Source organism: Dryobates pubescens, chromosome 28, assembly GCF_014839835.1.
Source record: "Dryobates pubescens isolate bDryPub1 chromosome 28, bDryPub1.pri, whole genome shotgun sequence".
Lineage (NCBI taxonomy): Eukaryota > Metazoa > Chordata > Aves > Piciformes > Picidae > Dryobates > Dryobates pubescens.
The window spans coordinates 12,369,954-12,512,520 of record NC_071639.1 but is presented as its reverse complement, the minus strand read 5'-3'; the positions used below and the strand labels follow the sequence as shown (position 1 = coordinate 12,512,520).

Here is a 142,567-nt window from a genome sequence, read left to right as displayed (position 1 = left end):
GAAAAGACCTTCAAGATCATCAATTCCAACCTAGAGCCTGCTCCCACTGGAGACAACAGGAGTTCTGCAGTCACCTCTTAGCTGTGACCAAAGCTAGCACATTTTGGACCATTTCTGTTGGAACTATTTGGAGCACTCACGAAGGGAAGACGCAGAGGAAGTCCCACGGAGGAACATCTGCAAGCCATCCTCACTGTCACTGGTGCTGGCCATGCTGTTCCTCATCTGCATCACAGAGAGCTGCGAGCAGAGGCTGGGCTGTCGGTCAATCTGTTTGGAAGCCTGAAAGGAACAAATCCACAGCATTTATTAGCAGAGTTATCAAGTAAATTAATGGAAGGATAATGATCTCCTGTGTGGGAGATGCTCTGGCCTCAGCCACTCAGGAACCCAAGCACTGCAGAGAGCCTTCTGCTCTAACCAGTGTTAATTGGTTCAAATGAAGACAGATGTCAGCAATCTATTAGAACATTGAAAAAGTATCAAAACTCAGATTCATTAGGCAACTTTAATGGTTTTGTACTGGACTGCCCATGTAGTTTCCAACAGAAAGGTTGGCTCTTGTTCTTGGATAGTTCATTGGTTCAAGGTATGATGCTCTACAATTAAACACAGCTTTTATGCTGAGCCTGGTCCTCCTTGCTGCACAAGGCAGCGTGCTGGATAGAGAGTGCAGCAACTTATATCTTAACAGGAACTTGTTTGTTTCAGCATGCTAGAAAAGGGTAAATGTCATTCCTTCCTGGCATCTGACCCTTTGGCCCTTGATTTCACTGAAGACAGGTTAAAGGTATCACATGAACATTATCCTTTGCCTGTCAGCTGGCTTTAGGAGCTTCCATTTGCTTTGAGCAGTCTGAGATTGTCAAAAGGCCTTAGGAGCTTCCATTTGCTTTGAGCAGTCTGAGACTGTCAAAAGGCCTTAGGAGCTTCCATTTGCTTTGAGCAGTCTTCCTGAGATGCCTCTGCACTCTAATATTTACATGAAACTTGTCCCTTAAGTATTCCTGCAAGCCAGAAAGCTGTTTCAGTGTATGTGAAAGGCAGGAATCAATGACCAAAGCATAATGGAACATTGCCAGTCAGGAGGAGCATCTCTTGAGCCACCAGCCACCATACCTCCCAGCTGGCTTAGAACTATTTCTGCCTGTCAATCAGCTCTGACTCTCATTTGCTCATCTTTCTTGCCTGTGACTGTACTAACTTTGACCCAACATTGCTCCTGACAAGCACCTTGCACTGACTCAGACTTTGGTACTGCAAGGCAATGGGTGTGAATTCAGCAGCTGATAGCAGGGTGTTAAGAGAATAGAAAAGGTGCTGGAGGGCAGTTCAAAGTTGAAGCAACAAAGCATTTGTGTGGAGGAGGAAGAGTCCTGAGTGAAATCTCTTTTTGCTTACCTTGTCATTCAGGGTTGGGTCGTTCAATGAATAGAGTTTATTGGTAATATCTTTGCCAATAAGATACTTAAAGATCTCATAAAGGAATGGCTCAGATTCCAGGAAATAAGTCAGCCTTTCCCTGGACCAGCACAGGAACTTGCAGTTATCATCTGCAACAATGGTGACCTGAGAAAGAGACATGCTCAGAATCAGCACTCCTCTTCTGCTCTCAAACAAGTGAGACCATTGCATTTGTGCTCCCAGCTAAAACAACTCTTGGGGCCACAAAACTTAGAGCAGCTGAGGGAACTGGGATTGGTTAGCCCAGAGAAAAAGAGGTTGGACCTAAGTGGGTGTTGGTCTCTTCTCCCTATAACAAGTGATAGGATGGGAAGAAAAGGCTTCAAGCTGCACTTGGGGGAGGTTTAGGTTGACCATTAGAAGAAACTTCTTCCCTAAAAGGATTCTCAAGCAGGCTGCCCAGGCAGGTGTTTGAATCCCCATCCCTGGAGGTGTTTCAGAAAGGCAGAGATGTGGTGCTGAGGGCCATGGCTTAGCACCAGACTTGGTAGAGCTAGAGAACAGTTGGACTCAATGATCTGAAAGGTCTTCTCCAACTGCAGTGATTCTCTGATTCTACAACTCGCTATCAACAGCCACAGAGGAGCTTGCAGCCTCTCCAGGCAGTCTGGATCTGCCAGGCTCATCCCCCTGTGCCAGCAGAGGGCAATGGCAGACCAAACCCTGCACCACTCAGGGCTGCCCAGCTGTAGCTTTTGCAGGGGAATCTACCCAGGAATCAGGTGCTCTCTGCTGTTGCAGGCTAATGTTACATCCTGGGAATTAATACACATATAAAGCCAAAGAAACAAAGGGAATCTGGTACACATCCACAGAGCTGAACTTCAGCCTGTAATGAAAGCAGGCAGGCTGAGGAAGAGTTTGGCAGCATTGCCAGCAGATGGGGTCCTTAAGATTTGAATCCTCTCTTGCAGCAAGGCTGATTTGATTTAGATGGCAGCAACAAGCCCAGCTCAGGAGTGGAGGGTGCCACACCACACCAGATCAGTTTAAAGGCAGGCAGAAGATTGGTCTCCCTGAAGGGAAAAGGCTCAATCCTCAATTTGTATCCAGTGGGTTATGAGAGAAACAGGCTGTGCCAGGAGGGCAGAATGCATCTGGGAAACTCTCTTGGCAGTGAGCCTAGTATTTGACTGGAAGATATGACATCAGCCACTGATTTTAGAGTCTGTATTGCTCTGTGCCACTCCCCTTCTGCCAGGGTATCACCCAGTCAGCCACAGCCTGGTCATTATTACACACAGTTAAAGAACTTCAAGTGAGAGACAACAAAATAACCATTCCAGTTCTCTAAGAGTATTTGCCCCAGGAGCTGTAGGATAGTATGAGAGAGAATGGATTGAAGCTTGAGGAGGGCAGACTGAGAATGGAGATTAGGAAGAAATTCTTTAGAGTGAGGGTGGGGAGACACTGGCACAGGCTGCCCAGGGAGGCTGTGGATGTTCCTTCCCTGGAGGTGCTCAAGGCCAGGCAGGATGAGTCCTTGAGCAACCTGGGCTGGTGGGAGATGCCCCTGCCCATGGCAGGGAGGTTGGAACTGGGTGGTGTTTAAGGTCCCTTTTAACCCAAGCTATTCTATGGATTATTTTAGCCTGTTCAATCCATTTCAGAATCTATGAATATCCTTCAATGCAGCAGCTTAACTGCACATTTCTGACACCCACACCCTTACCTTTCTCCACATGAATATTTTCATCCAAAATGCTGTGACCTCTTACAGCTCCTGTTGCTTTCACAACTTTCAAACCAACAGAAGCATTAATCCATTTAGACAAATACCTAACTCAAACTACTAATGCCTGAATCACAGCATCAGAATGGCTGGAACAGACCTCTAAGATCATCAGGTCCATTAGTGATTCATTTTAGTAGCACCAAATATGGCAATCATTAATTTTTCTTCCCCTGCTCCCATCTTCTCTTTTCCCACTAAAGCTCTCCTTGGTTATTTGCCCTGAATAATCTCTTAACACAAAATGAACTTGGAGACAGTAAAAGAGAAGAGAGCAGCAGAAGGCAGACTGCTCAGCAAGCACTACAGAATCAGAGTTAGTTCTGGTGTCACCTGGCCTACCAAGAGCAAGCTGACACAGCTGTGTGGTACAGCTTCAGTTTGCCTCAAAAGGAGGAAGGGAGAACAAGGTGCTCCAGGATGCATGGGCTGGGAGAACTGGAGAAAGGAGCACTTGCTGTGCCCATGCTGGCTACACAGACAGACTGGGCACTGCTGGCTGGTTGGGGGAAGATGGCACCTTTCAGAAGGAGGCAGCCATGCAGCATCTTAGCTGCCAGCCACTGCAATGAACTCAGCTGGGTCACAAAGCCAGGAGTCACCACATCACTCTGGGATGTGACTGCCTGTACCAAGCTCTCCTGGTGGAAGTGTGAGGCAGAAAGGGACTGCTGCTGCATAAGAAAAGCCACTGATCAGTTCCTGCCAGTTTGACCTTGCAACTATAAAAACATTTGGGTTTTACCTTGCAATTATACAAACATTCTGAACTGAGCTCTTATGAAGACACAGAATCGTTAGGGTTGGAAGGCACCTCAAGGATCATCCAGTTCCAACCCCCCTGCCATGGGCAGGGACTCCTCACACTACAGCAGGTTGCTCACAGCCACATCCAGCCTGGCCCTAAAAACCTCCAGGGTTGAGGCTTCTACATCCCAACATTTAAACAATGTCTCACAGCCTTTCCCAGTTACTCTGGAGATGGTTCCCTCATGGATCACCACTCCCAGAAAGATGGCCAAAAAAAAAACCACCCCAAAAGATGCAAGTTAAGCAGTTCACTGCTGCTGGAATTTGTGCCCTGGTTTTGCATGACCTCCTCAGCTTCTCTGCAGTGAGATCTAAACCAAACAAGTTGTACCTGGAATTTCTCACCCCGGTTCATCTGCGTGGAGCGGAACTCAGGAGAGTCGATAAAGGCACAGGGGTAAATATTGTGCAGGAAGTGCCCTCGATAAGACACCTTCATTCTGGAAATCAAACCACATGCAACAGCATTTTAAAAGAGGTGGAAGCTGGTGAACTGAATTCTGGATTTGGATACGGGTGCTGACAGCAGTAAAGCAGTGGGGAACAGGCAAAAATGTATTCATCCTCTGGAGGCTCAGCCCCAGAGCTGCCCTGTTTGCCACCTACACCTCCACTGACTCCAAGCAGAGCAGGCTGCCAGCCAATCTGGGCTGCCAAACGTGGTGTGTATCCTCAGAACCAGAGGAAAGAGGTCTGCAGGGTTATGCTCTACCCCCAGAGCAGAATCAGGGCTTATTTAGGCAGCCAGCTTTGCAGGAGCGAGCAGCTGATGTCTTAAGGAAAACAATGAAGCAACAATATGTCTTAATGACTTAAGGAAAACAGTGAAACAATGAAGGGAAACAGAGACTGCTTAAAACAGTGGCCAGAACTTAGCAAGAGCTTCAAGAGTACAGCCTGGCCATGGACAGTCCCTGGGCAGTGCAGCTGCCCCTCTCTGCTTGCACATCAACATGCAATGAATCCACTCCAACAAGCTTGTTTAAAGGCTGCTGGAGGGGCATTTTTTCCCTCCCCTCTTCCCTTAGGCACAATATTTTTTAACCTCACAACCTGAGAACGCACTGAGAAGAGGCCTTAGATGTCCAAGACTCAAGCAAACCTCTTGCTTGTTCTGGAAGACTCTGCATTACAGATGGCATTCCCACTAAAATCCAGGCAGCTGCACACACACCTGGAGACACGATGTGCCCCCAGTGAGACCCACCACAGCCGTTTGCAAACAGTGCCACAAAGCAGTCCACACCTACAGATCATTCAGCCACAGCCCAGGACTCTCTACAAACAATAACATTCAAAAAGCTAAGCCAAAAACCCCAGCAGCTTTCTGATCTATTCAGCCATCACATAAAGCATGAGACTGGCCCCAGGCTTTACAGAACCTACTTCCCCTTCAGCAGGATGCTTAGCCTATCATCAACTGAGGTTTTATCTTCTGCAGCATAGGCTTGACCTGTCTTTAAAGTCTGAATGTTGCAGAATTGTCCTGTTAGTCTCTGGAAGAGCTCTGGAGGCACGTGGAGAGGCTCAAACATTCTCTTGTAGAGGCTGCTCAGTTCCTTCTCTATCTTGATCTAGAATGCCAAGACACAAGACACCAACAAACACAGATGCATTGGTTAAAGAAGGGTGAGGCTTCACACATGCTTTAGCTGCTTCGTTTGAGGAACATCTTTGACTGCCATTATGCTTCAGCAAGACAAGAAGGGCTGAAATGTGACATTTTATCCACAGGCACTGCCCATGACAGGCTGACCAAAACCTTATCTAAGACTGGCACCCTGGTGCTCTGGAATGCTGTTCCACCCAAGGAGCACATCAAATCAGACACAAGGTGTCTTCTGAGACCTCTGCTGATGCAACAGCAAACAGGACTTGGGACAGAATTACAGGGGGGGAAAAAAGCCAAATGCAAAACAAGAGGTTGGTTGCATTTCTCACACCACATGCACCCTCATGCTGGCCATCTCTCCAGCTCTTCTGGGAGCCCCTTCCATCCCTGAGCTTCTTGGCTTGCTTGCAGTAGAAAAGCAAGCAAGTCCTGAACAACAAACCCATCCTATTGAAACCACATGTGATGAGGGAGGAAAAAACAGCCCCAGAACATTGCCAGCTGAACATCCCACATCCAGGAGCCCACCCAAACGCAGGCAGCGGCAGAGAGCGAAAGGATGTTGGCTGAAATCCACCAGCCTGGAAATCTTTCCTGAATGAAGGCAGCAGGGAATGAGACAGTGTCCTGGCCTCCCTGAAAGCAGAGGCAGCCTGAACAAAGCCTGCATATTTGCTGGGAGGGAAACAAATTAGAGCAATAAGCACCAGATAATGAAAAGATAAAACACAGAACAAGGGAAGGCATTAAAAAAAAAGAAATCAATAAAAAAAAGGAAGGAAAGGAGAAAGTCAGCACTTCAACAAATGGGAAGGCTCCACGTTTATGCAGTTTTCTACATTTGTTTCTATCTGAATGTTACAAACAAGGGAAGGAGAGAGAGCTGCAGCACCTCTCCTATAAATACAGGCTGGGAGAACTGGGGCTGTTCAGCCTGGAGAAGAGAAGGCTCCAGGGAGACCTCAGAGCTGCATTTCAATATCTGAAGGAGACCTACAGGAAGGCTGGGGAGGGACTGTTCAGAAGGGCCTGTGGGGATAGGGTGAGGGGCAGTGGTTTGAAATTAGAACAGGGGAGGTTTAGGTTGCACATTAGGAGGAAGATCTGCACAATGAGGGTGGGGAGACACTGGAACAGGTTGCCCAGGGATGTGACTGAGGCCCCCTCCTTGAAGACATCCAAGGTCAGACTTGATGTGTGCCTGGGCAGCCTGCTCTGGTTGGAGGTGTCCTGGCTGCCTGCAGGGGGGTTGGACAAGATAACCTTGGAGGGTCCCTTCCAACCCAATGCAATCTGTGGACACCGTAGACAGACTTCAGATGGCTTGCCTCACACCAGCTCTTCACCCTCCATGAGCACAGCTGACTGCTCCTGCAGTCATGCCTGTGGGTCATGTTCCAAATGAGCCATATGGGTAGGTATAATGTTTTGTTCAGCAGTGGCTGAAATATTCTGGGCCGCTGCCAGAGCTTCGAATCAGAGCTCTGTAGAGACACTGATTAGACTCTCCCTCAGCTTCCACTCAGACTGAAAAAGCCAAATCTCTAAAGCTCCAAGGAGTCAAACCCACAGAACTCCGAGTCTCCTGGTCAGAAGAGAAGCTTGCTGCTGTTTTGCATGCTCCATTTAATAAAATAAATATTTAACAACTGGACAGATCAATTATTCATTTGGCAGCATGACTGACTTGTCATTATTCTGCCATTCCTTTCTTTCCTGAAAAGGAGGATTTGTGAAGATGACCAAATAAAACTGGTTTTGAGATGGGCAATGCAATAGCTGCAGACAGAAAAGTCTCATTCAAAATGATTTCCTAAGAGCTTGGTTTCATTTAGTTAGTTAGCCTTTTAAAACCGCTGTGATTTGAGGTGGTGCATCAGGCAGCATGGGCATGGCTGACTAGCAGACTTCTGGGGCAGCTTCACCCTGCTGTCTTGATGACATAAGTGGATTGAACACGCTAGAAGAACTCATAGAATGGGTTGGGTTGGAAGGGATCTGAAAGATCATCCAGTTCCACCCCCCTGCCATGGGCAGGGACACCTCCCACCAGCCCAGGTTGCTCAAAGCCTCATCCAGCCTGGCTTTGAACACCTCCAGGAAAGGGACACCCACAGCCTCCCTGGGCAACCTGTTCCAGTGTCTCCCCACCCTCACTCTCAAGAATTTCTTCCTAATCTCCAGTCTAAATCTGCCCTCCTCAAGCTTCAATCCCTTCCCTCTCATCCTATCACTACAAGCCCTTGTAAGAAGTCCCTTGGTAACAGCAGCACCAGAGACACAAACCAAATAGAATCTTACCCTTAACTGGGAAGCTTCCTCTCCTGGAACAATTTAAATGACTGGAAATCTTCACTGCACATCTATAAATGCTCAGGGGGGGATCAGTCTAGCTAGTTTTAAGCTGTCTTCTATGCAAGACAGAAGTCAAGCTTTCTGCTGCCTTGCCAGGAGAACAGGAGGTTGCTAATTTCCTAGCTGCTTTCTTGCCCAGGCTGTGTTGACTTGAAGAGCTGATTTCCAGCTAGTGGCTATGTTGTGCCAGCTGCTCCACACTTGCAGAATCACAGAATGTTAGGGGTTGGAAGGGACCTCAAAAGATCATCTAGTCCAGCCCTCCCCTGCCAGAGCAGCATCACCTAGGGAATGTGTCTGATTCTGGGTGGTTATTCCCAACTTAAAAATAAATAGATGTCTGTCCCAGAATGCTCAATTTTAAGTACCTTAGCAGGATTTTATTTCAGGAGGTCTGTATGCATGTACTTTGGTGAGTGGGGAACATGACAAAACAACAAAACAAATCTCCTACCACCAGCCAAACACACACACAGAAACAACCCCCTCCAAAACCACCAATCAAAAGAACCAAAACCACCAACCAAAAGAACCAAAGCAAACACAGAAAAATAAGCCCCCAAATACCATTTCTGGTCTCTCTGCAAAGAGCACATCAGCCCTCTCTTACCACCAAAGCCAAACACAACCAAACCAACCACAGGTGACCTCTTCCCAAGAACATGGATTTCAGGGAAATAGTTCTGTGCTGCATCAGATCTTATGGTCTGCACCCTCCCTGGAGCAGCCAGCTGCCCTTACCCAAGGGGTCTCCTGTCTAATTCAAGGGCTGCTGTGGCATTCCTTGGCTTGCCCAGCAGACATGGGCAAAAGTGAGGTTTTTGTTGCACCTTGCCAGCCTGCCAGGGCAGGGCAGCTGTGGGACCTACCGGCCGCCTTTTATACACCAGGTAGATGAAATGCAAAAGGTTGACCACCAAAAACACCGAGTTCCAGATCATGATGTCCAAGGCACAACGGTAGAGTGTAGCCCAAATGATGAACAATGCACAGCCTGTACAAACAGAGAAGGAAGGCAAATTTGTGAGCATAAATCTGATGAAGAGAGACCAAAGGAGCTGGGGGTGGTTGGTTTAGAAACGAGGAGGCTGAGTGGAGACCTCATGGCTGTCTACAACTACCTGAAAGGACACTGTAGAGAGGCTGGTGCTGGTCTCTTCTCACAGGTAACTAGTGACAGAACAAGAGGGAATGCCTCAAGCTGTGACTGGGTAGATTTAGACTAGACATTAGGAAACATTTTTATTTCCCCAGCAAGTGTGGTCAGAGTGCAGGGAGGTGGTGGAGTCACCAACTCTGGATGTGTTTAAAGGTGGTTTGGATGTGGTGCTTGGGGATATGGTTTAGGGGTGACCCTTGTGGAGTAGGCTTATCAGTTGGACTTGGTGATCCTGAGGCTCTTTTCCAACCTGAATGTTTCTGTGATTCTGCATGGATGTTTTAAGAGCCTTGCTAAATGAAGTCTCTCAGGGTCAGAGCAGAGCTCCTCCACCAAAAACACCTTCAGAAGAGTACAACAACTATGAACACATGCTAGAATTCCACTGGAAGCCAAAGGGACCAGGAGAAAGCTCTGTAAGGGTCCCAAAGTGGTGTTTGTGTTACAGGAGAGATTATTCTGCAAACCTTTCCAGGATGATTCTCCTACCTATGGTCAGCAGGCCTCGCAGCAAAATCATGTGAAGATTCAGAGTGGTTGGAATAACCAGGCCAACTGCAAAGCAAATGTTTGCCACGTGGAAAACAAGGTGATGGATCTCTTTCCAGTTTTCACAGGCAGTCTCATTGAGTGTGGCATTTGAGTCTGGAATAAAACCTGGTGGAGTGACAGTGAGTGGGCTCATTGCTGTAGTATCCATCTTGGAGACTCCTGAAATGAGGGAGAGAGGGGAAAAATTAAAAATCACTGTGCTTTAAACTGAAAGAGATGAGACACTGTGGTGTCTGGATGCCAGCTGCCCAGCAGTGATGCTCTACGACCCCCAGATGGTCAGGGCAGAAAAAAATCTACCAAGAGGCTCATGGGCTGAGATAAGGACAGAGAGATATCAGCCAGCAGTTGCCATTGAGGATAAACCAGACTCACCTTTGGGAAACACCTTTCTCACCAATCATGTCAGAGTATGATAATGAAAAATACAAACTAACTCTTAAAACATCTTCCTGGGCTCAACTTTCCTCCCCATTTCTCTACTTCCTCCCCCCACAGCAGCAGAAGGAACAGGGAGGTTTCATCACCCATCATTTCTGCAGCTGCTTCCCCCTCAGGAGGGCTCCTCACACTCTTCAGCTGCTCCCCCATTAACCATCATGGGCTGCAGGGGGGCAGCCTGCCCCACCGTGGTCTTCACCGCACATGGGCTGCAGGGAATCTCTGCTCTGGCACCTGGAGCATCTCCTCTTCTCCCTCCTTCACTGCCCATGGTGTCTGGACTTGGGATGTGGAGGGATTTTGAGCTGCTTCACCTGTGCTTATCATTATTCTCCCTGCAAACAACTTGTGTACAAGGCATGAGCAAGCTAGACAAGTTCTGAGATTAATTAGTCTTTAAAAGCCTTTTTTTACAGGAGGAGTAAAGAAATCAGAGAGAAAACCTCAGCCCTCTAGCAGTTCCCCTTGGATGCCCAGAGCCTGTCACCACTAAGGCATGCTACAGAACATGCAGAGGCATCTTGCAGGATCAGACACAGTGATATCCACATCTGGAGAGAAATAACTGTCAAAGAAAAAACAAACCAACACAACTTTAATCTAGTTCCTACCAACAAAACATCATTGACTTATTTCCTAAAGGTTCAGTTTCCTCTTTTCATTCCTGCTGTAGTTATTCACAAAGGTAAATTACCACGGGGTGGGTTGGCATAAACAAATTCTACACTGAATTGTTGCAAATGATCACAGGACATTAGGGGTGGGAAGGGACCTCTGAAGATCATTGAGTCAAACCCCCCCTGGCCAGAGCAGGACCATAGAATCCAGCACAGGTCACACAGAAACACATCCAGATGGGTCTCGATCACAGTGCTCAAATGAATTCACAGTCCAGGAGTCACACAGGCACCACCCAGAGCTGCTCCTGTTTTCCCCCAGCTCTCTTGCATGAATTTAGTGACAGCCACAAGAGCAGCTCCACTGTCCTGACAGAGCCACTGACACACAGAGCCTGGACCAGGCTTCAGGGCTGGCATTTTCCTGTGCTCAGCAACAGAAGGTTGGTGCTCATCTTACACACATCATCCTGTCATGCTCCTGCTGTTTTCAAACAATATAAACCAATACTGGAACAGCAGGGCCTCTAGATCTTTTGCACCAAGCCAGCAGCTGAGTTTCTATCTACAGCCAGTCTTTCGCTGCCTCCTCGTCTGCCAATGCCAGCATCGTGTAGTAAGAGAACAAAACAAAGACAACCAAACTCACAGACAGATACAGAACCAGCCACAAGTCCACCAGAATCACAGATTATCTTCGGTGGGAAGAGACCTTCAAGACCATGAAGTTCAGCACTGCAAGGTCAGCACTAAGCCTTGTCCCCAAGCGCCAGGTCCACATGTAAATACCTCCAGGGATGGTCATTCCACCACTGCCCTGGGCAGACCCTTCCAATGTTTGAGAACCCTTTCAGTGAAGAAACATTTCCCAATGTCCAGCCTAAACCTCCCCGGGTGCAGCTTGTAACCATTTCCTCTAGTCCTGTCATTTGCCACCGGGGAGGAGAGGCTGGGCCCCTCATCACTCCAACCTCAATTCAAAGAGCAAAACCACTGCAAGCAGTAACTTCAGCTGCATCTGACTGCAAACACACAAAGCTTTCCAGAGGGTTGGTTGGTTTCTTTATAGCATCATTTTGTACTGTATTGTTGGGAGAGCAGAAGCTACCTTACTCTAGGACTTGTTTGTAAACCCTCACCCCTTGGAAGCCTGCAAACTCAAGGAGCCAAATCTCCTCACAGCCCAGCCAAACACACTGCTCCTCTCTTTAGCCACAAATATTGATGCCACAAGCCACCAGCCATAAATAGTCACAATGGGAAGAGGTTTCTCCAGCAAGTGTTGACTAAGTCAATAACAACTGGCAATAAAATGACAGGAAATTGACAGCCTTTGGCAATGAAGTAGCCACAATTGTAGCAGCAGGACACTGAATGCTTTTGAGGGTCTGGGCCACCGACTTGGTTGCCTAAATTAGGACCTCAGAAGTTAAATGTAGCCATGCCCCCTTTGGAATAAATTAGGTCTTCAAGGTGCCTTTAATGTGAACTCACCACTCAAACCTTGCAGTGCTGCTGAAGTGCTGGAAAACAGCAAAGCAGAAAGCTGCAGAACTTATCTGTCAAGGTGGCATTTGAAAGCTGGCAGAAATAGATTGATGCTGTCTGCAAAATGACACAAGGACAGGCTGTGGCAGGGGCTCTGAAGGGGAGCTGCCCATGAATATCGATGGGGGAGCCTGCTTGAGACCAACAGAAGAGAAAGGCAGGCAGAGTTAGGAGCTCAGCCTTAAAATGTTTGTCCACAGGTTAACAGCAGGAAGAGAAACATTGAAAACAACTCTAATTTCTGGATCCAGTTCTTTAGTCCCAACATCTACTGTTGCAAACCAATACTAAAGGCTTAAAGCACTTGATATTCAACAGAAGAATTATAATCTCCTACCCTCTGCTACCTCAGAGAGCCCCAAATCAGTTTTGCAAGCACAGGATCAGGCTTTCAAAACTTCAATTTAGGGTTATGCATGCTGTGGATTAGTACAGCAGAAGACTTCACAGCCTCAAGCATAAGTCATCAATACACAAAGACATGTCTCAGTATCAGAAGTTAAAAATGCAACCAACATGGGCAAATAACTCTGGAGAAATCAGGGAGATGGTGTCAGCTGAAAATAAAGCTTTAAGTACTTCATAGAATCATAGGAAGCTAGAGGTTGAAAGGGACCTCTAGAGAGTCCAACCCTCCTGCAAAGCAGGACCACGTAGGGCAGGCCACACAGGAACACATCCAGGTGGGGTTTGAAGATCTCCAGAGGAGACTCCACAACTTCCCTGGGCAGCCTGCTCCAGGGCTCCAGCACCCTCACAGTAAATAAATAAATAAATAAATTCATTCTTTTCTCATGTTGAGATGGAATTTTTTAACATGCAGTCATTTTCCCCTTCATGTGGATTTAGATTTACCAAACCATGAGTTTGAAGACTCAGCTGGCTGAAAACTCAGCCCAATATATTGCCCAGGTAGGAGACAAATGAATAAAAAATGGAACAAATACCCAAAAGAAACACCACTGGGTGACACTTTAACGTTAATCCTGGCAGAAATCAGCACAGCTAACCACCAAGCCCTAACAACTTGGGTTTGTGAAGGAATTTCATAAATTTAGGGTCATAGATTATGTTTTTAGGTTTAGAAAATGGAAATTCTCAGGCTGAGGTGAGGTGAGCTTGCACCAGGATCTTCCTGTGCTCAAGACCTCGTTACACAAACGACCAAAAGTCATTCCCAGAAGTATTTTGTCCTTAAATCTTTAGACATGGAGACACCTTTTAATAAACACTCCAAACCACAAAACAACCAAAAGTGGGAGGGTTGATGGGTACCTACACAACACTGAGAAGAGAGATGCAGCAGGAAAAGGCTTAAAGAAGTTGGTCCTTCACAGACGATTAGAGGTTGGAAAGGACCTCCAGAGATGCAGATCCAACCCCCCTGCTGTTCTTGCAGGTCAGCCAAGCTGATATGGGACAATGCTGAGCATCCTGCTCACATCATCATCCACTTCACTGGAATTATCCCTACTCCACAGCTTTGCTGCTCTACGTTATGCAGGCAAGCTGCATGGCAATGTTTGCACAAGTGTGCAGCCACTGCAGGTTTGCAGCCCATCGTTTGTGTAGATGGATTTTGTGAGCCAAAGGAGAAAACCCCCCCCAAACATAACAATAAATCAAGCTGAACGATATTTTATTTTCCCCAAATCACACCTGCAGAACTTTAACTACTTTCCTATGGCTTTGTAGCACAAAAGATGCATGAAGAATTTCGACAAATTCTGTGCTTCTGTGAGCTGAAGATGAGCCATTAGCGCTGGCATCGGTGGGCTAACCGCAGCTACGGATCTTTCACAACGAAGTAGGAGTGAAAGAAAACGAGGTGTAAGAAGAGATACGTTTCAAGACGCTCTCTGGGTCAAGTTAATTTCAACTAAACGCGTCGTTAAGTAACGAAATTTGTTAGCATCGCCGCACCTCATTCTAGAGAGAGCTGAAGGATCTTCGCCCAGCGATCAAAACCACCAATACCGGGAGAAACCGGTCCGTATCCTGAGCGTAACCCTGGTGTAGCTGCACTGTGGCAATGGAAGTTTGTCAGCTGCCTTTGAGCTCACGCTGCTTCTGCTCACATCGCGCACAGATGCGCGGCAAGCCCCAGGCGAGGGACAGAACCGCAGCTGTCACCTCGCTGCCCTGCTCTGTGCCCGTGCCTCCCAGGCTTCAATTTAGCTCACAGCGTGCAAACACCAAACGCACCCTTCATACAAAGCAATCGTTTTGTTAATATTAATAACGATACTACTAAATTTTTAAACAATAGCAAGCAGCCTGTCCTTCCCCCCCCGCCCCGCCGAGATCCATTCCCAAGGCTGTGCCATCCCGCTGGAAGGACACCAACGGAGCTTCTCTTCCCGGGGAGCTCGTTGGGGCTGCGCCCGGGGGCAGTAGGGCATTGTGAGCCCTCCGAGAGTCCGAAAGGAGAGACTGAGGACACGTTGCTCCCGGCCGCCGACGGCCGAGCAGCTCCAGCACGGAGCGCTGCACCCACCGTGCCGCCGGTGATGCGGGCCCCCCGGGCTACCGGGGGCAGAAGAACTGACGATGCAGCCAGGGAGGACCAACCGCCGCTGCCGGGCAAACCACCTCTCCCGCCCGCTGGGCTCCCCTATGCAAGACCGACTCTCCCGACCCCGGTGCACGGCGGCTGGAGCTCCCCTTACCTGAGCCGTGCCCTTGCCCGCGCTCTCGGAAAAGTTTCCCGGCCGCCCAGACGGGACGAGAACCGGCTCTGGCTGCCGCTCTTCGCCGCTCTCAGCACCGCTAGCACCACGTCCCGCCGCTGTGACTAAAATAGGCAGAAGCCGACGGCAGGCTGCGGGCGGCGCCAGCTCCGGGGCCGGCACCGAGCGGCCGCAGCGCGCAGGCGCCTCCCGCCGGTCCCGGGGGGGCGTCGGGACCGCGGGTCGAGGCGCGGCCGCCAGGGGGCGGTATAATGCGGGTGGTGGTGGTGGGGTGGTGGTGTCCCAGTACGGGAGGTATTGTCTGTTCCCAGCACTGCCTGTTCCCAGCGCTACTCGCTTCCAGTGCTGCCCGCTCCCAGTGCCCTCTGTGGGCTGTGAGGGAATTCCCGAGTGTTCCCTCCCACTTTGAGAGCTGAAGGTCCTGAGCACTGCCCGAAGTAGGCATCTAAAACACACGGGATGAGTCACAGAATCAATAATTCTACGTGGAAAAGACCTTTAAGATCATTGAGTCCAACCAGTATCTATCGCCCCACACGGATCATGGAATCATAGAAGTGTTTTGATTGGAAGAGAGCTTTAAGATCATCAAGTCCAACTGTCAACCCAACACTGCTAGGTCCCCATGAAACCATGCCTCTACCACGTCTCCACTCGCTGCAGAGCAAGCCCAGAGCTTAGGCTTCGTGCCTCGCTTCTGGGCAGTTAAAATTAGCAGAGCCGAATTCTGCCCTAAACGAGCAGCGAGAGGTGTTTCCCCTATATGGTGAGTCAAGGAGCCACGACAGCTCTTCTAAAACTGCTCTTCTCAACTTGGCCCTGCTGCAGTTACTTTGTCACGAGCATAACTGAGGAAACGTCCCTGAGGGTGCTGGTGTGGCAAGTTGACAGCTCCCAGAGATGACATGCTGCCAGTGTCCCTGCGCGCCAGCAGATTGCTCTGCTGATGTCCTGGCAGCCCTCTCCTGCACCCTCAACTCTTGCAGGACAGGCAAAGGAGCCACCAAGCCCTCCTTCATCTCCTGGATGTAGATGTGCGGCATCCAGTGGTGAAAGGCACTCCAGGTATAGTCTATGGGCATCCCAGCCCACCCCCAAACCTGACTGTCGGTGATAAATGAGGACTGCAAAGGCAGAAAATCTTTTCAATACCTTCTGACTAGCTTGGAGGTCTGTGCTTGGAGGGGTTCAGCAGCCCAGGGCAGGTGGTCAGCATTACAGTCAAACTTTTTTTGAGAGAATACAGAATACTGAATGAATTCTGCAGTAGCTCTTTATGCATGCACACATCAACATGTGTCCTGGGAGGCTCTGGCTTTGTTATGGCTGTTCTTGGGTTTACATCCTGGGGAAGAGATCTGGATCTTTCCAGTGGTGCATGCCATGTGGACAGGGGTTTTGTCTGAATCCTGATGCCAATATCTGTTATGCAGGGCTTGGTTTGGGGCTGTGTTTCACCTGACTGGCCAGTCATTCTCATGCAACACAGACTAAGTGAGCTGGAAACAGGGTAGGAAGAGCAATTCAGGGTAGCATGGCCACGGGAATGATCATGAGAGATAGCATCTAGCATGTGTTTGAAATTGATAATATTCAGCTATGCTGGCTGGAGCAAAGCCAAGGAGCTTCCAAAAGCAGCACAAAGCAGCCTGTCAGAGAGACCCTGTCCAAATCCAGAGTGACATGTAAGCATTTTCTGGCACCTTACTGAGTGTTATGCACGGCAAAGCATGGTTTGCTGTATTGGTTCTGTCCTTTATGGAGTCTTTGTACTTCTCTCTTTACCCTCCAGGTCTTTGTTAATGGCAGGGGGAGGGAACCTTGATGGTAAACAATAACAGCAAACAGTATCTCCTTAGCCCAGCATAAGTAAATACAAATCTCCCTTTACATTTCAGTATATTAAAGATTAGATGTCCTTGGCCCTGTGCAGCAGAGCAGTAAGGACCGAGGCTACGTGGGTAATGCAGGCAATGGTGTCTAGCACAGCTGTCAACTGGAAGAGAGAAGTGAGGGAGGAACTGAGGGCTGTCTGTATCTTCTGCCCCACCCCCAGGAGGACCACAAGCAGATGAAGGGTGTAGATATGGCTCTGACAGCCTCTAGTCCTGTGCTGTGGGCTGCACCTGCACAGAGAAGAAACCCCTCCCTTTCTCTAACAGAATGCCTGGCATCAAATTTATAGAGGTAATAGCACCTAGTCCTGTGCAGATAGTAATGGCCATGGGTTTATAGAAGTTTCAGTTATGCAGAGGGACCTCGACAGGCTGGGCAGATGGGCAGAGTCCAACGGCATGAGATTTAACACATCCAAGTGCCAGGTTCTGCACATTGGCCACAGCAACCCCATGCAGAGCTACAGGCTGGGGTCAGAGTGGCTGGAGAGCAGCCAGGCTGAGAGGGACCTGGGGGTGCTGGTCGACGGTAGACTGAACATGAGCCTGCAGTGTGCCCAGGCAGCTAAGAGGGCCAATGGCATCCTGGCCTGCATCAGGAACAGTGTGGCCAGCAGGAGCAGGGAGGTCATTCTGCCCCTGTACACTGCACTGGTTAGGCCACACCTCGAGTACTGTGTCCAGTTCTGGGCCACTCAGTTTAGGAAGGAGGTTGACTTGCTGGAACGAGTCCAGAGAAGAGCAACAAAGTTGGTGAGGGGTTTGGAACATAAGCCCTATGAGGAGAGGCTGAGGGAGCTGGGGTTGCTTAGCCTGGAGAAGAGGAGACTGAGGGGTGACCTTATTACTCTCTACAACTACCTGAAGGGAGGTTGTAGACAGACGGATGTTGGTCTCTTCTCCCAGGCAAGCAGTACCAGAACAAGAGGACACAGTCTCAGGCTGCGCCAGGGGAGATACAGGCTGGATGTTAGAAAAAAGTTCTATACAGAAAGAGTGATTGCACATTGGAATGGGCTGCCTGGGGAGGTGGTGGAGTCACCATCACTGGAGGTTTTTAGGAGAAGACTTGACGGGGTACTTGGTGCTGTGGGTTAGTTGCTTGGGCGGAGTTGGATTGGTTGATGGGTTGGACGCGATGATCTTGAAGGTCTCTTCCAACCTGGTTTATTCTATGTATTCTATTCTATGTATTTAACACAGAGCACATTATCTAACCCAGAGAACATTATCTAACACATAATATTATCTACAGCTACATAAATAACTGAAACATGCCTGAAGTAGAACACATTAAGTAGAGTTTATTCTCTTAAAGCAGGGTTTCATGGACTGCAAGAGAAGGGGCTGGCTTAATTAAATCAATTTAATGTCCTACTGTTAAACCACAGTAGAGGCTTAAAGAGTTGGCTTAACCAATATGCCAATAAAGTGCAAGTTCATTCAAGTCTCCTAACATAAATTAATCTGTCAGAGGCAAGAAATAAAAACTCTCTCTGTCTGTGCTGCTGAGCAGCTGACTTCAAAGAGCCAGATCAATATCTAGATATTTGTGTTGAATGGATGCATTTCGTTAGCAGAGCCAGGTCTGATGAAGTTCCAGCTGTACATCAGTCCAGGCTTTCTCTCTGTCCTAGTCCTCTGCTGCTGTTAAAAGTCTTGGGAGCTTAAGTACTTTCTCCAGCTGTTTAGTTATTTTCCACAGTAATGGTCCACAGCTGAAAATGTCAGATGGATGCTGCAAACTCCTCAGTCGTGGTCCTTACCTCCTGCTTTGTGGTCTTGGGCAGCACACCCTGGCTGCTCTGTGTCACAGAGGAAATAGGACCTGCTGGAGACGTTGGGAGATGTTCATCAGTGGTGGTCAGGCAGGAGTGCAGAAGCACAGCAGAGACTAGAGCCTCCCTCCTGTTTCTCAGTTCAGCCTAGCTGGGCATCAAAAGGTCTTGTTAAGCAAAAAAAATACTAAAAACTAAATTATTTTTTGGGTGCAGTTGCCTCTTGCAGATGAGAGCCTGATCCCTCAGCCCACAGCCTTTTTTAGGCAGTGTCCTCACTAAAGAGAACAAAAGCTTTCTATTTGGGATTCCAGATGTGCCGGGCCGACAGGGCTATTTTCAGACAGCAGCAAGATGTATGAAATATTTCCATTTATAGCTTCAGGAAGCACAGTCAGCATCCACAGGCTACAAGATGCCTACTCTAATCTTTTAAACTCCCTCTATAGACAATGCAAGGGCTGGGGGTAGTGGGGGGGGGGGAATGTGGCTTTGCTAGAAACTAATGAATCCTCTCTGTGTTTGACAACTGTCTGGAGTGGGATGAATTATGCTGGTGTAGCCTGAAAGTGCCACATTTCAAGGAGACAAATCCCAGCCCAGATGCTGAAATTCTGTGTTGTGTAACTGCAAAATCACACAGTTTTGGGTTGGAGTTGGGGTTCCCCCCCCCCCGCCAGGAAAAATAAGTTATTTATTTGAGTTGTGCCTGAAAGCATCCTGAAGAATTACATTTTATTCGAGGGAAATTTGTGTGGAGGAGTTTGTTAATGATTAAATGATTAATTAGATGATGTTTAGAGCTCTCTCTCTCTCAGCTCTTTGATATTCTGGAGGTTTGTTTAAGAGCAGTTGGATGCATCTGAGCCTCAGACCAGCTGATGTATGGGCGAGCAGTTTTTCCAACGCCACATCTGCAGGGAGGTGTCTCCTGCTTGTCCAGGGGGGGATTTCTTTCTCTAATCCAAGACATAAAACATCACGTCCCAGGGTTCCAAGTGTCTGACTGATAGTGGAGCACTGAGTGTTGCAAACTTAAGAGCCAGCTTTCTTCTTCTTCTAAGCCTCCAAGTTTCAATAGCTGCCTGTCACTGATGCTCAGCCAAAGGGTGATCCTGAGGTACTAGGGCAGAGCAAAACTCTTTGCTGTTAAAGTTATCTAGCCTATGCACAGTGTGAAAAAACCAATAGCAACCTATGCCATCACACTTAACAATTTTCCCTGCTCCTGACAAGGTAATTTCTATGTTCCTGATCTGAAATTGCTCAGGGGATAATTTCTATCAGTACATGCAAGCCTATGATCTGCTCCCGGGGTGTTTCCTGACACTGCTGCTGGCAGGGCCTGCCCTGCCAGCTCCAGCTCTGCCTCCATCACGTAGTTCCCCCACAAAAAAAAGTGGGGTGCTCTAAAAAATGATTGGATTTCCTACAGGGCCATGGTGCACCTGTCACTGCCCTGCCAGAATAACACAGAGGGGCTGCATCCCTCTGGAAAGTAGGTGCAACAGGAGTGGGTTTTGACCGCATCGCTTGTCCAGGACTCAAGCTGCTATCAACATGTTGCTCTTGGTTAACACGAGGCAGCTTTTGCCTCACACCTAACTGGAAGATAAATAACAAAGCAGCGCTTTGGCATTGCAGCTGTCCCCTTGTTGTGTGACAGCTCATTTCTTAAGGGTTCCTGCTACAGCAGAGCTGGCAGGGCTGTGATTATTCTGTTCCCTTCTTGGGCAGCTTCCATGCACAAAGGAAGTTCCAAACGGTCATGCAAAGATGTCTCTGCTAATCCTGAGGTAAATCCATCTTGGCCACAGCTCACAACATTCTCTCTGGAGAGCTCTTTATGAATGTCTGTGAGCCTGTGTGGCTGGCTGGAGAAACCAAAGGAAGTGAGGATAGTTTCAGGGCACAAACGTAGGTGTGCTTTTGGGTGTTATTGCAGTGACAATGAATGGTTGGGTTGCACTATTAGTCCTTTTGAGCTCCTCATTGTTATTGCACTAATGTTTCCTTGCCCTATTGGTCCTTTTGAGCTCTTAGTGCAACAACAATGAATGTTTCCTTGCCCTATTAGTCCTTTTGAGCTCTTAGTACAACAACAATTAATGTTTCCTTGCCCTATTAGTCCTTTTGAACTTAGTGCAACAACAACTAATGTTTCCTTGCACTATTAGTCCTTTTGAGCTCTTAGTACAACAATTAATGTTCCCTTGCCCTATTAGTCCTCTTGAGCTCTTAGTACAACAACAACTAATGTTTCCTTGCACTATTAGTCCCTTCTAGCTGTGTATTTTAACTAGAGGCTGGGGTTTGGTTTTTTCCTTGAGGAGCAAGGGCTAAGCTTGAAGCTCCAAGACTTTGCATATTAGAATCATTAAAAACTACCATTTGCTAGAAATTGGGGAGGGGGGGAAATCTTGATAAGGATGTAGAATATTCTTTTAAAACCCCCAACTAAATAACAAGTGCTTTAACAGATCGAAAAGGACAAACAGAACTAGCTAACTACATAAAGAAAAGACTCTAACTTCAAAACTCGAGGAAGAAGGGCAAAGAGGAAGCAAAGGGGAGGCAGAAGAGGAGCCTATGGGATTAATTAAACAAGCAATAAAGAAAGCACATGGGATTTGAGAGTGAAAATACATTGAGGGGGGAAGAAAAGGTAAATATATTAGCTCATAAGAACAGGGAATGGGCATGAGGTAGCTTTCTTAAAGGGTGTTGTTTTGGTTTTTCCTTTGCAGAAAGACACAGAAGAAAACAAGAGTGGAGGCGGGGGGAGGGGGGAAAGGGAACATCCTATGAAGGAAAAGCGTGGGGAAGGAAAAAAACCAAGAGAGTGGGAGGGGGAAAGGCAACATCCCCTGAACGGAGGAAAGTGAATCAAAATAAATGCCAGGAACAAAAGCTGAAGAGCAAAAAGCAATTGAGGAATGCAAAAGTTTGGTCCAAATGCACAAAGAGGTGGGCTTCAGCTGTGCATGGCATAAATGACTACCAAGATGTGTGCTGAGCTAACTGCCTCATGCTGCTGTGACCTCTGAGAACCAAAAATACATGTTTATTCATTAAAATGAGAGGGGAAAGTCCAGTCAGCTGAGTAAGGTTTATTACACTTCTGTGTTCTGTAAAGAAAACAAACAAACAAAGGCAACAGACCAACCCCTAATATTTAAGGTTAGAAACAGGAGTACAGACCACAGTAAGCATACAGGGATAGATGATTATTGCTTTTACATGTAGGATTAGCTAAAGCACAGATAGCACTGCGTTAAAAAAGTACATGGAGCATTGTATAAAGCACTTCCAGAACTAAAATGACAACGACTGTGGGAAAGAAAAGAAGTACAAATAATCTGTAGAACCCAACCCAATATAAGAGGTGGGGGTTGTTCCAGATCTCATTCCAGAACATCTCTTTTTATTGTGGTGTGGGTTTTTTTTACCCCCCCCCCCTCCTACTGCTTTCATTAATTCTATAATGAACTTCTCTGCTGAAGGGAGACTGGTTCTGCAAAGCAAAGAAAACGGAGCATGGTGCTGGCTGCATGACTGGGTTCTGGGAATATTCCCATTCACCTCACCAGGGAAGTGTGCTTTGACAGACTGGGAGAGGGTCTGACCTTTCTGTAAGAGAAAGCAGGACAGCCCTGCTTTAAAATATTTTGCTTATTTGGAATTTAGCTAAGCTAAATCTCTTAGCAAAATAGAACAGCTGCAAGTGGATTTGGTGTGTTAAAGACTTGAACGTGAACCAGTTGGATGAACAAAGGCCTCGAGCAGCCTGCTCTAGTGGAGGGTGTCCCTGCCCATGGCAGGGGGGTTGGAACTGGATGATCTTTGAGGTCCCTTCCAACCCAAACCAATCTATGATTCTATGGAAGCACATTGAGGATTTCCAGCACAGCAGCTGTTTGGCAGGGACTGCTGCAGCTCTGCCCTGTGCCCCCCCCAGCAGGCAGGGAATGCTTTGCCTCACTTTTGCTACAGAATAAAGGTATTTGTGTGTATCTCTTGGGTCATGCATATGGGAAGATACAGGCTCATTACCAATGCATTTTAAACCCATCCCACAGCTTACCTGCTGGTATCCCACAGCCTACATTTGGCCCCTGGAAGTCCAAACCCAGCACTGGGGATCCTGATTGTCTTGTACGCTTCTTAGGAGTCCCTGAAACCTACACATGGGAAACACTAAACAGAGATGGGTGCTGAGTCCCCAGCTCCAGCATGCTGCAAGCTCTCTGGGATCATCCAGCATGAATCCAGCCTGGGGACAGGGATCTACTCACCTTTCACAGATCTGAGATGCTTTAATGCTTGCCTGTGACATGTGGTTGCTACGGAAGGTGGTGGTGCTGCTCTCTGCTATACAATTACATAGTTAAAGCATTTATCTTTGAAATGGGACTGTTGGCTTTGGTGTCTCTCAGCCTAATGTACCTTACTGCCAGAAAATGATTACACCCCTCAGGCTTCAGCTAAGCTTTGCTGGACAATTGTTAGTGTACACAACACACCCAATGGGATTCACTCCTAAAGCAGTTATTTACCACCATTATTTTATTGCAGTTGTTTATTTGCATGACTTCAGTGTCTGAGTTCTCAACCCTTTTCATCATTGTTTAGCTTCAAAACTGAGGTAGGGAAATAATCCTGTCCCCACACCAGAGAGCTCTTAAAATTAGGAGCTGTGGTGGAACTGACAACTGAATAAGACTCCCTGGGAATCCACAGCAGAAGAATAACTGCAATAAAAATCTTTCTGCTCCCACAAGCTTTGGGGAACTCTCCTGTCTTCTTCCCAGCCCATGACAATGTTTAACAACATTCATGGCTTGCAGAGTGATGAATTGGGTTCAAACCCACTGCTAGCAGAACCACCTGCAAAGCTACCCCCTAGAAGGGACATGATCTCCTCTCCTGGGGCTTGCAGCTGATGTGCTCGAGCTGCCTTTCTCCTGCACAGTCCTACTGCTGAAGCTCCACCCACACAGTTTGATTCATGAGGATGAGGTGGCTTGATTTACATGCTAAGTTCAATTAAGTCTTTTTGAGTCACACAGAAGTGGAATTAGAGGAAGCAGAAACAGAAGGGACAGAGACACAAAATCTACAAAAAGGAAAATGAACATGAATTTAACAGGGGGGAGAGAAAAGAAGGTGCTTTCCCTGGGGAGCCCTGAACCTAGTCTATTTTCCTGCATATTAACAGAACCAAAGCAATTCTTTTCAAGAGGGATTAACAAATCAGCTCAAGGTATTTATTTTGTTCTACTGTACAAAAAATAATCTGTTAGACAATAACACTTTGGGGCAGGAGAATCGGCATTCAGTTCTTACAGAAAGGAAGCATATTTGATCTGTTAATACCTGCATTTGGCAAAGAGAGATTAATTTTGCCCTGTTCCATATCAATAGTTTTCTTCTACCTTTGTTTCATTTTAACACAGGGCCTGGAAGACCTCTTTACAGAAGGGGGTAGATTCAGACTGGATGCCAGGAAGAAGTTGTTCCCCATGAGGGTGGTGAGACACTGGCACAGGTTGCCCAGGGAGGTGGTGGAAGCCTCATCCCTGGAGGTTTTGAAGGCCAGGCTGGATGTGGCTGTAAGCAACCTGCTGTGGTGTGAGGTGTCCCTGGCCAAGGCAGGTGGGGTTGGAACTGGATGATCCTTGAGGTCCCTTCCAACCCTGACAATTCTATGACTCTATACCAGCACTGTTAGTGCTGCCATTTAATTTTTCTTCTGTAGATGATGTAGCTGGGCTCAATGTTTAGCACTTGCAATAACTGAGAAGCGCAGAGCAGTTTTTCCACTGCAAGTGTAGCATCCCCCCATTAAGCCCATGCCTTTTGCGGGTTGTTTTTTTTGTTTGTGGCTTTTATTTTATTGTGATGGGGCAAAACTACACAGTTCTATCCAAGCATGTATTCACTCTCCCAGCTGAACACTTAGCTATATGCATAGTTGCATAGACAAGATGACCTTCCAGGGTCCCTTCCCACCCAATAGATCCTGTGATCACCTCTCAAGCACAAAGCTGTATCACTGCTGAAGGGCTTAAAATAATAACTCAAGATCTGAACTCAAATGGATACCTACAAGCACATAGTGGTTGTCCAGCAAATAAAAAATACTGACAATGTGATCTACTTCCAGATCTACCAAGCAGCAATAGTCTCATAAAATAGTAATGCTTCTGACTTTTTGATTACTGGCAGGCACCAGGCAGAGCAGCAGGAAGGGGAGTTAGCAAAGACACTCAGACACTTCTCCCAAAGGCACAGTGACCTCAAGGGTCAGAAATAGCTTTCTCCTACTGCAGCATGAGCTGGTGCTCCCTTTACCCACCACAGAACGAGGGAGAAAATACCTTCTATAAAGATCAAGAATTCCTAGGCACAGAAATGCAACTCTGGAAGCTGAAGGAGAATCTTTTCAGTCTAAACTGCTTATTGCTGTGGCTGGTCTTTCAGTTTCTACCTGGCTGAAACCCCAGAAAGATTGCAAACCAAACTCCAGCTGTCTGGCAGTTGGCTGATGAAGAGTGTGTGCTGTGGAGGGCACAAATGGCACTGTGGAAGCCTGGGTCCTTTAGAGCTCCTATAGCATCACAGCCTAGCAGAAACACTACACAATCATTGCCCTAAGCTCTCCCTTCGCAGCAGCTGCTTTACTTTTCTGCTGCCAGCCATCACATTCATATTTGTTTTCACCTAATACTTCTTTAGGACTGTCAGAGAGAAACCAGCCACACGTGGGACAGAATTTGTTGATTGTTTGCTTTTGGTTAAGGATCTCACTGCACAATTCAAACCCCTTGCATTTCTTTAAACCCCAAAGCCAACACAAAGGGTCTTAGTCTTTTCCCCCTCTCCCCCTGCAATAGTCTTCATGTTAACTGAGACAATGTGGCATAAATTCATTACAGTAAAGGTGGTGAGACACTGGAACAGGTGGTCCAGGGAGGCTGGGGATACCCCCTGCCTGGAGGTGTTCAAGGCAAAGCTGGATGAGGCCTTGAGCAAGCTGGGCTGGTGGGAGGTGTCCCTGCCCATGGCAGGGGTTTGGAACTAGAAACTCTTTAAAGGTGCCTTCCAACCCAACCTATTCTATGATTAAATATGGGAGTTACAAACAAGCTGCTGCATTCTGAAGCAACTTCCCTGGTTGCATTGACTGCACACTGACCATACCTCATTATGGCAACTCATTCTGAGAAGGGAGAACTGTAAATACTGTTAAAAAAACAAACAAACACACAGAGAACCACAAAACCAACCCCAAACACAACACAGAGGCCACCACAGTTACAACAAAACTTCAGCCTGTGATGATTTGTTTTCCTCCAAAAATAAGGAGATGAAGGATCAGAAGAAGAATCAACAGGAACTAAACATATTGCACAGACAGTCCCAACGCAGAAGCCAAGCTGCTGGCTCTTGAGAGGAGAATCCAAGCTACTCCCATGGAAGTAAGATGGCACTTGGCAGTCACATTTGGCTTGACTGGATCTCAGCCTGCTTCACCACTTGGCATTTCCCTTCACATCCCCTTGGGAAGGGCTGCAGCAGAGCTTTCCCCTCCTAGGAGCCGCAGTTTGTAACCCCCGCGGGCTTGCGTCGGGGGGAGCCTCTCTGCAGGCGGTGGGGGGGCTGCACTCGGGGGGTCTCTGGCAGGGAGACGTGGTAGAAGTTGGGCAAGCGAATGTCATACCTGAAGCCCTGCCCCACCTGCACCCTGTCGTTCAGGGCGTAGAGTTTCTCAGCAATGTCACTGCCGATGAGAACCGAGAAGAGGCGGGAGATGAAGCGGTGCTTGGCAAACAGCAGGTACAGCTTCTTCCTCCTCCAGGCCACGTACCTGCAGTCTGTCTCTGCTGTCAGCGTCACCTGCGGCACAGAAAAGGGTGAGAAGGCAGAGATCTTGCTGCCCTTGCTCAGAAAGCACCCCGGTGCTCTGCGGCGTGCCCTTCACATCCTCACACCCACTGCACTTCCAGCTCTTTAGTGCAGCCTGAGCGCTCTGCAAGCCTGCTGCATGGGAAAGGGGACCCCGGGAAGGGACTGGACACTGCCAGCAGAAAGGGGACCCTGGGAAGGGACTGGACACTGCCAAGGTGCCCGTGCCCACACTGACCAGCAGCCCCAGCCTGGATGCAGGGTGTCAGCACCCCAGCCTCCACCCTGCACTCCCTGCTTCCCTCGAGCAGCCCCAGTGTGAAAGGCAGGTCTAAAGAAAGCTCCCAACAAATGCCATTTGCCCTGGTGCCTCTAGACATCAGATCCCACACAGGCAGGAGCCAGCATGTCAGTCAGATGACAGTGGTGGGAGGGCTCAGGATCACCCAGGGGCAGCCCTGACTCACACTGTATGCCAAGCTTGTCCCACAAGCACCCTTGGCCACTTCTCCTCCTCAGCACCAACTTCTATCCACCTCCTCCAAACTTGGTTTCTCAAGGCTGGATCTTAGCACAGCCAAAGAATGCAAACAGAGTCTTCAAGCAACCCCCAAGGTGTAGCAGCAAGATGCAAACAGCATAACCAGCCCAGTGGGTAGAGAGGGCTTCCCTTCCCAAGTTCATGGAATTCCACTTGTTTGTATCATTTCCCAGATGAAACCCACAACTAAATGAACTTATTTCTAAGCCAATTGGTGCCTGAACAGTTTTCTGTAGGATTCATAGATGAAATAAAAGAAAACCAAACCCCTTCCATTTTTACCTGGAAAATTCCCTCTTCTGTGGGCCTCAGGGAATCCCATTCAGGAGAATCCAGAAACTGAAGAGGAAAAATATAGTGCAGGAACTCCCCATCGACTGTCACTCTGATCCTAGGGAGATAAGATGTGGTAATTTGTTAGCACTACCTGTGCAGCAGCAACAGCTGCAAGAAGGTGGAGTTATTTTTACTCTCTGAGGAGTTTACACATAGCTTTGGGGGCATGGAAAAGCAGTCAGTGGCCAAGAGCATCCTAATTGTGTTTGTAAACTCAGCTTGATCAGGGCCATTGGAAAGAGAAAGAACTCTGCAGCTGAAAAGCAAATCTTCCCAGGCCTTGCTCAGGATAAACTATTCTCTCTGGGGCAGGTCCATGCAGCTAGGTGCAAGCTGTGTCATGAGGAGGAGAGGGGAAAGATCCTTGCACATAAACACATAAGATCCTTCACTTGCAAGCCATGGGATATACTTCTAGGTTTGGCAAATAGGCATTTTAGAGAGAACAAAGCAGCAGAAGGAGGGAGTGGGAAGCAGGAGATCCCCACAGCATGTGTTGGGTAAAGGTCTCTCAATGTCTAACAGGAATTACACGGCCACCTGACTGCCTCTAGAGCCAGCAGAGCAGCGTGGAGGTGTGGGATCTCTGTGTGAATGCTGTGGCCTTCCACAGATGCCAAAGGACATGTTTTGGGTTTTTTTTTCTCCTTTTCAAATGCTATTTACATTTGAAGGCACACAAGCAGGAAACATATGCTTGAACTTCACAGGCTAAAAGGAAAAAAAAGAAGCTGTGAGAGTCCCCTTTTTATGCCTGCTCTGCAAAAATAAGCAGCAGCCCTATCCTGCACCAGGGAGGGTGGCAGGAACTCCCTGCATGCTTACTAATTGGCTGGGCATGGAGAAGGATGGACACCTCTCCTTCAGGATGACCAAAAGCAACCTCCATGTGCTACTTTCTGACAGCTCTCTGAACCAGGGCATCACTGAGGACAACTGCCCCAAATCCACATTATTCCCTGCAAAAAAATCCTACATTATCTGTGCTCCAAGCTGCCTACAGATTCCATCTGTCCTGGCAGCAGGCTGCCAAAATGAACCTAGGAAGTGTCCCACCAAAGACAAGCCCATGGCTATCATATGCCATCTACTCTTGTGCTGTTCCAGTATCATCTCATGTACATTACAAGAACTACTATTTCCCTTCAGGAAAGCATCAGCAAGGTTTCCAGAAGGATCTTCTGTAAGCAGGGGGAACAAGCAGGTGGATTTATTGCCTCAGGGTCTAACCTAAGGGTCACTGGAGGCTCACTTCTGCAGATCCTGATAGGGCTCAACCATGTCCCCTTGTTACAGAAGGGCACTTCCAGGCCTCCTGCTCTCCCTTCCTCCTCTTCTCCTCCCACTCCCCAGCAAGTAAGCACATACAACCTGTATCAAAGTCAACTTCTCCACTACAGAGAGTTTCTCTCACAACATTCAGTTCCAGAAGCAACTTTCAGTCCTGCTTCAGAATGATAAGCAAGACACTGTGCTCAAGCAGGCAGCAGCTAGCAAACCATGGCCTCAAGGCTGAAGCACATTTGTTGCCTTTGTTTGCCCATCCTGCTAAGTGCTATGATACAGTGGTCTGGGAAAACAACAAAACCAAAGAACAAAGCCCAAACCTTTAAATCCTTTTCTTTAAGCTATTACAGGTTGTGCTTAGTGTTTCTGCGCTGGTGCTGCCCTAGACAAGTCTATTTAGCCTATTAATATTTATATTCCTTGCATTAATATTTAATCCATGGTACTGGAAAATGAACAAACAATACATACAAATCAGGCAAATTTGGGGGCTTGGGGTGGGGTGGGTTTTTTTGGCTTTCATTTCCAAGAAGGATGGGGGAAAAAAAAAAAAGGCAAGTCTGAACAAAGTGATACAAACCTGCCTGACACAAGCAAGGACAGTTTATCAATAGGTGTTTTGCCCTGCATGGCATAACAGTGTTCCTTCTCCAAGGTGACCACTTCTGCATCACAGCACAAGACAATCTTCCTGTAAACAGTCAAGGAAATTCCCAGAGGCTGGAACAGAGCACTGTAGAGCTCCTGGAATTCTCTGTCAAAGGAAACGCTCCGAACTTGGTAGGTAACATATATGAACTGGACGAAGCAGATAGCAAACAGTATGAAATTCCAGGAGAAGATATCAGCAGCACAGACATCCAGCCAAGCCCAGACAGAGGAGCAGAGAAAGCCCAGTCCAAGTAAGCTGAAGACATAGAGAAGCCCAAAGAATCCACTTCCACCCATGAAGCCCACAACAAAGAGAATACTGCCGAGGTGGTAGATGGATCCCTCTGCCTCTTGCTTCCAGGTGGTACATGTTGGATGGGCATATATCAGGCTTTCCCAGAAACTTCCATTTTCTCCCATGGCTGGAATAATTCCTCAGTTCAGCTGAACCTTGGAAGCTTTTAGTCACGAGGTGCAGCTTCCAGGGTCCTTTGCTTTTCCATGCTTGCAGACTCTGCTCTGCAACGTCATGCTCAGCTTCGGGAGGAAGGGTTTCCAGCAGCTAGGAGGCTGATGCTCTCAGGAGGCAATGCTGTCTCTCATCGGTTCATGCATTGTTTTGGCTTTGGCTGTGCCATCTGGAGCCTCACCTGATCTGGAAGAGTGAAGAAAAGAAAAAGTGTTTATAATTTATACATGTTCTCATCACTTCAACTCTATCAAAGCTTTTATTGTCTAAACCCACTGACTGTGTTGCAATCTTCCAATCCCCCTTGTAGCCCTTAAGATTCACTCAACTAAGGAGGATGCTTCTGTGTCTATGGACCCTGCAGCTACTGTCGAATCACCACTGAATCCCTGCAAACTTGCACATCACATCCACAACATCCTGGGACAAGCCTGACTGCTGCAAAACCACTTGGACCTGAATCTGCTGCCTGCAGGTCTCAATGCCCTACAGAGCTCTTGGGCAAGAAGTGACAACAAACTCTTGGCCTTTTGTCACCTCCTCCATGCCACTGTGGAGTTTGGTCAAGCCACTGCCATGGAGTTGAGCAAAGCTGCTCTCTGGTATCAGAGGCAAGGAGCTATGCCTCCAACCACCACAAAAAGGGAAATCCTGGTACCATGGGAGGTGGCCTTTCCTCCTCCTCCAAGGGTCACATGTACAAAGCTGTCCTGTGTAAGGAAGACTGCAAAGCTTAAAGACAGGTTTATAGAGGTTATCTCATTAAAACAAAGAAAAAACACTCTTCAAAGGGCATTCACCAAGCATTTACCATTGCAACGTCTGCCATCACACCACAGACCAGGTTTTATTGTTCAATACTGTAAAATTGTTAAATATAGCAAATAAAGAGTCAAATACACTACCAAAAAGCCTGAAAACCCCCACAAAATAAACTTGAAAATAATGCATCAAACTCAAACCAAAAGCAGCTCTCTGTGCCTGCCTCTTGAAGTCAAAATACCTTCTCCCACGTGAGAGCAGACATGGCTGAAACTGCAAGGCCAGGGTCTATCAGTAGGGTCATCAGAATGGCAACCCAGAGTCTGCTGCTTTTCCTGGTAGGCAGCAGGGAAGCTAAGCAATGCCTTGCAATCTAAACGATTAGCTTCTCTAGAATATCAAAGGTAGCTTTATTGTTGCCCTCAAGAGCCACAGAAGTCAATGCTTAAAGTACTGCTGGGGCTGCTGTGCTGTTATTAAAAAAATAATTAATTGATTTACTGCAATTCTGGGTTTGTGTTTTTTTTTTTTTGTTCTGTAGCTGATTTTTCCAAAGCAGCCTGGGAGCCCATCTCAGACAGCAGCTAAGCAGCTACCTGAGAAAACCTCAACACTGAGGACAGGTAGCTCTCTGCAATGATTCCTTCCATAGACCTTCCAGAAGCAGCCTTCACCCCCCTGGAGCCAGTATCCCTCCCTGCCAATGCTTTTTAAAGGAGGGATTGTCTATCAACAAAGGCTTTAACAAGAGACATGCCTGCAACTGCAGCAGCCAAGCCTCAGGATCCTGCTGCTTGGGTGAGTGTCCCCAGTGCCAAACAGAGTGGCTGCAGCACAGCTCTCCCTCCCTCAGTCTCCTTTCCACACAGCAGAGCTTCAACAGGAAGGGCAGCAAGAGACCCAGTCACATGAGTCAAAATGAGTCACTCAAGGCACTCTCATGGGAGGAAGGAGGATGGATTTGCTCCCCCTTGGGCTTAGGGAGGCATCCTGTGTCTGACTGATGTCTCATCACTGTGTGTCACCCCCTGGCTCGGTGCTCCGAGTGTAGGCTGTCACTTGGAAGGTAAAGCATCTCAGGCCTTAGGAAAAGAGGTCAAACTGCACCACTACCAGTCCCTCCAGTACCCTGGTGGGCTCCAGCTGCTGCATGGGACCCTTGCCCCTGGAATGTTCCTGCTTCTCAGAAAGCAAGCCTTCTGGGAATGCTCAGAGCTGGGGCACACGCAGCCATCGGTGGTGCTCCAGTCCTTTCAGGCCAGCTCTGAGAAATAACCACCAGGGAAGTGACACTTTTTGGGGACAAGCCTCTGCTTTGGCCAGACAGAATTTAGGTTCCTGCCTTCAAGACTGTTCAACCAAGAACCCTCCTCAGTGAGCTGCTGCCTAACCCTGGAGGCACCCCAATGCCATCTCTACATCAAAGCCAACGCTACACACAAACCCACCCCCCAACAGCACGAGGGTGGCGACTGGTTGTCCTCACCAAGCTGACGTAGAACTGCTTCCTGCAAACCAGCGTGCTTCAACAGGAGCCTTGCCATGGGATTCATAGCTCACTGAGCTCGGGAAGGCCTGATGCTACTTACAATGCCCTCAAATTCCTGCTAGTATTTTTAAGTGGAGAAAGGCCGGGCAAGGGGGAAGGCATCGAGAGGGAAAGAAACTCCACATCAATACACAAGAGTTTAAGGTTCATTAGAAGTGCTGCATACAGTGGAGCTGCTATTATTTAGTCTTTAAATATTTCAAGAGCAGCTTACTAGACATAGCTTCCAGTACTTGAATGATTCCTCATTTATCACTGTAAAAATCCACAGTGCAATCCTCCGTGGTTGCAAAGCCAGTATTGAGGATGTTGCCTATTTTATCATCTAGACAGTATCTGGCATTTAAAAAAAAAATATTACAGATTTTCTTCCAATCTGAATCAGAATTGATGAACCATGAGTACATGTTGTACTCCTGCCAAATGAAGAAGACTAATCCCCTCCCTCCTTCATCCCCCCCCCCTTTCATCTTTTCTCCCCCCATCTTCTGCTCCTAGGAAACATGAGCAGGGAATGCCTGTTGGGCATCCTTTAAACTATGGATTCCTAGCACCTGGGTCTATTTGAGCTCTTGCATAGTGGCCAAATACTAATGCAGGGGGTCTGGTTTATTGTGTTTTACAACAACAACAATTGCAAAGTGGAGCAAAAGTTGAAGATGTTCTGCAGTTCAGCTCTTAAATGGGTAACAGAAAGCAGCTACGGTGTATTCCACAAGCACTTCAAAGCTAGAGTTAATGAACTCTAGCTGAACTCTGCAGGATTCAGCTTCAAGGAGGTTGCAGGATGCCTTCAGAAGGGCACATGAAACCAACCACCTGAACACAGTCCTCTCTGAGAAATGAAGTTCACAGAGGCTTGGTTCATTGCACTATCCCCCAACAACTCCATCTGGACCACAGAGCAGCTGTGTCATGAGCCATGTGTTCAGACAGCACAGAGCCATAGAGTTGTTTCAACTGCAACAGCCCTTTAAGACCACAGAACCCAACCATCAACCCAACACCACCATGGCTATTAAACCATGTCCCAAAGTGCCATGTCCACAGGTTTCTTGAACACCTCCAGGGATGGGGACTCCACCTCCCTGGGCAGCCTGTTCCAAAGCCTGACCACTCCTGCAGCAAAGAAATTTTCCCTAATCCTCAACCTAAACCTCCCCTGACACAACCTGAGGCTGTTCCCTCTCATTCTATCACCTGCTGAGCCACAAAAACCCACCACATTTGTGTGCCCTCTGAGCTCTCAACCAGAGTGAAACCCACTGAAAGTAGTGAGGATGCCCTGGTGAAGCTGCTATTTATCTTGACTGAAAGGCTTGGGGCTGGAAGTTCAGTTCTGCTCCTCGCTTTACTGGAGCAAATATCATGAGGCTTTACATGCAAACAAGAGCTGGGCACAAGCATGCATATGGCACTGGTTTAACATAATTTTCATTAGTTTGCTGTCTGTGAAAGCCAGAATACTCTGAGTTTCACCACATAACATAAATCAAGGCTTTGCTCACTGCACAACAACCAGCTTTTGCTGGGGCAGCAGCACCTCCACTTACAGGTGCTGTAGCATCACCTGGAGTCAGAGTTCATCTCACTAGGGACACATCAAAAAGGTAAAACAAAACCTCACCTCTGAAGAGCCTGTACACCTAATAAAAAGATTAAATGCAGCTTCAGCTAACAACCCCTCTCTTGATGCCTCAACTTTCTGTTCTCGGCTTCCATCACCACAGGTTCTCCTGCCACAGACTTTGCCTTTATGGTTACCTGTACACATTTCCTTCTGTTTCAGTCCCTGCTCTCCTCCCTCCAGGGTTTGCTATTTTGCAGGCAAGGCATTTCTCAAAAGAAAACTCCACTTTTGTAGGCTGCTTTCTAACCTGGCACCACACAGAACTTTGTGGGAAGCCTGAAGAGCAAGACTTCTGCAGATGTGGAAGTCATTTCTTCGCTGTGGTCAGGCAAGATGTGTTTTTCCTTGCATGTTTACAATTAGATTCCCATCCATCAACCAAGTGGCAAGAAGCCCTAGCTCTGGGAGCCAGATTTCATCAATGACATCTTCTATAACACTACCATGATTCAGTATCACAAGAGATCAGCTGTATAAAACATTTGCCCATAAAGTGATTGACAGCCTAAGCACACACAAAGCTTTAGGGAACAGCTGAAGAAAACGTAGTGCAAATATTAGAGTTTGGAAAGAAATATTATCGTTGGGGGAAGAGCAAGTGTTTTGTGTTGTTTGTTCTGTCTTTGAAAGAAACAAATGCAAACCAGAGTTGTTACAGTTAGAGAATGGTTGGACTCGATAGTCTTGAGGATCTTTTCCAACCAAAACTGTGATTTTAAGAGTCTATGAAATACAAAACCAGATTTAAATTTCAGGGTTCATCTGCTCTTACCGTTTGCTAACGGAGAGAGGGAAGCGCCGAGTACCGGCAGGTTATGGAGCAAACCCCTTGTCAGTGTCAGAAATCCCGGATCCCGACTTGGTTTAACGACAGCAGAAACGGTCCCCGGGTTTGCTCCTGTGCGAGGGGCAGCGGCTGCACCCCAGCTGAACCCACAGACCCAGCTCCGCACCGGGGGCTCTCACTTCAGACGAGCCCTGGCGGGGAGCGCCGGGCGCTGCGCCCCACGTCCGTGTAATGGGGACACGGCAAAGCTCTTCAACTTCTAGCCGGGGCTGGCACCGGGCGCTCCGCTTCCCACCGCCGGGGCCGCACCATGTCGGGACCGAGCGCATTCCTCCCAGCGCCGGGACCCCGTCGCACACCGCCTGGGCCGCCGGCGGGTCCTCCCCCGACAGCCAGCCCCATGCTGCCACCTTGTCCCCGAAGTGGGTGCCCCCGGAGCGCAGCGGCGCAGGAGGCGGCCCCGGCTCGCCCTTGCCCCCCCGGTGCCAGGCAGAACGGGGCGGACTGGAGGGCGCCGACGAGGGGCGGGCGGAGGCAGCGCTGGGGCTTCAGCCCGCCCCGGCCCCCGCCCTGCCCGCGCCCCTTACCTGCGCCGTGTCTCTGGAAAAGTTTCCCGGCCGCCCCGGCGGGACGAGGACCGGCTACTGGCTGCCGCCCCTCGCCGCTCTCGGCACCGCCAGCACCGGGTCCCGCCGCTGTGACTAAAATAGGCAGAAGCCGGCAGGAGGCTGCGGGCGGCGCCAGCTGCGAGCCGGCACCGAGCGGCCGCAGCGCGCAGGCGCCTCCCGCCGGTCCCGGGGGGCTGCGGGCGGCAGGGCCACCTGGATCCGATCGAACCGAGCTGAGCCGAGCCCAGCCGAGCCCGGAGATGTGGCGGGGTCTAGAGGGTGGAGGAGAGAGGACCGACGCTGGCTGCAGAGCCCGCTCTGGGACGGCGAATCCCGCGGCGGTGCCACCGCTAAGCTCGGACGCTTCAAACCCGGCTGCGAGCCCGGGACTCGCACGCCAAAGCCGCCGCTCCTGGGACGGGCAGGAGATGCTGGTGCCGCAGGTCAAACGATCGGTTTGGAGTAAAGAAAACGCCAGGTTTGTTCTCTTCCACCCACTCCCCCCAGCAGCTTGTTTCTGCAGCAGGGACACAGGGCCCCGAGGCTGCCCGCGTTCCATGGGCACCGCACCTGTCCATGCACCCCAACAGAGTCTTTTCGGGTGGAAAAGACCTTTCGGGTCATCGAGTCCAACCAGTATCTAACTCTGCCAAGTCTGGCGCTAAACCACGGAATCTTAGAATCGCTAATACCTTGAACAAAATCATCCTCAGTGATCCCATTTCAGAACCAGCCTGTGCTTCAGCAGGGACCTAGAAGTGTTGGTACAGTGTCAGCACGCCAGCTCCTCAGCGCTGGTAGCCACGAATGCGTTGTGGATGGGAGACACAAAGTGATCACCCGAACAAGAATTCGTTGTTGGGAGGAGACAGATTTTCAAGTTGTTAATGCACAACAAACCACAGCATATGGAATGTGCAGCTCCTGCTGCTGCAGAAGCTATTGGTACTGCTAAAGTTTCCTATTCCTACTACTCATCTGTTGAGATTGCAGTGTTCTAATAAACCAGCGTTTAGATCATTTAAAACATATTGCCCCCTCACCTTCATCATAAAAAAAGATGGGGTTTGAGTTGTGCCTGGTTGGAAGCAGCAGTCAAGCCATCATAATTCACCACAGACATAGAGGTCACCAAGGAACAGTTCTGCTGTTACAAAATTAATTCCATCAATTCTACATCAAATATTCTGTAGCACTGTAAGGCTGAGCCTGCCACTGACCTTCTCCCAACATCAGACCTGAAAAGCTGTAGGAGGCTTTGTGGTCCTGGGTTGAGGAAGAGACTCTCCCTTGGCAAACACCGTGCAGAGATAGTGGGAAGGCACCTGGCCAAGGGACCACCAAGGGCCAGCTAGGGAAGGGCAGCAGAGAGTGCAAGATGTGTTGCAGGTGTGCTGGAGAGGAACCCAAACTGGTATCTCTGAGGCAGTCACGCTGTTCAGCTGTGAAACTGGTCAGGACTGGCTGGCTGGTTGTAAACAGCTTTCTTCTCATACCCACTCTCAGGTTTATGGGGGTACCTTAGATGCACCTATCTCTGGGCATGATCCATCCTGTGGAAAGCCTGACAGCTCCATAAAATGTGCAGACTGCCTTGCTGTCAGCTCATCCACAGCCCTGCCTCCACACACCACTTGCAGTGTTGCTGCAGCCAAGGCAGGGGTACCCCAGCACATACCCAAACATGCCCCAGGAGTGCTGCTTGGCTGTGCTGGTGATTTCCCCCAAGCAGAGGATGAAAAGAAGCTTAGTGTGTGATTTCACTGTCTGGAGAACAGCCCCACCAGTAACCGCTTAAGCAGGGACATTCCTTACAGCATCAGATGGTTGCCTTCTCCATTATCTCTGAAGTGAAGTAATGGTGCCTCTTACAACATGCTGTACCCTAGGAGGAGAGCTTATCAATAACTCTGTTTAAAGAGATCATTTTTATATTTTTCATATATATATCTTAGTGTTTAATAAATCTCTGCTGCAGTTTTCTTCTTCCCCTGCATTGTCCTTGGTCAATAAAATAAGGCATGGAGCAGGGGAATGTGGTAGCAGGTGAGGTGATGAATGACCTCTTTAAGAATCAATGTGCTTTCCCTCTCTGGAGGTAACACTGTGCTTCCCAGAGAGCTGCAAAGGCTTCTGGTGTAAGAGTTCTTATTTCAGAATGAGGATCAAGCCCTACCTGTACTTTGGAAAGGTTTTAACACACTTTTGCTTAGCTGAGTTCTCCACCAACCCTTCCTCCCTTTGTTTTTGCATGCAGCAGAAGTAAAAAGAACCAGAACTGCACTTTGATAGCAAATTAGTTTTTCTTTCCATCTCCTGCCAGCAAGGCAGCAAAATCATGTTGTAACACGACGTAGTCCTGTAGCTGGAATCATCCTACAGCACTGAGCAGAAACAGTTGAAAACCTTTTTAGAATCACCATTCAGTTAACAGCATTCCCTGGCAGGAATGGGGGAAATAGTTTCAATTTAGGCAAAAGAGGTTTGGTTTTCTAGTGTCCATCAGTCAAATAAAATACTAAGTAGTGCATTTACGTTTTTACCTTTTCACTTGTAAAGGCTTTCAGATAGTAGACTGGTGAAGGACTTTTCAGGGTGTCAGGTAGTGATAGGACTGGGGGGAATGGATCCAAGCTAGAGGGGAGATTGAGGTTAGATGTTAGGAAGAAGGTCTTCCTCATGAGGGTGGTGAGACACTGGAACAAGCTGCCCAGGGAGGTGGTGGAATCACCATCACTGGAGGTGTTTAGGAAGAGACTGGATGAGGTGCTTGGTGCCATGGTTTAGTTGATCAGATAGTGTTGGGGGATAGGTTGGACTCGATCTCAAAGGTCTTTTCCAACCTGCTCTGCTCTGCTCTGCTCTGCCCTGCCCTGCCCTGCCCTGCCCTACCCTACCCTACCCTATCCTATCCTACCCTACCCTACCCTACCCTACCCTACCCTATCCTATCCTATCCTATCCTATCCTATCCTATCCTATCCTATCCTATCCTATCCTATCCTATCCTATCCTATCCTATCCTATCCTATCCTATCCTATGGTTGCACTCATTTAGTTCTAGACTTGTCTGCCAAAGTGGTTGTCAGTAGTACTGAACTGTGGGGCTGAAATTCACCCTCCATGTCCTAATTCTGTGGTCACCACCACCAAATGGACTTCACCCCTGTAAATGCAGGTTCCCTGAGCTACTGGCCATACCCACCACAATCACTGTTCTTGCATCTTGCTTCAGAGATACTTCAGGCACTTTGCAGAGAGGCACAGCCAGCAAGGCCTGAGTGATGTTTAAGTCAAAGGTACAAAATAGGAAATGGGCTCCTTTGAGGGTTGCCTTTATTGTGGTGCTAATGAGTTATAAAATGTATAGCATCAAAATAAATATTCTTGAAGTTGCTTCCTAATGCATCACTTAGACAATGTGCCTATTCAGTTGTGTCAATGGTTAATTATATTCTTGCCTCCTTCCTGGAATACAAATGCTTTTATTAAAGCCATCCAGAGAGAGTAAGACAACAGACTCATTCTTATGGTTGCCCATTCAGTTGTGGATTGATAGAGTGATCCCTTTCAGAGCGTATCCTGACAGCTGCAAGTGGCTGTGACACAGAGGAAAGTTCCTGTCACCTTCAGCAGAATGAGATGGCAGCAAGTCTATTCATCCAGCTGTGGCTGATCAGTGCACAGTCATTAAATACTAATATTATCTGGAGCCCTGTGATAAAATGCAGACTGTACCCTGCCAGGTACAGCCATCATCAGATGGGAGCCTTTTTACAGCACTCTGATGCACAGAGGTGAATTATTCCAGAATATTAAACATTTCATTAGTTCTTGGCTTCAAGATGCAGCTTTAAATGTGGCCAGCCTCACAGGGAAAAATATATATATATATAAAAACCCCATTATCACTGAAGGCAGTGCTTAAAGATTGCTGTTATGAAAAGTTCAGTGAGTGCCACTGTGGAAGAGCCTCAGGAACCTTCGGGTAGGTGTCATCATCTCTGCAAGGCTGAAAAGCAGTTGCTTATTTGCATGATGGCATTTGCATCCTTGTGGAAAGATTGGGGAGGAGGAGAGGAGGAGAGGAGGAGAGGAGGAGAGGAGGAGAGGAGGAGAGGAGGAGAGGAGGAGGGAGAGGAGGAGAGGAGGAGAGAGAGGAGGAGAGGAGGAGAGGAGGAGAGGAGGAGGGAGAGGAGGAGAGGAGGAGAGGAGGAGAGGAGGAGAGGAGAAGAAAATGCTCTGACCGTGGATTGAAATAAGCAGATCCCAAGCTTCACTGTTCCTTTTTGGCTTCCAAGCACAAGACACACAGAAAGCCTTCCCTGCCAGCTGTCCTTCCTGTCAGTGGTGATGATTAGTGATGCTGGTTCAGATACCCAATTAGTTAGGTGTCAGTTAGCAGGTTACTTCAGTCTAGTAAGTCAGCATGGGCATCTACATGGAAAGAAAGGAGCCCTGGAGAATCAATTCAGTGTTTCATCTTGCATAATGTGGAATGGCCAGCTTACAGTGATGGGAAATGAGGAGGGTAGAAGCAAGCAGCAATGTACCACACGTGGCTGTGGGATGTGATGTCTTTGGGCTGTATGGATGAAAGTTAAAGACAACCAATCCAATCCCATCCCATCCACACCCAGACATGAAGGATCCATCCTTTACATACTCCCTGTATTAAAAATATGTGATCCAAGCAAATGTTCAGCAAAAAAGGAAATACTCTGAGTTCTCTTGCAAGGAGGCTGTGGCAAAAGAGAATCAATATCTCACGGAAGAGGAAAGTCAAGGTTTAAGAATGTGACTACTTTGTAAATGTTTTGGATGACAACGAAAAGGCAGAGGTCTGAACCAGAGCTGACTGCAGTGGATGGTGCTCTTTATCTTCAAAGTGCAACATTTGCATGTGGAGAGAATGACATTTAGAAAAAACCCCAAACAACAGCAAAGAGAACACAGTTCCTTCATCTGCTCCCTTCCTTGGTTCAACCCTGCCTTTGCTTTTGCACATGCAGCTCTTGGGACTTAAGTCAGTGGTCCTCTGGGAGAGCTCCCTCCAAATCCTTTATCAAAAGGAGACTCTTCTGAAGTGCAGAGGAGTTGAAGCATTGCTCTGGGTGAGGAAAGATTTGGGGAGGTCCTGTTGCTGAAAAGCCTCCCCTGGGACAAACCCCACACCCCAGGTGTTGCACTGAGTGCTGTAGCCTGGTTGGCTGGGCTGAAGCGAGCAGGTGGCAGGATGGTGAGCGCCTTCAAGTCACAGAATCACAGCATGGTGGGAGCAGGAAGTGGTCTTTGGAGATCATGCAGTCCAACCTCCTGCCACAGCAGGTTCACCTAGAGCAGGTTTCACAGGAACATGTCAAGGTGGGTTTGGAAAGCCTCCAGAGGAGACTCCACAACCTGTCTGGGAAGCCTGGGTCAGGGCTCCTGCAGCTCCCACAGGCTGTGTGGCAATGAGGGAGGGAAAACCTGAACAAAGGCTGCTGGGGAGGCTGTGACCTCCCTTGCTCTCTGCTTGCAGGCTGCTCATCAGCCTATCTGAGCAGAGCTGGGCATGGCTGCTCTCCCTGAGCCAGCATGAGGGAGGGCAGAGATGTTGGCTGCAGGGAGGTGGCCATCTCCTGGAGCCAGGCCCTGGCTTGGCACCAGCTCCCTGGGTTGCTTGGGCAGAGCAGTCCTTGTGAATGCTACTCAGCCACTGCTGGCAAAGTCCACATTTCCCTGTTAGTGCCAGAAAGCCCCAGGCTGGCCATGCTCCTCAGCCTGGGGCAGCAGCCATCCCTGCTTCCCGACACAGGAGCTTGCTTCTGGCTCCCTCATTCATTGGGGTACAGATGAAACAAGTTCTAAGCAAAGCAGAACCAGTGTGTGGTGTGGCATCAGGACAGCTGCCCTTGCCTCCAAAATCCTCCCCTGAGGCTTCTGTGGCATCAGAGAACATCTGGCTTCTGAACATCACCTCCAGATGCTCACAGGGACTCTGCCTCTACACATGACCAGAGTGCAACAGCCTGCAAAGAAGCAATCACTGGGTTAATGAGCTCCCTGGAGACTACAAATCATGTGTCTGCACCATGGAAATCAGCAGAAGGGTGCCAGAGCAACAGAATATGACAAGTTAGCAACTCTTGGTGCAGCAGGGCTTGGGGACCTCTCCTCCCCAGATAGGAACACGGTGCCGCTCTCACCAGCACGTACAGGAGGCACCTCGGCTGTGTGTCAGCAGTACAAATACCTTCAGGAGCCAGCCCAGGGGCCGCTCAGGGGGGCAGGAGTTCAGAACACAGACACTCCTGCTGGGCAGGCAGGTACAAGCTTAGGTAAGAAAATGGGGAAGAGCTGAAATTCAATTTGGGGCCCTCAGAAAGAGCTTATTGCATGGAACTGTCATCCCCTTCAACACTCCCCTTTATCTTGCTCTCCCTTAATAAGGATACTGTCCTCCAATTGAGTTAACTCTCCTGGTTGCTTAACTGCTTTAAAAGAGTATCTCACTTACTCTTTTCATGCTCTCTGCTCAGGTGTGTTTTGCCTGCACTTATTTACAGCAGCTGTGAACATTTTTTTCTTCTTCTTTAATACATTTCTTTCTCTAGTTTTATCTTTACAATTTGCAGTGTGTGGTCTGGCTAAACAGACTCAGCCTAAAAGAGTGACACAGGCAGATACAGAATTAACCAGGTTGGAAAAGACCTTTGAGATCATCCAGTCCAACCTATCACCCAACACCATCTAATCAACTAAACCATGGCACCAAGCGCCTCATCCAGGTTGGAAAAGACCTTTGAGATCATCCAGTCCAACCTATCACTCAACACCATCTAATCACCTAAACCATGGCACCAAGTGCCTCATCCAGTCTTATTTTAAACACTTCCAGTGATGGTGACTCCACCATCTCCCTGGGCAGCACATTCCAAACACTCTTTCTGTGAAGATCTCCATGCAGCCTATGAGGAGAGGCTGAGGGAGCTGGGGTTACTTAGCCTGGAAAAGAGAAGGCTCAGGGGTGACCTTCTTGCTCTCTACAACTACCTGAAGGGAGGTTGCAGCCAGGTGGGGTTGGTCTCTTCTCCCAGGCAACCAGCACCAGAACAAGAGGACACAGTCTCAAGCTGCACCAGGGGAGGTTTAGGCTGGATGTTAGGAAGAAATCCTTCATAGAAAGAGTGATTGGCCATTGGAATGTGCTGCCCAGGGAGGTGGTGGAGTCACCATCCCTGGAAGTGTTTAAAATAAGACTGGATGAGGCACTTGGTGCCATGGTTAAGTTGATTAGATGGTGTTGGGTGATAGGTTGGACTGGATGATCTCAAAGGTCTTTTCCAACCTGGTTAATTCTGTATTCTATTCTGTAAGACTCACAAACGTTCCACCCCTGTCAAGCTGTGGAGTTACAGATCTAACTGCAGAGGCTACAACGGGGCCTCAGAGGGAGTCCTCTCCCAAAATGAAGCTGTTTGGAAGTGTTTGTGAAACTGACAATTTAATTGTGCTCTTGGAGCCTGGGAATTTGGGAAGGTCATCCTGCTTGTTAATGCAGATTGCCTGCCGTGGTGCCACAGGCTGTGTACCACTGCACACAAAGGATGAGGAAACGCTGCTGAGAAGTGCTCTGCTTTTGTACTTACTGCATGCCCAGGAAACTAGGCTGGGTGTCCTGACAGGGATGGCAAGCTCAGGTACTGCACATGGAAATCACAGAATCACCAAGGCTGGAAGAGACCTCAAAGATCATCAAGCCCAACCTGTCACCCAACACCTCATGACTAAACCATGGCACCAAGTGCCATGTCCAATCCCCTCTTGAACCCCTCCAGAGACGGTGACTCCACCACCTCCCTGGGCAGCACATCCCAATGGCCAGTCTCTCTTGCTGGGAAGAATTTCTTCCTAACCTCCAGCCTAAACCTCCCCTGGTGCAGCTTGAGACTGTGTCCTCTTGTTCTGGTGCTAGTTGCCTGGGAGAAGACACCAACCCCCACCTGGCTACAACCTCCCTTCAGGTAGTTGTAGACAGCCATAAGGTCTCCCCTGAGCCTCCTCTTCTCCAGGCTAAACAACCCCAGCTAAAACTACCTTGTGCTAATTCATTGGCCTGTGAGTAAATAAAAACTGCTTAGTGCTAATTCATTTGCCTGTGAGTAAATAAACTCTGCCTTGTGCTAATTCATTTTCCTGTGAGGAAAAAACCCCAAATCTACCTTGTGCTATTTTGTTTTCTCCTGTTAGTAAATCAAAACTACCTTGTGCTATTTTTTTTTCCATGTGAATAAGTAAATACTACCTTGTGCTAAGATTTTTCCCTCTTAGTAAATCAAAACTACCTTGTGCTTTTCTCCCTTAAGAGTACATAAAAACTGCCTTGTGCTATTTTTTTATGTGGATAAGTAAGTACTACCTTGTGCTAATTTTTTCCCCTCTTAGAACAAGGGAGTTTTTATTTACTAATATTTTTTCCCCTAAGAGTAAATAAAAACCACATTGTGCTAATATTTGTTTTCCCTGAAGAGTAAATGAGAACTACCTTGTGCTATTTTTTTTTCCCCCTGTGAGTAAATAAAAACTACCTTGGGCTAATACTCTTTTGTCCCTGTGAGTAAATGAAAACTACCTGGTGCTAATTTCCCCCTCACCCCTGCTAAGATTAAATAATTTGTTCAAAGACAGGGAGCAGAGGGAGGGAGCACAGGGTAGGAGCAGAGGGAGGGAGCACAGGGTAGGAGCAGAGGATGGGAGCAGAGGGAGGGAGCAGAGGGAGGGAGCAGAGGGTGGGAGCAGAGGGAGGGTCATTCTTCATGCTGATGCAAGATTTTAAGGGGAATCCTGCAAGAAAAAAATCTGTCCTGGGACCTGTGCTGTGTGACACCAACCATGGGAGGATGGAAGTGGGGAGTGGGGTTTGCTGGTGGTACGAAGTTAATCATTCATTCAGTGTGCTGAAGATGGTTGTGCAAAGCTGCAGAAGGCTCTTGCTAGATGGAGTGGGCAACAAACCAGCAGATTAGATATGGAGGTGGAGGGGGGAACCAATCCTAATTTCATATATATATATATAAAAGAGATGAGTTGATTGCTTCCCTCAGCAGCAAAAGCTCTGGGTTGTGATGGATGGCTCCATGCAACCTATTTGTGCTTGTGAAAAGTGTGCAGTCACAAGCAAAGCCTGAAAGGAGGTTGCAGAGAGGTAGGGCTCGGTTTCTTCTCCCTCAAAACAAGTGATAGAATGAGAGGAAATGGCCTCAAGGGGCACCAGGGGAGGTTTAGGTTGGATATTAGAAGAAACTTCTTCACTGAAAGGATTCTCAGACACTGGAACAGGCTCCCCGTGGAGGTGTTTGGATCTCCATCCCTGGAGGTGTGGAAAAGAGGCAGCGATGTGGTGCTGAGGGCCATGGGTTAGCACCAGGCAGAGTTAGGGAATGGTTGGACTGGATGAACTGAAAGGGCTTTTCCAGCTCAAGAGATTCTCTGATTCTACATTTGCTTTGCAAGAGCGGCTCTGCTCTGAGCAGTTCTGTTGCTGGTAACGACAGGTGAGGGAAGCAGCAGGAAGCATCTTGGGGGTGCAGACAGCACTGCTGGGCTCTTTGCCTTCCTCCTGGAGCTTTCTCAAGGAAGGAACATCATCATCCTCGGTCTGCAGCAGTTAAATTTGCTTCTGTTGCTGTCTCTCATCTCTTGTTCTTATTCCCCACGCCTGAAGCTGTCATGCTCTGTCCTTGGCCAAATGGGTTGCAGTGCGTGTGTGTGATGTCATGAGGAGGATTCTGAGCTTCAAAATCATGACTAGAGAGAGCAGATGAAGTCCTAAAAGTAAAAGAGCTTATTTCCCTGAAACAATGCTAAAATGAGATGAAACCAGAGAAGGGATTTAACCAACCACAGCAGAGGAGGGACAGACAGAATTGTTTACAATTAGCTGCTTGTTTTCCTCTGCATGGATCAGAAGCTCTTTGCTCTCTTTGGTCACCAAACCAATCATTGCTCCCTGAAAGAATCCCTTAGACAAAAAGCTGCTTTTAGATCAGTGTCACAAACACCAGCAGAATAACTGCATAGGGCAGCAAGCTCAAAGAGCAGACCACTGAGGCTTGTGGCTCTTCAGCACTTTCTGGGACTGGATTTGACTCAGTGGATCCCCACTCCCTGCATGGACACCAGGAAAAGCCCCTGGTGAAGCCCAGCACAGTGCCTGGGAAGCTGCATGAGCTGCTTGAGAAACACCAGCAGGCTGATCAGAGAGGCTGTGCAGTCTCCATCTCTGGAGGCATTGCAAACACACCTGGATGTGGTCCCTCTGGGTGATCCTGCTCTAGCAGGGGGCCTGGACTCCAGTGACCATGATGTGTAATAGAATGGCATTAGATAAAGCTTCCTCCCAAATCCCTCTCTTCCTCCCTTCTGAATGTCTTCCTTCCCTCTGAATTCCTTCCTTCTTTCTTTCCTTCACCCCACTGAAATGATTCCCTAGGACCTAGATGGATTCAGGGCTCCAACCAGGACACTTTGTGGCTGGATGACCTTGCCAGGAGGATCTGATAAGCACCAGAGCTGGCATCAGCCCTCTTTTCCCCCACTGGCCCTTGTGAGACAGGACTGGACATGGATTCCATCCTTCCTTCCCTCACACTTTGGAAGAGGTGTGGGTCACCCTTTCTCCAGATGAAGACAAAGCTGTTATTTATTGGAGAGGTGAATAGGTTGGGCAGGGGTCCCCAGCAGACCTCAGAAGCTGTTATTTATTGGAGAGGTGAATGAGTTGGGCAGGGGTCCCCAGCAGACCTCAGGCAGCCTGCTGTCTCTTTTATTCATCTGGAATTCTGCCTTTTCTTATTCCCACTTTCACCCTCCTGCTTATGAAACCGTGCTGGGAACAGCCTAGAGAGGTGGTAAATCCTCACAGCTTCCTTGCATTTGATGAAGTTGGGAGGATTTCTATTAGGGAAGGATTTTTGTCTTGTCATTTTCAGCTGTGGTGGCTTGCTTCTCCCAGCTCTCTTGGCTCTAATACTCCAGAGGTGCAAAACTGGAGGCTGAAAGAGCACCGTGGAGCTGATTCAGCCAGCCAAGAATGATCTGCTGCTTATAAACCACAGGTTCCTGTCCAGGCTTTAATAGGTTTAAAGATTTTGAGAAAACCATTGTGTCACCCTCCTGCCTTCCATGAAATAAGGACTTGGAGGGGAGTAATGGATGAGCTGTCTGAGAATATTCTTTGTGTAACAGACACCACAGCCTTTGAGACAGCTTTCTTTTTTGGGGGGTGAAATGCAAGATCACTTTTCCCTTTCAGAAGAATGGAATCTTGTCAGGAATTATGAAGGACAATTTTTCTCCCCCAGCTTTTAGCCCATTGCTAAAGAAAGGGATTTTTTTTTTTTGCTTATGACAGAGACAATAGCTAATTCTTCACTGGGTGTGAAAAGAACATTAGGTTTGGACAAGGCTGCAGAAGACAGAGCTGGCAGCAGCAGTTCAGCTGAACTTGCCTTTTTTTTCCCCCTGCTGGCAAACTAAAGGATATTTTCCATTTCCCTCTTGAAATGTTTCTGTGAGGTTCATTGTGGCACCCTGGTAAGTGGGCACGAATGAACTGAAAATGGTACAACCTGAACTGTCTGAAAGGCTTCAGAGAAACCTGCCAGCAGGCTGCTCAGAGCTTTGTCCTGAGCCTCTTTGAGCTTGGTGCACACACAGCTCCCAGAGAGGCTGGGATCTGCTGGAGAGAGTCCAGGGGAGGCTCTGAGGATGATGAAGGGACTGGAACATCTCTGCTGTGAAGAAAGGCTGAGAGCCCTGCAGCTGTTTAGTCTGGAAGGCTAAGAGGAGATCTGATCAATGTCTACCAATACCTGAGGGGTGGGGGTCAGGATGAAGGTGCCAGGCTCTGTTTGGTGGTTCCCAGTGATAGGACAAGGAGCAATGGGCACAAGCTGGAGCACAGGAGGTTCAACCTCAACATGAGGAGAGACTTTTATGGTGAGGGTGCTGGAGCCCTGCAGCAGGCTGCCCAGAGAGGAGACTTTCAAGACCCACCTGGATCCATTCCTGTGTGTCCTGCCCTGGGTGATCCTGCTCTGGCAGGGGCCTTGGACTGGATGATTTCTGGAGATGCCTTCCAACCCCTAACGCTCTGTGACTGATTCTGTGACTGTGAAGGACAACAATAGGAGCAAGCAGGAGCCTACATTTCAGGACCACACAAATTCAGTGTCAAGTTCAGTGACTTGTTGGAAAGAGTCTCACAAACTGTTGGCAAAGCCAAGTCATTTCATTTTCAAATTGCTTCTCTTTTGGGATGTGCTTAATTTTCCCCTCCTCTCTCTCTCCTCTCCCCCCTCTCCCCCCCCCTGAAAAAAGGACCTTTTCTTCAATAATAAATGAATTTTGGGATGTACCTTTCAGTGAGGGGGGAAAACAAACCAAAAGAAAACAAAGATCTTGAACCCTTTGTTTCTGAGTGTGGCCAGAAAAATGGAAAGCCATGTTTGGCACAAGCAGCAGGGATGGAAAAGGGAAGGGAAAAGGCAAAGAGCAAGACTGCACTGGCATCAGTGTTGGCATCTGTAGCACACTCAGTTGAGTTAGGAGAGAGGAGGGAAAAGAATGAAAGGAAGTCACCTTAATTAATTGTCAGTTGTCAGATGAGCTCATAATTAAGTGTGAGTAGAGCAAAAGATGTGTAGGTGGTTAAAGGCATTTCTAGTAGTAGGAGCTGGCATCAAAAGCATGTTTCTGTCTTGTTCAGAAGGCAAAGAGCTCAGGAAACTCCTCAGCAGACTTTTGCATGAATCCCAGGGGACAGAGAGCAGCAGCACACAGGTACTGCACAGCCCTTGGCACTAAGCACCTCTGAGCACTGTACCCATTTCCCTCTTTGCAATCACTGCTCTTAACCTTCCCCCAGGCTGCCAAAGCTGCCTCAGGTCATCACAGGGGATGAAGAAACACGAGGGCTGAGCATCCCTTTGGCTGAAAAAAAATCTTATCACTGGTGAGGCTTCACATTCAAAGAAAACTTGAGCTCACTCCTTAGAACTCTGCTGCTTTTCATCTGCCAAATGGCTTCAGTCATTGTCTCCCACAGCTCATTTATCTGGCAGAGAACGTGAGGGCTGGAAAGGGCTTTAAGGATGAAGCAAAATGTTTCCTCTTTACATCCTCTTCCTCACTTGAATACTCCTCAGGCTGTACCACAGAGCCCTGAGAAGGCTCATGCCTTTTCAAAATCTCTTTCACCAGTAAATTAGACACAGCCCCCAGGGGCTCAGCTCAGAGGGCACTGCCCACACTTACCTCCATGGAGCTGTGCACTGTCACCCACCCTCTGTGCTTCCTTCTAGCAATTCTGTAGGTTTCCCTCTAAGTTTCAGCTTCCTCAGGTGGTTATTATTTTCCTTTGATGTCTGTTTCTACAGAAAGTGCAGGTTTCATTTCCAGGGTCTCTGGACAGGATGCAGTAATGGAAATGATGGAGGCTGCAGGAGAAGGCCACGTTGTAAGTGACAAGAGACACAGGGACAAGTGGCTGCTGCAGAGGCAAACCCACCAGCATGGGCAAAAGCTCTGAAAGCTGCCCATCTTCCAGCACAGAAAGCAAAACTCATACCAAGTGCTTTTGCTGGCAGCTCCAAGGAAGACGAAGGAGCTGCACAAGAGGTGGCAGCAGTCTGCAGGGACAGCTTGCCCTGGAGAAATGAGGAAGGAAAGGAAGAAAACAACAGAAGCTAAACCACAGCTAGCTGCAGCTAGAGGAACTCATTAAAGGGCCCAGGGGGAGGTTCAGAGCAGCAGCATGTCCCTGCGTTGGGTAGAGCTGACTGCTGGCCAGGGACATCCCATTCCCACAGAAGCACCTAGGGAAAAGGTTTGTTGGAGGCACAGCTAAGGTTCAGAGAGTGTTTCTCTAAAAGCTGACAGCTGGAGGTAGCAGCAGGTGGTGAAAGTGCAGTGAAAGTTGGGATTAAAAGCAGAGGGCAGAATGGGAATTGTAAGGCTGGTAGCAGACATTCCCAGCAGGTGAGATTCAGTGGTCCATGGGAAGCAAGCACTGCCTCGAGTCCCTTCTGCACCCCAGAAAGAAGATTTGAGTGAAGCATAGTCATTTGGATTGCCATGCATGTGGGACCATGTGCCACTCAAGGAGAACAGCCAGCCTTCAGAAACTGGCTCCAGGGATTCCTGCGTTGCTGAGAAGTGATCTGGAGCAAGGGAGAGAACATTCAGCAAAGCCCCAAGGAGAGGTCTCTGCATATGTGTGAGCCTGGAGCTCCTTTGGCTTTGCCATAAGCATTGTAGTGCCTCCTGCACGCTGAAGCTCAAGGAGCAGACAAGGTTAAAACAGCAAGAAGGTCAAAGAATGAAAAATGAGCAGGCATGGGGATGGTTAGGAAAGGTGAGAGAGCCCTGAGAAGCAGGTAATGAAAATAAGAGATGCCTGTAACATGTAATACAGTGCAGAGAGAACAGGATGGGAGTGTGAGAAGGATGGAGCTGCTGCTGGAAGGCAAGATCATTGAGGCCAACTTCCCTGCCAGAGCAGGGTCAGCTAGGGCAGGTCACACAGGAATGCATCCAGACAGGTTTTGAAAGTCTCCAGAGGAGGCTCCACAACCTCTCTGGGCAGCCTGCTGCAGGGCTCTGCCACCCTCACCACCAAGAAGTGCCTCCTCATGTTGAGGTGGAACGCCCTGTGTTCTGGCTTGTACCCTTTGTTCCCTGTCCTGTCACTAAAGAATATCACAGGTAGGCACAAGGAGAAGAACCTACCCTCCACTTCAACTCTGTGCCCTGCAGGCAGCCTGGTGAAGCCTGTCAGCACCACAGCCTGCAGAGCAGGGTGAAGTGGCCGAGCAGTGAAATGATGCAGTCTGTCACATCCTTCCTCAAGTCATTGGTACATCATCCTTGGCTCCCAAAATAACAGCCAAGTAGAGAATGTTCATGGATGGGTGACTGCAGCTCAGCACCAGCCTGACAGCTGCTGTAGAACCTTGGGATGAGCTACAGCCAACACATCTCAACCCCAGGCTCTGAAAACTAGGAGGAACAGCCTCTCCTTCAGCTCCATAGGCAGGAGCTGAGCAGAACTGTGCACCCAAACCAGCAATACCCAGGTCTCATCCAGGCACCCACACCTCTGCTGGGCTGGTGATCACTCCTTGTGTTTCTGACAGGTGCTGCTACAATGGGGATCTTGTCTCACCCCCCTGCAGTTAATGCAGCAGGAATCAGAGCACCCTGGGGAGCAGAAGGCAGTTTTCCACAGTGCCTCTCCAGGTGATGCCCACCAGCAGGGTGAGTCTTCCTCTGGCTCAGCGTGGCTGTGGCCCCTTGGCAGAATAGACTTCCTAATTCTCACCCAAGGGAAAAAGCAGCAAAATTAATGACAAGTGTCCAAACCCTGTAATGAAATGGGCTCAGGAAGGTTTCCAATTCATTAGCCAGAAGCAATTTTGTCCCCTCTGATAACCCCTCCCCCTCAATCCACTTCCTCTGGCAAGCTGGAGGGCCCTGGAAGGCTCTACCCAGCAGGAAGAATGGGCAGCAGGCCCAGGGCAGCAAACTGTTTAATGGCTGGGTTGTTGTGTGAGGAGTGACTGTCATCTGTGAGAGGAGGATGTTTTCCAGCTGGTCCTTGGCAGCTGAAGCTTGGCTGGAGGATGAGGATGTTGTGAGTCCAGGGCATTGCAAGAACTTTTGCTTTCGGGCACCTTTGAGCCCTCTTGCAAAGAGCAGATTGGGATCTGCCACTTCTGGAAGCTCAGGGAGATCTGAGCATCTTCCAAGGAGGGAAAGTAAGGCTCCAGTTTCAAAATGCAGCTGGAGGTTTGTTTATGGAGGGTCCACAACAGAGGTTTCCCAGGCTCTGAGGTTCATGGGCAGCAGTCGTGGATGTTTATTCCACTTCATTACAGCAATGCAGTTCCTTACTCCCTGTGTCTATAGCATGCAGAATTGCTTTGGCTGGGAAAGACCTTCAAGGTCATTGAGTCCAAGCATCAACCCAACAGCCCCATGCTCACTAAACCATGTCTTGCAAAAACAATTTTCTAGTGGAACACAAGGTGAGAGGCAAACCAGACCAGAGCTGAAGTTGGGTGCCTACAAATGGTCTTAGAGAAAGAGTTTAAGCCATCACATTTTCCATACTGAGAAGCTTTAAATGAGAGTTGAGGTTCTTCAGCCTGGAGAAAAGAAGGCTGGGGGGAGACCTCAGAGCAGCCTTCCAGTACCTAAAAGGGGCCTAAAAGAAAGCTGGGAGGGGACTTTGTACAAGGGCTTGTAGTGATAGGATGAGAGGGAATAGATTGAAGCTTGAGGAGGGGACAATTAGAGTGGAGATTAGGAAGAAATTCTTTACAGTGAAGGGAATTGGAACTGGATGATCTGTAAGGTCCCTTCCACCCCAAGCCATTCTGTGGATCTATGAATAAATGATGACAAGAAGTGCCTCTGATACTGGGATGCTCACAGCTGTTCAATGCCTGCTAGGTGGGCAAAGCAAACAGGAATTTTTCTGCTGTGGCTTTTGTTTTCTGACACTTTCAAAGCCTCAGAGGAAGAAAAGAATGGATTTGATGGCACCACTGAAATGCAGTGTAGCTTAATGTTCATCTGTTCTTCTGCTGAGGAGATGTCAGAGGTTAAGCAGAGGCAGAGAAAAGCAGCAGGAAGATGGTGGTGCTAAGATCTAAATGGAATTACCAGCTGCCCTTGCTGAATTAACCTATTTCATGCAGCTCAGCCTACAGCTGCTCTGCAGCCTTGCTGTGGGCAATCTTACATTTGTCATACAACCTTCTCTCCTAAAGCCAGGAAATTCCACCCCCCTCTATGCCTAGAGGAATGCTGATTTTGGAGCCCACACAGTGAGTGTTCATCCAGTCTCCTGGAGGGCTAAACCAGTTTCAATACCACAAAATCAAGCCCCTTCTATTGCTTTTCTCCTCATTATTTCCCCAGTATTTTGACAGTGATGTCATGATGAAAGCTGCAGTTAATATTCTGGGCCCAACATTGACCTGTTTAGGTTATAGAGAAAGATGTAAAGCTTCAGCTACCACCACCAGATACCTACCTAACACACTTACTGAAATCAGAATCAGCAGATTCATTCAGCTGGAAGAGACTTCTAAGATCACTGAGTCCAACCATTAACCTAACACCACCATGGCCATCAAACCACATCCCCAGGTGCCATGTCCACACCTTTCTTGAACAGCTCCAGGGATGGGGACTCCACCACCTCCCTGGGCAGCCTGTTCCAATGCCTGACCACTCTTGCAGCAAAGAAATTGTCCCTAATATCCAACCTAAACCTCCCCTGGTCCAACTTGAGGCCATTTCCTCGTGTCCTATCACTTGATACTAGGGAGAACAACGCACCTCTCTCCAGCCTCCTTTCAGGTAGCTGCAGAGAGCAAGAAGGTCTCCTCTCAGCCTCCTCCTCCTCAGCACATTAAGGAGTGCAAAAATAACATCTCCTTCCTTTTTGCATGCAGAAGGCCTGGGAGGCAGTGCAAGTTGTGCACATGCACAAGCTGTTGTGCTCTGAGCAGCACTGGCAGGCTGGAGATGTCACCTTTGCAGAGACAACACCCACCCGCTGACTCCAGCTCTCATCCTGCCTCTGCCAGGGAAGCCAGAAGCCTGCAGTGAAAATCACCACAAACTGCCTCTGGCCATTCAGACTCTCAGCGTGAAACTTGCCCTGCTGTGGGGTAAGGGCACCAGGTTTGTCCCTTGCCTCTGCTGCTCCTGCTAGCAAGGCAGGAGGATGCCCACAGAGCAGGGATTCTTACTGCTATGCTGTTGCTCAGCTCTGGGGTGAAATGCTGCATTTTCAGTGAAGCTTCTTACAGAAAATCAGGAGAAATGGCCAAACCTCAGCCCTGCTTCTGACCTCCAGCTCATTTCTGCAGATGCCAGTGGCCAGCCCAGCTTCCACTGAAGCACTCCATCAGTGGGACTCCTCTGCCATGAATTAACTAAAGACATGAACTTACTCAGAAATAACATTACCTTGAGATCCTCGAGGTCTCTTCCAACCTTAGTTATACTGTGATACAACCCACTAGCTGCAGAAGCCTGCCCCACCTCCCTCTTGCAAGGGCAACTGAAGGAAAAGCCAGAGGAATGCTTTCTCTTTCCCTGGCATGCAGGTTCCTAAGGCAGAAGTACTTAAAAGCACAAAGTTGCCCAAGCTGGCTGCTCAGGCAGCCTGGAGCTCTGCACAGAGGCACTTGCACAAAAGCTGTCTGCTAAGGACTGTTGAAGAGCTTTGCAGGAAATGGGGTGGTTGGTTATCTGCTTGGCTTCCAAGTCCCTCCCCTGGCCCTCCCCCCTTGGAAAACCCCTGTCACAGGAGAGGCTGTTAGGAAAAGTGGAGGAGCAGCTCTGGGGCAACCCTGAGGGGGCCACCTCGGGCTAAAAATAAACGAGTGACCTGACAACAGAGATGTTTGGAGGCTGCTGGTGGCCACATCCAACCCAGCAGCCCTGCTGCTCATGTTCCTGCCTTCCTGCAGGCAGATGGCAAAGCAGAGTCAGGAGAATCCCAGTGAAACAGGAGAAGCCTCAAGTGCCAGGAGCAGGTGTCCCCAAACTCTGTCTTGGGTGGCCTTTATTTTTACATCTCCACAGTATTTCACATCTCCTCAGCTGCCCTCCTTCCACCCAGAGATCTTGGTGGTTGTACTGCTGGGGAGGGTGCAGCCCTCAGCTAAATTCAGGTTCTTTGAGGGATTTTTGGGAGGGTTTTTTCCCTTTCTTCTTTTCCCCCCAGCTGCTAAAATGCAAATTAAGTCAGGTGTAAAGCAATTCCTGTCTCTCCTTCTGTGAAGAATATGAAGACTCTCAGCTTTTAAAAACACTTCTGACCTTTTTCACATGAATCAACACTAATGCAAATGCATTCTCATGGGAGCTAATTCAACTAGGAGGATCTTCACATGAGCCGTGAAGAGTATCAGAAGGAGCACTATGTGAGAAGTTAATTTATTTCCACCTACAACCAGAGTTTGGTTCATGTAGCACAAGCCTCTCACAGGACTTAAAAAGGTGGTTTTGGGTTTTGATCTTGGCACAAACCACTGGTGTCTGTGTTTCTAAGAAGAAATGATGTTGAAAAGGGACATTACCTTGCCCAGCTGGTGAGTTTTGCTTCATGCACTGGAAGGAAAAGGCACAAAACACAGAGTTTCTTCACAAAATAGAAGAGAGAAGAAGCTAACTTTGCCACCAGGCTACCAGAGATGCCATAAGGGTCTGTGCAGCAGGAATGGTTTGGCTCCAGGTGGGTTTAGAAACTCCTGAGCCCTGTGAGAACACAGGCCAGAGGGTCTAAGGATGACTGTAATGCCAAGCATGGTTCTGGGAGAAGGCATCCATTTATCCCCAAGTGGGAAGCAGCAAGGAGGGGCAACAAGACTAAGAACAACTGGCAGGATACCTTTTTTTTCAGACCCTGCAAAATCAAAGCCTACTTGGTGCAGTGCATCAGAGTTCAGACAGCGAGCAGGCAAATACTCCACCTGCTTGACAGCTACATCCTTAGCTGGGAAAGATAGGAAATGGCAGCTCAAAAGCTGTGTCTGTGTCAAATCATCAGGGAGGCTGCCTGGGAGCTCTTGTTCTGCAGTCAGAAGTAGGTTAAACACGTATGGGCAGACTGGGGCCCCTCACAGAACACTGGGAAAGGCAGGAGGGGAAAAAAACTGAATGTGAACAAAACAATCTTGACAGAACTGTGGCTCTGGGGTTTGGTTTCCCTTTGTTTGTCTTTGTGCTTCTGTTTGTTTTAAACCTGTGTCTTCAGAAATAGTTACAGAGCTAGCAGCAGAGGGGTTGCTGAGGAGTTATCCCTACAGCCTGACTAAGCAGAGGAGGAAGGTAGATTATCATTGTTAATAATAACAAATAGCTTGACTCTGCAGCAGAATGAAAATCTAAGAATGTAGATTATTATTACCATTAACAATAAAAAATAGTTTGACTAGTCAGAATGAGAAGCTAAGGATTTAGATTCTTCTTAATAACGATAAGGAAATAGTTAGACTAATAAGAATCTAAGAATGTAGATTATTATTACTACTATTTATAATAATAAATAGCTTGACTGTGCAGAATAAGCATCTAAGAGTTTAGATTCTTCTTCTTAATAATTATTAATTTAAAAAGAGTTTGACTATGCAGAAGGAGAATCTAAGAATTTAGATTCTTCTTCTTAATACTAATTAAAAAAAATTAATAAAACTAAACCCAAACTAACACCAATAAAACACTGCTGAAACCACCACTGCTGAAACCACCACTGCTGAAACCACTCCTACTAGCCTGACTCTGCAGAACAAGAATCTAAGAACTGAAGATTCTTACACATAATATGATGATTATTTATAATCCCTGGATTATTATATGCCTAATTATTATTACATAGAATAATACATAATAATAAAACCAAACTACTAAGAGTAAGGCTATTATTAATTAAAATACTACTAAAAATGCTAAATTAAAATACTAATAATAGCAAACCAACTAAACCTAACACAAATGAAGCAATAAAACTAAGACTAAAACTACTACTACTACTACTAAAATGAATACTGCTACTACTAGCTTGACTCTGCAGAACAAGAATCTAAGAACTGAAGATTTTTACACATAATATGATTTATATTACTTATTATATGTATTATTACATATAATACATAATAACAAAAATAATTAATAATAGCTTTACTATTAGTAGTTTAAAATACTGAATTAAAATACTAATAGCAAACCAACTAAACCTAACACAAATAGTAATACAACTACTACTGAAGCTACAACAGCCACTACTGCAGCTACAACAGCCACTACTGCAGCTACAACAGCCACTACTGAAGCTACAACAGCCACTACTGCAGCTACAACAGCCACCACTGCAGCTACTACAGCCACTACTGCAGCTACTACAGCCACTACTGAAGCTACTACAGGCACTACTGCAGCTACTACAGCCACTACTGCAGCTACAACAGCCACCACTGCAGCTACTACAGCCACTACTGCAGCTACAACAGCCACTACTGAAGCTACTACAGCCACCACTGCAGCTACTACAGCCACTATTACTACTAGCTTGACTCTGCAGAGTAAGAATCTAAGACTCATCTTAAGATTTCCTCAGCTTTTCCAGCCTCCCATTTTACTCTCCCGTGTGGCAACAAGTGATAGAAGAGAAAACTGGTGGCACTTTGAAGCCTCTCTGGAAAGAAAGGAGAGTTTTACCAGCACTGTTACTCTATAGACTGTAACACACTTCTGAGCAGCACAGGGACAGAAGCATTTTAATGGTATTTAATGATCCAGGTTGCTGCCTCTTTAGTATTTTTATGGCCAGCGCTGAACACCTTCAGTTTACATTCCTATAAATAAGTACCTGTGTAAATGAAGTATGCTGACAGTTCTGGTATGCAGACAGTGCTTACATTTAATTACAGGTGACCTGGGTGAGTTTATAGGTGTAAAATACATTAAAATTGTTTACAGGAAAGGAGTTCAACTAGCACTAATCCTGCCATCTAAAAAGAGTTCGCAGCGGCACTGACAGCAGCCATTTACCTCAACATGCTCGTCAAAGGGAGGCAGTAGAAAAGAAACTCAAAAGAAATGCCAACAAAAAAAAACCAAAACCAAGAAGAGGGAAGCACAGAAGATCAAAACTCCACAGCAGGTTGGGTCAATAAAATATTAAACTGCAGTTCTCAAATGTAAGTACTACACCGAGGAGCAGTCTGCTTGGTCGTAACTGCTGTTAAAGCCCTTAGAGGAGACAGGGAGGAGCTCTCTGCCTATTCAATCCACTCCAGGTTTAGGCACCGTGCTATAAAAGCAAACATATCCGAGACTTCTTCAATGACTTTGGCAGTTGGCTTCCCTGCCCCGTGCCCAGCCTTGGTGTCAACGTGGATGAGGAGGGGGTTGGTCTGCTTGCGGCTGCGGCCCACCACGTACTGCAAGGTGGCGATGAACTTCAGCGAGTGCAGGGGCACCACGCGGTCGTCGTGGTCTGCTGTCAGCAGCAGTGTGGAGGGATACTGGATGCCATCCTCTTCTGGCAGCTTGATGTTGTGAAGTGGAGAGTACCTGAGAAGAGCACACAGATGTTCATGGGTTTTTATTTCCCCCATCCTTCAAGATGCACCAAGAAGATCCTCTCACACTGAAACCAGACTCACAGAATGGGTTGGCTTGGAAGGGACCTTAAAGATCACCCAGTTCCAACCTCCCTGCCATGGGTAGGGACACCTCCCACCAGCTCAGGTTGCTCAAGGCCTTATCCAACCTGGCCTTGAACACCTGCAGGCAGGGGACATCCACATTCACCTGAGAACGTTCTGTAGGGACATCCTAAAGGAGTCATTATGCAGAAAGAAAACCTTCCAAGCTGATGGTAAAGGATCTGTGAGAGAGTGACCAGCTGACTCAGGAGGGCTTTGAAGATCTCCTTTCATGCCACACTGACTTTGGAAATGCTGAACTCCCCAGACCCAGTGTGGGAAAGGGTGAAGCAACTCTTAGTAAAACTACTGATCATGACAAGCTGGAAGCGTTGAGCAGCTGAAGCTCTCCTGAAGCGTTTCTTTGCAGTCACTTACTTGCACAGCCACTCGAACTGCTCCTTGCAGTCGGAGCAGCCGTAGTCAGTGGTCCAAGCGTGGCCAATGGTGTACTTGTGGAACTTGAGCATGTCCATCACTCCCACCTGGGCAATGGCACAGCCAAACAGGTCAGGGCGCTGATTGGCACAGGCAGCTGGGACAGAAAACAACTCTGTTAGCTTTCAGAGCTGAAAGGATGAGAAACTCAGCAGTGAAAAATCATATAATGCACTGGGCGGGAAGGGACCTCCAAAGCTCATCCAGTCCACCCTCCCTGAAGTCAGCAGGGACATCCCCAACTAGATCAGGGTGCTCAGAGTCCCATCAAGCCTGATCCAGAATGTCTCCAGGGCTGGGGCCTCCATCCCTTCCCTGGGCAACCTGCTCTGGTGTTTCACCACCCTCATAGTAAAGAGCTTCTAAAGCTCCACCCTAAATCTCCCTGCTCTAGTTCAAAACCACTGCCCCTTGTCCTAGTGCTACTTGCCTTTGTAAATCTGTTGCCTGGTGACTTGACCAGCTCCTGTTTTTAAATGTCAAGAAGAGCACTGAGATTGTCACAGAACTATTACAATGGATCTCAGAATCCCTTTCTTGCTTCAGAGCTGATCACTGTGATCCACACATAGCTATACTCTTTCCTTGTATCTCCTCATTTTTGTCTGTTGTGAGAATGGCTTTATTCCCATTCTTTGCCTCCTGCTGACCAGGATGTTGCCATGACATGCCTTTGCTTCCAGCTCAGCCAGAACTTTCAAAGGTCCTTGCCGAGAGCTGCTGCAAATCACCTGGCTCACTGCTACAGGCACCGTATGCTGCCCGACTCCTTCCAACAGCAGGATGGAACTCCAGCCTGCAAAACTAGCCCTTGCATGTCAGCTATTACTTACTGGTCTCAACTGGTTTACTCATTGGAGAAGTCAGATTTACTTATCTGCAGCTTGTGGATCACCATGAACCATTTCAAAATTGGCATTACACTTGCCCCCTTCTGTTCCTGATATTCAGGCTTTAGCCTGCAGTTTCATTCTGCAGCCTGCTTAGGATCCTGTGTGTGCACCATCTGCTCCTGGCAACACCCTGCTTTACATCTGATTGATTCCAAAACCTCTTCTGCTGATGCTTCAGCTTGAGTCAGCTCCTCAGAGTATTCCCCCATGAAGAGACTCTGGTGCAAGGAACTCCCCACGCTCCTCAGGAGGGAGCATCAGAGCAAACAGACCATTTACTTGTTCTGCTCTGCCATTATCTTTCTTCAGTGCTCCTTTTACACCTCACTAACCTTCAAGTCCCACAGATCCTCTGGCCAGCTTCCTGCTTCTGATGTGCACAGAAAGCTGATCTTTACAGTGGAAGCAAATAGCCCCTAAGTCTCCTGTGGTCCAGCAGTCCCTGTCAGAATTTACCCTCTTTCCTCCAGCTGGATGTGACTCCTGTTTTCTCAAGGAAGTGATTTAATTTCTGGTCATCTGTGCTGACTCTTCCTGGGTCCCTCCTGAGCCATCTGCACATTGTGTACCTTAAAGAGCTGCTCTTTAACCTTTCAACTGAAGCTTTTGATTAGATCCCTTTCCATATTATTTCATCACCATATATTATATTCTGGTAGGAAAAACAAACATCCCTAATCAACTCTCACCACATTTAATCTGAGCACTCTTTATTGCAGTGGCTCTTGAAGTGCAAGTAACTGCTGCTTCTGGTTCCCTAAATAGTTACTTCAGTAAGAAATCCCTTATGGAGCCACTCAGCCATTCCCACTGCACCCCTTTAATTAGTCGTAATACTTAATTATAGGCCTTAATAAACTGTAACCCGGACCAGCAGTTTACTCCTCTATAGACTGAGCCATAAAATTCAGTACAAAATGAAGATTTCAAACCCTCAGAACTGTTGGTGTGAGCACACAAGAGGTCAGCCACAGTGTTTGCATGAAGGAGGTTTTCAGCTCACAGCTGTGCTGCCCTGCTCAGCTCGGGGATCACGCTGCAGGACAAGGAGTTCTTGTTTTGCAGTTGAATGAGGCAAGAGCCCAGGGCTCTGCACCCTTCAGAGACACCTCCTGCTAGTCTGACTCAAAGGAAACAGTATTTTGGAAGAGTCACTATGCTCTTCCTTGTCAGCTTTGTCTGCAGTCAGTGAGCACTGAGGAAATCTGGCAGGGGGTCCCTGCATGTAAAGCAGGAGTTCTGCTCACTGGTGTTGCATCAACACCTACTGCACAGCTTTGTTCTGCTCTGATCAAAAAGCACTTAGAGGAATTTCCTAAATTCACCTAATTCTACCCAGTCAAGGAAAAATCTCTGTCTGGCTCATTAAGAACATGGGAATCCAGCAGGACTATAATCCATCTGCAAGGGCAAGGGAATGTTTCTGACAACAGACCTTTTGGAGCAGGGAGGTCTAGACTCCTACCACCCATCTCCTACTGGAATGACATCACAAGCATAGAACAGCTTAGGTTGGAAGGGACCTCAGAGATCATCTGCTCCAACCTCCCCACTGTGGGAAAAGACAGCTCTCAACTAGACTTGGCTGCCCAAGGCCTCATCCAGCCTGGTCTTGAACACCCCCAGGAAAGAGGCATCCACAGCCTCCCTGAGCAGCCCATTCCAGTGTCTCACCACCCTCGTACTGAAGAACTTCTTCCTAAACTCCAGTCTAACCCTGCTCTGCCTCAGCTTCCTATTGCTAGACACCCTCATGAAAAATCCCTCTGCAGCCTTCCTGTAGGACCCCTTCAGGTATTGGAAGGCAACTCTAAGGTTCCCCCAGAATCTTCTCCAGGCTGAACACCCCCAGCTCCCTCAGCCTGTCCTCACAGTGGAGATGTTCCAGCCCTCGGATCACCTTTGTGCCTCACTATGCCCTCAGTAAAGAAGCTTTCCCCAATGTCCAACCTAAACCTCCCCTGGCACTCTGGAGCTTTTGAAAGGAGGCTCTGACACAGAGCTCTGCCCTGCAGCAAACCCAGGACATGAGCAGTCCTTACCAACTAAGAGGCCTCCATTTGAGCCTCCATTAATAGTCAGCTTCTTCGGGGATGTGTAGCCTTCCTTGATGAGGTATTTGGCAGCACACTGGAAGTCATCAAAGCAATTTTGTTTGTTGGCCAAGATACCACCTAGCAGACAAATAAAACAAATCAGTTGATGCCACAAAATCCATTTGATACCATCTCTTCAGAACAACATGTGTGCAAAACTAGCTGGGAACAGTTCCAGTTCCATGAACCTTTTAATAATTGATCCAGCAAAAGGGAAAGATTCTTTCAACACAGAGAGGGGATAAGATGGTTCTGTCAATATCTCTAAGGCTTTCAGAAGCTCTGAATAATACATACCTAACACTGTGGAACGAGTGCCAGGCTCCTAACCAGTAAAATTAAAGCTAAAAGCCTTGCATTGCAAAATACACACAAGAGTGACCACATCCAATCCACTGGAGGTTTGCTCTGATTGGACTTTTAACAGCACTAAACTCAGTGACAGCTTCTTCAGGCAACAAAGCTTCAGCTTCTAAACCAAACTGTATAAAAGAAGCACTTTAACTTCCTAGAGGTAGAGTATGTGGCTGGCAATTCTCTTCTAGTGTTTGCTTCCATGGCTATATAGCCATCCAATATAAACAAACAAACAAACAAACAACAAAGGACTTCAGAGTTGCCTCTTGGTTGGAAATTTCATTAACTGTCAATATGAAAACATTCAAGATGCTGCCACCCTGTTCAATAAAATCCCTGATGCCATTAGGTGCATGAGGAATAAATCATGACTGAAAAGGCAGGCCCAGTAACATCAGTGGTAAGACTTCCAGTTCTCAAAACAAAACAAAAAGTGTGGGGATAAAGGAAGGAGAAAGGTTTTAGGGCACATCCATCCTTTTAACTATTTGAGCAGAAAAGTATCAACCCAGAGGACTCTCAGTTGATCAAATCTTCCCACTTTAGATGCTTGTTTGGCAGGAGATTAAAACTGGCTTCTCCCCCAAGATTATCCTACCTTAAGACCTGGTATGGTCTCTCTCAGGCAATTAAACCCAAGTAAAACATAGGAACTAGGAAGAAAATCCTCACATTTCTCCAGCAAAGGCCGTGGTCTAGCCAGGTAAGAGGGGCTCAGTGGATGCAGAAGTGGAATTCCAGTCCCTTCCACGTTGTTTAAAAGCTGGATGTTTAGTCTCAGTTGACTGCCTAAGGTTTCCACTATGATCCAGGAACCTCCAGGACAGTTCATACTACCCCAAAATAAGTGAGATGAGCTCTAAGCTGGAGGTGTCTCACTGTCCATCCAGGGACCCCAGACACTCAGCCTACACTGCATGCTTCTCTTCTATGATCCTCCAATTCGGTGAGGTAACTCTGACACTTGTTGATGGAGGTTGGTAGAACTGGGAGTGCTCTATGCTTTCATTTTCCTTTGCTCCCAAGCACACACCACTCCCACCACTAACAAGACCACTGAAGACAGGCACCCTGGGACCACAAAGAGTCTTCAAATGAGTGGCAGGAAAGGAGAAATAAATCTTATTCTTTGCCCCAAATCCTGGTCTGGTGTAAGCTCAGAATCCTAGCTAGACAGTTCAGCCTAAGTAAACAGACCTCTGTATTGCTCCTGGAACTACCACAGAACAGACTGAGTCTGGAACTGCAGTAAGAGGCTTGGGTCACACTCATGCAGGAAATAGGTGGACCAAAGAAGCATTATAGCATTAAGGTAAGTTTTATTAAAACCTATTATAAACCAATTGTCAAATTAAAATTAATGAAGGATCCTTTGTCTTTAGCAACAATATCCTGCATAGAGAGCTTCTATTTATGAAACTATTACATATTGAACTCAACTGTGAGGAAATGACCCAGCCAGAAAGTTACTGCAGATGAAACAGTAAAAGCAAGATCTAATGATCCAGGGAATACTGGTTTGTCTGACACAAAGTTATTTTGGGTTGCTCCCATGGCAAATTGCTGTATCATAAACACCTTCACTTTGGTGCATTTGCCTTGCTGCCATCTCCAGCAGCCTGTTCACCAAGACTCTTGGGATAGGAGCAAGGCAGCACCATTAAATAATGCTGGGTATGTTACAGACATGAGCAGGGCTTTTCCCAGCTTCTTCCTCTGGTGAAAGGATGCAGAAAGTTCCAAACAGCAAGGCAAGTGGATGAAGAAAATCAAAGGATTAAGACAAGGATTGCATGGGAAAGACATGGAGAGAAATGCAGCACAGGTGCTATGAAGAGAGGACAAGAGACAAGCAGGATTTTGTGAGGGACTTGGTTTCCCTGCAGCAGAGGAGTCTGCTTTAAAGAGCCAAAATGGTCAAATGTTTGCCCATAAGATGTTGAACTCCCTAAGAGAGTGTGGAGGGAAGACCTGGCACTGCACTTGTGGTGCTGACTGTGTTCATATGCACTTCAATCACATTCGCTATCGACAGTGTGCAGAAGCAATCTGGAGGAGTCACATTCTGAGCTCAAAACTCACCTTCTGAACTCAAAACATCACACCACCTGTAAGGTTCTGGAAATGTTTTGTGTGTGTGTGACACCAAGGGAGTCTAAACTGTACTGCTCTCTTGGGGATGTGGAATAGTGGGGCCATGTGCACCTGCAAACAATGAAAAGAAGAAAGCAAGGTCTGCTGCAATGCAAGCAGATAGTGTTTTGAGAAGCAGCTCAAGACAAATAGCTGCATTTGCAAATCCTTGTCTAGGGAACTTGAGCTCACTTTAAAAAACCCTCAGTAATTTTCTTGGGAAGACAAAAGTCTGTGTTTGTGCAAACCTATTGTTGAGCAGGCTGCAAAACCTGAAGCGATCTAACAAAAACCAGCAGATGACCCTGGGCAGTGCACAGACCTCATGTGTGAGCTGGGAAAACACAGAGCAAGTAAAGACAAAAGGAGATGTCAGCATGGAAGAGGGAACAAAGAGAAAACGTTGTGCTGGTCCCTGCTGAGCCTGCAGGTTTGCTGCCCTGCCTGGCCTGCTTTACCTTTGTGCCAGGTCTCTCCATATTCACCGCCGCCCCTGATGTTCGCCACCGCCAGGACACCCCCCAGGTGCCGCACAAAAATGAGCCTTGAGACACTGAGGAAAGCAAACAGGTAGAGGGTTAGCACTGCCCAGATCAATGACAAGTGGTGAATGACAAACCTGAGTGGCCAGGTGTTTCTCTATGGTTGTCCAATGCTTTGCAGCCCTGAGAGAGGAAGGAACCAGCGCTGGTCTGTTCTCCCTTCAGCTCTGCACGGCAGAGGAGAGAGCCAGGGGCTCCGGCTAACAGAAGAGCCCCCAGGAGATGTCACCTTTTCATTTCAGTATCTTCAAAGCCTTCAGTGTGGAGCTATGCAGTTCCACTGGATCCCCACAGCTTTCTGAACTGCTTCTCTGTCAAGGGTCCTCCACTTTTTCAGAGAGGCAAGGATGTCTCAGCCCATATGAAGAAAGCAAAGAATTAAGGCTTGAGAGCACCACTTGGTCTTGGTTTATGAGGAGGCCTTTTCAACTTCTGCTTCATGCACTTTTTGGGGACCTTTCTAAAACTATATTTGCAAGGAAAAACTCTCTTTCTACCATTGTTTTGTGCCAGCCCCTGCAGGCAAGCTCTGGCCAATCCCCTTCTGCTTTCTTTTCCACTGGCATCGCTAAATGCTAAACAAATAGTACAAAAAGTAAATAAAAATAATTAAAACTCCACGTTCTGCCTCATCATTTCAAATGCCACACTGTAAAAGCATCAAAGCTATTAAGCTGTCTTTTTAAAAGGGACTGAAGTAATTTATAGTTAACCAGTAAGGAGAGAAATAAATCTCTGATCTGTTGAGGCAGTAGCTTAACAAAGCAGGATCTGAAGACAGCAAACCACAAATAACAGCAAACAGGCCACAAAAATATTAACCTTTAATCCCAACAAGTCTTTTTCTTTCTTTCTTTCTTTTTCCCTTCTAGCAGGTTTCAATTTCATTTTTGTTTGAAATCTTTGCTCATGCAAGAAACCTCTGGCTGCAGGAATGAATCCTATTCAACCACAAGAGCAAAGATTGGGTCTTGGTACCTGTAAGTCCTCCTTACTCCTTGTCAGACAGGTCTTGAATGCCAGCAGCCCTACAATGGGTCTCATATGGATGCAGTATTAAACCAGAACAAGGTGAGGAGCAAGAATGCTTTCACAGAATGACTGCTCTGCTGCCAGCTATCACAGCTGACAGAGAAATGCAGGCTGCTGCACTGGGGATGGGGAAAAAACCCTCCAGTCACTGGAACTGGTTTTTGAGGAGCAGAAGGGAGTGGTAACAAAGGACCAGACTAATCTTGTCCCCTGCAGCCCTGGCTGCTGTGCTGGCTGATCTCTCTGTAAGCTTACAGCCTCTCCCTCCCACTGTCTCTTTGGTGAAAGGCTTGGTACAAGCTGGTCCTGTAGCAGTGAGATGCAATTTCACCATCAGCTGTATTGCAGGATGCAGCAGAAATTGCCCCTCCTGCAGCCAAGGCACAGACAGAACCATGAAGGGAAGCACAACGGCTCCTGCAGGGTAATTAGCTGAATGTGAGGCCATTAGTGGTGGGCCTTTGAGATGGCATTTCCCCAGCAGCTCTGCCAAGCCACTGGTGTCAGTTCCATCAGCTTTCACTTGCACTCCATGCAGGCTGTATAATTAATGAGGGTGCTCTAGTGGGCACCACACTTGAAAGGCTACCAAATGTAGCTCTTCAGTCCAGAGGAGCATATAAAAGATGCATGCTTGCATTCCAAAATAAACCACCACTGTAACTGGCTTAATGACTTTAGCCTATCATTGTCACAGCCATTTCTGGAACCTATGGGTTTGGGCCTGTTGCTTCCAGGGAAAAAGGATTTTATTTTCTTTGTGTGTGTGTGTGGAGAAAAAACACAATGAAAAGCAAGATCAGTTTCTGAATCAAGCAAAAACAAGCTCCCCAAGCAGTGAGCTGACCCCTGTTAAGAGTTCAAAACAGTGGTACTGGGGGTTGGAGGAATACAGGACAGAAACAAACCATGGGGAAGGAGAGGATGAAGGGATCTGAGAAAAGCTGCAAGAGCCTCAAGCTCAAAGAAAAGAGATCAGCTTGCTTGGTGGCCTTGCTTGCCTCTCAGGGGTGTTTGTGTGAGCTAGGTTATTTGGGTTTTGCTTGGCTGGGTTTTCTGTTTGTGTTGTTTGGGGTGTTGTGTTTAGTGGGAGGGATTTGTGTGTTTGGTGGAGGAGGGTTTTGTTTGTTGCTTTGTTTTACCCCCCAAGGGAATCGTGGTTGCATTTCCACAGCCACAGCTCAGGATCAGGTGAATGATGTGGAAAGTCTCAGTCTTGATGATCCTGTGGCTGCTTTCTAGCAGTTTTGCCTGTACAAAAAATGACCAAATGGTGGTGCTGGGCTGGGGCTGGAACAGCACTTGGACCTGGGAATTCCTTGTGAAAGACTGCAGCATGCAGCAACAGGGATGCAGTCAAACATTACTTGAATCTGCCAGGTGAGCAGAGAACATCCTCCTGCCTTCCTGGCACACATCCTCCCTATCATTTCCTTTGCCTGATCTTGCCTGCCTGCTTTTGGAACACACTTCCTCACTCAGGTTATTAACCATAAAGATGCATTTGAAGGCTTCGGTTTCTCTTATCTTTCTTTTGGAAAGGCTGAGAAGGGCTAGAAAGATACTACAGGGAGAGACTGAGGAGGGAGGAGTGGCTGACTGTGGTTTACTTACACTGTCAGTGGGATAAAGTACTTTGATCTGGAGGTGACTGGTAGTTCTCTCTGCTTTTACTTTTAAGACTGTTACAGATTTTGTTCTTATTTTATTTCACAGGCTTCAGGAAGACACAGGTCACTTCTCCCACCTCCTGCCTGCCTTTCCTCTGACTGTCAGCTGCAGCCTCTCGCTGCTGTTTGCTGGACTCCAATTTTTAACTTGCCAAATCACAGAATGCCAAGGCTTGGAAGGGACCTCCAGAGACAAAGGGCAGAAACACAGCAACTCCGTTGTGCTTGAATCATTTTCTGCCATTCTTGTGGCTTAAAGCAGCTTAGAAAAGGCTCCAGCGAGCACCCAGGTCAACGGATGGGAGGCAGGAGGAGGCAATAGGAGATACCTTCTCCTTTTGCCTGCAGAGCTGGCAGTTGCATGTGAAATTTCACCTTAATTACTTGAAAAAAAGAAAACATCCCATGTTTTATCACAGTCCTCAGCATCTCCAATAAGCTGTAATGAAGAAGTGCTTGAGCCTCAGCGAAAAAAGGATTTAAAACCTCTGCTGATTATGCAATTGTGTCCCTCAGAAGAAAACACAACCACCACAAACAAACCAACCAAACAACACAGGAAATTAAAGAATGTAGCTCTACAAGGCAGATAAAAAGCTTTCAGATAATCACAGAACCCAAGATGAAAAGCCCATTGTTAGACAAGGTATTTGCTGGGAAGGCTGAGGAACTGTAAATTGCCCTGCAGAAATCCAATCACAGTGACCTGGCAAAGCATTACAAAGGGTCTTCAAATGTGCTGACTCGAAAGCAAGGCTGGGAGCACCTAAACTTAATAAGATTGTTTCATAATAGATTGGGTTTGTGGTGGTGAGCTGCTCTTCTAATATCTGAGAAACTGCTCTCCATTCAGTCCTGTGCATTTCCATTTCCCCCTGCCTCACCCAGGAGTAGTTCTCGCTTGTTACAATCGCTGCCTCTTGGTAAGCCTATTCAAATTCCCTCGTGGAAGAGAGAAGCCTTTTCTTTAAAGAGATCATCCTCTGAATAAAGCTCTGGCTTTTGAGGGCTGCAAAGCTCATCTGGCACACAGCAGTTTTGGTTTACAATGCTTTGCATGTGCAGAGCCAGCATGATGTGCATCTGAAGACAGAATCATCTCTCCTCGTCCCCAGTCATGGGGGAACACAGCAGGATTTTGCTTCTGATGTAGCCTCCCCAAAAGTACAATATGGAAATACAAGGCAAAGTGTAATGATTTATATTCATTTACACAAATATTTGGCTTTCTAGACATAGGCAGCTGTATAACTTGGGGAAAAAAGAGAACTTTCTATGTTATTAGCTCAACAAAGGACTCAAATCTTTGCTTAATATATGCCCATATGCTTTTCTGTCAGGCTCAGGGCCAGAGCAGGAAGATGTTAAGGTGTAATCCAAAGTGCTGTCTGTGCTACACCTTAGAGGAGTGCAGCATTTCTTTGCTCTGACAGTTTCCTTCTGTGACCCTAGGCACATCCCTTTGACTCAGAACTGACAAAGCAGACAAATGATGCCTGGACACTGGTGTGCAGTCCTTATGGCCCCCACCCCTGCTTCTCAAGGACCTGAAATGCAGCACTTTCTAACGCCTGTAGCCCTTCCTGCCCTCAGTCTGTGACAGCTGTTAGCACTAGATGCTTCAGAAGGTGGAAATTCTCCTGCTTACCTGTAGCTTGGTGTAATTGATATGTTGAAGCCTCCATATCCATACAAGAAGGCAGGATGAGAACCATCCAGTTTAATTCCTTTCTTGTGAATAATAAACATTGGGATCTTAGTACCATCTTTGCTAGGGTAGAAAACCTAGGACAAGAGAAAAAGAAGTCTGAAATGCTGTTCTTGGTCTTAACTCTCCACAACTGCTGTCAGTAATAATCTGAGGGGATCCCTCCCATCGTGGCCAGCTCAGGCTCAGTAATGGCCATCACCAGGCTCTGGAAAACAGAACAAAATGAGGCAACACAAAGGGTCTGACAGTGTCATTTGTGTGTCTTCTCAGTCAAGTCTGCACACAAGGAGGTTAAGAAAATGCTGCAAAATCAGCACAGATCTCTGCAAGGGAAGACTGGTGGTCCAATTAGAATGAAGTAGTAAATGAAGACTGGCACTCTCCTCATTGTGTGCCCTGCTTACAACCTCTGTGTTCCTAAAGGAAACAAACCTACCACGCTTTACAGAGCACAAGATCAACAGGATCTATTTTTAGAGGTACAGCTGAACCTCAACAGTAACCTGAAGCTGTGCAACATGTTTATTCTGAGCACTGCCTGTAATGTGAAACATGGAGATCCACATGCCCTGCTGAAACCAAAATCATCACATTGAAATTGAGTTACATCAAAGCCTGAGAAATTTCACATGAAAACACACTGACCTCCAAAGGCTTCAGCAAAACCTGGATCTATCATTCTAGATCAAATTCAGTTCACAGGACTCAGACTCATAGAATGGTTTAGGTTGGAAGGGACCTTAAAGATCTTCCAGTTCCAACCCTCCTGCCATAGGCAGGGACACCCTCCACTAGCTCAGGTTACTCAGAGCCTTGCCCAGCCTGTCCGCAAATATCTCCAGGATGGGACCTCAGCTACCTCCCTGGGCAACCCATTGCAGTACTCCACCACCCCCCTGGTGCAGAACTTGTTCCTAACAACCAGTCTAAATCTGCTCTTTGCTCATTTCAGACCATTGCCCCTCATCCTCTCACTGCAGGCCTTTGGAAGCAGTCCCTCTGCAGAACTCACTGCAGCAGAGTAGGAAGGATTTTCATTTCAGTATTGAGCTGAACTCTATAAACAAATGAATTATGTGATGGGCAGGAGAACTGCTGAGGCTGCTGCTGAGGAGTTCCAAAAAGACTCCTCTCTGAAATGCCATCCATCAGCTCCTGTCGTTGCTGGCAATTCATACCAAGTGAGCACCTGGCCCTCCCACATCTCCAACAACTTACTGACACTGGCCAGACCTTTCCTGATGATTCAGGGATGCCACTAATTTCACTGCTTCCTTCTGAACAAGAGGGGTTTTTGTTGTTTTGAGAACAGCTCTCTGAAAACTGGCTTCAGTAGGGCTCTTTAGAAGGGCTTGTAATGGCAGGGCACTGGAGCAGGGGAGATTTAGGCTGGACATCAGGAGGAAGTTCTTCACAAACAGAAATACTGGAACAGGCTGCCCAGGGATGTGGTTGAGGCCCCTTCCCTGGAGACCCTGGGCAGGCCCTGGGCAGCCTGCTCTAGTTGGAGGGGTCCCTGCTGACTGCAGGGGGGTTGCACAAGATGACCTTGGAGGGTCCCTTCCAACCCAATGCAATCTGTGACCCTGTTACCATCACCAGTTAAGACTCAATAACAACCCATTAAGAGAAAGCTCCCCAGTAAGGTGCATGTCCAGGTGGAATTTGCAATGGAAGAGTTTCCACTCCTGTCTTTGCTAAAGTAATGACCAGCTCTCCCTCCAAGCTGAGCAAACACCAGGGGGGCTGGAAATCAATTCAGTGAGACCCAGAGGCATGTGAAGCTATTTAAGCCCCTCCAAACAAGGCTATTTTCAACAACTGCTTATTCTCACCTTCAGGTGTTATCTCTGAAGCAAGTGCAATGGTTTATTCATGCAACCAATGAAGGGATGGATTTCTATCTCAAAGATTAAGGTAAACTGCAAAGGGCAAGCCCTAAAAAGAATTTCCCAAGATGGTGTTTGATGCCTAATTTTAGAAGCTGTCAGCTTTTACAGCAGCAAATGCTCATAAAAGGGTACTCCTGTTTACTGCCTTATCACACAGGAGTGATCCACTTGTACTGCTCGTGTTCTACTACCCGGTGCTCAGATATTTTCAAACACTCATGCTACTACAGCCAATAGCACATGCAAGAAGAGGACAAAGATTTGGGAGGGGAAAGGATGGAGAATAATGCTTCAGAAACAGGATTATGAATGCTGAAGCCCACCATGTAGGGAGGGACAGGCTGCAAATAGATACTTTCAGCCTCTAGGAATGCAGCAGCAGAGCTGTGTGGTTAACAGGGCACTCCTGCTGCCTGCAGCCCTGCCTGCTAATCTGGGAGCAGCACAGCAGCCCTGGAAGAGTTGTAGCTGACTTTTGTCTCACTGTCACATGGCAGAGCCAGAAAGAATCACTTTCAATTCAGATGCCAGAACCTGAGGCATAATTTTATAGCTCCTATTCTTCTTCTTAGGACCCAGGGAGAAAGCAACACTGCTCACACAGTTACTCATTACTAGAAGCCACATGGAGGTTAGGCTACACAAGCTACACAAACAACAGTCTCAGCCATCCTTCTTCAGTGCACTCAGATGCATTATTCTTAGAAAGTTCCTAGTGGTTCTAAAAATGTCTCTCTCAAGCTCTCTTTCAAGATTAGGCAGCACAGACCAGAGACAGCTATTCCTTCCATGTGTGCTTGATCAAAAGCAGGTAAGGCTTACACTTGGCATGAGATTGACATCCATGGAGTGAAATGTCGAAGAGCTTTACAAAGAGCAACTACAAAGGCACAGAAATTATGTTGGAATACTGATTAAAGGGAAAAAAAAAGGCATGTTCAGTGATTTAGGTTTAGTCACACCAAGACAATGCCTTTATGAGGTTTGTTCCAATGTCTCCTAAGTAGTTTTACTGAGACAATTCCCTTCAGTTTGAAACAAACCCAGGATGGAGCAGCGGTGCAATGTAACAATTGTTTCTGCTTGCAGGCAAGAAGGAGGAGAGGAAATGGCCCCAGATTGCAGCAGGGGAGGTTTAGGTGGGACACAGGAAGAATTTCCTATGGGGTTTGTAGTGAATCACCTAACCTCACACAAGGTTTATGCCATGCAAAGGCTTTGTTAAAGGCTCACCACTGGAAAAACCCAACACAACTACCTCTGATGTCTGGGAGAGCAAACTTCAGGGATTAGCCCCTGGAGAAGGCTTTCATACACAGATGGTGGGTGGCATCAGGGCATTGAAACCTGTAATCAGGTACAAAGACAAGGGTGCCCGAGGCTGAATAATGCTACAGCAACACCTCCCACTGACAAGTCCTCAGAGCTGCTGCTGAGGGCTTCAGAAAGGCAAGCCACAAAGGCCCTGCCCTCACACCAGCGAGCCGCAGCACTTCAGTGCTGGTAGGCAAGGGGAAATGCTCTCCTCCAGATGCTAGGGCAGAAACCTCAGCAACTCAAACAGTATCATGGGTCTCTTCCACACCCCCTCCCCACAGCCCATTCAATCCCTCATTGCCTCTGACGTTACAAACCCCTGATACTAGCCCGGGGCTAAGACTGCAGAGCACAGCACAAGCAAAATGCTTCGTTTACTGCAGCAGGGGCATGGACCCAAGCAGAAGACCAGCACTGGCCCCAGCCAGTGGCCACCTGCAAAAGCAGCTCTCACTAACCGGCAGTTCTTGTACTGCCACATGAAGAACAAGCCAGAAGCAATCAAGAACTCTGACTACTACACAGCAAATCCACAGGAGCAGAGGTTTCCTTTCTTCAGAGGGGAATCCTCATCAATCTTCTTTAAGCCTCTTAAATTAGCTTCAAAGCAATTCTGTGTGGGTTGCAAAGCTGCTTAATAGAGAACTGGACAGGGGCCAGAGCAACTCCAATTCATGCAGGTAAAACCCAGAGAGAGGAACATCCACCAGAGACATCTGCAAAAGCACCGTGGAAATAATCAGGAAGCCTTTTAGGAGAAATTGTTTCACCACCCACCGGGACAGAAAGCAGCCTCCTGCTGACAGAGGCAAAGTGCCAGGAGATGGTCTTTTAGAAGAAATGCCTCTTCACTAACTTCAGCTGCCTAGCTGCAGATGACTGCAGGGAGGTATCTCAGAGGGTGGTGGGAGAAGGGAGGGGAAGGAGAAAAGAAAATAGAGCTGAAAGTTCAAAAATGCTCCAAGAGCAGCACGGCAGAAACTGCTTCCTTTCTGGGGAGAAAGGGAACTGCTGCCTGCCTGCCTTCTCCCTGGGAAAGAACAGCCTCTCAGAATGCCCAAATAGTTTGTGTTTTACAATTGCTCCTGCTTCTCTTGAGGGTGGACAAGAGAGGAGGCTCCTGAAGGCTCCCACTCCTGTGTGTTCTACTTGTACAAGTTCACAACTGCATCTCTGGGTTTAGCCTGGAGAAGAGGAGGCTCAGGGCAGACCTTATTGCTCTCCATAACTCCCTGAAGGGAGGTTGTAGCCAGGTGGGGGTTGGTCTCTTCTCCCAGGCAACCAGCACCAGAACAAGAGGACACAGTCTCAAGCTGTGCCAGGAGAGGTTTAGGCTGGATGTTAGGAAGAAGTTCTTCCCAGAAAGAGAGACTGGCCATTGGGATGTGCTGCCCAGGGAGGTGGTGGAGTCACCATCACTGGAGGTGTTTAGGAGAGACTGGATGGGGTGCTTGGTGCCATGGTTTAGTTGATCAGATGGTGTTGGGTGATAGGTTGGACTCGGTGATCTCAAAGGTCTCTTTCCAACCTGGTTAATTCTATTCTATTCTCAGGTGTTTAATTTGCCCTCTCTCCTCCCCAGTGAAGGCCAATTTAAGCAGAAACAACCCACCCAATCCATTTAGACAGAAGGGATTCTCTGCACTGTGTTCAGTGGTGAGAGCTCTGATTTAATCCCTGTTATTTCACATTGGGTTTTAAGACATTCTTAGGGGAGAGGGGGAAGTAATGGAGCCTAGGATGCATGTTGGGATCAAGTATGCCAACTAACATCTCCATTCACTACAAAAGTGGGAACCAAAGCACTCTGAGTTCAAAGAAAAGCTCTACAGAAGGCCTAAGAATATTTTCCAGTGAGTGTCAGTTCTAAGCAACTGCTTCTTTCACAGGCTCAGAGCAAATGAAGGTTTCTTACAGTATCTTCAGCATGAAGGTTAAACAAATTAACATTTCAAGCAGCTCTTCAATTCCCTGCACACTTCCCAGAAAAATAACCAATCTAATGTTAAAGGCTCAGAACCAGTGAATCACAAAGCCTATGTGATGATCCAGATGAATTGGGTATTATCCCCCACACTGTGTGCTCTGGCATTGTGCTAACTCTTCCAAAGAGCTCTTCTGCACTCCTCCAGCCCAAACCACATGGCCATTGTTCTGCATTCTGTTGAACAAAAGCTCCCCATGTCCTCAGCTGTGCAGCGACCTCCTGTGCTCTGCAAGGAGGGGATAAATCAACCCCAGACATCTGGACATTAAAACAGGATTTGAACTGGATGGGTGCAGAGAGCAATGCAAAGTCCTCTAATTTCATCTTCCTACTCAGAATAGAGAGATCTGGTTTCTACTTGGGAAGCTCAGGGACTCTTACTGCTTGAGAGAATCACTGGTCTGAATTATCTGAAGTGCATTGGATGGGACTGGGTAAACACAATGGGGGCAGAGCCAGCTGCCACTCCTCTGCTCAGGCATAAGGGTTCCAAAGTTCAAGAGCATGTAAGGTCATTACAGCAAATACTTCACCTGGTAGTCTCCCAGACATGAGGCACTTCATGCTGAGGATTTACCCCTCAAAGCAGAGAGTGGCTGCAAACTGGCACCACTCATTACACGATCTCTTGGCTTTCAAGCAAGGCAGGACCTTAAAACTAGAGGCCCATGTCTTCAGTTTGAGTTTCTTCACTACCTTGCAATTAGAAGAGGTAATGGCAGATGAAAGTGGTGTTTGTAACAGCCACATGCCAAGGGTGTAAGATGCTAAATTCACACAGGCAAGCAGCCAGCACTGCCACAGTTGTCACTGTGATTTTGTTGATGTCCTCCAGAGCGAGATGGTTGTCTTGCTGCCAGAACCAGAGCCACTGCCAGAACACAGGCAGAGAGCAGAGCTGAGGGCTTCAGCCTTCTTCCTAGGAGCTCTGAGGGAAGCAGCTCAAGGCTCCTCTTCCCCCTGCAATAGGGCTGGTGTCTGCCACACTGTGGTAAGCAGTACAACCACATCATTCATTCACACTCCCTCCTCCCCTCAGTATTTCTTCATTTTCTTCTTTACTGCAATATGGAACCACAAGGAAATAAAGGGAATGAAGTAGAAACAAACAGCAGCAAGCAATTTGTTTACCCCAAGTATTAATTCCACTCTCACATTCCATGAGATGGAGGCAGGATTCAAGCTCCAAATACTGTTGGAGGCAAGAAAATCCAACTCCTCAAGGGAAGAAAAAAAAGCAGTCCCCTTCTGGCTGTGCTGGATTCTCAGGAGGGGGAAGAAAATGATGCCAAACCAACTTAATCCCATGGAGGAAAGGGAGAATTTTGTCTCTGCTCAGAATCATTGTAAAAATGCCTTTCTTCTCTGCCATGGGAGTGCTTTTTCTCAGCTCAAGTTTCTCTCCAAGCCCCAGAGATCTATTCATGCACACACAGATAAGGGAAAGAAAGAAGATAAGGATCATCTCTGTAAGTACACCGAAAAACCAATGCTAATACTTGCCCTGATGAGCTGACTGCAGCTTTCACAGGACACTGCTTTCCTCTGCTGCCCTCTGTCCCTTTCTCATGGGAGAATCTAGTGGCATGACAGCAGCAGCAGTGGGGAGAGCCAGGAATAGCAGTGGCAGGTGCTGCACACAAGTTTCTCCCACAACTCTGCCAATCAGCCTCGGGTCTGATTCATCGTCTCTCTGTTGTGTTTTTCCTGAAACAGGGATTAACCACTGTGCCAAACTCGGTGCTGTCAAGTTCTGCTAGGGTTCACAATGACAAATTTCCCCTCCCAAGGACTCCTGAGACTTGAAATCAGGGTTTGAAGATGGGGGTGGAAGATTGAGCAATAATTCAAACTCCTCATGAAAACGACTTAGAATCATACAGCGGTAGGGGTTGGAAGGGACCTCTGAAGATCAAGCTCAACCTGTTTGCCAACAGAGGATCAACTGGGGCAGGTCACACAGGAACACATCCAGATGGGTCTTGAAATTCTCCAGAGGAGGAGACTCCACAACCTCTCTGGGCAGCCTGGTCCGAGGCCATTACAGCAAGGGAGATTTTCCTCATGCTGAGGTGGAACTTCCTGGGGTCCAGGTTGTATCCTTTGCCCTTTGTCCTACCACAGGACACCATCAAAAAGAGCCTGGCCCCTTCATTTACAAACATTAATAAGATCCCCTCTCAGTCTTCTCTCTTTTAGACTAAGCAGTCCCAGTGCTCTCAGCCTATAATTTCTGCACAAGAAAGAGGAGGAAAATTCATCCCAGCCTCAAGAAACATCCTCCTTAAGGCTTGTCCTCCTTTCATCCCTGCAACAATGTCTAAACAGCAGCTGCTTTTAAATCAAACCAAGTTGTAAAACCATGTTGTGTTATGAATGTCATCATTCTTCTGCAAGAGCTAATCCACAGTGTGGCTGTCAATAGCAGCAGCTATTTTGGGCTGATGGCAAATTATTTTAAGGCCAGTGCTGGAAGGTATTCAAAGAATGGCAAAAGGAGCCAAACAACATTTTGACTGCTGCCATTTCAGCACTTGCAAGCCTGCATATCAGCTGAGAAGTAGGTGAGTGGTGAGCCAGGCAAGGAGGCTGCTCACCCACGAGGGAGTCTCACTGTGAGGTGTTAATATGGAGAGGCACACAGCAACTTGGCTGGCAACTTTGTGGAGAGAAAAGAAAGGCTTTTTATTTCCAGCAGCAGTGATTTATGCAGTAAAGAGCTTATGGCAAGTGCCATTTGTGAGTTCCTGCAGAAGTGTCTTTGCCTCCTGTGAAACTCACCCCAGGCTATTTCCTGAAGCACTCTGACACTGTGATGGATGGAAGCTTGCAGGGAAGCAACCCCCAAAATTTCAAGAAGCATTTGGCAGAGGAAGTTATTAATGCAACTTAATGTATCACTTAGCAAAAGCAGCCAGGACAAAGTTTTGATGTGTGGCAAGCATTTTAAACAGCCTGACTTGCCCCATGAAGGGCACAGAACCTTTCAAGGCAAGGGCACCTGCACAAGCTCTGCTCAGACTGTGCACTTGCAGGGTGCCCCAGAGCCAAGCGCCTACAGGCATGCTCTTACCCTGCTGTAAATGTCAGCTCTGATGAAACAGCTCTCCCTTCAGTGCAGGGTAAGGTGGCCAATTTGCTCTGTCTCTGGGCTGCCAAGGTGTAAGAACTTAACCTCAGGTACTACAAAGCAGCTGCACCACCACAGATTTACACAGTGTTGTAAACTTGATCACCAGTCCACACTTGCACTGCACAGCATCTCTGAAACACCCTAAGTGGATCCACAGGAGCAAAACCCAAGCACTGTGGCATCTTCCAACTGCCAGCAAGTCAGGTTTCACATACAGATGACACCTTCCACTTCAGTTCAAATCTTCTGAACTCAGGGATGTTCAGAGACTGCTGAAGAACTCATTAAAGTTTCATGTATGCTATAGAAAGCCAGGAAGATTGCTCCTCTTAGGAGGTGTTTCTTCAGATACAAGAGAAAAAAAGGAAGGAAGGACCTTGGCAGGAGAGCTGCCTTTTGTTAAGGACAAAGATCAGGGCACAGTCAGCAACATTTTGCTTTGCTACTTAGCAAATTCTGATGGAAATTGAAACTATGAAATAAATTCTGCAGTGCTGCTCATCCTCCTGTAATCAGCAATCTCTGCCTATTCTCAGCAGGTTTCTTGCATCCTCAGTTCTGAGTTTCTTCCCTGGCTCCCTGCAACGTTGCCTGAGTTTTGCCAAGGCAATGCAAGGCTTTCACCCAGGCCAACAGCCATTTATAAACTGCTTTGACAAACTGCCACCTCCCTTTCACTCCTCCAAGCAAAAGCACCAGCAAAGGTCCAAGCAGAAGCCCATAAACATAAAGGCAGGCTGGAGCCTGGCAGAAGTGTGTAGCACTGGCAGGCTGAGTTACTACACAGGGGCTGGCCCTGACCAACAGCCTCTGTCACAGCCCAGCTGAGTTTCTCCATGGAGCTGCAGCACATGGAAAACTCATTTCCAAGATGTTGCCACACTGAGATCACTTGTTAATAAAGGGCAGAAGTGGATGAGTGCTGAGCCAAGAGTGCTCTCTATGAGCACCAATCTCAGTGTAGCTACACAGGGCACATCTCCCTAGAGCTGGGACTGAGCAGCAGGGAGTAAAGAGAAAACCAGAACCACTGCTACTGACTTCCACCCCTTCACAGCCAAGCTCTGCCAGTGATCTACAAAGAGAAGGTTTCCAAGAGCATAGCAACAGCATGCTCCCTCCTTGAAATTATTTGTGTTACTCTCCTGCTTTACCTTCATTTAGCATCTAATTGACTTAAATGCCAAATGAGATTTGGGGGTTCCAGACATTCATTTCACAGCATTTGATTTACCAGCAGCATGCATTCTTTCTAAGTCATGGCAAGCCCTTTTCAACCCTTTTCATTGCATGGGTATTTGTGCTCTATTAGGATCTGAGCTTGAGAGCAGTGTTGCACCAAGCTCTTTCCTAAAGAGAATGCTGCTTGCTTTCTCTTTCTCAGCTCACTGTGCCCTGAAGTTATCCTGTGGAAGTCCCTTAATGAATCTAAGTGAAGTGGTAAAAACAGATTTTCAGTGAGAACATTTCCAGCAATCTGCCCTTTACATCACTCCTATTTCTGTCTGGAGATGCAGAGCCAAGCAGATGGGGGCTGTTTACAACCACCTCATGCACACTGCCTTTATGCTTTTAGAGAATCTCAACTGTGTATGTGCCAGGGGCACAATTAAAAAGAAGAAATGAGGAAGAACACCTGATCTCCTGGGGCAGACTCCAAGCCATGCTATCACACTCTTGCTTAACTTTATCTCCTAAGGCCATCTCCCCTTTTTCCAGGCTAAGCTTATTTAAGTGCCCCTTTAGGCACTGCACCTTGTTGCACCTTTGTCTAGGAAGAAAAAAAACCCTGTATTCTACTTACACTCTCCTACATGTAAAGCAACTAAACACACCAACATTTGCCTGGTGGGAGAAATACATAAACATGGAGAAGCAGCAGCTTGATGCCAAAATAAAGATCAAGGAATACCACAACAGGAGGAAAAAGTAAAGAAGATATTGCTGCAAAATGCAAGATGGTTGAGGACTGAGTCTGCCCCAGTTACTTGTAGTGGCATCTCCCAGTCTCCCTACCAAGACTTGGGGCAATTCCTTTCAGAGCACACACACACAGACCTGAAGCAATTCCTTTCAGAGCACACAGACTTGCAACCCAGGAGCTGTGAAGCACTCTCACCCTCAGTCAAGCAGAATTTTGTTGAGCTCTTGCACAAGTGATTACAGCAAGGCAGCAGGATTCCTGTTTCTTACCTGAACTGTCTGGTAAGCTGAGGGATCAAATCCTTTCACAGTCACTTCTCTGAAAACTGTTGGCTCCAGCTCTTCTTTGGTCAGATCACAGTGATATATAATATCTGAAACAGAGGGCAAGTTTGTCAGCTCAGTGGATGGCCATCACTACAAGGATGCTGGTTTAGGCACTGTGATAATGAATGGCAGAAGTAACTCAGCAGGGTGAAAAAGAGCAGCTGCAGACATTGAATACAGCACATTCACTGTGCTCCAGGAGAGGTGCACAGGCTTTCTGCACAGAAAGAATAATTCTCACTGCCCATACAAAGCAGCTGCAGGCATAGAACATGGAATTTAATACACACATCATGCTCCAGGAGAGGTGCACAGGAGATGTATGGAGCAAGAGCCATGAGAATGCTACAATTTCATCTGTAGAACAAGCCAGTCTGGAGTAATTTCTCACTGCAGGTCTCTCAAATACCAGTAGCCATGGTGTTTAGGCTTCCTGGACCAAGGACTGGGACATTCTGAAGTGCACAACTACTACTTACTGCAGGAGGGGACTCAGCTTTATCTGCATCTCAGACATACCTAGTAACTACTGAGCAACAGAAAACAGGAGAGAGATTGACCCCAGGAAAAGGAAACCCCAGACTCACCTGGAGATAAAAAGGAAGTAAACTGATAGAATATTTCTGTGTCCTTCTTCTGGCCACTGTATCCCACAATACTGCCAACCTCTAAGGGGAAAGTCTTCAGATGTGCACCAGTGGCCAGGTCATGGAGCTGCAGGACATTTTTCACGTCGTGCAGGTAGCACAGAACCAGGAAGTTGGACCTCACACAAGCAACCCATTCTGCAGAGGGTGCAAAACACAGGCACAGAAAACACTGGCTCAACAAACTGTAACAAAGAAAACATTCAGACATGCTCAGATACACACACCAAAAATGCCTGAAAGGCATTGGAGTCAACTCTTAAATCACAGAATGGTTTGGGTTGGAAGGGACCTCCAAAGCTCATCCAGTCCAATCCCCTGCAGTCAGCAGGGACATCCTCCACTAGATCAGGCTGCTCAGAGCCTTGGCCAGCCTGACTCTGAATAGCTCCAGGGATGGAGTCTGCTCCCTGGGCAACCTTTTACAGTGTTCCAGAACCCTCATGGTGCAGAACTTGCTCCTCACATTAATCTCAATCTGCTCTTCTCTCATTTCAGACCACTGCTCCTCACCCTATCCCTGCAGGCCTTTGCAAACAGTCCCTCTGCAGCCTTCTTGAAGCCTCCTTAAGGTTCTGGAAGGTTGCTATTAGGTCTCCCTAGAGCCTTCTCTTCTGCAGGCTGAACACTCCCAGCTCCTTCAGCCTGTCCTTATAGCAGAGGTGTTCCAACCCAACAATAATCTTTGTGGCCTCCCCTGGACCCACTCCATCAGGTCCATGGCCATTTTAAAATGCCCATTTTAACTCCTGCCAGTTAAAAGTCTGACAAAATGAATTACAGACCCCCTCAGCTCTAATTCAAATGCATATCAAATGCAGCTTTGCTCCAACAAAAATACCACTTAAGCAATCTTTAGCTTAAAATTAAAATGCAATGACCCTGAATTCCTCACTAATCACTTGATGAAGCATTGCAGTTTAATGGAGGTTTGATGAAGCACTGCAGTTTAATGATGTTTTCATTAAGAGGCTAAGGACATCATTACTTCTACTTCCATATTATGAAGAGGCAGCACTCTTTTTATTACAAAGATCCAATTGCCCAAGGGTACTGCTGCTGGCCTACATGGGGAGGCTGAGGGGAGACCTCATTGCTCTCTACAACCCCTTAAAGGATGTTGGAGTGAGGTGGGGGTAGGTCTTGTCTCTAGTGTCAGGTGATAGGACAGGATAGGACAGGATTAACCAGGTTGGAAGAGACTTTTGGGATTGACTCCAACCTATCACTCAACACCATCGACTAAACCATGGCACCAAGCACCCCATGCAGGCTCTTCCTAAACACCTCCAGTGATGGTGACTCCACCACCTCCCTGGGCAGCACATTCCAGTGGCTAATTACTCTTTCTATGAAGAACTTCTTCCTAACATCCAGCCTAAACCTCCCCTGGCACAGCTTGAGACTGTGTCCTCTTGTTCTGGTGCTGGTTGCCTGGGAGAAGAGACCAGGATGAGGGAGATGGCCTGAACCTGTGCCAAGGCAGGTTGAGGGTTGGATGTCAGCAAAAATTTCCTTACTGCAGGGATTGGAACAGGCTGCCCAGGGAGGCAGTGGAGTCACTGTCCCTGGAGGTGTCCAAGAAACGTGGGGACATGGCACTCTGGGACATGGTTTAATGCCCCTGGTGGTGCTGGCTTGAGGGCTGGATGCTGATTTTAGAGGCCCTTTCCAACCAAAACAATTCTATGACTGAAAAACCTGAAAAGCAATGATATTAACTTCCCATCACATCTCTGCTTTGCAAATGAGATGCTCTTAGCTGGGTGAAGATAGCAAAATGAGAAAAGACAAGACAGAATGTTTTTGAAGCATTCCATGAGACTTTCAAACCCAGCTCGTGTGTGTGTGTGTGTGCAACCCCCTGGGTTGTAACTGCTAACTGCCTCCAAACACTTGCAGCCACAGAAGCTACACAGAAACACAAAAATCCAGAAGAGCAAAACACTGAAGCAGGTTTGAAAGAGAAGAGACAAACCCCCTACACCTAGACACACAGCAAGCCAAAGCAGCCCTGGATTATTAACAGCAGCTGCTTTTTGACTGCAAGCTACAGGCAGACCCTCTGCCACTGCCATGTTGAGCACTGATTGCTGCAGAGTTTGTTGCATTAGCAGTCAGCCTCCCTGCTTCTGCTGGTGCTTTGCAGAACACATCCTGCCTGCCTCTCCTCCTCCTGGAAGCTTTGCAGATTGTGTGCTGGCAAGCCTCAGATGTCTAAAAGCTAAACTGACCCCACTGCTGGAGGCTTCCCTTTACTCACAAGGGACAGAAGCTTCTGAAATAGTTTCAGGGGAAAAAAAGGTTAAATCCTGACACCAAGCATCTGTGCCACTAACCCTAATTACTGATGACAGTTCTGACCTTTCATTTCTGCAGCAGCAGCTCCAACATGTTGAGTGTCCAACTGTGCAAACAAACATGCTTTGACAGATGCAGGGTGAAATGCTGATGGAGGAGAACATGCCAAGCTCCAAGAGCTGGGCAGCCCCAAGCCTTCAGCAGAAACTGCTGAGTTACTTGCTGTACCCTGTGCTTGTGTGTCCACTCAGCAAACAGTGAGCAGAGTGTTTCACTGGACTGGAAAACAGACCTGGAAGATCGTTTTGCTTTCTTCAGTCATCACAGACAGTGACCACAACCTTGAGTGTCTCTGCAGATTAACAAGTGCCTGTGCTGATCTCAACTGACCCAGAACCACTACTCAAAGCTACTTATGGGAGGACTTGCAAGCAAAGAATGAGCAGTTTAGAGAATAAAACATAAAGCAATGGTGAGTAAATGTTGATGAAAATGCTGTGGAAGTTCCAACCAATTTCAACAAGATTTTATACCCCACATCCTCTCAGTATGAGACACACAAACAGGAAAGAGTCAGGACAGCAAAGCTGTTCTGGAGCTGCAAACATCAGGAGCAATGCCTCCATGAGGAGCCCACAGGCTTTAGTCATCTGTAACTGCTGCAGGTTTGCTGTGGTAAACAGAGTTAACAGAGCTACAAAAGCACTGCCAAGGGAGGAGAATAAAACTTCCAGTCAGAGACATGCATCTGCACCACATCCTCTCCCCATGTCCCCCAGTGACTGAGGGAGTGAATCTGACTTGGCTAGATCTTAAAGGGTGCTTTCTGTTGCTGGGAGACACTGGAGCTGAGCCACATCCCAGTTGGTTTGCTGGGTTTCTTTCCTCTCCACATTTCACAGCAGAAGCTGATCAATCTGGCCATTTGCACTGCAGCCAATTTCCCTCCTCTCTGCCACACTTCTGCACTGTCTCCCTCCACGGGGTGCTTCCTCTGGGCTACACACAGGTGGTCTCACAACTGCTCCTTAGAAGAGTCACACAATCCTTCATGCATCTGCCTTGCAACCCACAGACCCAAGAGTGTCAAGCTAAGGACACTCTGAAAACCACCCCAGGGCAAGGGAGTGCAGGAGGGATTACTCACACCCATGAACATTCTTGTCATGCAGGATCAACAATTTCATGGTGCTCACTCCAGACTTTCCCTCCTGCTTTCACCAGTGCCAAAAGGCAGAATACAGCTGCAGTAACTCCCCAACCCCTTGAGCATTTATGAACCAGCCAGCAGGTTAAAGGTGTGGAGAACAATACTGGTTTTCAGTGCAGAGTCTGGCTGAGGGAAGGGAAACATTTTACAGAGAATCATGGAACGGTTTGGGTTTGCAGTTCCAAGCCCCCTGCCATGGGTGGGGACACCTCCCACCAGCCCAGGTTGCTCAAGGCCTTATCCAACCTGGCCTTGAACACCTGCAGGCAGGGGACATCCACAGCCTCTCTGGGCAACCTGTTCCAGTTTCTCCCCACCCTCACTGGAAAGACTTTCTTCCTAACCTCCAGTCTAAATCTGCCCTCCTCAATCTTCAATCCATTCCTCCTCTTCCTATCACTACAAGCCCTTGTAAAAAATCCTTTCCTGGCTTTCCTGTAGTGCTCTTCATGTACTGGAAGGCTGTTTTAAGGTCTCCCCAGAGCCTTCTCCTCTCCAGGCTGAACAGCCCCAGGTGTCTCAGCCTGTCCCCCAGGGGAAGGTTTCTCCAGCCCTCTTATCTTCATGGCTCTCCTCTGGACCCTTCCCAGCAGCTCCTTGTCCCTCTTATGCTGGAGGCACCCCAACTGGACACAGTGTTGCAGGTGGGTTCTCACCAGAGCAGAGGTGGAGAATCACCTTTCACTCAACAGAATGAGAAAAAGCAAACCAGAAAAAGTTTTCTGTGACATCAGCTCTTACCCAGGACATCTCTTTCGTGTTCAGGGACAAGAACTTTCCACTTGGCCTCCTCGGGGTCGTCGATGTCGATGTTGATGAGGCGGTAGTTTGGAGAGTGGTGGTTTGTCTTGAAAGTGAAGACTGGTCCCTCATTGGTGACATACTCATACTCAGCCTCAAAGTTGTCTATCAGCTTCACCCACTGAAGAATTCCTGCAGGAGCAAACATACAACCTTGAGCTCCTCACCTCCTCAAACAAGACCTTGTAACACCCGAGGGCAAGCTCTGCCTGACAGCTGCTGCGGCCTCCTTGAACAAGCACAGCGACTGCGAGCACAGGTATGGAAAGGGCTGAATATGCACCAAGTGGGAAGAACCTCCCAAGAGTTCTCCAGATGAATGGGCTGCAGGGGGAAAACATCAGTTTACACACAGGTCAACATACTGGGTCTGAGGAATTTCTACCTAACCCCCCCCGAGCACTGCCAGAACCTGGCTGCCCGTGGCCAGCACTGCACCAGCGTTCCCTAAGGGCTGCTGGCAAGCTCAGATGTTTGCTGCAGATGTGCTGCTTCTGCACTGACTGCCACAGAGCCAATGCTGCTGAGCACATCAGAGTTTTGCCAGCAGAGCTCACAAGCTCCCACCTACAGACTTCTTGGAATGGGGAGCTGCAGCTGAGTCAAGAGCCTCTGCACTAAGCTTCCAAGCACACCTTTATTTGTAATGGCCTTCTGAAAAGGATTCAATTAGGAAAGACAGAAGATTCTTTTCTTCCCAAAATAAAGCTACTTCTTCAACTGGAAAGCTTTCCATCCTCCTTAAAAGCCCAGAACTTCCCACAGAATAGAACAGATGCTCTCTGGATGAGCACAATGAACTTCAACATCAGGAATTCCCCTGTCAGCTCAGGACCATTTCCTGGAGTGTTCTGCAGAAGCTTGTCCCCAGCGAAGGACAATGTCAGACAGCTAAGGTGTTAACTTCTGGGCTTGCTAAGAAGGAAACTGCACTTTCACTGGCAGCCTTTTAGAGTATCACACTCACTAACAGAAGTGCTCTTCTCTCAGATATGAATTGCCTCAGTTTACTCACTCTGTACCACAGCCTTAGTATTGGCTCACAGAATCACAGAACCACTAAGGTTGGAAAAGACAACCAAGACCACCAAGTCCAACTGCAACCCATCTCCCATGGCCACTGAATTATGTCCTGAAGCACCACATCTACAGCTCCTTCAACACCTCCAGGGATACTCAAGGTCAGGTGGGACAAGGCTCTGAGCAGCCTGCTCCAGCTGAGGATGCCCCTGCTGACTGCAAGGGGGGTGGACTGGATTACTTTTGGAGGTCCCTTCCCACCCAGACCATTCAGGCTGTTTACCATACCTCAGCTCCACCCATCCACTTTGGTTCCTCAGGAAATTCAGCACACAGGATATCTTCTGACTGGTTAGTACCCAGTACATGGTAATGCAGCTCTTGGTGTAGATTAGTGGAGGTCTCAGTGCCATCACTCTTCACCTGGACTTGGACTGAAAGGCCCTACTGATTTTTATCCATATTTTACTGCTTGGCAGTAAGGTTAGAAGCCAGCAGGAAGAAAAATCAGCAGGGCTAGCTCAGATATATAATATGCTTGTTACATCTACAGCCCAACTTACTATTCTAAGCATCCTGCATTAGCTATGCTGAAAGATCACAGGACTCACCCATCCATGAAATTAAAGCTTTTAGATCTTAAAATACAATTTGCCTCTTGCCTAAAACTAAAGCCTAGGTCTTTGCTTTTGAGTACAACCAAATCAACTGTGCACCAATCTGTTCAAGGAACTCGCTAATGTCTGCCTCAATGAAGCAGCACATCAGGTTATTCTGTCATATTAAAAGCTGAGCAGAGTAATGGAAATAGATCACAGCTGAGCTGTAATTAAGTTTAAAAAAAAAGAGAGAGAGAGAATAATTGAGGAAGCAGGGAGAGAGCTAAGGTCATTTTAAAGCCATTAAATGTAATGAGAGTATAGCCAGGCTTAGTACATTCACAAAGCTCATAACTCTTAATTGCCATTTTGGTGTAAGGCAAACTTCCCTGTCTCTACATGCAAAGTGATAGATTAGCCAATTAAATGCTACTTTTCATATCATATAATACAAACTTCCCAGACAACCCACTCAACTTAGTGTCCTGCCTCTGAGGGAACCAACTGCATCTTAAATCTAAACTTTTGCTGAGGTCCTGAGTTTTGTCCTTCTCAAGAGATTTTATGTCAAAGAAAACCCCTGCCAAGTCACTCTGGCCACTCAAAGTTCTAGAGAGAAACCCTACTCTGAAGCACATAGAGCATCCAGCTATAGAGAACTCTGATACACACCAGTGAAAGTCTTTCAGGAAAGCTGGGGAGGGACATTTACAAGGGCTTGTAGTGACAGGAAGAGAGGGAATGGATTGAAGCTTGAGGAGAGGAGATTTAGACTGGAGATTAGGAAGAAGTTCTTGAGAGTGAGGGTGGGGAGACACTGGAACAGGTTGCCCAGGGAGGCAGTGGATGCCCTCTCCCTGGAGATGTTCAGTGCCAGGCTGGATGAGGCCTTGGGCAACCTGGGCTGGTGGGAGGTGTCCCTGCCCATGGCAGGGGGTTGGAGCTGAATGATCTTCAAGATCCCTTCCAACCCAAACCATTCTGTGAATCTATGAATCCAGCTTTGCTGTGTTTGTACTGAGAGGGCTCTCAGTACCCTGCAGGATGATGGATGGCTGCTGCTCAGCTCATGGGAAGTCAATGTCTTTGCAATTTACAAAACAAATAAATGGAAGGAAGCAATATTTATTCCTTGGAGTTAAAAAGTTCAGACATGTCAAGATACATCAAAGATGAGCCCAGAAGAAAGAAATCAAGCACTTAGGAGCAGAGATTTCTCAATCACTTTCAAGGCTTCTATTTTACTTCCATCTGGGTGATCACTCAAAAGAGGATAGATGCTTTGTTTGGAGAGAGTTAGAGCTTAATGACCTCAAGCAGCAGAACACAGCAAGTGGAAAACAGGAACCAAAGGTGATCTCTCACTTAGCTTTCTCCAACACACACCAAGCACAAATACAAAACCCACCTAATGTGCTCCTGTGTGACCTACTCCAGGTGATCCTGCTCTGGCAGGGGGGTTGGGCTGGATGATCTTTAGGGGGTCCCTTCCAACCCCTAATGTTCTGTGATAACCTAAGAACCAACTCCCTTGCAAATACTCTTTCTAAATGGCGTGTCCAGCCAGACACCAGTAGCATGGAGATCTCTCTGCTCCAATTAATAATTAGCTACTTAATTGTATTGCTAATGATTTGCCTCCAATTGAAAAAAATCCAAATCACTGAAAGCAAAACTGTTTGGAATTGCCATTTAAGGGAAGTGGTTTCTTAAACCCTTCATTGTTGAGGTTTCCACATATTGTCCCAAACTCAAATGATTTTCTTTCCCCTCTCTTTGGTAGGGAATTAGCAGAGTGGCCTTGTTTCAACTGCAAAGTTTGAGGCAACTTTCAACCCCCCCCCACCAGTCACAGAAAAGTCTTTCAAAGGAAGAGTATTCTCCTTCCCACCAATTTCCATTGCACTTTCTAGCCTGTTTACAGTCTCCTCACTCTCCTTTTTCATTACAAAGGTTGGGATCCACTTTTTCAGGCCACACAGCAGAGAGTGACTCATTCCTTTCAGGTTACTGTATATAGCAACTGCTTTTTTCCCCCCTTGCTTTATAAGAAAGTCCTATAAATTTCCTAACTAAACCAAACCACAAAAGCCAGATAACCTCGTGGCAAAAGAGGTGGACAAACATCACCTCTGCTTTCCCACCTTTCCTCAGAGTGTGTGCATGGAACAACAACAAAAAAAGAGCAAGGTCCTAAACAAAGGAATAAAATCAAAGTGTTTGTGGCTGGTAACTCTGCTCTTCACTTCCTTCTTGCAACCTGTCTCTGCCAGCCTAGGACACAGCAGTTCCAGCTGACAATGACTAAGCAACCACCAAGCTGTGAACTTCAGTTGCTGCTCCATTTTCAGTGCATCTTTCCAAGCCACTGGTCTTCAACTATTTTACACTCTTCCTGTAAAACAGCAGTCTGGGGAAGAGAGGACAGTGGTAGGGACTTGACAGGGGCAGGATCTTGAGCCTTGCAAAACCTAAACCATAAAACCAAATATGATTTTTTTTTCTGAGGGACAACCTGGATTAAAAGAGCAAGGAGGGAGTAAAAAAAAGTGTCTGAAAATGTAATTATTTCTCTGTATCAAGTAGCATCTAGGACACAGGAACAACACCAGCTCTCCTGCTTGTCTTCTTAGTTATTCAAAAGTAAGATTCTGAACACTGGAACAGACTTCTGAACACAGAGATCACTGTAAACAGGTCAAGACTGGTTCAGAGAACAGATTGTTATTATTTTTAGGCAAGCCCAGGAAAGGTTAAGCTGCAGGTTTATCTTCTGCTGGGTAGTACAAAGGAGAAGCTTCATTCCCTCTTCGAGGCTTGAAGCCCGTGTTCTCTGCAAGGTTGTTGGGTGTACACAGGAGGACTTTCATAATGCAAACAACCATTAAACACGGAGAGGCACTATCAATGCAGGGAGAAATTGGCATGTTTATAGTATCTCCATTCTTCCTTGTGACCTTTTAAAGGTGACAGAACTAAAGCTGGAGTTTCCCACCCACTGACACACAAGAGAAAATGGAATGCTAGCAGGAGCAGGGCCAAAGAAAGAAGCCAGAAGGCTAAACACTGCACATATTTAAATATCTGTATTCCACATACATGATCTCAAGTCTTGCATTGGCTTAAAAATGAACCCAAAGCAGCAAACATACCTGAGATACCCTGAGGCTCTGCCTGAAGGTCACAGTACCACAGCCTGTTCACTGGGTGACAGCCTTCTCGGATGGTCATCAAGACATAGCGACCATCCACTGAGACCTGGAAGGATGTGCAGGGAAACCAAAGACAATTAATCCTCTAGGAACAACCACCACAAAAAGTCCAACTTGAAAAGTTAGGCCCTGCACCCCTAGCTGATGCTAGTTGAGTGAACAGACCTGTAAGGAATATGAGAACTCACCAAGAAGCCACACTCATTGCTCACATCGAGAATTAAGTGGAGACTGCTGACATATGAGGACTGTGGCTCTGAGCCTGGAGGAGAAGGCTCCAGGGAGACCTTACAGCTACATTTCATATCTGAAGGGGACCTACAGGAAGGCTGGGGAAGGACTGTTTAGAGGGATCTGTGGAGATAGGATGAGGAGCAATGGTTTAAAACTGGGGCAGGGGAAATTTAGGTTGGACATTAGGAGGAAGTTCTACGCAATGAGGGTAGGGAGACACTGGAACAGGTTGCCCAGGGATGTAGTTGAGGCCCCATCCCCAAAGACATTCAAGATCAGACTTGATGTGTCCCTGGGCAGCCTGCTCTGGTTGGAGGTGTCCCTGCTGACTGCAGGAGGGTTTGGGCAAGATGACCTTGGAGGGTCCCTTCCAACCCAATGCAATCTGTGACTCTGTGGACACTGTAGATAGACTTTAGACGGTCTCCCTCACACCAGACTATGAGATGGGACACCTCTAACTAGATCAGGCTGCCCAGGGCCACATGAAGTCTGATCCATGCAAATTCATTGTGCTAGCCATGTCAGTAAAAGAGAAGGCTGAGAGGGGATCTGATCAAGGTCTATCAATATGAGGGGTGGGTGTCAGGATGAAGGTGCCAGGCTCAGTGGTGCCCAGTGATAGGACAAAAAGCAATAGGTATAAGCTGGAGCACAGGAGGTTCCACCTCAACATGAGGAGACACTTCTTTATGGTGAGGGTGACAGAGCCCTGCAGCAGGCTGCCCAGAGAGGTTATGGAGTCTGCTCTGGAGGCTTTCAAAACCTGCCTGGATGTGTTCCTGTGCGACCTGCCTTAGGCAACCCTACTCTGGCTGGGGGGGTTGGAGTGGATGATCTCTGGAGATCCTTTCCAACCCCAAACATTCTGTGATTCACCATTTGTGTGGTAAGCCAGAGTGGGGAGCTGACCCAGCTGAAGAAGACAGCACTGTACACAAACCCAGCAATCTCAAAAAGGAAAGAAAAAACCCAAAGAAGAAGAAAAAAAGCCAAGAAAGCAAAGCACCAACAAACCCCACCAAAAGCTAGCAGAGAATAAACCACAGAACAACCCAGCAAGGGAAAGAAATTAAAGAATAACATAATGAAAAGGTCAAAAAAGCACAGAAATGCATTTGCCAGATGAATCTCTCAGGCAGTTCAGTGTGCAGTTGCAGGACTGGCTGAGCTGAGAGCCTGCAGCCAGCAGCTGGAAAGATGAATGCCAGGGGCAGGGCCTGCTGGAGGCAGCTGAGCTGGCAGGCACTGTAATCACAGCCTGAGTGCCACTGACTCTCCTGTGACAGGCAGCAGCCTGGCTTGCAGAATGGCAACTGGATTTCCCAGCTAATGTTTGTGTTATTCTTGTGCTGCTACATCATCTTCATCAAACTGCAGCCCTTGCTCTTGGCCCAGAAACTTAGGAACTGAAATTTCATACCAGTGTTTCACTCAACTCTTAGAATGCATTGATGGCTCTGCATAAGGGAGACAGCTGTAACGTCAGAACTGACAGCTTAGATCAGAATCCAATTCTCCTGGTTTCCCACATCCAAGCTGAAAAGGAAACACAGCCCAAGCATTTCTGTGGGATCCAGGATGCCAGTCAGTGTGCATTTCCCTCATTCAAATCATGGCTATTATTTCAACCACCACCCACTGTTAAAAGGTAAGGAGGTTATAAAGCAACCCAGCATCTTAAAGTGACATTTAGGTGCTGTCAAAATAGGACAGAGGAGATTCTGTAGCCTTTCAGCTGGAGCTTTTAAAGCCCTTCAGCATAACAATGATTTTATTGGCATAACACAGCACTAATCCCTAGCTCAGCACTAGCAAAGGAAGGATTATTCCCCAGAGCTGATGCTGGGATACAGTTTGTAGTTTCACTGCTGCCACTGAGTCATTTGGCAGTTCTGAATTTATCATCACTCTGCTCTTTCTCAAATATTTGCTGTGACCACCTTCACACCACACAAACCCAGCCTCATGACAGCTGTGCTCCCAGGAACTGGTCTGCTTAGTTTGACAAGGATCACACTCTTCAAAGGAAGATCTTCTAGAGAAGTTTGGGGTCAGAGTGGAGCATACTGGGAGGTTTTCACTAGCAAGTTTCTATGTTACCTGTTATCTCCATTTTGGTGAAAAACTAACCACTGCTTAGAAAAAAACTAATCAAGAGATGAGGTGGTTTACCTCTAGCTTCACTAAATCAATGGATACCAAGAGAAAAAATGATTTGAAGCCTAATTAATAAAAGAAGTTTTCCACCTCCTTCATTTCTTTCCTTACAAGACATAGCTGATTCATTATACAAGGCACCTAAAGAACCCCAAAGGGTGGTGTGTCCTGCAGTAATGACCTGTGAGGCTCCACAGCAAAACTGCACTTAAGTGTTTTGTCTACAAGCAAGCTCATTTCAGGCCTAAAATTCATCCACAATTAAAAAGAAAAGGAAAAAAGAAGAAGAATGGAGAGGAGGAGGCTGTCAGCTTTTCAGACTTCCTGCCTTTATATATTACCCCTCAACAAAAACACCAATAGCAGAGACATTAACAAGTGCTTTGCTTCCAAGTGTAGTGCATGAGAACAGCCCCACTGAGTATTAGTTCTCTGACTCTACCTGGGTTGTCAGCACTGCAAGATTCAGGAGCAGGAAGAGCTCTCTATTTTCAGCTGACAAACAGGGCCCTTTGAGGGCACAGGGTTATTATTAAGGCAACCATACAAATGAGTGGTAGGACAAGGGGCAATGGTTGAAATTGAAGAGTAGATTTAGATTGGCTGTTAGGAACAAGTTCTGCACCGTGAGGGTGGTGGAACACAACAGCAGGCTGCTCAGGGAGGCAGTTGAGGCCCCATCCCTGGAGCTATTCAAGGTCAGGCTGGACAAGGCTCTGAGCAACCTGATCTAGTGGAGGATGTGTCTGCTGACTGCAGGACTAGATGACCTCTGGAGGTCCCTTCCAACCCATTCTGTGGTTCTATATACACACATCATTCCCTTGGAAGCTAACTAATTAAAAGTTTTACCACCCTTGCCCTTTTTGTTGTCAAGTTGGGAAACAAAGCAGCCCTAATCCCTGGCTAATTTATTCCTGAATAACAAGACATGACAAAAATTCACCAAGTCAGTCAGTAGATGATATGCTTGTGCTGAGGAACAGATAAAGCAGCTCCTCCTTTAATTGCAGACATCACCACTGCAATCAGCTACAACCTGAGCTGCACCTGTGCTTATCTCACAAGCTACTGCCCTTCATGCACTGCTGCCCTTTGCACATGGAACAAGGTCACTGTCACTGCTACCTAATGCAGTGCCAATCAAACAGAACAAATGAATCACAGACTAAAAGAATTAAAGCTCACAAAACTGACAGACAGAATCAAAGCTTTCAAACAGGGCCAAATTAGTAACTAGACTCTGTGTGTTCAGCCCTGGGAATACCAAACTATCCAGAGGTCCCTAGAACATGCTTATGACTCACTGCAGTTGCAACAGGGCTCCAGGCAGCCTTGTCCACAGCAATATGCCTGCCTCCATGCATTCTCATTCTTAAATCCAGCAGCAACCCTCTGAGGTGACAGACAGACATCACACTGCTTTTCCTGTGGCTTTCAGCTTCTCTTTGAGTGCAATGAAAGCACCAAAGCATAAAGAACCCCCACCTCCAACCCCATGTGCAGCCAGAACACTGCCTGTTTCTTAGCAGGGAACTTCTCCAGACCTATTGCCAGGACTAAAGGAAGGAATTCATAGCAGGCTTCTATCCCAGGTGAGCCCTTGAGAAAGGCAGTGTAAAGCTTCAGAAGAACACCCCCAGGCCTATTTTGCAGCCAGGCTCACTTGTGCAAGATGACAATGTTTTGAGCCCTTCCCCTTCACGCTGCTCACTCTGACCCTGTGGATGCTGCACTTCCACCTTCCTGCATGGAAACTAACCTCAGCCAGCACACATCTGGCACACCTCACTCCCCTGTGCTCCAAATGTCATTTGCAAGATTACCTCCCTGGCTGAGAAGCACTGATGTGAACTGACAGCTCTGAACACCACAAAAATAAAAGTCAATTCAGGGACTAGGCACAGTGTTTGTTAGCCAACACCACGAAAACCTGTCCTTCTTCCACTCCTGACAGGATTGGGATGCTCTAGAGGATTTCCCTCACCCCCTCCTTTCTCTCCTGTTTACTTTCCTGCCAGCACTACAGGGATTTCTAACACTACCAACTGTGAAAGGCTCTTACATAACTTATTGTTTAGCTGTGAGAATAACAGGCTGGCTGTGAGAGAGAGAGAGAGGCTCTGTGAGTGTGCAGAGGAAGCAAGGAATAGCACTTCAACAGAGGCATGGAAAGCTCCTTGCAGAGCAAAAGGGTTTCAAAATCTTCATCCCAGGCTGCCCTCTGCTGGGATGCTACTCAAACTCCAGCCCTCCTCCTAACTCCTACAACCTCTACCATCCTAGACTCTGTACCAGGACTATTCTTTCCCCTAGTCTAATGAAAAGATGTGCCAGCCCCTCTTCCAAAGCTTCTATCTAACAATAAACAGATTATTTGCTCACAAGCAATCCATTCCAGTGAGGAGCTGGAAAGGCACCCAGATTTTTATGCCAACCCCATTCTCAGCACCACAGATTTTGTTCAGATCAAGCATACCAGGGGTTGGTGTTGAATGTGTAGCAAGGGAAAAAACCCAAACCCTGAAGCTGCTTTTTGGTGCATGTTGTCTTTTACATGTATTAAGCTGACAAAGTTTTACACAACCCTCCTTTGCCCTGATCAGTGACCCAGTTTCTGCTCTCCACTGAACATACACACACACCCCCTACACACCCACTGCCTGCAGTGCACCTGAGATCATTCACAGCAACATAATTTACTTGTGCAGTCTCTGAAGGATTCAGTAAGGCAAAGGTTCTCCACCCAGGCTGGGGCAATCCTAGATACCAGTCCAGGCTGGAGGATGAGGAAATTGAGAGCAGCTCTGCAGAAAAGGGTTTGGGGGCTGCTGGGGGATGAGCAGCTGGACAAGAGCCAAGTGTGTGCACACTGTGCAGCTGCCCTGTTTTATTGCTTTTGTGTCTGGGGTTTTGTTTGCTTTGTTGTTGTTGGGTTTATTTGTGGGGGTTTTTTTTGTCTGTTGTTTTTGTTTCCTTAGTTTGTTTGGGGTTTGTTTAACTGTGACTTTTTCCCCCTGACCATTAAACCCCATTTGTCATCAGTATCAGGATGACAGCTCCTCAGTTAACAGCTGGAGCTCCAGCACAAGCCTAGAATATAAACTGATTTAGAAGTGCTTGCACTTAGCTAAGCTCATGATTATTTACCAAGGTGGAGCTCTATTTTACCACTTCTTTAAACAACACTTCCTCTTAAATACCAACATCTCCTGAAGGTCAAGAAGAGAGTCACAAGCATCCATGTAAGTTTACTGAACAAGAAGTCACAGGAGTGAGCTGCTTCTCTATTCACCTCCCTGCTTTTCCAACACTTAGGGGGCTGCTTCAACTCCAGTGGCTTCAGAGCTGCTACACTCTGTTAGTTACCTATTTTACAGCAAGAGTTACTATTACCATTCCTCTCTTCACACCCTAAAGACCTTTTAACTATTTAACATAAGGGCTATAGATTCCCACTAACCACAAACATTACCTGGGACATTTAGCGTCAGAAAGAAAGAGAACCACCCCACTTCTTTTACATTTAAGGCTTCCTCAAGCTTTTCTTGCACAAGAGAAGAGCCAGGAGATGCAGCAGGGTTGTTTCTCTGCACAATGCCATGGTAGACCCTCTGCTGCTCACCACAGGCTCTGTGCTATGGTTCTGTTCCATGGTCCTCCTCACATGGAACTCTGAATTTCTGATCTTGGAATGCTCTTATCCAAGCTCTTCAGCTTAGATAATAAAGGCTCTGTCAGTGTGCTATTATCTCAAAGAGGGGTTTGCTATCCCTAAGACAAGACTTCTGTAGCTAGCACAGCAGATAGAATTTTCAGGGATCTTATACTACCTGAAACTGCCAGTTTCAGCTGTATTGGCTAATGAATCAGACTGCAACAACCCTCTCCCAGAGCAAATGAATCTGCCCTCACAACAGCATGTGTAGTTCAGCTCATGTCACTGCAAAGTAGAAGTAATAATAATGATATGCATCACTCCTGTGAATCAGTGGGTACATCACTACAGGACATCTGTTCCCAAGAGAAAGCCCATTTTATTTATGGAACTAGGGAAAAATAAGGATACAAGATTTCCAAGCTCCACTGTAGTGCCACAAACTCAACAGCACTGATCAGTTTTTGAACAGCAAATCAAAACAAGCAACAACCTTCAAAGCCCCACCTGCAAGGTTCCACCACTGCTCAGGGCAGTTGTTAAAGGGCTGATGAGAGATAGTATAAAAGGTCCTCTTTATTCACAGAGCCTACAGCAAACCCTGATTTGAATCACAGAACCACTAAGGTTGGAAAAGACAACCAAGACCACCAAGTCCAACTGCAACCCATCTCCCATGGCCACTGAACTATGTCCTGAAGCACCACATCTACAGCTCCTTCAACACCTCCAGGGATACTCAAGGTCAAGTGGGACAAGGCTCTGAGCAGCCTGCTCCAGATGAGGATGCCCCTGCTGACTGCAAGGGGGTTGGACTGGATTACTTTTGGAGGTCCCTTCCCACCCAGACCATTCAGGCTGTTTACCATACCTCAGCTCCACCCATCCACTTTGGTTCCTCAGGAAATTCAGCACACAGGATATCTTCTGACTGGTTAGTACCCAGTACATGGTAATGCAGCTTTTGGTGTAGATTAGTGGAGGTCTCAGTGCCTAGTGGAATGCAGATATTTAAACCAATTAGCTCTCACAGACATCCAACAGCAACCAAACAAAACCTTTAGAGAATTTTCTGTGCCCCTTGAGTCTATAACCACTCCCCCTCCAAGCCAAAACTAGCAGAGCCAATGACTTCTTCCACCAATTCTCTCCCACATCACATGCAATTAGTCCAACCATACTTACCATCACTCTTCCCATCTTGTTTTGGGTAGCAGTTATAGAAAATGCCTTTTCCATCGTGGGTCCAAGCCATGCAACTGAATTTAACTCTTTCCAGCACATCTGGAAGATCCTCAGGACCTTCTACTTTCATGAACTTGATAGTAACCCAATCAGAGCCACTAGAACTCAGGCCATATGCAAAGTATTCCCCATCTTCACTGAATGCATAACCTAGGAAAGTGGAAGCAGTTAAAAGAGCTGTGGTCACTGGGCACAAAGAAGAGGGATTGTTTTCCAACAGACTGTACAAGCAACTCCATCTGCCAGCATTTGGGTTTCACAGCTCTTTTCCAGTGCCTGTGGACTTCTCACAAATCTGAGACCAAGCATACACACTCAGGATGTTTAGGAACAGCACTTATGCTCAACAACTCAACTGTGATTTGAGTAATAACTCTTCTGCTTTCCTGAGCTGGGGGATGGGGAAGGGCTGGAGACTAAAAATGCACTCAGGTGGAGAATTCAGTCAGATTATAAGATAAAAACACTACCAAAGAAGTTAACAGAAATTAAGAGGCAAGCAATGCATCCTGTAATAAAGCAAATACCACTTCCAATACTGTAGTCACTGAAAACTGGCCCTGCAAAGCCAGGAAAGCTGACATAAGTCTTTTGGAAAGAGAATTTGTCAGAGCTTTCTAGAAATACATAAAGATTGTATGGAGCCAGTTCCTTGTATTCACAGTTTAAGGCAGGACCCCTCACTAAAAAAAAGGCCTTATTAATCCAGCTAGGCCACACTTGAACTATCCACTAAATCTGTCCTCTTTCTATTAACTGGCCTTGAACAGACTTAAAGGAATTACAGGCCCAAGAGTCTTACTTCTACAAGAAGCCAACAGGAAGTGAGAAAATGGGCTGCCAACACAAAGTAAAGCTCTGGTGAACACAAGGAACTCTGTGATTTGTACAAAAGTTAACACTGATGTGCTGTGCTCCTTCACAGCCTCTCACTTTAACTGGCTGGCTTGTGCTGGAGATGCAAACCTCAATTTTAAGAGAATTAGTTAAATAAATACAACTACTTCCTTTTTCCCTTGCTATGGACAGCCTCAAAAACTGTTCAGATTTCAGTGCAAGCTTGTTACAGAGTTGCTATAAAAGACAGTGAGGACCTGAACTGAGTTAACTGTGAACACAATGTAGAGGTAGAAGTGTCCTGCTGACACAGTGCACAAATCCAGGAAGGGCTGTTGTGTCTGCTTGGATTACAACAAGCCCCTGCAGCCATACTTCTATAGGTGAAGAGCTGGAAACCATTGCTAGCTTCTGCTGAAGACCCAGACTTACTCACCAGGAGCCTCTGCCTCACTAACCTCGTAGAGCCACAGTGCCATCATCAGAAAGCTTATTTGGATCAAGAAAAACTTTGGCTTCTGAATCCAAGGAGTCCTGTACATATAGAACTTGCTGGTTCTGCAGTCCTGTGTTGTAGAAGTGAAAGTACCTAAAAGAACACAAGAGGGAAGAGTAAGTAAACTGAAATGGTTTCATCTCTGTTTCCCAGTGTTCCAAACAACTACTTACCAAGGATGAAAGGACCTGGAAAGCCTGAAAAAGCCTATTTGAGCTTCCTGTGACTCAGAATGTCTGGTTGCTTGCACTACCTCTTTCTTCAGCTGCTGATTTTTCCCCTTATTCCCTTCTTCCACAAAGGAATTCCCTCTGCTTTTCACTGGCTGTGACTAAACAACCACCCTCCAAGCTGCTCAAAGTATGGCTAACCTAAGAGGAGCATTTGAGTACAAATTCAGAACACACACACATGACAGACTTGTGATCTTTTCAGGAGGTGCTTTTAACTGCACTGCCAGTGACCAGCCCTGAAAGGAACAACTCAAAGTCCTACTTTTACAACAGTTCTTCTACAAACTTGTTGCAGCTGTGATAAAAATCACAATTTGTCTTACAAAAAGCCAACAACAGAACAAGGAGATAAAATGACTGGGAACTGGAGACAGCCAAGCACCTTGTGCTCTGCATCATGCAGCCACTGGCTTACTCTTCCTGGTTCCCAAATCCAAGGCAATAAACAACTTGTTTGCCTAACTAGTAGTTGCTTTTTGACTTGCTTCACACCATCAGCACCTACAAAGGGATTCCTCACATACCTTTTTCCTTTCTTGAAGGGGCAACTGTACTTGGGGTAATCGTAGAGTTCAGTCATGCGCTCCTTGAACAGTCCTCTGACAGGACACTGCTCCAGAAAGGGAATTGTGATCTTGTTCTGAGCCTCTACAAATGCCTAGAAGAAAACAATCCCCCCCCCCGACAATTAACTCAAGCAAAAATGCCCACTTTCTGATGTAATGCATCACAGACATCTTTCCCCTCACTCAGGATGTGTAGTGTCACATCTAGAGTCTTACTTATTGCATTAAGCCACAATACTGTAATGGGTCTGAGCTTCTGTCTGGAGTAACATCTCTCCAGGGCACACACTGGGGCAATTAGAGGTTCAGCCAAGGACAAGCTAGATTCCTGCCATTCCTCTTTAAAAACCCCTCTGTATTTCCCTCAGTGGCACAGGAAAGCTAACTTAAGAGCACATATCCAGGAAATATCATCTTCACTTCATCACAAATAAACAATAGCCTATGATAAGTACATTAGGAAACAGATAAAGAACAGAGTCCAAAGGCTGCACTTTCATTTCAGGAGCTGTGAAGGGCTGGGAGATGATACAAATAGTCTCACCCACCATCTGGTCATCCTATTAACACACAGGATTGGTCCCAGCCAGTATTTCTTGGAAAGGCCAAAGTACTGTCCACAGATCAGTTCTTGGCTACAAAAGGCAAGAATGCCTCATCTCTGAGAAGAGCACTTGGAGGAGTCTTTCTAACACTTCATCTTCCAGTTGCAAACACTTAAGGACAGTGGCCAAAGCCATCACCACTCCAGATGTTTGTCAGAGGCTGCCACTCCATGGCATGCATGGCAAAAATGGTGCTCCCTTGGTGTTTCACCATCCCTATTTATAGCACATTACCATAACACTCACACCTAAGCATCTTAAGACGAACCACAGCTGCCCAGAACCAGTCATGCAGGCTTTTCTGTCCCTGAAATGGAGTAGGAAGGACAAGAGACTGTGTGTGGCCATAACTCAGAGCCTGAGATTGCAATGATTGCTGTGGTTATCATCCCTGGACCTCAGTATCTCATCTCCAGCCTCAAACCCTATCCACTCATCTCTTGCTTCCACAGGACTCTTTCCCAGTTGCTCTGAAAGAAGCTGTTGTTTCTACCTGTCCTGGAACTGCCCCACAGCAAGCTGATCAGTGCATGGCAACATCAGAGCCACGCTTCCCCACAGGGCACCACCCACAGCAGGGCTACAGTCCATGTTCCAGAGCTTGTGTTGCACAGCTCTGCAGCTGCTGGACAGAGATCCTGGCATGCAGTTATTGACTGCTATCAATGTTTACTCATTTCTTATCTCTTCAGGCAAAAAAAGAGGAAAGACTGGAACATGAAACTCTTTCAAGTAGTGTTGTACAGACATTGCACATGGCAAAGAGTGAGCAGATGGGACAAGAAGGGAGACACTCCCCCTCCCACCACCACAGCAGCACACAGCCAAGAGCTGCATTCCATGCCAGGCTTTGTTTTCAGACACTTGTCAGGCCAAAAAGTAAAAGAGAAAATGCATTAATTATGGTCAGTCTCCACTTGAGAGGTATTTGTTCGTGCCTAACAAAACATACAGCACCTGACAAGCTTGAAGCATGTGGCTACAGAATAAATAATGCCCTAAGAGCACTTGGCTAAGTGCTGCAATATTGAAGAACACAGACAGGTCACCACTCAGGGATGACACAAGGAAGCAAGCACTACAGCACTGAAAAGAATAGGTACAAAAGACTGATACAAAGGAAGGAGGCCTTCTGGACCTTTCTCAAAATTAGGTTCTATGTAGCAGCTAGGATAGAATCAGGAAATGATCCCCTGAAAAAAACAAAAACAAGAAAGGAGGTGAATGCATCACCAAGGGAAGGTAAAGTTTCACTTCTGCCCTCCCTGTGAGGAGACACAGAGAGCTTTAAAACCCAGCACAGCAGCAACTTTAGATGTACTCAGGCCAATGGCTAAAGCACTCTAAAATCAGAATGTTTCTCTTTATTGTGACCACACCACCTTCTCTTTAGATAACCTATTAACAACTGTGCCCCTACATGTAACATGAACTACACCTATATTTACTATTTAAGTCTTCAAAAGTATTGTCAGGTGTTTAAAAAAAAACCCACTTAAACAGCACAAAGCTATTCTCCTGTCTATAGAACAGAACAGAATAAGCAAAGTTGGAAAAGACCTTTGAGATCACTGACTGCAACCTCTCACCCAACAACATCTAATCAACTAAACCACGGCACCAAGCTCCCCATCCAGTCTCTTTTTAAACACCTCCAGTGATGGTGACTCCACCGCCTCCCTGGGCAGCACATTCCAATGGCAAATCACTCTATGAAGAACTTCTTCCTAACATCCAGCCCAAACTTCCCCCTGCACAGCTTGAGACTGTGTCCCCTTGTTCTGTTGCCTGGGAGAAGAGACAAACCCCCAGCTGGCTACAACCTCCCTTCAGGTAGTTGTGGACAGCAATAAGGTCGCAGACTCATGTCAAAACAGCCATTCCCACACAAAGCAAGGTTACCTTTGTCTGTTCACTATCAGGATCTTCAAGCCAGCAGTAAGGGTCACTTATTTTACACCCATGGTAATCTGACACCTGAATGTATGAAAGACAATGCATTACAAGAAGGCATGCACAGAACCAAACTCTGTTCATCAAGGAATGACAGTCATTTGGAATTCCACAGAAGCATAGAGACAAGCAGCACATTGCTCCCAGGTGAGTTGTTAATATTGCCATTCTTTGGTGATGGCACCAAGGCTGCAGAGCTCTACTTAGAAAACATAATAATAAAAGGACAGAGCACCAAAGAAATGCAGAACATCAACAACAACATCTTAGTAAAGCAATAAAAACCCTCCAGCAACAAACCCAAATGCAGGTGTACAAATCAGATGACAAGATCGGCCTATTGACTGGAAGCAGCCAAAATACTGTTGCTGGTTAGACATCTGTCTGTGGCTTAGCCCTCCCCACCACTGCTGCTCACAAACACGTGAGTGAAGTACATACTCGCTTATTTATTAAAGCCGGCAGAGACTGGCACACGTGGTTGAATTTATCTGCTTCTTTCCCCCAGCACACGAAGCCAGGTGAGCTACCTGCTGTTAGCAGCTGCAGAGCTCAGCCTTGCGCTCAGCTATCAAACACTGAAGTCGGGCCAGCGTTGGCTCAGGTCGGCGAACATTTTGGTTAAAATGTTACCTTGGTTCTATAAATAATCTCTGGGGTGGGGACAAAAAACCCAATCCTTTGCAGAAGGAGAGGGGAAAAAAAACAACCCAGACCCCGTTTTAGCCACATCGCCACTCTAACCCTGCGGTGGGAACAGGAGCTGGGCTGTTTCACTGATGTGCCGGCACACCAAACCAGCTCCCGGTTGCTCTGCCTGCTGCTCCAGCCCAGGCGGAGGCCTGGATTTGCCCGGAACACGCTGCGCTAGCGAAGCTGCGGGAGTCGGCTCCCCGGAGCGCCCCCGGCCCGGCGGCCCCCGCGGGTCGTGCCTGCGGTCCCCGCGGCCACGAATCCTGCCTTCCACAAGCCCCCTGCAGCCGCCGCGGCCCGGAGAGGTTAAACACCCGAGCGCCTTTTAAGGGAGCACGCCGGACTTTTAACTACCGGGGCCGAACAAAGCCCTGGAAGCCGAGAAAGCCCTACACCCGCCCCCACGGCGGCCCAAGGGGCTGGCGAGCGAGGCTGAGCCCGCGGCCGGGCCCGGCGGCCGCCACACGCCGCGGGGCTGCCCCGGCGAGCTCCGTACTCACGGCGGTCTCGTCGCGATACACCTCGGGGTACTGGAAGGCCTGCATGGCGGGCGGAGAGAAACCAGAAGAAGAGGAGGAAGAGGAGGAAGATGAAGCCAGGCGCGGAGGCGGCCGCGGGGCTGGCGGTCGGAGCGTGGCGGCAGCCGGCAGCAGGCGCGCAGCGCGGCCCAGGCGGAGCACAGCCGCCATAGAGCCTGCCCTGAGCCCGCCCCTGCTCACAGAGCGGCGACCGCGGCGGGGAGGAGCCCGACGCTGCCCCCTACTGGGAGCCGCCACACAGGCACCGGCTGGCCGCGGCGAGCCGTGGAGGCAGGTGCCGGCTGGTGCGGATGAGGCCGGGGCGCTGATGTCTGTGCTCGCCGTGCTCTACTCCCTGCTCGCAATGCCCTGCTCCCTGCTCGCCTTGCCCTGCTCGCCCCTCCTGACGTGCGCTGCTTCGGTGGCAGTGTTCTTTGCCCCTCGGCACCCGGCCAGTTCCTGATAATAAACGTTGAAATATAACCATGAAAAAAATCACGGCTTTTTATTCACCGAATTGGGTGGCAGTGTCGATCTGCTCGAAGGCAGAGAGGCTCTGCAGAGGGATCTGGCCAGGCTGGATTGATGGGACCGAGGTCAATCGTATGAGGATCAACAAGGACAAGCGCTTGTGTCCTGCACTTGGGTCACAACAACCCTTATGCAATGCTAGAAGCTTGGGGCAGGGTGGCTGGAAACTGACCAGCAGAAAAAGATCTGGGGATGCTGGCTGACAGCTGGCTGAATGTGAGCCAGCAGTGCACCCAGGTGGCCAAGAAGGCCACCAGCATCCTGGCTTGGATCAGCAATAGTGTGGCCAGCAGGACCAGAAGTGATCATGCCCCAGTACTCAGCACTGGGTTCAGTTTCGGACTCCTCACTCCCATGAGAAGGGCTGAGGGTTGTGTGTCTATGAACCCTATGATTACTGAGTGACACAACTGTGTTCACCTGCTCCGTTTACATCCTAAACAATGCCTACGCAGCTTCTTGCCTCTCATCCCTTCTCTTTTGGTCATTTTTTCCCCTTCTTCACTTGTTTCTGTGTTAATCTTCTCCCTTTGCAAAGCAGGAGCACACCTTCTGTGCTGGCACTCAAGAACATCCTACCAGACAGGCAGTTAACGGCAATGCCTGGGCATGCCCAGTGCTGATAGAAACTTGCTAACTGTCTGAGCAACTTGCTCAAGTAAATACTGGCAGGCAAAGGCTGCCACTTTCGGTCTGGAGCCTCCCAGAAAGAATTATGTATGCAGGCAAGTTTGAATCAGAGGGAGAATGATTAGCTCCATACTTGTGTGCAGCCTCTGAGCAGTGCAAACAAGCTGGACATGCACACTGTGTCTGAATGTTTTGAGCAGGCTCACTGCAAATTCACACTCCTGGCATTTGATTCAGACCTGTAGTCTGGCTGAAGCAAACATCTGCTTCTTTAACATGAGGATGTTGTCCAGCATGAATCTCTTCTACATTTGTTCAGAATTTCTGGGTATTTAGTGGCTTGGTCAGACTTTCAAGTAGCTGTGGCTGAACATCTGTACATCCAGTTATCCTGGCAATTTCCACATGGTCTTGGTAGATCAGCTTGGTGTTGATCCAGGCAGCCAGGAGGACCAACAGCGTCCTGGCCTGTTCAGGAACAGTGTGACCAGCAGGACCAGGGACGTGATTGTTCCCCTGTGCTCCTCACTAGTGTGGCCACACCTCCAATACTGGGTTCTGTTTTGGGCTCCTCACTACAAGAAGGACATTGAGGTGCTGGATAGTGTCCAGTGAAGGGCAGAGAAGCTGGTGAAAGGTCTGGAAAACAGGTCTTACGACCTGGTGGAAACTGGGGTTGTTCAGCCTGGAGGAAAGGAGGCTGAGGACACATCTTATTGCTCTCTACAACTACCTGAAAAGATGTTGTAGTGAGGTGGGGATTGGTCAGGGATTGGAACAGGCTGCCCAGGGAGATGGTGGAGTCCCCATCCCTGGAGGCGTTCATAAACATGCAGACGTGGCACATGGGGAGCATGGTTTAATGGCCATGCCGTTGTTGGGTTGGCACTTAGAGAGGGCTTTTCCAACCTTAATGATTCTATGATTCTGTGATTCTGAATTCTATGATCCCTGGGTGTTTAGCAGCTGGCTCAGACTTACAAGCAGGTGTGGCTGAGCAGCTGCTCATCCAGTCCCCTGGTCAGGTCCACGGCATCTTGGTAGGGTCAGCTCGATGCTGTGAGAGCAGCCAAGATGAGGTGCCCTGGAGGTTCTGGGGAGCTGTGCTTTGGGCAGAGGCAGAGGTAAGATGTGCCAGAGGAGGGCAGACTGCGCTGTGCAGTGCGGCTGACACAGGACGCTGCCTCTGCTTTTTCAGGCTTCAGCAACCCTTTCCATCCAGGGCTGGGTAATTCCTGAACAGGCTTGGCAAGCATCCAGGAATTGCAGTAATTATCCATGACAATATCTTCCAATTCATCCTGGATACAGGAGAAGGCAGGAACATACAAAGAAACCCAAGTGCGGGGTTGTCCCAGATAAGATCTTTGGGCATGTATTTTACCAGCAGTAATTCTCTTTCAAAGGCACCCGGGACAGAAAGTGAATTTTCTCTTTACTGTACATTTCTCCTTTGTTTCTGTAGGGGGAGGATCCCACTTAAGAGCAAAAGGAGAAAATGTACACTGTCTGCTCTGTTCATGTCAGAAAAACCAGTTCATACAGGCTACAGGGTGGGTAAAACACTGCCAAAAAACTTGTTTTTCCTACCAGGGACACGCACCCCTTGTACAAATGAGAGGGAGTGCAGTGTGCAGCCTGGTAACACAAATCCTTATTATGGATGGTGGAGCAACCTTCTCTCCTTGTCATCATAGAATCATAGAATGCACTGGGCTGGAAGGGTCCTTTAGAAGTCCTCTGATCCAACTCCCCTGCTGTAAGCAGGGACATCCCCAACTAGACCATGTGTGATCAGTATGTTTGCTTAACACCACGTCAGAACAGTACCATACGTGAAAACTTGAAGCCTATCTCAGCTATTCAGTGTTGTAACAACAACTAAAATTTGATTAAAACCTGAAGGGATCCTACAGGAAGGCTGGAGAGGGACTTTTCATGAGGGTGTCTAGAGACAGGGCAAGGGGAAATGGTTTGAAGCTGAGGGTGAGCAGGGTTAGACTGGAGCTTAGGAAGTTTTTCAGTACAAGGGTGGTGAGACTCTGGAACAGGCTGCCCAGGGAGCTTGTGGATGCCTCCTCCCTGGAGATGTCCAAGGTCAGGTTGGATGAGACCTTGAGCAGCTGAGACTAATTGAGGAGCATCCCTGCCCATGGTGGGGAAGTTGGAGATGACGATTAAGTCTCTTCCAACCTAAACCATTCTATGATTTTTCTTGGGCCTCACCAACCCAGCAGAGTTCAGATACAATGTTTGCTGAGTTTTGAGGATAAGCTGCTGAGTAAGCAAAAATATAATCTCTTATACAAAAGAAAAAAAATAGATAAAGTTTGAAAAGACCTCAGTAGTCCTTGTAACCTTATCACACTTCCATCTTAGCATGAATGTGGCAATTTGAAAAACAGATACTGGTCTTTGCTGGTATTAATTAGACATCTGCTGATCACCCAGTCATTAGCAAATCTCCCCCAGCTTAGTCAGCATCTCCACAATGACTCACTGCCAGTAGTGTAATGATTCAGTAGGAAGTGAGGTCAGCATGCCTGTCAGGGAAGGTCTGACAGGGGGGAATAAAAAAGAAAGAAAAGATCTAGCAGTAAATTTTGAGTTTACTTTTCCTTTTCAGCCCTTCCTCAACCCCACTCCAGCATCGTGACGTAGCAATGGCTGATTTCTTTTCTGCTACAGGGATGAAGGTAGGTCTGTACCTTTTAATCTTGTTTTCTTATACATATTTAATGATTTCATTGACCTAGTTGCTAGACAACAGTTCTGCTGTTTAGACATCTACCAACAGATGTCAGCAGAACCTCAGTCTTTCACTGTCATGAACCCGTGCTGAGGGGTACAGCTAACTCCGGTTTCAGAAGGCAGTGCCAGCAGTGCCCTCATGCAGCCCAGCAGGTAAATCATATCCTGGGCTGCATCCAGAGGAGTGTGGCCAGCAGGGCGAGAGAAGGGATTCTGCCCATTTACTCTGTTCTGCTGAGACCCCACCTCGAATACTGCCTCCAGTTCTGGTGTCCCCATCATAAGAAGGACACTGAGCTGTTGGAGTGAGTCCAGAGAGAGCAGGGTTAGACTGGAGCTGAGGAAGAATTTCTTCAATACGAGGGTGGTGAGACTGGCACAGGCTGCCCAGGGAGGCTGTGGATGCCTCCTCCCTGGGGATGTTCAAAGCCTGGCTGGACAAGGCCTTGAACAGCTGAGTTTAGCCGCAAGGCATCCCTGCCTGTGGTGGGGAGGTTGGAGGAGGTGGTCTCTAAAGTGCCTTCCAACCTGAGCCATTCTATGATTCTATTGTATTTCCATTTTGGAAGCACTGACTCAAGAGCCTGAATCCAGCTGATTTTCTGCAACTGTTTGATTCCTAAATGATGTTCATCTCTTCCATAGTATGACTCTGTATTAATAAAATGGGAAGAGGAATCCTTGGGGGGGGTTGTGTTTGCTTTTGCCTTTCCAAACTTTTCTTTTCGTTGCTGTTGTATGCTGCAAAAGGACTTTGTAAGCTGATTTCTGTCTTCAGGCATCAAAACCAACTAAAATAACCTTTATATTGAAAAGGACAACATAGAACCAATTTTCCAGCCCATAGCCCAAACTTTTCTGCCAACATCCAGGTTAACTCTGCAATTAACTCTGTTTTGCTACTTATCTTGCAGAATGCCATCCTCCCTGACTTGCATGCCCCAAAAGCTTATTTACCAGTCTGGTATGGTGAAAAATGCCCAGCCCCACAAACTCAGGTCCTCTCCTCTCTTTTCCCTGCCCTTCCATACCTGCACACTCAGCTATTCCCTCACACACACCACGAAGATCTTCCTCTAGGTTTGCTTTGCCTGCTTATCACAGTCTCAAGAGTAAAGTGCTATGCAAAGTTAAAATCTGTTGAGCACAAGGGCATTTGACCCTGACCACAACCTGCTGTTCCTTTAACAAACAATTAAGACATTCCATGTGTGACTAAATTTGAAAGCAAACCCAAGAATTAATCTGCTTGTTTTCAGTGGGGATATAAATAAGAACCAGCCCAGCCATTGCCCAAGAGATAAGCCAAAACTTGGAGGTTCAGTAAAAGTTCAGCCATTTCCATGCTTTCCTAGGCAGGATTTGTTGGGGTTTTTATTTATTTAGGGAATAGGGTTTTAACTTAAGGAAAAAAAGTCTTTATTTAGGGTTTGGGTTTTTTAGGGAACACAATGTCCCCCTGAAGCTTGGAGTATATCTTTTGTTTCTATTTGAGTAAGTTTCCTGTGAGTATGGATGATACCAGAGGAAAATGGTGTAGCCAAACCCATTCTTACCTGGCACAGATTGTGTTTTGTGGGACTTCCAGTTCCAGGGTGCAGTAGCAATAAATAAAACAGTTATAAAAGATACCTGCATAGCTCTGCACTGCCTGTGTCTGCCCCATGGTTTGTGAGGAGCAGAGAAAGCAGTAAAAGAATGACAGCAGTTAAATGAGGCTTGGCACTGAGGCTTGGCTGGTATAACAGTGCTTAAAAACAAAACAAACAAGCAAGAACAAACAAACAAAACCATCCCCAGATTTTAGAGTCAGTGGATCTTTGTGTGCACAGTGTTACTAAAATGGTGAGTACCTTATATGAGATGGTGTATCAGATCCTTAAAGAAGTGAAATACACCTTCTAGATGTTCCTCCATTTGTCTGTTAGAGTTCTAGGCCATATCATTTAGGGAAACCTGAAATGTTTTCAATGCTCTGTCGAGGTTAAAATGTTATAATGAAAATGCATGCAGCAGGGGAAGCAGCAAAGGAGGCTTTTTAGCTTGTAGCAGGAGCATTTGAGTAGCTTTTTTTACCATGGAAAGGATATTAAAGCAGCTTTTCAGCATGTGTTTTTCAACCAAATCAGCACCAAAGTTAAGAGCTCATGGAAAGTGACTGTAGCTACAGATTTTCCAAGGTGATATTGAGTGCATAGAGTTCATTTTTCAGGGTCTGTAGATTGAAGCTTACATATTAACTGCTAACCTAACTGATAATTCTATGGACAGAGTCCATTTTTCTATGCAATATGGCCTCACTTGTCCCATGCAGAATGTTTTATGAGAGCTCTGAAATCTGTCCTCACAGTATATCTTTGCAAGTTATTTTCCATGTAGGTCAGTGGAGCCTTTCCTAAAGGATTCAGCAAAATAGCTGAGGGTTTTCAGGTAGATAAAAGGAAACCTTACATGAAAACTGCTTTGAAGAAGAGTTTTGTGTTGGCATAGCAGAAATCCAGCATTCCCTATTACTGTTGCAAAATGAAGTTGGAAGAGACTGGTGCCTGCTTAAAAAGTGCAAATAGTACCTTCTTGTTTGATTTTTGCCTGTTTTCAGGAGGTTCCTAAAGATCAGAAAGTTTAGAGGTCAGTGAGATGATCTGACCCTTAGTAAGTGAACCCCTAATTATTCCAAATGGCTGAGGCACTGGGGATCTGGGATCTTCATTGTTCTCTGGAACAGGAGGTTTCCACTGAGCTCTGTTGAGAGATCCCTTTCCTCAATCAGCTCCTTGCCTGCTCAGCAATCCTACACTTGACATTCTTGTTTTGCAGAGAGCAAAAAATCTGTCAAATGAATTATAAACTTGATCCTTGTTACCACATAGTTGTATCACAAATGACACAGTGCACCTTAGTCCCAAAATAGCCCTGAGAAGGATTATGATCTGCTTCCAAAACTGAGGCTGCTTTAAGCTCTCAGACACTGGCAAAGTCTTTTCAAGACTTTCAGAGGCTTGACTCAAAGCCAGCTCAAGTTATTGAGATGTTTTCTACTGACTTAAAAATGATTCCACTGAGTACAATACATGGTGCATGCTACAAAGAAATAGGTGCATTTTACTTTCAGGCTTTGTAGGGAGGTTTGGTGGGTTGTTTGTGTTTGGTTTTGGTTTGGTTTGCTTGGTTTGGTTTGAAACAAGCAGTTTAAAGGCTAGCTCCAAAATCCACTGATGCCAGAAGACTGAATCAAGCAGAAAATTCTGTCCTTGTGGGTATTAGATATTTCCCCAAGGGAAAATTAAGCTCACAAATCCTCCCATCACTTACCCAGCTGACTAGTTTCTTCCTCATCCTGCCTTGGCCCTCTGTTGAGTAGGAACTGAGTGTCCATGCTTGCAAAGAAAGGCCCCGAGATGTGGTGTTTGTAGTTGTCCAAGGACTGTGACTTGTGCTCCTAGGCTGTAATGAATGATGTTACACTAATGCAAAGACTTCAGGCTCTAGACTCCCTTCTTTTTCTCTGGGTCTTATTTCTAGCCCAGATTCTGAGAGCTGCCCCTTATTTTAAGAGATTTTATGAACACACACACACAAAGGCAGTTTGAAAAAATGTGTAAGAACCAAGGATTTCATCCACTAAAAATAGTGCCAGGAGCTCTGCTTGAGTTCAATACAACATTGCTGGGGTGCCTCAGTAAAAATGACTTAGCCTTATTAGAATAGAATAGAATTAACCAGATTGGAAGAGACTTTTGAGATCATTGAGTCCAACCTATCATCCAACAGCATCTAATCAACTAAACCATGCAACCAAGTGCCTCATCCAGTCTCTTCCTAAACACCTCCAGTGATGGTGACTCCACCACCTCCCTGGGCAGCACATTCCAATGGCAAATCTCTCTTTCTATGAAGAGCTTCTTCCTAACATCCAGCCTAAATCTCCCCTGGTGCAGCTTGAGGCTGTGTGCTCTTGTTCTGGTGCTGGTTGCCTGGGAGAAGAGACCAACCCCCACCTGGCTACAATTCTGAAGACCCAGGCAGGTTTTTGTCTTTCACCCATGTTTATTGCAGGTTCCTCTCTTTTAACTTCCATTTGTATGGCAGCACTGTCTGCTGCCTGCTGCTGTCCCCACAGGACCCTTTGTTTCCCACCTTTGAAAACATTCAAAACAAACAAGACCCTTTCTCTTCCCATAGGCAGTGCACGTGATATCAGTGGCTATCTACCTGTGATAAGCTGCTCTGTATCGTTTTACATGACTTGAAAGGGTCATCCATATCGTCAAGCACAATTAACTTGTCTTGCTGGGGGGAGGTGAACAAGAGAACATAGCTCTTCACAGAGCTCAGAAAAAGGTTCTGAGGCAAGGGGATGGCCAGAAGATACAAAAAGAAAGCTTCCAAGCAACAAGCACAAGAGGCTTTTTATTGAGAGCACAGGAAGCTGTGCTGCACCTTCTTGATGCGATGCCTTCCGCAGCGCCTGGCTGTGTGTTCACTGGAGGTGCTCAGTCACATGCACGTTTGGACAAGTCTGGCTGCAGGATTTAACTTGGTATTTATCCTGCTTTTAAAGGGAGCAAACTCTGTGAAACTCTGGAAATCAGAGTGAAAGTTGTTTGGTGAAGATTTTCCCCAACACAAGAAGGGTGTGGAACTGGTACAGCAGGTCCAGAGAATGGCCATGGTGATGGTGAGAGGGCTGGGAGCACCTCTGCTGTGGGGACAGGCTGAGAGGGCTGGGGCTGGTCAGCCTGGAGAAGAGAAGAGGACACCTTAGAGCAGCCTTCCAGTATTTGAAGGGAGATACAGGAGAGCTGGAGAGGGACTTTTCACACAGAAAGAAAAAGACTATGAAGAAAAATATTGACGAAAAATAGCCTAAAGAAAAAAAAATAATCTAAAGATTAAAAAAACCTAAAGAAAAATAAAATCTAAAGCAAAAAATGTTCTAAAGAAAAAAAATTCTAAAGAGAAAAATATTCTGAAGAAAAATATTCTAAAGAAAAAATTCTAAAGAGAGGATATTCTAAAGAAAAAATAGTCTAAAGAAGAATATTCTAAAGGAAGAAACCCAAAGAAAAATATTCTAAAGAGAAAAATCTTCTAAAGGAAAAACTTCTGAAGGAAAGGAAAATATTCTAAAGGAAAACATTCTAAAGAAAAAAATCTGAAGAAAAAATTCTAGAGAAAAAATTCTAGAGAAAAATCTTCTAAAAAGAAAAATATTCCAAAGAAAAAAATATTCTAAAGAAGAATATTTTAAAGGGAAAAAAAATAAAAAGAAAAATATTCTAAAGGAAAATATTCTAAAGAAAAATTCTAAAGAAAAAAATTCTAAAGAAAAAAAATAAAGAAAAAAATTCTAAAGAAAAAATTCTAAAGAAAATTATTCTAAAGAGAAGAATATTCCAAAGAAAAAAATATTCTGAGGAAAAATATTTTAAAGGAAAAAAAATCTAAAGAAAAAATTTAAAGGAAAAGATTCTAAAGAAAAAATTCTAAAGAAAAATACTCTAAAGAAAAATATTCTAAAGAAAAAATCTTCTAAAGAAAACATCTAAAGAGAAAATAGTCTCAAGAAAAATATTTTAAAGAAAAAAATTCTAAAGCAAAATATTCTAAAGAGAAAACTATTCCAAAGGAAAAAATCTTCTGAAGAAAAAACCTCAAGAGAAAAATGCTCTAAAGAAAAAACTTCTGAAGAAAAATATTCTAAAGAGAAAAATATTCTAGAGAAAAAAAAACCTAAAGAAAAAATATTCCAAAGAAAATAAGTCTAAAGAGAAATATTCTAAAGAGAAAACTATTCTAAAGAAAAATATTCTGAAGAGAAATATTCTACAGAAGAAAATATTCTAAAGAAGAAAAAAAAATCTAAAGAACAAATATTCTGAAGAAAAATATTCTAAAGAAAAATTGTTATTATAAAAAGAAAGGTCTAAAATCTGCAGGCTTCTTTTCTTTGGTGGGAAAAAAAAGGTTTTGAAAAGGAAGAGAAAGTCTTCCCACATGATTTCTGTCCTCTTAAAATGATTTCCTGACAGTGGAATGAATTCTGTGTTTATGTTTCCCCCTCTGATAAGAAAAGGAAAGTTGGAAATGCTTCAGCCTTCCACGTTGCTTCCTTTCACGATGATTAAAGATGAATTGCTATGTTTTGGTGGAGACACCAAAAAGTCCTTTCCTCCTGCTGTCCTTTTTTTGCCTGCTTGTATAACGGGGAGGTTGACAGGGGTTTAAAAGAGGAGGCTGTGGAAGGTGAGTGTTGTCCATAAGGCAGGCAGGAGTTGAGGCAGCGAGGGGGTCTTGGGGTACTGCCACAGATGGATCGGCTCTGTGAGTGCTCTGCTGTAACATGAAGCTTGTGAAAGGTCAGTGGCCACGCTCTGTAGGCTGCTCCCTGCCTATCTGTGCCATCTCTTGAAATAACAGTGACTTCCAGCACCCCTTCACCTTCTTCCCTCTCTGACTCCGGCAATCCCCTCCCTCCCCTGTCCCTCTCTGGCACACATCCTTCAGCGCTACTCTCTTTTCTTCCTTGAGCTTTTCCTGTTGTCATCACAAAGACCTCTGTGTCCTTTATTGTACTGGATCGTCTCCTTGCCTGCCTCAAAGGCTGTCTCTGGCTCTGGAGATAAAGTCTCTGCTAAGGAAAGGATGGGGATTTAATTCAGGGGAAAAAAAAAAAACCCAACCAAAACCAAAAACCAACAGAGAGAGTTAAGAAAAAGAAGCAAGCTGGTGCCCTGCTTGGGCAACAAATCCCCTACTGCTGTGACCCAGCCAGATAGGTGGGCTCCCAATTTGCCTTTAAGTAACAACTTTCTCACTCGTGTCCCCAAACTTTGTGAATTTCCTGAACAATCTATTTATGACCTGTTCCCTTGAAACTTGGAAGCAGTTCATTTTGAGAGAAGCTTCCACATGACCCTGCCAAGAGAAGGACCAAAATAGACCTGCAGCAGCATTGTTGTTTGGGAGGATCTGTGACCCTTCATTCGTTTGTTTGTGTTAGAGAGGGTTTTTTGTTGTTGTTGTTTTGTTGTTGGGTTTTTTTTTAAAGCCATTTTGTCTTGGTGACAATGAAAGTTGAAAGGAGATTTTTAAGTAACAGATTTGCTGTTTGTGTTTGCAGTGCAAGTGATTTCAGAAGGACCTGCAGAGCTGGTAGAATAAGAGTTGAGGTTGCTGCTGTAGCATGCAGTTATGTGGAGTATCAGGTGCTAAAAATATGCACTGGAGAAAAAACTTCACTAATCTGGGACTGGAATTTAAGGTAGAGAAGCAATTTGCTGCATGCTTCTAAGACAACCTTTGCAGAAGACAAATTGACTCCTGAATAAACTCGTGAAGGGTTCTGAGGATTATCATGAATGCCACCAGCTTCTCTTCCAAGTGTCTGGCACATCGGGGCCCATTTCTTGATCCTTGCCTGCCCTGCAGGAAATCAGTTGTATTAGAAAATACTTTCCAGTCAGTGAAACAGCCAGTTCTGAAACAGCCTTCCTACAGAATTGTCTGAGGAAGACTCCCACATGACTTTTAAGATAAATTTATGGATGGGATTATGTGACAAGACACAATGAACCCAGCTTACAGATTAATGTTTGAGCCATCAGTCTTTGGCTGCTGAGTTTTTGAACCTTCTGACCACCAGAACAGAAAGTAGATGTGATCTCTGTGCTTCATGAGATGAGTTGTGTCACACTAACAGAAGGCTTCAGCTTTCTGCTGGCTGCTTGCAGAGACCAAAGATTTCCCCCCCTCTTCTTTGACACTATGATTGGCTCCCAGCTTGGTTGGGGTTTAAAATCATTTCTTCTGCCAGCAGTACACATTGTCTGCAGTAAGACAAGAACATCATGCAGGATGCGCTGGGGCTCCAACCTGGGATGCAAAGTAGTCAACAGATTTGGAATCAGGAACTCATTTTCCCTCATGCCATCCTGGTGAGGTGTTTGGGAGGCAGTGGGGGCTGCTTTACTGAGGGGCAAATAAATAATTTCCTGCAACCCTGCCAAATAGCAAAATAAACAGGAAGTTGTCAGTGATCTTGATTTCCCTTGCTCCCTTTTTGTGGCACTCCACAGTCCCACAAGAAGGGAGCAAGTCTTCTTTCCTGTGGTACACCAGGAAGTGTATGGCTTGTGGTAGAGGGAGACATGTGGAATCCATGTGCTCTGCATCCTTTTAGACCTGTTCTCTGCACTGCACTCTGTGGGGTAGTCTTAGATCCACACAGTAATGTGTGTGTTAAAAAAACCCAACACAAATGGAAGGCAAAAAGGACAAAGGCCAGAACTCTGTGCCAACCCCGAAGCATTCACTGTGTGCCTCTCCTCTTGGGGAGAGGACAAGAAAACAAGCAGCATATGATTGACATGAGCTGTGCTGTGTAATGTGTTAATTACTCAAAGGCTTGTGATGACTGAGCTGTAAGACTCCAAAGCACAAACTGGAATGAAGTAAGGTGAAGTAATATGGGAAGAGATTTCACTGTTTAACACCATATATATTTTTAGCCTGCTTAGCATGATTTCCCTTCAGTGATACAGGGAGGAGAACCCAAAGGTTCATGTCATTGTTAATATTCAGTGGGTCTCTCCCAAGGGAAGCAGTAGATTCCCCTACACTGGACAGTTTGAAGACTCAGCTTGCCCACGGTGCTGGGCCAGCTGATTTCAACTCCACTGTCACCTAGAAAGGTTGGACCAGATGATCCTTGGGGCCCCTTCCCACCTGGCATCCTCTGTGATCCTTTATTGGACATTTCTCCTATGAACAAGTCTACTTAAAGACCCTTCATGCAAAGCGTTGCTGCCTTCTAAAGATCTCTCCATTTAATGTTTGAGGAGTCCTGAGAGGTTTGCAAGTCAATGAAACACTGATGGCACAGAGGTAAACACTTCCTATTGAGAAATGTCACATCAGTCTTTCTGCTTTGTTGCACTGTGTCATTAACGCACCGAGAGGCACTGGAGTGACACAGCACAAGCTGTGACACCCTGGCACAGGCTGTCAGACATCCTGAGGCACGTGCAGGTGGGTAAACACTGTTGTAGTCATACCAAGTGGCACAGAGGGCAGAGAGAAGCTGTCACGGTTACTTGCAGGGCACACTACCAGGCAACCAGAGCCTTGGTAAATGGATTTTCTCTCATGCATTCCTCTCTAAGCAGCAGCACGCAGGCAAATGCAATTCAACGCCCAGCAGCTCTCCCCTCCTTGAAAATTAAGAAGTCTGGCAACCTGTGTGCTCAGGATCCTTTTAGGATTAGGTTTCCTCTTGCTTTCTACAAATGGGAATGTTAGCAAACACTGTCACTCTGCTCTACCTGATACAGCACTCCCATTGTTCAGGGTGATAAGTAAAGAACTGGAGTTTCAGGAGTGCTTAAAGAGTTGTGGTTCAGGTAGGGCTTGAAACTCTGCTAAGAGCTGAAACACCTGACTGTTGTCCACTGTCTGTGTGAAGAGCTCCAAGGGCTTTGCTTCTATAAGAGCTATGCTGTAAAAGTATAACCTTCCCCAACACTATGTAGTTACAGTGGAGGTAAACCCATGCTTGTTGAGCAGGGAAAGTCTGTGTTCCTACTTTAAATGTGAGTGGCCTCAGGAATTTGGTTTCAAAATACCTACAAGTTTTCAGATTTGTTGATTGCTATTTTGCATTCTGTCAGCAAAATCTGTTGTCAGAGTTGCCTTAGAACTCAGTGCTATCTTGAGTACCATGTTTCACCCAAGTATAAGTACTGGAAGAAGTATACCTAAGTGTTTAGAAGCCTGTTGTGAGATAAAGAGAGAGCTCAATGCACTTGGGAACTATTGGATTTCCTCTTGTGCTTCAAGTAAACCTTGGTGGCATGTGATTCATATTTTATGATAACTGAAAGTAAGTCTCCATTGCTCAGAAATGTGCATGCAATGCTGTTGCAGCAATACCACTGCCAAACATGAAAGAAGTGTCCTTTTGCCTGCCACAGGGATAATTTTGGAGCTGTCTTTTGAAAAATCATAGAGTGGCTGGAGTTGGAAGAGACCTTAAAGATCATCCAGTTCCAACCCCCCTGCCACAGGCAGGGACACCTCTCACTAGACCAGGTTGCTCAAAGCAACCTGTGTGGAAAATACAGTGCAACTTGCCACTGCAGCAAAGGAAAGGGTGCTAGCCAGCCTGGATGGGCAGGAATGAGCCAGCCTGGATGGGCAGGAATAAGCCAGCCAGCCTGGATGAGCAGGAATGACACTTGCTGCATTTCCTACCCAAAGCAGTTCTGTTCCTATCTAATGGTGCTAAGCATCCTTTCCACTGTGACTGAAGCACCAGATGGAAGAGAGGCATTGATCCCTCTTTCCCAGCTGTGCCTTTGCCCACAGAGAGCAACCTTTGAGGAACAAGTTCTTTACCATGAAGGTAGTGGAACACTGGAACAAGCTGCCCAGGGAGGTAGTTGAGGCCCCATCCCTGGAGATATTGAAGGTGATGCTCAACAAGGCTCTGGGCACCTTGATCTGATTGAGGGTGTCCCTGTTTGCTGCAGTGGGGTTGGACTAAATGACCTTTGAAGGTCCCTTCTGACCCAAACCATTCTATGATTCTGTGGTTCAGTTTGGACCTCGATTACTTTTGTTCACTCAAGGCCCCTTTTTTGTGTTGCTTTGAAAATACAAAATTGGAACTGGAATCAGGAACATGTGGTTGAAAAGGACTGGAGACCTCAGTTCACCTTCTGGTTTTGGGAAAGCAACAAGATATGAAAAGATAAGAGGAGAAATATGTATAGAAAACCCAAGGCAGGGCTTTGTGTGCATTTCTTGTCACCCTACTGTGTACCAGGGAAAGTCATTAAGGTTAGGAGTCAGGCCAGTGCTTGCTGATGATATAATTGCTTTGTCCACAAAAGGTCTCAGTATATAAATGTATTCCATACCATCTCCCCCTCTTGCTGGCTAGATGTTACATGCCTCCTTGTTCAAGCACAATAAATCCCTAAAATTCCTTGTTCAAGTATAATAAATGCCTAAAATTCACAGCTTCTCCCAGGATTTTTATGTTTAGTTAACTGAAAGCAGATTTGACTTGGGGGAAAAAAAAAAAAAAGAAATGGAACAAAACCCACCACAGTGTTTGCAAGCAAAGTGCTTCAGCTTTGGAGTCAGCTCGCTGAACAGCAAAGGAAAGTTCCCAGTGAGCTCCACCGTAGGGTCTTGTACTCCAGGCTCTTGGGCAGATGGGAACACTCCATCTGCCCTGCTGCAAGCCCTCCTCAGGGCAGCACAGCATCCACGTGCTTTCTGCTTTACCCTCCTTTTGAACCTTTGGCTTGCCCTGGTGTAGTTGACCCTGACTCATCTCCAGCAGGAAGGGCGGAGGTTTCTGTCTCCCACAAGAGCCAGTCTGGTGGTTACAGGGTTCTTCTGGGATGTGGGAATTCTGGAGTCAAGCCTTCTGAGGCTGAGGATAGCAGCCAGATTTCCTGCTTCCTGGATGAGGGGACTGTGGCATCATGCACAAGGTGAGCACGGGTTCAAAAAATGTGGAGGTGTAGCACTTTGGGGCATGGCCATGGAGATGTTGGACAGAAGGTTGGACTTGATGATCTTAGAGGTCTTTTCCAGCCTTAAGGATTCTATGAGTCTATGCAATGATCAGGGAGTTCAGATCAAAATATGAAGTATTATCTTGAAATAGGCAGCATGTCCCAACAATTTCATCAAGAGCCTGCAATTGATATTTTTTTCTGAGGGACAAAAAGAGGTGAGAAACAAATCCAGAGCAGATCACTACAGCTGCCAGCCCTTGGGCAGCATTCCAAAGGGCAGGGAGTGAGCCCAGCCCCAGTGCCTGCAGAGTGAATGACATGGGTGAAGACCACACAGGAGAAGCTGCCCTTTCATACCTTAAATCCTGCCCACTGTGGTAACATCACAGCTTCCAATCTCCCTTTCCCAGCCCCTTCTGTGTGTTGCCCTGAGAGTTACTCTGGAGGCTGGTGGAAGGCAGGAAGCGAGGTGCTGCTGTTTTTTTCCATGTGTATGTAAAGCTTTAATAGACTAAACCAGCAGGGTCAACAATGGGCAAAATTAAAACAGTTCTAAAAATGAACTAGACAAGAGGAAACAATTACAGGGCTGCTATTGGGAGGAAACAAGCACTGGGTGGTTCAGTCACTAACACAATGAAGGAGACAGCCCATGATGGTGCTTCGAAACCCTTCCCGCTCTGCTATTCCCAAACTGTCCAGCCTTGTTTACTGGCCTGGAACGATGCCACAGACACATCCTGACAGGTCAGGAGTGATCCTTGGTGACTGCTGTGAGAAATAGAACATGGGCAGAGGGCAGAAGTAAGTGGTGTCTGCTCCTCTGAGGAGCCCAGCAGTGAGTACTTTTGTCTGCCTGGGTTGGCTGAGGCAATGCCTTTGGTCAAAGAATAGCTCCAGGAGGGATGATGGGCTGCATCATCAGATAACCTTCATGATATCTTAGGTCTGCTTTAGACTAGACTAGACTAGACTAGACTAGAATAGAACAGAATTAACCAGGTTGGAAAAGACCTTTGAGATCATCGAGTCCAACCTATCACCCAACACCATCTAATCAACTAAACCATGGCACCAAGTGCCTCATCAAATCTCTTCCTAAACACCTCCAGTGATGGATGTGTTCTTGTGCAACCTGCTTTGGCAAGGGGGTTGGACTGGTACATATCCTGAGGTCCCTTCCAACCCCTGCCATGCTGTGATGCTGTGATTCTGTGAGCCTGTGATCCTGTGATTCCTTTCCCCTTATCCTTTCAGTGTGGCAGGCACTGTCTCACACTGGATGTAGGCACTGAGCATGGAATAGCTACTCCAGGTTTCAAGCTACCATGAGAAAATGAGGAGAGACTCCTTGGTCCATCTGCTTATTGCTAGCTAATGAATTTGTCTTTCAAACTACAGAGCTGTACAATAACAATAATTTAATTTTTAGTCACAGAATTGTTTTGGTTGAAAAAGGCCTCTAAGATCATCACGTCCAACCATCAGCCTGAGACCACCATGGCCATTAAACCACTTCCAGCTAATGACAGACATCAGCCAGGGCCTCTGATTGCTAATTAAAGGTTAGGGAATCAAAAATTTGCTTCTTCCTTTGTGGGAGTCAGAACAGTGAGAAATGGAAAGCACCAAGAGCCCAACAGACAGGCTATGCAAATATCTCTTGATCAAGCAGGACAAAGAAAAGGGAGAGTCATTTTCTTCTGCCATCTCAAGGAGTTTCTAGTGAGTGAGGGTCATTTAAAAACTTTCATTCAAAAGGCTAAATAAAAAAAAACCCAACCAGCTAAACAAAACAAACAATGAAGTGGTTCCCAGCCTCTGCTCTGGAGAATTTGTGGAAGCATCATGTGTTGATGCTTTCATCTGGCAGATCTTATCACATGAGGTGAGTGAGAGCAGCAGGGGTTTTGAGTCCAGAAAGCCACGCAGACCACAAGCATCTCATCAGAAACTTAACACATAATTCTTCTTCTTTTTTTCTCCCCCTCCTTTCCTTTTCCTGCAAGCATTTTAATTGCAGCTGCAAGAGCCTGACAAATCCTGCCTGATGAGCTTGTTTTTCTGCTTTAAAAATACCCATCAGAAGTATGCTGCTCGTAAGGCTACACTAAAAGTCATTAAGTTAAAGGCTGGGGATTATCTCTGCAAGTAAGTGAATGCAGAAGGCAGGTGGAGATAATGAAAGTAGAATATGATCTCACTAACATTTGTTCTCTAACTGCACTCTCTTGGTTGTCATTTCTCATTGGCATCCCAGCAGAAAGCTGCAAACTAACTGGTGACTGTGGCACAAGAATCAGAGTATCAGTAAGGCTGGAAAAGACCTCTAGGGTCAAGTCCAGCCATCAGCCCAACACCACCACTCCCACTAAACCATGCCCCTAAGTGCCACATCTGTACACTTCTTGACCACCTCCAGGGACCATGACTCCACCACCTTCCTGGGCAGCCTGTTCCTATCCCTGACCACTCTTTCAGCAAAGAAATTTTTCCTCTTTCCAACCTAAACTTCCCCTGGTGTGAAGGGGAGCCTGGCACTCCTGCAGAGCAGAGGAAGCTGCTGATGGCACTCAGGGCAGTCGTGTGCCAAAGAAAAGTGCAAGCTGCAGGTGAGGCTGCAGAGCAGCAAGGTGCCTGATCTGCCCTTCCCAGCAAAGCCAAACGCTGTCAGTGATGCAAGAGCTCTGCTTGGAGCCTGCCAAAAAACTGTCCACTCTTTCAGTGTTCCATTACCTCACACCACCTGCTCAGCTGCTGATGGCACTCCTTCTATTGAGAAGTGCTCTCCCCAGCACCAGGCACGTGTCCCACAGCACACACAACACCTACAGGTTCTGCTTTAATAGCGAGGAACTCGATGTTCTCTCTAAACACAGGTTGGCAGCAGGGGTGGTGCAGAGCTACACTGGCCCTGGGGCAGCTCAGTTAAGGGAGTCAGGGGAGGTAGGGATCTTCCTGGGCTGCAGGAGGGTGCAGAAGGGGACCTGGAAGTGTCCGAAGCTGTGTGCTTTTGCTCCTGTCACACTGGGCTTCTCTAGCAGGGAAGTCAAAGAGGAAGATGACAGAAGGATGGCTCTGCTATCTCTCCATCTCTGCCCTTCTCTGACCGGAGCTCTGGCAGGTCCTCCAGGAATGGGAGTAAACCATTTTGCTGCTCTGCCATATGTGCTGCCTGGAGAATCCAGGTCATGGTGAAGGGAGAAAAAGAGCCACCAGGAGCTGTTTTTTGGGGGGCTTATTCAAGAGACTGAATTAGAGTTGTCCTTTCTGGAATCTGAAAACCCTTTTCTGGGCAAGCAGTGCCCGTTCATCTAGTTCATCTAGTTAAGCACAAGCTTCTGGTTCTCCTGAGAAAGATGGGGATTTAGGGGGGGGGGGGGAAAAAGCTTCCAAAGAGTCCTTATGATACCCCCTAGGTGATGACAGTTCTGTATGAAAGCAGAATTTGCAGGAGAAATGGTGACTCTGCAGTGACTGATGGGCAGCTCACCACAGCTTCCTCCAGCCAGCACCCCCATTCTTTTTACCTCCCCACTTACTTCCCTCCTATTCTTTCCCTTGCCATTGGACTTTCTCCCATAATTGCTCTCCCTTCCTTGTCTTTCCGTGTAACTAATCTCCTCCTACTTAAATCCCATCCCAAGAACCAAGCTCCTTTCTTGATCACTCTCTGCTTTCAGTATTTCCATTTTTCTTTATCCCATCTCTAGTTTGTTTACATACACTAAAAAAATCCCTTGAGCTGGGGGAAGCCCATTATGCCTTGGTTTGATGAAGACTAACTCTTTTTCCTCTTTCCTTTCCCTCTTTCACCTCCTTACTGGCCCTAAGGCCCTGAATCTCACCAATATGAATGCAACTGCCTTTGGCTTAGAAGCTCATGTCAGCCCCATACAATGAGCTGCCCTACAGAGGCTACCTACAAGCTATGCTTCATTTTAAGAACTGTTTTCCTTCCTCCCCTGTGCTCCTGTTTTCACTGTCTCTCTCTGGGTTTGTTTGTCTCCTCTGGCCCGTTTTCCATCCAAGACCTTTCTCTGCTTCACTCCACCCTTGCAGCCTCACCTTGGAGGAATGCAATCCAAATAACCATTGGAGGCTGCTGAACTTTACAGCCCATGACATTCAAGTGGGTTGGAAATTAGACAAAACAATTTCACCCATCCCTTCTTTAGGGCCCTGATGAACAGCTCCTGGGTTGGTGTGCAGGAGGATGTGCTGCTGCATGCCTCTCTTTCATAAGGGAAACACTGGAATGTGGCAGTGTACCAAAAAGCCTGTTGGAACACGGTCTGTTAGAAGGACACCCTGGATCCCCCACATACATCTGGTAGACAGGGCTTCATCACAGCTCACCTTCTTTGATAGTGAGCACATAGAAATAGCAGGATGAGGCTTGTTGATTGCTTAAGTGGGGTAATTTTTTAGGGTAGTGAATAGACTGGTTGGCAAATCCACTTGGCCCAAGTTGAAAATCTGTCCCAAACAACCCAACAGAGCTTTGTTTGTGTGAGCAAGAAAACAAGGTCAAAAAGAGGCCCTAGCTTGCATTTCCTTGCTTTTTGTAGAGGTTGCCTAAGAGAGACACGAGTTTGTCCAGAGAAGGGCAATGATGTTGAGGAAGGGTCTGGAGAAGTGGAGGCTGAGGGGAGACCTTCTCGCTCTCTTCAACTCCCAACATCACCATGACCATTAAACCACGTCCCAAGGTGCCAAGCACACACATTGCTTGAACACCTGTATAGGTGGTGATTTTTTAGCCACCTCCCTGGGCAGCCTGTTCCAATGCCTGATCACTTCTTTCCTTAGAGATTTTTTTCCTACTGTCCAGCCTAAACCTGCTCTGGCACAATTTGAGGCCATTTCATCTCATTCCATCACCTGACACTAAGGAGAAGAGCTTAATCCCCACCTGGCTCCAACCTCCTTTCAGGGAGTTGCAGAGAGCAATAAGGTCTCCCCTCAGACTCCTCTTCTACATATTAAACAACCTCAGTTCCCTCAGCTGCTCTTCACAAGACTTGTTCTCCAGACCCTTCACCAGCTTTGTTGTCCTTCAACTGGATTAGTTTCTATAAAAAAACCTGGCAAATTCAAAACTTTCCCTGGAAACACTGCACCTATATCCTGTTAAGCAAGAAGAGGAAACATTTGCAGCCTTTCCACAGACACAACACACATGGCACACATGGCAAAAAACATTCCCAGAAAAGGGGGCTCCGGGGGAGACCTTAGAGCAGCCTTCCAGTACCTGAAGGGTGCCTCCAAGAAAGCCAGGAAGGGACCATTTACAAGGGCTTGTAAGTGACAGAATGAAGGGGTATGGATTGAAGCTTGAGGAGGGCAGATTTAGACTGGAGATTAGGAAGAAAGTCTTTACAGTGAGGGTGGTGAGACACTGGAACAGGCTGCCCCCTCCCTGGAGGTGTTCAAGGCAGGGCTGGATGAGACCCTGAGCAACCTGGGCTGGCAGGAGGTGTCCCTGCCCACGGCAGGGGGCTGGAATTGAATGATTTTTAAGGTGTCTTCCAACCCAAACCATTCTATGAATCTATGAAATCCTCCTGCAGCAGTGTCTTGCCCTCAGTGGTGACAGCCTGCTGTGTGCCTGCCTGTAGCTCAGCAGCTGGCACCTGTGGGTGTCGATGCACACCGGGCTGCACACTACAGCTGTGAGGAGCTAGAATTTTCATTGCTGTAAATAGACTGCATTAGCTGAAGGATATTTTTGCCCATCTAATTGTATCTAGATCAGAGTGCTTTTGGCATGGTGATGTGCTTCAGGTGAGCTTTTCACACTTCACAGCAGAGCTGGCAAGACTTTCAAGAGTTATTAAGTCGTAGGCTGTGCAACATTTGAGTTGGCAGGCTGTAAGCTTCTGTACTTGCTCCGCACTAATGTGATACAGTAGAATTTACCTAATGAGCAGATGGGAGAAGGCACTTGATTCAGGCACTTAAATCTGAATCCTGAGTGCAGAACAGACCCAGTGCCAGTCACAAGTTTTGGTGAAGACTGAACAGTGCAGAAAAGGTGCACAAACAAGTGCAGGCAGCTGCCTTTTCCCTCTGCTTAGAGCAGATCCAGCCCTACCCTGCTCACTGCCTTCCAGAAGTCAGGTAGCCACTTTCTGGTTGCCACATGCTTCTCCCCAACACACTTCATTAACCTGGGCTTGCTGCCATGACAGCACAGCCACACCACTTCCAGACTGGACCTGGTGTATGTCTGCCTAGCCCAGAGTGGAGCCATGCTGGAATCTGCTGCATTGCTCTGCTGGGTGGAACTTCTGGTCCAAAATGAGATGTCTGCCATGTCTGAGTTAGCTCCTAAGGCTCTTTTTTTAGAAGCAGTGAAGTGAAATGGGCACATCTGGGGGTCAATTAATCTCAGTCAAAGGTGCATGTCTGAAATAGAACAGAGGAATTCTATCTGCAGGTGTGCAGGGTGATTTCCAGCCACTCTCCTACGTGGCTGCAGCTTGGGCTTGATAATGCATGGGAGCTGTGCTGGTTTAAGCAGAAATGAGGAGCTCTAGCATGTGAATGAAGAGAGTGCCACACAGAATCATAGAATGGGTTGGGTTGTAAGGGACATTCAAAGGTCTTCTGGTCCAGCCCCCCTGCAGTCAGCAGAGACATCCTGCACTAGAGCCCTGAGCCCTGTCAAGCCTCTCTTGTCCAGAGAAATTCAATGCATATATCTATTTGAATCTTCATTTTACCTACTTCATGTTTTGATGTCCCATTTTAAAGCTCCTCCACTCTCCTTTCTTCACTGTAGTAGATGTGTCAAGCATGCCCTGACTGATTTAGCTTTGTCTGCCTGTCTGGTGGGGACTGGAAAATTCACATTCACAGAGAGAGGCTGAGTTAATAATGATGAGGTGCTGAAAAAGTTTTGGTTCCCATCCAGCCCTGTGTTTCTGAAAACGAGACCCAAGGCGAGAGTTAAGGGACTCCCAGGAACACAAAATTCAGATTCACTTTTTAACCTTGCAAGGGGTTTTGTCTCCCATTTCAAAGGAAATTCTGTCGAGTTGCACTCATGAAACTCCAACAATCTGAGGATGTAATCTCGTGGTTCTTTGTCAGGCAAGGCTCCCCTTGACTCAGTGATTTCAAAGGCGCTGGCGCCTGAGTGTGAATGGCAGGATATGGTGCAAGCCTGTGGTGGTGAAGAGCTCTCTGCTGAACCCTACTTTCACTTTTAAAGAGAATTTTATTTTATTCACTTTATGGGAACATCATGGGAAAAAGATCCTGGCCTGAGTTCATGCAGCTGGAGCCCTGCCACTCACTTCCTCGGAGCTGGACTTCCACCCATTCTGCTTCTTGTTAACCAAACAAGGTTGTGGTACCTCTGAGAGCAGCACCTTGAGTGAGCCTTCAAGCATCCAAGCACTGCCAGCCAGCAGGAGACTGGTTTTAAGGACATATAGAAACCTGGGGCTTAGGGGATGGCGAACCAAAGGTGTGTGACATGATGGCACTAACCCCAAAGATCTTGCAATGCAGTGGCTGCAGCTTTTGACAGAGAGACTGCTGATGGCTAATGTCCTAAGTTCCTTATTCTAAGCTCCCTTCTTCATATGAACTGTCTTGCCAGAAGGTGAAAGATAAGATGGATTCATAGAGCAGCTTTTCTCCACACCTAACCCATGTACAAAGTATGATCTATGGGGCAGTTGGTGTCATAAAACAGAGGTGTGATATCATTGCCTTGACATTATCTCCCTTGCTACCCTTGAACTGCAGAGACTTAATGGCCTTCAAGTAAATGGTATTTAAACAAACCACTTTTCAAATGATCCTCTGGAACCTATTTAATCATTACCAGGAGTTAGTGGTCACTGCTAAGAACAGGATTTTCCTGGCTGTACAAGCAATAGCCAGTGTGCTCAGACCCTGGGGATCAGAAGTTGGTTTAACAAAACTCTTATTTTTTTGAGTGCAACTGCATCTTTTCAGCAGTCTGAATAAAGATTCTGCAGCCTCCAAGCACAGCTTCATTATTAGGAGTGTTTTGTAAACTGCTGAGTTTAAATCTGTGAGTTTCTGCCAGTTAAAAGCACACTTTCTCATCTCTCTCTCTCTCCCTGTGTATAATATATGAGATATATTTTATCTTAGCTTTAAATGTCATGATTTGTAGACAGGGACCAGCAAGAGAAGAACTTAATCCAGGACTGGGACTGAATTCAGCAATGGCCAATCACCATGCTTCATATGCTGGAAATAAGATTCCCCTTTCTTTACCCTACCCTGCAATTAGCCATAGTGTTCACTGTAAAAACAGAGTGAATCTGAGAAGATGCATCTGCTGAGACCAAAAACCCCAAGTTGCATGGAACTTCAAGCACTTTTTTCACTACTGTAGCAACAGCAAAGTTCTCTGAGCATGAGTTTCTGTCTTTAACCCTGTCCATGGAGTGCAGCAGTGGGTGCATGCATGTGCTGCATATCAACCCTTTGATGAGCATAATGGGATTTCCCATCTAGTCCCATTTTTCCCACTCGGTTTTCTCTTTCCTCTTTCAGCTTTATGTCTTGTGCCATCGTTCACCTGAAAGGGTAGCTGTGGATCTTAAGCACTGGCATTTATGTGTGAGGTGTAGCAAACTGGGCTGCTGCAAACTAAAAGAAAGAAGCTGTTATCTAACAATGTCCAGTGCTCCATATGCTGTCTTGCAGGTGTCCCTTTATGTGCTCCACTCAAGTACTTAATGGCTCTAACTTTTCACATAAGCTCTGTCAGATTTTCTTTATCTGTTTCTATCATCCTGTCCACCACCCCACAAAAGTATTTCCTGCCAGCAAAGTGCTCCTCATGCCAGCCTGAGGAGAGCTTTCCCCCTGCAAAGCCACCTTAGTGGAGTACTGACTTGCCCCCACCTGAAAAAGAAGTCGAGAGACAACACATTCGTCTTTCCTTGGCATCCAAGACCACTGTGGCAGGTATTTTAAGACCAGAGGACTAGCTCCAGTTCAGGGGGGGCTAGGCAAGCTTTTTGCTCACCATAAATGACTTCTCCTGAAAAAATCTGTGTCCGCTTCAGCTGCCCAAAGCCTGCCGCAGTCCCGCCCGTCTGTCGCTAGTTGGTGCTGACGGCCAAGGGACGGAACCAGCCGAGCCGCCTTTGCTTCGCAGGGAAGAGTAAAATGCCCTTCAATTAAGCAGCTTTCACAAAGGCAGGAAAGAAAAGCATTGCAGGTTGCAGGGCAGGATGTAGGTAGACCATCTGCCAATCCTTTGTTTTAATATGGAGTAATTTGTCATCTTAAAAAGGTCCTGGAATCTGTGCCTGACTGTAAGGACCTAACGGGCAGCGCTGACTCCACCAGGACAGCTCACGGCGTCCCCTGCAATATGTTGCCCTGAGTGTATTGCCTGTTTCACATTCAGGGAGATGACTTTGCCAGCCCCGAAGTCAAAATCTAAAATAGAATAAGCTGTAGTGTCTAAGGTTCTGGGCAATGCTTCAGTTTGAATCCTAAATAGCCCTAAATCCATTCTTAGCAAGCTGTGAATCATTGTGTTTATAGTCAGAGCTACAGAGAGAAAACAGCACAGTCTGTAAAAACAACCCTGTATTCAAATGTGAAACTACAGCTCCTCTTCCAGTCCTAAACCCTGATACTAAAAAACTCTCTCTCTCTTAACACAAGTGCCAACTGTCTGTTCAGACAGGAAAACTTGCCACAAGGTTGGTTTCCCTTTTCCAGTGTCTGCAAAAAAAACCCAAACCAACCCCAAACCACAGCCCCCCAGCACCTCAGATCTTCCATGGCCAAAGCATTTAAACTACAGAACAGATTTGATTTCCTACTGGGATGTCTTTCTTTTTCTTTCTTTCTTTCTTTCTCTTTATTTTCTTTCTTTTCTTTCTTTCTTTCTTTCTTTCTTTCTTTCTTTCTTTCTTTCTTTCTTTCTTTCTTTCTTTCTTTCTTTCTTTCTTTCTTTCTTTCTTTCTTTCTTTCTTTCTTTCTCTCTTTCTTTCTCTCTTTCTTTCTCTCTTTCTTTCTTTTTCTTTCCTTCTCTCTTTCTTTTTCCCTTCTTCCTGCCCCCCCCATCAGGTTTGTTTGTTCTGTTGCCTCTTCCCACCCCACGTTCCTCTGGCACAATTGATAAACAAGGGCTTTTATTGCTACAGGCAGCCCAGTCCTGCCTAATACAATAGCAGGCCAGGCTTGGCAGGCCAGCAAAGTGCAGGTGGTCAGAGTATTGTGGTCATCCAAACCAGATGCTGAGGAGATGGAGCACCTGTTTCCCTTCTTTTCCACACTGGAGAGCACAGCACTGTGCAGGTTACAGCAACAGCCTGAAATTAATAGCACTGCTGCAGTTTTCCCTTGACAGGGTAACAGAGATGTACCATCTATGGCTTTCACAAGCACTCCTCTGAGTGCTCCTCCACATGTGCTGCATTGTGGTGGGGTTTTGCCAGACCAACAGAAGGCAGGCAGAGATGGGTCTGTAACTTTATTTCTCTCCAGATTTCTTTCTTTTTTTTTTTGGCCATTAACTGCACCCTGGCATGAACAAAAAAGTGGATTGTTTTTATAGCCCTAACAGCAGTAAAATGAAACTAACAAAAAACCCCCAAAACAAACCCCAAAACCAAACCCAAAAATGTGCATTTTATTTTTATAGGTTCCACAAATACCTCTTTTGGATGCAGAAATGCAGTGGCAGTGTCTTGTTCAGGGTAGTTGACTCACTGCTACTGCTTCTGCCTCTGCCAGCAATGGGAAGCCCTCTACTGATGTCAAAGGAGTGAGGATTTATACTGAAAGGTCCTCAAGATCATAGAATCATAGAATCATGATGCTTTGATATTGTCACAGTGAAATGAAGACATCTTGCTCTCACTGTGATTTCACAGAATGAGAGTGTGGTGAGGATTGCAGGGGACCTCTGGGGACCATCCAGTCAACCCCCCCTGCTAAAGCAGGGTCACCCACAGCAGGTTGTACAGGAGCATGTCCAGGTGGGGTTTGAAAGTCCCCAGGGAAGGAGACTCCATGACCTCTCCAGGCAGCCTTGCCCAGTGCTCCCTCACCCTTCAAGTAAAGAAGTTCTTGCTTTTGTTTAAGGAATATCACAACATTTTAGCTCAGGATGGCTCACACCTGTTGATTATCTCCAAGCAGGAGATGCAATCTTGTTTGTACAGTAAAGCTGATCGTGCAAACAGCACCTCCTCTGTTTTTTCCCTCACACAGTGCACTTGCTCACACACACATTGCAGAGGAGATGTAATCAAGGCTCCTACTGGAAACAAGAACAGCTCCAGATCCCCAGCAATTCCAGCAGCTCTTCTGATGCTTTAATTTCCCAGGGATTTGACTGAGAACATGAAAAGCACAGAGGCAACAGCTCAGTTGCATCATTACATGTGTGTCCACCTCAGAGCGGGGCTGAAGCAGGGCTTCCTCAGTCCTGAGCCAAAGCCATGCATGAGGCCCGAATCATTTGGGATAGACTGGGATTTTTTCCTTGACTCCCTGCAATTCAGTGTGCAGACTCTTAAGGAGAGCTCATCATTGCTACTGCTTGTTAGTTCCAAAACTCTTTTTGTCATTTCCCCATGGACAAGGGCCGCACACTCCTGTGTTTTGGCCACTTAGAGCTACACAACGAATTCCACCTCTCCTGGGCAGTTGTATTTTTATCAGCTCTGACCCATCCTTTGCTTTAGCCCCCGACAGTCCCTGTACTACAGCATAGAAAAACCCTGCCTGAGGTAAGAGCAGCAATACTCAATCCCTTCTTCTCTCTCCCTGCCCCGAACAGGCAGCTTAAATGAGCCAGAAAACATTTAGAACTGGGGGGGGAAGAGGGAAGAGGGTATTTTGGCAGCTGGTGTCATATTTCTGTAAGGAATCAAGTACAGAATCAAGGGGAGAAGAAAGGTTACAAAGCAGCAGTTTGAGCTGGAATCAGAAGAGAAGGGAAAGGCAAAAGAAGAGCAAGCTGGAAGGCAGATAGGCTGGGCAGACTTCAAGGTCTACAAAAGACTGGTTGTCTCTTTTGGGGTTTACATTCTCCTTGCCTTATTAGACTAATAGGGGTGAAATAGAAGTGTGGGGAGATCAACCCCCCTGATAAACAAGGTATCTTTTATTTTGTGTTATTGGAACTGGTTTCACTTATCTTCAGGAATCTCTCTTTTTGTGCTCCTTAATTTGTCCTTGAAGTCCTGTATCTAATCATTAGTTGAGCAAGCAATAATCCTGCCCCCAGCCCCTCCGCCCCTTTTTATGGCCAACTTTAATCTTTCAGCTCAGTGCAAAACATGTTTCCCCTATCATAACTAGTTTAGCAAAAGTTCCCTTTCAAGTTTAGATTGCACAGATACAATGGCTTTCCTGCAGCTTCATGCTGGAGAAAGGAATTTACATTAGAGGGGGGGAAAAAAAAGAAAGAAAAAGAAAGAAAGGGGGGAAAAAAAAGAAGAGAGATTTATGATAGCATTGTGTTTCCATTGGAATATGGAGAGCTAATAACATGCATATGGGTTGGGGTTTTTTTTCATTTTATTATTGTTGTTATTATTATTATTATTTTAAGGTTTAAGCTATGCCATAGGCAAAAGGAAACCTGGAAACCGTGGGGACTGGCAGGGCTGAATGAATAACCTAATCTGGATTTCATTCACAAACAGCAGCTCACACACAGGGAAAGGGCTGGTGTGCCTCGCCAAATCGGAACTGGAGTAAGTGCCAGGATTTCCTGATTTGTTTACATTGCTCAAAAAACTTTTTTTCCCCTGGATGAGGCTAGAATTAGACTTCCTTTTCCACTTTTGGCCCTTTCCAAACTATTCTTGCTTGACATATTCTCTCCTTTTCCCTGTATTCTCCTTTGTTCCCAGTCTCAGCTGGCTCTTTTGTCTTGGAAAACAGCAAAGGCAATGAAAGATGTCAGTCTATGATAATAATGATAATGCAGCCAGGTTTGCATGACAGCAAAACAATGCCACAGGCTTTTCCAGCACCCTTGGATCCACCATCATTCTCACTATGCTTCTGGGGGGAGCGAGAAGGCTCTCTCTGGGGCAGAGGGCTGGAACAATAGTGTCATAAGGTAAAAGAGATTAAAAAAACCTCAAAATGAAACAGCTCAACCAAAACTCTCCTGATGAGGCCTGTCACTGAGTTAATCACAAATCAGAGGGGGCCAGTAAATCACCTTGTCATCAGCTGACTGAGTTCTCTGAGAACATCATTTTCCCTACCACCCCCTCTTCACTTTCACTGCCCTACTGTACTTTGCCCATTGTCTGCAATCGCTGCAGAAACTGGTTTGGGAGACCTTCTCCGTGCCTTTGTTTATAGCCCTTTGATCATCCCACAGAAAGAAAACACAGGAGTTGGACCTAAGCCATTGTTTGCTTAACGTGACAAGGCCGGCAGCCTGCGGCCGGCGTGCGATACGCATGTGCAGAAGGGCTGCTGGGAGGGAGCTTCAGAAATGATGGGAAGACAGCAGGAGCAAATCCTGAGAGCTTGGGCATCTTGCTGAGTGGTGGTGAGGGTGCAAAGACCCCATTGTAGCCACCCTGACAGTGCAGGAAGGCAACCTGAGTTGTTGTTACTCCTCAGCACCAGTGTCACAGAAACACAAGGCTGTGACACTGGGAACTGGGCAACCTGATCTAGTTGACCATGCCCCTGCTTACTGCAGAGGGGGGAGATGACTAGATGACCTTTGGAGGTCCCTTCCAACCCAGACCATCCTATGATTCTGTGATTCTATGATTCTATGTTTCTATGATTCTATGGTTCTGTGATTCTATGATTCTGTGATTCTATGTTTCTATGATTCTATGGTTCTGTGATTCTGTGATTCTATGTTTCTATGATTCTGTGGTTCTGTGATTCTGTGATTCTATGATTCTATGTTTCTATGATTCTATGGTTCTGTGATTCTGTGATTCTCAGGCTGTCAGGTCCTTTTTTTCCCCAGCACCTAACTCTTGCCATCAGAGAGAGCCCTGTGAATGGTTCACACTTGAAGGGAATGAGATGGTGAGGAGGGGCTGTGGCAGGCACCCACATCCAGTGCAGAATCAGAGCACTCACAGTGAGGAGAGGCAGGGTGCAAGACTGAATGTCTACATTTCAAACAAGCCAGGTTCTTAGCTGCCATCACTGCCCCTGATGTCAATGCAGAGAAGCTGATTTACACCAGCTGATGAATATGTGTCTGGGAGGACAGGGGACAAGGCAATGGTGCAGCAGGGTTTAGCTGAATAGGGAAAGGAAGCAAGGGGGAGAAAGATGAAGGCAAAAGGGGAAGGGAAGAAGAGCTGTGATCGTGGGACTCAGGAAACACGAGCTGCAATGTATGGCTGTGGGAGAATGATTAGACAAGATTGCACTAGGCTGGACACCAGCTCTGCAGTTTCTGCAGCACCTTTGTGAGATCCCACACTGAGATACTGAGCAGAAAGTGTGTGGCTGGATATCTGGAATGAATCCAAGCAAAAGGCCAAATGTGATCAGTCATCTGTGTTTGCTGGTGCTGTGTACTTGTGTTTCCTGTGCAGTCATTGCAGTTGCCTGCTTTGCTTGTTCCAAATTCTGGTTTTCAGCTTCAAGTATTTGTGTCATATTGAGTTGCTTGCACTGGTTATAAGCACTCCTTTTTAGCACACACTGCTTAGTCTGGAGGCCAGAAACCACGCTTCCACTTGTACTCACCAGATGCAGAGATGAAAGAGAGAGTGAGATGAGGAGAGCTACACGAGGGAGAAAGAACTAACTTCTGAAAAAGAGAGTAAGATTCTACTAGGGATGGTAGAGAAGAGCTTTGTGCACAGGATCACAAGCCAGCCTCTTGCATTTTAGATCTCTGCAGAGAAGCAAAAGGTTCAGAAGCTGTTTTCCTTGCACAACTGAGTAACTGATCTCAGTAGGGCTACTCAGTGTGAGTAAGGTGAGCAGGAAACAGACTCATGTCAACATGCAGGCTGTGCTAGAAAATCACACCTACCCTTTCTGCTTCATCAGTTGTCTGAGCCCACAGTTTCACTATTAGGCTCTGGTGGTGCATTTTTAGATTTCCAGTTATAGCTTGCATGACAGCCACCATTTAACATGATGAGAAGCATAAAGGAAGCATTCTGCCAGGAGAAGCAGCAGAGGCAGGGACAGACACACATTTCTAGTGCTTTCCAATAACTATGATTCACAACTTGTGTCAGCTGGAGTTCAGTTCTCACCAGCCAGTGTCAGTGAGAAAGCCTTACTTTAAGAAAACACTTCTGCTTCTCTTTTTTCTTTTTGTTGTTGTTTGTTTTTGCATCCCTGATAGCTAAGACAGACGAAACCACAAACCTGAAGAGCTCAGACTTCACCAAGCGTTAGTCACACGTCATTCGGAGTAACTCAGGGCTTGCTGGTAACTGCTCTTTCATTTGGATGTTCCTTTTTCTTGCAAGACCAAATCAATTTTCATTTTCATTTGGTGTACTGCTCCTTATGTGGTGAAAACCATCAGCCTGGCCGAGTACAAAGTTAAGGCAATACTTCCTAAAGCGCTAACTCGTGACAAGGAGCATGAATGGTTGATCTAACTCACCTCCCAGCCCACACAAACTTCTGGTGATGCTTTATGATCTTTCAGGGTCCCTTCTGGCCCCTGAAATTCTGTGATTCTGTGATTTAGAAGACAGTTGGCATTTAAATTACTCAGTTTCATCAAAAAAAAACAACACCTAGTTGTTTTCTGTGCTTCCTCATCATATCTCCAGGAAAAGAGAAGCTGAAAACTACAGATGCAGGGTGGTGCTATTCCTTTTCTCCCTCTGCCCAAGGATGTGAGCTGGTGGCCCCCATTGCCATTCTGCTGTGGCCCTCTCACTCCTGACCTAAACTTCAGGATGCACCAAGAATACTGAGAGTCCTCCCAGCACTGTCACACACTAGAACCACAGTGGATCACCTACCTCAGGCAAGGCTCATCCTCAGGCAGCCTCACAGCTCTGGAAGCTCATGAATTCCATCTGGTGGAGAAATGGCAGGAGCCAAGTAAACAGTGTAGAATGCTTCTAGTGGTCTCCATCCTCTGTGGGAGCGAGCTGTTGGCAAAGAGCAAGATCAAATGTTAGCAGCATGCTCCTTGCATTTGCTTAGCCATGGCTGAAGTGTAGCCTATGGGTCGTTGGGATGGGGGTGCAACAGGTGAGTGGGGATGGACATTCCTGGGCAGGATGGGAGGGAAGGAGGTGCCAAGTGTTGGCTTGGCATTTCTCCTGGAGATGACCCAGCAGCTCAGACTCTGAATCCAGAACCCCCCTTTCCAACTGGAACTAAAGCCATGCTTGAAAGCACAAGTTAGCTTCTACTGTCCTCAGACTGTGGTGTAAGAAACATGTCTGACTCAGAAGAAATCTTAGTGTTCCTCACAGAGAGAGGGAATTCCCTCTCTGACACAGCTGCCAGAAACAACAGAGTGTTTTTATTCTTCCAGCTACAAGAAACAACATAATTTTCTATTTATTCTTTTTTTTCATTTTGAAGAAGAATTGGAGGTTTCTGAAAAGGAACATTTTGAGAAGCATTTGTGACAATTCCTGATCAGGATCCAAGGCATAGTTCTTCTGGTTCTCCTGATGGAAGTCATATTTCTTGGTTGTGAATGTGCAGAGCCTGTGTAAACTGTCAGGCTGCTCCCCAGCAAGATTCTCCTCCTCACTCTAGATGCTTAAATCTTTCTTTGTGCCTTTGTGGTTACAATAGAAACAACTGACAGAGGTGAAAAATGTGGCACTTTCCCCAAAACTCCACTTCTTTGCTAACTCCTTTGTCAAGGAGAAGGACTATGATGGGACCAACCAAGTCCCCACAGCTCAGCAGCCTTTCTTTGACACTAGCCAGCTGAGGATGGCTAAAAGCACAGAGCAGAAGCAAACAGGCAAACTCCACTGACCCTTCCTTGGGCAAGGCTGCAACTGCCAGCAACCACGAGTCCAGAGAACTTTAGAGCCAAGGGCTGCATCTGGGCTATTGTTTCTGATCCTCATCAATAGACCTATTCTTTGTAAAATTCTGGATTCCTATTTTGAATCCATTTATATCTCTTGGCTTCCACAACATCCTGTGGCAGTGAGTTGTTAATTATCCTTTTGGGTGAAAAAGTGACTTGCTGCTTTTGTTGGGTTGGGGTTTTTTTCAGGCACTGTACAGTTAGCACACAATTAATGTACCCTCTTGCATGGTAAGAAATAGATGTCTGTAGACATCTAAGTGATGCCTATTCACCTCTGGTGTCTGCTCACCTTGCCTCTATCAGTAAACACAGTAGATTTGTTCTATTAGCCAGCTCTTACCAGTCAAAGACACAGAATTCTTTTGCTGATTCCACACCTTAACCTTTTTGTCTGCATCTCTTCCACTCTGCTCTGTCTTCTACAGATGGAATGAACCAAACTGCAGTGGAACTGCAACAGCTGTGGAAACGGTTTTGGAGCATCTAATGTCCAAGCACACACTGAACGCTGCAGGTTTCTCCAGATACCAGCCTGAGCTCCATTTATGGGAATGGGCTAGAGGAAATTTTTAGGCCTGAGATTTCTGTTTATCTCTTTCCACAGCACAGAGCTTGCAGGACAATCTCTGGGGCCTGGTTTTGTTTAGTTGTTTTTATTGGGGAGAGTGATTCATGATTTTGGGAGTTAGCAATACTAATGTATATGCTTTCCAGCTCTGTCTTTGGTTTCTGGCTCCTCTCTCTTTCTCACACTTATGGCAACATGATATCCAAGTGAAATCAATCATAAACATAACATATCCCAATTTTTGCTGCTATGCTGCATTAGTCTCTAAAGAAAGCTCTCTCTATTTACAATTACAGCATGCTTGGGTTTTTGGTCTGAGCTGACACAACCCATTCAAAGATAAAGACATCAATTAATTAAGCAGTTGTTGAGATCAGAAATCTGACACCCATATGGTGTCAAATTAGTGCCTGAAAGCAGTTAACTGCCAAGAGAAGCACATGCATCTGTTGCAAGAGATTAAAATGAAGTGTCTATTAATTACCACGAGTTTCTTGACTGACTTCAAAATTATATTGCTGAACTGATTGCCTTTGTGTTATTCATCTTTAATGTCATCACTTGTAAATAAAGACTCGCTTCAAAAATATCGAGTTCCAAGCAAATGCTAAGTACTCTCTAAAAAGCAAGCACAGGAAGCTCAGCTGTGAAGAGATACCACAAAGCATGTGCTCTGTTGTGTTTTGTGTTTTTTCTTTCCCCCAGTGCTAGGAACTATATAAAACCAGATGTAAGAGGGAGAGAAATGTTGCCTGATACAACAATGAGTAATAAAGAGTATCTCACAATCATAGGATACATGAGACAATGCTGAATTGTGTGTTGCACGCTTACAAAACACAATTAAGACTGTCCATTTCTTTCCAGTGGAAATCCATTGGCAGAGTGGTGATTCAACAAAGATTCCACTTCAGGCCTTTCATGTTATTTTCCTGTTTTCATGCACTCAGATGTAAGAAAAAGTGCAGATGTTAGAAGCACACAGGCTGTCTCTCTCTCTCTCTGTATCCAAGGAAAGGATTGTTTCAAAACACACAATGATCCGGTTATCACCAGCTTATTTTTAACACCCCGAAGTCAAAACTACACGTGCTTGGACAGCACCAAATCCAGAGTCAGATGTGTCTGCCTCAGTCAGGACTCTTGATGCAGAAGGAAATATTCCTGCTAACTCGACTGGGGACATTCTTTCTTCTGAACCAAGAGCTTGGCTTTTATTTTTATGAGGGTATAAATTCTGGTTTGCTACACACGGAACAGGAAACCAGGCAGGATGGGGATGAGAGTCTACAGCAACAACCCTCCAGTGAGGAGGCAGAGCCTGTGCACATGCACTTATTAGGGAAAACACTCCTCTTTTCAGCTTAATAAATATCCTTCTGCAGGTGTTCAGAAAGGAACAGGCCAGGAAGCCCCTCACTGCCAGGACAGGGCAGCACACTTGGACTTTGTGGGTGCGACACAAGTGGGGCATGGCATGCACTTCTAAGCATAAAGCCTCTCACTTCCCTAAGATTCAGTCTAAAACACTCTCACCCGAGCTCTCTGCTTTCTACCTGCTGTATACATCACCAGATGTATATGGAAAAAACTTATTTGCTGGTTATAGAATCAATTATAGAATCAATCAGAGATTCATAGAATGATAGAAGCAATCATAGAGCCATAGAACCATAGAATCAGAGAATCAAAGAGTGATAGAATGATCATAGAATGATCATAGAATCATAGAATCATAGAATCACAGAATCCTAGACTGGTCTGGGTTGGAAGGGACCCCCAACATATAGTCCAACCCCCTCTGCAGTCAGCAGGGACATGCTCCATTAGATCATCAAAGTGACTGCTTCAGAAAATCTCCTCCTCACATCTTGCAGAGATCATCTGCCCATGCTCTGTAAGAAATGCAATAAAGAGCTGCCTGAAGAACTGCCTCTGGGGTAAAACTGGAGCTTTCTGGGCATTTCTTTAGAGAAAATCAGAAGTAAGCTACTTGACACCAACAAAGTTCTCTGCTTCTAGCAGAGGCAGATCAATGAATCTTCAAAACACTGATATCAAAGGCTAGAACAGATCTGGAGAACTCTGCAGACACTTTTGCCTCCTGCACACAGCTAATGATTGATGACACTTGTCTAATACTCAGCCTTGCAAGCTAAAGCAACAGGCTCAAGGAAATCAATATTTCAGGGGAATAGCTCTCCTGCCACAAGCTTCCCATTGGCTTTGCTCCAAAGGGGAAACTGAAACAGGCAAGAAGATTATCAGGCCCATCATTTCAAAAGTCTCTTTTGGGGAGGAAATGTTTTGCCAAAGTTTTCTGGTTTGTTCATGAGAAAGAAATATTTCCCCACACACACACTCTATTTCCCCCCTCCTTGTAGTTTTTGTTATTTAAATCTTTAATTGAAACCATCCTCTTCTCACGTTGGGCAGAACCCATGGAGTCACCAAATAAGACTGCTGATGGAGGTGTAATGTGGGATGGTACCCTCCTGTTTTACCTTCAGGTTTTACCTTCAGGAGGTGGTGGAGTCACCATCACTGCAAGTGTTTAAGAAGAGCCTGGATGAGGCACTTGGTGCCATGGTTTAGTTGATTAGATGGTGTTGGGTGATAGGTTGGACTCGATGACCTCAAAGGTCTTTTGCAACCTGGTTAGTTCTGTATTCTGTTTCCAGGGATGTGTCATTTGGGCTGAAGACTGGAAGAAAACACACCAGAATAATGCCCTGATGAAGGTATCACCAACATTAGGTAAAATAAATCTTGAAGGGAAAAAAAAAAAAGAGGAGAAAAGATGTTATCATTTTCATTCATCAGTGCTTTTCTATCAACAGCAGAAGTTTACTTGGTTTAAAAATAAAGTGAATTAATCTGATTATCCTGTTTCCTCTTATGTCATGCCAGTAGCAACTATTTTTTATGTTAATGGTTAAGGTGTTTGAGCACAGTTCCTGCCTTGTGGAGTATCACAGCTCCCCCATGATCAGTTAGAAGACAAGGTCCCCTTATTAAAATGGGACATGAAGAAACATGAAGAAAGCCAGCAGATGAGACACTGGCACAGGTTGCCCAGGGAGGTGGTGGAAGCCTCATCCCTGGAGGTTTTTAAGGCCAGGCTGGATGTGGCTGTGAGCAACCTGATCTAGTGCGAGGTGTCCCTGCCCATGGCAGGGGCTTTGGAACTGGATGATCCCTGAGGTCCCTTCCAACCCTGACAATCCTATGATTCTATGATTCTAGATGAGCTTTTGCATCTGATGTTTCTCCCCATCCCCAACTCAGCCCTCTCCTTCCAGTACTCTTGCAATCTCCTCTCCTGGTGACAGAGCCTCTGAACAGAGCACAAGGCAGATGAATGAAACTGAGTTTAAAAGTGCAAATTCAGTGACTGAATGCTAAATCCCAAGCCTGTCAGCACTATCTGAACCCAGCCAGAACTCTGTGTACATTTGTGAGAAGATAAAATGGTATGTTTAATCAGGTCCTCAGGGAGCAGGTTATCCTGAATATGCATGAGATCTTACACAACAACAAGGAGGACTACTTATTCCCCTGGAGATAAGACCACAAAGATTGAGGAGAGGTACAGGAAAAGCCTCTAGTTGTATTGTTTCTTGTCACCACTCTGGGTTATAGTTAACACAATCCAAGAGACATCCATTTACCTCTCTGAAAGGGGAATACTGGAAGCCAGAGTGTGTTTCAGTATTATACAGCTTGTCTTAATGCTCCAAAATCTTGATGGAGACTAAAACCTTTTTGAATTCACAGATCCAGGCATTCAAATTGATTTATCCATTTACAAAGGTATTTGGCTTCATCATTACCTCTACAAGGATCCAACCAAGAGTAGGCTCTGCAGAGCTGGACCCTGTACAAAGAAAATTCTCAATAGAGAAAGCTAAAAATTCAAGTGGAATGAATGAAGGAATGCTAATTGCCATGTTGTGCTATCACCACATGCCCACTGGAGCAGCTTCATGTGCACAACTCATCTCTCCACTGGTTCCCCAAGAAAGCTGGTGTCTGATAACCTTGGCACTGTGGGCAAATGAATTGCTCATCCATCCTCTTTATCCAACTTGCCAAAGCAACAGCAGCAGCTGGGCTTCACCACCCCCAGCCAGGAACCTTAACAAAGCAGCATCCAGTCCAACTTTGACTCAGAACAAAAGCAGGAGCATTTTCAGGCCCCAAGACTGATTTTGCCCTCATTCCCATTCTTCTCCGAGCTTGGACATCTCTCCTTTGTTTGTATTCCAATTGCTGAGAGTCAGATAAGCTGGGAAAACTGTATGTCAACACCTCCTGTAGCAGGATGAGGTGAGGATGTTTAAACTGAGATTCTTTTTAATCATTTTCCATGTGTTAATTAGCTTGCTTGGTTTATTTATTTCTTTTATTATACTTCTCTTTCTTTTTCTTGCTGGCTTTGTTCTCCAGCACTGCTTCTTTCATTTCCTGAAGTTTCACTTCACCTTGTCTGGTTTTTCCGTCTGCAGCACTTTGTTAGATGCTGTGGGTGATGAGAATTAGCTTAAAATACTCTGTGCCATAATTACTGCCTTCAGACTTGTTTGTGTCTACAGGGAGATGTCCACGACAAAACAAAACAACAACAAAGAGGGGGGGAAAAAAACCCTACCACGTTCTTCCATATTTGGACAACCCAGATGTTATTTACAGCATTGTTTATGAAGCTTTTTCTTTGCCTTGCTGGCTTTGATCCACACACGTTGTCAGTTTGGAGCACACACGTCCTGTCACATGGGGACTGTGTGCCCCTGACCAGTAAACATGCGGCAATGCGATTTCTAAAGACCAGCTAGAGCAGCCATTAAGGAGAACAAGAGCTACAAACAAGACAAAGGAAATTAGGCAGGAAGATGAGCTCAATCTGCTCAGGATACAGGATACCAAGGCAGCTTGCATTGCATGTCACTTGTCTTTTAGTCACTAGCAAGTGACATGAAATTCAGCCAGGGCAAGTGCAGGGTGCTGCAACCAGGGAGGAACAACCCCCTGCCACCAGGGCAGGTTAGGGGCTTGGCTTGCTGGAGAGCAGCTCTGTGGAAAGGGACCTGGGAGTGCTGGTGGACAACATAGTCTCACATATTCTCAGCTCAACCATTTGCAGGACAAGTTAGAAACCACATTAAAGTGGAAAACTGAGAGTGACAGAAGGACTGCATACAACTGCAGCCAGAGAGACATGGAAAGAAGAGTTGGGATTTATTTGCCCTAGCAAACACTGGAGGCAATTCACGGGAGAGCTTCTATTTGCATGCTGATATTCCTACCCATAGGCAAGTCTAAAGAAGAGACCTGAGCAATGCAAAGTGCTGTTCAGACTGACTGCAGCAGCAGGTGAAGCTGTCTCTAGTACAAAAGTGGCTGACCTAGGACTGATGTAAACTAGGGGGGAAACTGCCTGCTTTTTCTTTCCTAAGACTTCAAGACTGTCAGGCACTTGAGGATGCCACTGATGCAACTGTTAGAACAGCTAAGAAGAAAGGCTGAAATAAAGTACCTGAAAACAAAGAAGCAAATGAAAAGCCCCAAGCAGGATGCAGAGGACAGAGAGCTGCTGAGGAATGTGTGACCTGGAGTGTTCAGACACATTGTGGAGAGCTGCAGGTGGCAAAGGCACCGTGACTTCATGCAGCCCATCCATCTTCTCACCAGTAGGGTGGACAGAGAGGTTTTTGCCCTCTTCCCAGTTTTCTCCAGATACCTGTTTGTTGGGCTTGCTCAGCCTGAAGAGCAGAAGGCTCTGTGGAGACCTTGCTGTGGCCTTTCAGCATATAAAAGGGAGCCTACAAGAAAGATGGGGACAGACTTTTTAGCATGGCCCTGTTACCACAGGACAAGGGATAATGGTTTTAAATTACAGGAGAGTAGGATTTAGACTAGATAAAAAGAAGGGCAGTGAGGCATTGGGCCAGGCTGCCCAGAGAGGTGGTAGATGCCCCTTTCCTGGAAACATTCAAGGTCAGGGCTCTGAGCAACATGATCTCATTAAAGATGTCCTTGCTCACTACAGGGAAGTTGAACTAGCTGACCTTTAAAGGTCCCTTCCAACCCAAACCCAAACCATTCTGTGAGTCTATGATTGTAAGGTCATGGTATATTGATTTCAAACTGCTAGAGAGCTGTATATTAAGGCAGAGTCGAAATACATATGATCACTTGATTTCTTTAGACTCTTTCTCACCACTTCCCATCCCATTTTTTGTTGTCCTTTCTACTCAAAAGAGAGAAAAAAAGAAACCCTACTGATTTCCTTCTGATGTATTTGCATGTTAATATTCTCATCCCTACACAAAAATGTGCATCATAAACAGTTTCATGAAGGAAAAGCAGCCAACTGGAAATCCTTCCTTTATTTTAAAGATAATAGCTTCGTTTGTTTGTTGCTTGTGCTGTTGATCTTTTCCAAGCAGAACAGCAAATCTGCTCTCTGTTAGGGGAGCACAACCCTTCTGCAGCCAGAGTGCAGCTCGTATCCCAGGCTCCTTTCCCTGGTGAAACACCCTTCCTACTTCAGTGAAGCTGCTCACAATTAACTCTTCTGGATGTGGAGATCAAAGCAACATAGCCTTTCATTGATTGCCTCGGGGTTACACTCAGATGGCCTCAATTCCACCCAGCTCCCCGGTGCTTGCCCCACAGGGAGAGCTGCTGCAACTGCAGGGGGAAGCCAGGGGCAGGCAACTGATGGGAAAGGTTGGGAGCTCCAGTGGGACACTTGAGGATCCCTCAGAGACAGAGGCCAGCTACTAAGGGTGTGATTGAGCCTGGGTTTGAACAACCGAGGGAGAAAGATTCCATTCTTTTTTTCAGCAAGTGATATTTTAAAGGTCTACTTCCCTGACCATTATTTTCTGTTGTTGTTGCAAATGTCTCACTTTTTCCATATGTTTGTGAAGCAGGGTGGAGCAGATGTCCACAGAGATCAGTGTCAGCATTTCTTTTCAGTCAATAATTACGTTTGACAACTGTTAAAGCACGGAGAGCAGTGAAATCATCGCTACCCATTTATTATGCTGAACTACTCAATGCTTGCAGTGGTTTGAAGGAGACACTCCAAACATCCATAAAAATTGGTTGCAAAAGGGCAACCCACTAAACCCAACATAACCAACACACTCACTGCAGTGCACTTCTGCAGGGGAAATTAATGCCAAAAAGCCACAGCACTAATGACTTAATTATTGCCTTAGCAGTTGTCAGGATGACACCAAAGCATCAGACAAATGGAATCCTTCTAAGCTCTCTCAGTTTCCTGGGCAGGTCATAATTTTTCTCCCAGGAGCTTTACCTGTGTGTTTTCACACCAGAGAATTGCCCAATCCCTTGTTCCCAAGATGTCCTCTGCTGGACTGTAGCATCCTGATTCCTTTTTCCAAATGTGTTTTTGTTTTGAGCAGAGTATTCAGAGGGAATCAGCTCCTGCATCTCAGGGCTATGAACGTGGACAAAGGAAAGATGCTAGAGAGGTCTAATCCCTCTGCTGACACTGAGGAGGGGAATATGGCCTTCTGAACAGGAGCACTTCATAGGAAACAGGTGAGTTAGTCAGCAAAATCAGCATTTTAGTACAGCAAGCCTTAACACAGGACTGGTTCTTGCCAACCTTTCTCCTGAGCCCCCA

The 142,567-nt window shown here is 46.7% G+C and overlaps 3 protein-coding genes across 4 annotated transcripts in view; all 3 read right to left on the bottom strand.

Moving 5' to 3' along the window:
- The window catches only part of BVES (blood vessel epicardial substance), a 16,978-nt gene extending 7,137 nt beyond the window's left edge, over positions 1–9,841 (bottom strand). For both annotated transcript variants that reach the window (XM_054174054.1, XM_054174055.1), the window contains exons 1-6: positions 9,622–9,841; positions 8,843–8,967; positions 5,393–5,580; positions 4,338–4,446; positions 1,402–1,569; positions 141–282 (exon numbers count right to left, since the gene is read on the bottom strand). In XM_054174054.1, coding sequence (XP_054030029.1) covers positions 141–282; positions 1,402–1,569; positions 4,338–4,446; positions 5,393–5,580; positions 8,843–8,967; positions 9,622–9,832 — 943 coding nt within the window. In that variant the 5' untranslated portion in view covers positions 9,833–9,841. The remainder of the gene's footprint in view (positions 1–140; positions 283–1,401; positions 1,570–4,337; positions 4,447–5,392; positions 5,581–8,842; positions 8,968–9,621) is intronic.
- A 16,095-nt stretch (positions 9,842–25,936) lies between these two features.
- POPDC3 (popeye domain containing 3) lies at positions 25,937–29,853 on the bottom strand. The gene is made up of 3 exons (XM_009896418.2): positions 29,306–29,853; positions 27,385–27,493; positions 25,937–26,552 (listed from the first exon to the last, which is right to left on the bottom strand). Exons 1-3 carry the CDS (start codon positions 29,794–29,796, stop codon positions 26,247–26,249), a joined length of 906 nt encoding a protein of 301 aa, XP_009894720.2. The 5' UTR covers positions 29,797–29,853; the 3' UTR covers positions 25,937–26,246.
- A 26,625-nt stretch (positions 29,854–56,478) lies between these two features.
- Positions 56,479–102,080, bottom strand: PREP (prolyl endopeptidase). The gene is made up of 15 exons (XM_054174015.1): positions 101,877–102,080; positions 100,633–100,707; positions 98,084–98,217; positions 97,289–97,419; positions 95,934–96,143; positions 95,620–95,741; positions 88,637–88,742; positions 83,806–83,997; positions 79,494–79,691; positions 78,850–78,953; positions 68,265–68,401; positions 63,831–63,925; positions 60,829–60,960; positions 57,834–57,990; positions 56,479–57,321 (listed from the first exon to the last, which is right to left on the bottom strand). The coding sequence occupies exons 1-15, from the start codon at positions 102,063–102,065 to the stop codon at positions 57,027–57,029; spliced, it is 2,277 nt and encodes a 758-aa protein (XP_054029990.1). The 5' UTR covers positions 102,066–102,080; the 3' UTR covers positions 56,479–57,026.
- Positions 102,081–142,567: the final 40,487 nt, after the last annotated feature.

What these genes read in the sequence shown, in the direction of transcription:
- POPDC3 (XM_009896418.2), bottom strand. Translation starts at nt 29,796, where the DNA reads ATGGGAGAAAATGGAAGTTTCTGGGAAAGCCTGATATATGCCCATCCA. An exon ending in TCCTTGCTTGTGTCAGGCAG is followed by an intron (nt 27,494 to 29,305) that starts GTTTGTATCACT and finishes TTATCTCCCTAG; the next exon opens with GATCAGAGTGACAGTCGATG. An exon ending in CAGAAGAGGGAATTTTCCAG is followed by an intron (nt 26,553 to 27,384) that starts GTAAAAATGGAA and finishes TCTGTGCCGCAG; the next exon opens with GTGACGCTGACAGCAGAGAC.
- PREP (XM_054174015.1), bottom strand. Translation starts at nt 102,065, where the DNA reads ATGGCGGCTGTGCTCCGCCTGGGCCGCGCTGCGCGCCTGCTGCCGGCT. An exon ending in TGGCACTGTGGCTCTACGAG is followed by an intron (nt 96,144 to 97,288) that starts GTTAGTGAGGCA and finishes CCACTTTCCTAG; the next exon opens with GTTATGCATTCAGTGAAGAT. An exon ending in CAGTTCGAGTGGCTGTGCAA is followed by an intron (nt 57,322 to 57,833) that starts GTAAGTGACTGC and finishes TGCTCTTCTCAG; the next exon opens with GTACTCTCCACTTCACAACA.